Source organism: Taudactylus pleione, unplaced genomic scaffold (genome assembly GCF_031769625.1).
Source record: "Taudactylus pleione unplaced genomic scaffold, aTauple2 ptg000214l, whole genome shotgun sequence".
Classification (NCBI taxonomy): domain Eukaryota; kingdom Metazoa; phylum Chordata; class Amphibia; order Anura; family Myobatrachidae; genus Taudactylus; species Taudactylus pleione.
The window spans coordinates 17208525-17311703 of NW_028284616.1; the positions used below are offsets into that span (position 1 = coordinate 17208525).

General features: G+C 46.3%; 1 protein-coding gene across 1 annotated transcript; it reads left to right on the forward strand.

Annotated features, from left to right (window-relative positions):
- The first annotated feature begins 28781 nt into the window (after nucleotides 1-28781).
- On the forward strand, nucleotides 28782-84270 carry LOC148517650 (calcium homeostasis endoplasmic reticulum protein-like). Its single transcript, XM_088478487.1, has 19 exons — nucleotides 28782-28973; nucleotides 29931-30104; nucleotides 30697-30881; nucleotides 31244-31381; nucleotides 43957-44108; nucleotides 46800-46911; nucleotides 48344-48433; nucleotides 48682-48886; nucleotides 49028-49206; nucleotides 49531-49963; nucleotides 51441-51679; nucleotides 60804-60937; nucleotides 63381-63467; nucleotides 76611-76757; nucleotides 77209-77319; nucleotides 77745-77839; nucleotides 79349-79534; nucleotides 79887-79937; nucleotides 83560-84270. Exons 1-19 carry the CDS (start codon nucleotides 28949-28951, stop codon nucleotides 83595-83597), a joined length of 2781 nt encoding a protein of 926 aa, XP_088334613.1. The 5' UTR covers nucleotides 28782-28948; the 3' UTR covers nucleotides 83598-84270.
- The last annotated feature ends 18909 nt before the right edge of the window (nucleotides 84271-103179 follow it).

The following is a 103179-nucleotide window of genomic DNA, read 5'->3' on the forward strand; positions in this document are numbered from 1 at the left end:
CGACAGTTTGCATAAACTTTGTTTGTTTGCAGACGATGTCCTTCTTTTTGTTACTATTTATTTAATATTTATTACCAGTTATTTATATAGCGCACACATATTCCGCAGCGCTTTTACAGAGAATATTCGGCCATTTTCATCAGTCCCTGCCCCAGTGGAGCTTACAATCAATATTCCCTACCACATGCACACACTAGGGGTAATCTTGTTAGAAGCAAATTAACCTACCAGTATATTTTTGGAGTGTGGGAGGAAACCCACGCAAGCACAGGGAGAATATAGTGGGTATCGAACCAACGACCTCAGTGCTGTGAGGCAGTAATGCTACCATTACACCATCTGTGCTGCCCCCTCTCTTCACTTCCACATTTACATTCTATTCTGGATCGTTATAGTGAGGCCTCTTTTTACAAATTAAACACCTCTAAGACAGATGCCCTCCCAATAAATCTCTCCGACTCTTTATCTGCCCTACGCTCCTTTTACCCATATAATTGACAGACTGTTTTCATTCGTTATTTGGGAATTAACATCCCTCCCTCCATTTCTTCAGTTTTTGACGTAAACCTCCCCCCCTCTTATTGAATGCTTTTTGGCTTTGACTAAATCATGGCTTACGTATGATATTTCATGGCTAGGACATTTATCGGCCTTTAAAATGTCCCTTTTGCCCAAACTCATGTATCTATTCCGCACTATCCCATATTCTTTTCCTAAACATTTTTTGGATAAATGTAGTTCTATTCTATTGAGTTTTTTGTGGAAATCCTCTCCTCCCAAGATAGCGTGCACTAGGATAATCCTCTCAAAGGCTTTAGGTGGCTTAGCTCTCCCTGATCTCACACTATATCATGAAGCATGTTTACTGGCTCAAATTAAGGCTTGGAGTACGAAGTCCTCCCGTTGGGTCCCTCTGGAGAGATTGGCTTGCTCAGCATTTCCATTGGAAGATGATTTATGGCCTGCTAAATTGCTATGCCGAGTTTCCCTGACGTCTCTCACCTCCACCCGGGCTGCTATTCAGGTGTGGGATAAATTAGTGTCTAAAATCCCCTAGTTTCCATCCTCAGCTCTCGGTTCTCTCATTGCAAGCCATCGTTAAACTTATTCCTAACCTCAATCTCTCTCACTGGCACACCAGAGGTATAAAGTTGTTTGGAGACCCTTTAGCTGGCAATGCTCTGCTTACCTTCTCTCAACTTCAAGAAAAGTTCTCTCCCTCATTCTGAACTACTTCATTATTTTAAAATCCAACACTGGTTCATTAGCTTACCTAGTCCTAAGGCCCCTCTATGCCCACTAGCCACTACAGTCATGGCTCGCATGAAATCCCATGGCTCCAGAAGTGATTTATCATTCTGGTATAAAGTTTTTATAGAGTTAGTACCTTCATCCAAATCAAAGGTCCAGAAGTGTTGGGAGGCTGACCTTTTTCACCTTCTCCGACTGTTGCACTGTTAAACATGTACCCTCCTGCGGTCTAACCCCATCATCAATACGTCTTAGGTCATATTTGTATCTTGCTCAATCATGGAAACAACCTTCTCCCCCCTCCCCCATTTTAAAAGTTTTCCATAAGGTACATTTCCATTTTGCTATGGAAGCAGAGTTTATGCCTTATTCATTCTCTGCATCCTCCTCACTTGTGCGTTGGATGCCTTGGCAAGACTATGTGATGACAGGCGAAGGAGTTCAATTTCTGCCACAGAATTCTCAGTCTAACCCTCTTCAATTGAGGCTGACTCTCCCTGATGTTTCTATGGTAACGCAATATCAGTTTGATTAACAATGTCAATTCTGTTTTCATTGTTTTTTGTTTGACAGTCTGCTACTGATTGTTAATTATTGATGTGATTTTATGTATAATTATGTAACCTATATATCCCATGTATGTTGATTATGCTGTATCCACCCTTCCCCCACGGTACCCCTTTCCTTACCCCTAAAACAAAAGTTTTTTTCTTTTCAATAAAAATTATTGATGTTAAAAAATAAACATTTATTACAACATGTTAGCAGAAAAATGGAAAACACATACAACTAATGATTATATACTGCATTCTTATTCTGGGATTTTGACTGTAATGATGGCTTCTTTTAACACAATAGGCTAAATCAGTGATTCCCAAACTTTCTTGAATCACGGCACCCTAGAGTATCAGAATTTTTAAACAACGAAAAATTTCTTATTGAGAAATTCAACAAAAATTATTAAATTGAGTAAATTGTGCTAATCTGTCATTCCAATGTTCAGTTATGTGGTGGTGGACAGGGCAGAGCTTCTATTTGTCCATGTATTTTATGATTGGCAGTCAGTCACCAGCAATCGTTTTGACTATCACATTGACTATAAATAATCTGATTCGGTTCTGGACCACCAAGACATGGCACCCCTGCAAGTACACCGTTGCACCTAAGGATGCCACCAGGGCCGGTTCTAGACATTGTGGAGCTCAGGGCGAAAGTTCACAGTTGCGCCCCCAACCCCACCAAAAAAAAAACCAACAACTTTTTGTAGATGACGTTCCTCTGCACGCGCTGAAAGCACACGCGCCTCCGGAAAAGGGGCGTGTCCTTGCGGAACACCCCCAATTCAACCCCAAGCTCTCCCCTCATGGCGAATAATTGCCATGTGCAGTAATGCGCCTTACACAGTAATGCCCTTTATAAATACATTATGCCACATGCAGTAATGCCCTTTATAAACAAATTATGCCACACGCAGTAATGCCCTGTATAACACATTAGGCCACACGCAGTAATGGCCTTTATAACACATAATGCCACACGCAGTAATGCCCTGTATAACACATGCCACATTCAGTAATGCCCTTTATAAACACATTATTCCACACGCAGTAATGCCCTGTATAACACATTATGCCACACGCAGTAATGCCCTGTATAACACATTATGCCACACGCAGTAATGCCCTGTATAACACATTATGCCACACGCAGTAATGGCCTTTATAACACATTATGCCACATGCAGTAATGCCCTGTATAACACATTATGCCACATTCAGTAATGCCCTTTATAAACACATTATTCCACACACAGTAATGCCCTGTATAACACATTATGCCACACGCAGTAATGCCCTGTATAGCACATTATGCCACACACAGTAATGACCTTTATAACACATTATGCCACACGCAGTAATGACCTGTATAACACATTATGCCACATGCAGTAATGCCCTGTATAGCACATTATGCCACATGCAGTAATTCCCTTTATAATACAGTATTCCCAATTCAAATTATGCCACACATTAGTCCCTTATTCATGTTATGACACACAGTGGTGCCCCTTTTACACAATGCCCAAATTAGTGACCCTTATACACAAGGCCCACAGTACTGAGTAGTAGTGCCCCTAATACAATGCCCACAGTAGTAGTGCCCCCTATAGTAGTGCCCACATTAGTAGTGCCCCAGTGTTAATGCCCCCTATAGTAGTGCCCACAGTAGGAATGCTCCCTATAGTAGTGCCCACAGTAGGAATGCCCCCATTAGTGCCCCCTATAGTAGTGCCCCCATCAGGAATGCCCCCTTATAGACATGTCCCCAGTAGTAATGCCCCCCTATAGATATGCCCCAGTAGTAATGTCCCCTTATAGACATGCCCCCAGTAGAAATGCCCCCTTATAGACATGCTCCAGTAGTAATGCTCCCCTATAGACATGCCCCCAGTAGTAATGCCCCTTATAGATATGCCCCCAGTAGTAAAGCCCCCTTATAGACATGCCCCCAGTAGTAATGCCCCTGTATAGACATGCCCCCAGTAGTAATGCCCCTTATAGACATGCCCCCTGTAGTAATGCCCCTTATAGACCTGCCCCCAGTAGTAATGCCCCTTATAGACATGCCCCCAGTAATAATGCCCCCTTATAGACATGCCCCAGTAGTAATGCTTCTTATAGACATGCCCCCAGTAGTAATGCCCCCTTATAGACATGCCCCCAGTAGTAATGCCCCCTTATAGACATGCCCCCAGGCCTCCCATCTGAAAAATAAAAAATACAAACACAATACTTACCTTAGACCCGGCTCCTGCGTCCGCCGCCATCCGGACCAACCATGGCTCCACCACGGATCTATGGGAGAGACGTCATGACGTCCCTCCCATAGTGCTCTATGCGGGAGCCGGAGCTCTGGAGTGAGCTTCGGCTGCCTTTGCAGGGAGGGAGCCGGGTGCCTGCTGATAACAAATATCAGCAGGTGCCCGGCAACGCGGGGGGGACCGGTGCTGGGGGGGGGGGGGGGGGGGGGGGTTATTATGGGATTTATTTATTTTTTTTACCTTCCGGGGGCTTAGTGGCGCCCTCTAGGGGCCGGCGCCCCGGGCGACGGCCCTGTTAGCCCACCCCTAGAACCGCCACTGGATGCCACAGCACCAAGTTTGGGTGCCACTCGGGTAGATTTGCCATGAAGTTGCTTTTTGTAAGCAACATTTTCTGTGGTTTTGAGTCTGTAATTAAAAATGGCACTAATATTAAATTGTGATTTCTCTACAATTGTAGATGATTTATAATTGCTCCCAAAATTTAAAAAGGTGAAATAATAGAGCAATCTGTTATCAGCAGATGTGGAGGCCAAGGTTTTCCAGACAAGTAGCACCCTATATTTATACTTTACAACAGCTTGTGGATGAGTTTGAGCTGCAGCAGTATCAGCATTCATAACAATTTACAGATGGACAATACAGAGAGTTTAACTTAAGGTATGTATACTTAATTATTAACCACTTGGTACTTTTAAGTGGCAGAACCCGTAAAACTCACTGGGTAGTGGATGCATTAATACTAGAAAGACTGTGAGAACCAGAAAAAGAATGCCAACTGGTGTATCAGTACACAGCTCTGCCCCCTAAATCCCCCTTTACACAGTTTATTTTTTAGCAAATGTTCAGTCTCTGCCCAGTAAACTGGATGATATACAAGTGGATCTAGCAAGCAAGTATCATTTAAGGAACTGCTCCATCATAATCTTTACTGAGACTTGGTTAAACAGTTTGGTCCAGGATTCCGCTATATGTCTTGTAGATAGTCATTATTTATGGCAGACCGGACTGAGGCCTCGGGTAAGCTCAGAGGCGGTGGACTCTGTATATATGTGAACAATAAGTGGTGTTCTAATGCTACGTTTATTGATAGTTTCTTTCAGTGGATTTATAATACCTGTTGATTAAATGCTGGCCGTTTTATTTGCCCAGAAAATTTGCAATTGCTATAGTGATAGCTGTCTATGGCCCTCATTCAGAGCCGTTCGCTATTTGTGGTCGCTCGTTTAAAAACAAGGGGTGGCTATTCAAATGATCCGTACGCACATTGCAGTCTGTTCACACCTCTAAGTCTGAACGAGCGAGCAAAACATACGCTCGTTTATTTGTTAAAAACGCCCCCTGGCCGCTCGCATCCTACGTCATGTCCGCTATTTATTAGATTAATCGAGTACATCGACCAGCGTATGAACTGCTCGCTATTCTTGTGGTTGGTGTTTGCTACCACAAATTTGCGAGCAGTTCTGGCTATAAAATAACCCAGTGACGTGGTCACTGACGCTGCTGTTTTAAATATGCACACCCATAAAACGCCCGTTTTGACCTTTAAGCACGCCTGCGTTCGGATCTCCACTCCCCATTTTCAAGCACCTTCCCCTGTTACCACCCACATACGCCTCATTCTGTCACTCAAAATAGCAGGCACTCGCTATATTGCGTACCAACGATTTTCGGCCGCACTGACTGGTTCGCGCATGCGTACTAAAAACCGTACGCATGCGCAGATGTGCAAACATCGCTCGGAACGAGCGTACTGCCACTAACGAGCGGCTCTGAATGAGGGCCTATATTCCCTCACAGGCAAATGTTGGATGCGCACTGGACACTTTATATGATGTTTTAACCAAATTGCAATCTACTTATGTAAATGGTATATTTATTGTGGCAGGTGATTTTAACCAGGCTGATTTAAAAGTGGTACTGCCAAAGTTTTTTAAGAATGTTATGGTTCCCACTCAGGGTGCAAATACTTTGGATCAAGTCTATACAAATCTTAAAATAGCCTGTGAGACTGTTGTATGTCCCCATATTGGAAAATCGGATCATATCTCCTTGTTCATGATACCTTTGTATAAGCCCTTGGTCAGGTGTGTTAGGCCTATTAGGAGATCAGTTTTAGTTTGGCCAGAGGGAGCAACTGAGAGGTTACAGGACCACCTAGCATTTACAAATTGGGAAATGTTAATTGAGGATTCCATGGTAGAAGGGTCTATAACCTTGATTTTCTGACCATTATGGTCTTGGACTATATTAGCTGCTGTGTTGAGAGTGTGACATTAAGGAAAACATTTATGGTATTCCCAAATCAGAAACCATGGCTAAATAGTGAGGTATGTTCCTTATTTAAAGCTCGGGATAGAGTTTTAATTGAGGATTCCATGGTAGAAGGGTCTATAACCTTGATCTTCTGACCATTATGGTCTTGGACTATATTAGCTGCTGTGTTGAGAGTGTGACATTAAGGAAAACATTTAGGGTATTCCCAAATGAGAAACCATGGCTAAATAGTGAGGTATGTTCCTTATTTAAAGCTCGGGATAGAGCCTTTAAATCTAGTAATAAGGAACTGTATATACAAAGGCGAGGTCTGACTTGAGGAGAGGTATTAAAAGGGCCAAAATAGAGTATTCAACTAGGATGGGGATAGATTTAATCATTGTAAAGACTCAAGGAGTATGTGGCAGGGTCTATGTGATATCACTGATTAGAAAACTAAAGCGACTGAGTTATGTGATGTTAGCAGTGCCTTGGTGGAGAACCTGAATATATTTTATTCTAGGTTCGACAAGGAAAATGTGTCCGGAATTATGGTCCCAGAAATTCAACCTAAGGAGTTACCCTTAGTGTTGGATGAATTATCTGTAAGGGAGTGTTTGCATAGGGAAATCCGGGTTAAGCTGCGGGCCCAGATGGAATTCAGGGGAGGGTTTTAAAAGATTGTTGTAATGAGTTAGCAGGGATTTTTACATTAAGATTTAATGTGTCCCTTGCATATTGCCAAGTCCCAAAATGTTTTAAAGAACAACCATTGTTCCTGTCCCAAAAAAAGGTGTGCCTAAATGTCTAAACGACTATCGCCCGATTGCTTTAGCTTCCATTGTTATATGTTTCATGCGTTTAGTGCTGAAACATATTAAAGCCCACTTTGCTGCTGGATTTGATCCTTGCCAATTTGATTATAGGGCAAATCGTTCTACAGACGATGCTGTTTTAACAGTTTTACACACGGTGTAGACTCACAGAGCAAAAGAGGTCTTATGTTAGAATTTGCTTTTAATACTATTATTCCGGAATCTTTGGTTTCAAAGCTTTTTCAGTTAGGTCTAAATAGGTATATGTGGTTAAGTTAGAGGGATGTGTTTCTGGAGAAATTTTGTTGAAAACTGGTGCCCCACAGGGGTGCGTTTTCTATTTACTTATAACTGTGTTTCAACTTCACAGTCTGTTAAGATTGTGAAGTTTGCTGATGACATTGCCATTGTGGGTCTGATAGGAAATGAGAGGGAGGAAGCCTATCGGTATGAGGTGCAAAGATTGCTTGAATGGAGTAAGGATAATTGTTTACTCCTAAATTCCACAAAAACTAAAGAGATGGTAATTGATTTTAGGAAGTTGGGTTGTGGATCTAAATTACCAGTGGTTTTGGATGATATGGTCATTGAGGAGGTGGATTCCTTTAAATTTCTGGGAGTTCATATTTCGAAGGATCTGACCTGGTCTTTGAACTCACAACTCCTTTTTTTTTCTGCGGAGACCGAATGCAGCTTGTCTGAGTACGGAGACGCTCCTAAGCTTTTATCGTTGTATTATAGTGTCCTGACTTATGGGATTATTATATGGTTTGGGAATTGTTCTGCTGCGGATCGGGGTGCTCTTGAGCGGGTGGTCAAGACTGCAAGCAAAATAATAGGTGTAAAACTGCCCCAAATTCAAGTTCTTTATGAGAGTAGAGTATTAAAGCGTACTAGAAGCATCTTAGCTGATCCTAGTCATCCCAACTATATGGTTTTCGAATGATTACCATCAAATGTACGCTTTAGGAGTGTGCGCACACATACAAAGAGGTTATAAAATAGCTTCTTTCCGGTAGCTGTTCCGTCTATTGAACTGTCAAAATGCACTGACCTGAGTATTCTGGAAATGTTTTATTGGTTTGTATTATATGCTGAAGTGTTTGCAATCAACATTTCATTTACAAACTAACATGTTTTGTTTTGCTGTTGATGACAATAAAGTGTGTATTGTACCATATATTATTCTTTCTAAAGTGTTAATTGGAAGGTGGTTCAATAAGTAAGGTAACAAGACCTCTCACGTGTGTAATGTTCTCTATTTCATTCTAATTTCCCCCCAAGCCAGAGCAGGTAGACCATTGCTCCCTATCACAGCCATTAGACTGCGCCTCATATCAGTCATACTGTCCCAACATTAGGTGTAAGATGGTGGGGTTGGCGGAAACATGGTCAAACATTGAGGTGCGTAGTGTGATCAGATTTCTGCGTCTAAAGGGCACATCAGCAGATTAAATTTATTACGAACTTGTTGAGGTGTACGGTGATAACATCATGTCATGGGGACAGGTTTGGTGCACTACCTGTGATAACGACAGGAAAGACGTTGAAGTTGAGCAGACATCCGGCCAGCTAAGCATGTCCGCCACATATGACAATTTGTGCTGCATTGAAGGTCCAATTCAGGACAGACACATTCAAGTTAGTGATATTTCTGACAAACTGAATATCTCAGTGGGTACTGTGCACAACATCGTTCATGAGCAAATGGGGTTCAGCAAGCCGTCATTTACAGGCTTCAGGCGCTTGACACTGATTTCATCTATGCAGGGATCGATGCCTTGGTGTACCGTTGGAACACATGCTTAGAAAAGTATGGGGAAAAATAATCTGTACCAAGGCCATACTATTGATTATATCTATTTGTACAAGTTGAATAAATTTACTCAATGAGAGGTCTTGTTACCTTATTTATTGAGCCACCCTCATATATTACACAGTGCTGTACATTGAGATAATCATGATACAAACATAGAGCCTGATTCAGAGATTTATGCAAAGCCGATTCTTTGCAAAAGCGTATATGCGCGAAAGCCAACCAAGGGTGATTCTACCAAGTATTAACTCTCATTTATTCTTCAAGGTCCATAGGGATCCACAGGGATACCATGGAGGGGAATATTATGGTTGGAGACTAGTCACCAAACAGTTAAAGCTTCAGCTCCCTGGATGCCTTGGGTCCTTCTCCATATATAATGCAAAATGGTATGATAAGGAGCTGGGGCGCTTCAAAAAGGTTCTGCCTTTGCTACTACCAAGGAGTCTACTCCTACAGGTCCCCAATGTATTTAGCTCAAAATAGATAAGAATAGGTAGTGTCAAGTGGCGCTCCTTTTTTGGGATTGATGATTGGTATGTGGTTAGTGTGAAAGGAAAACATACATGCAAGAAATAAATAAAAACCATACATCCCTAATAGAGGTGGGGATTCCATTTCTTTTTCAACAATTTCTTATACTCGTCTTAGTTTCACTCAGGTACAATGTGTAGTAGGTTCCTTTTTTAAGGTTATACAGGTTTATAGCAATACTGGTCCCTCATAATAACTGATCTCTAGTATGTTCCATATACAATCAATATATGAATAAATGACTGTCAAATCTTTCATATTCCGTTTACTTGTATACTATGGTGGCGTACCATAACTGGTGGCTATAAAGCTTATAAAGGTATATTTTAAAGAAGTACCACATCTCTAGAAAATTATTGATGTTACACATATAAAGGTATCTTTAGATAGACAAGGTGGGCGTACCCATACTCACGATAGCGTTGGATATGTGACACATATCACGGTTTATTTTTATCCCCCTTGGGTGGAGTGCCTCTCCATAATACACGGTCCACAAGGTGATGTGTTAAAGTATATATATTGGGCTTTATTCCACAAGTGATTAAAATGGGGGTAAAATATAAACAAAAAAAACAAAAAGCCCACAGGCTAAAGATACCTTTATATGTGGCACAGCCATCATTTTCCAGTGAGTTGTGGTACACCGTTAAGATATACCTTTATAAACTTTATAGCCACCTTTTCTCAGTGAGTTATGGTACATCACCATATTATACAAGTAAACGGAATATAAAATATTCACTACAGAAAGATTGGAAAGTCATTTATTCATATATTGATTGTATATGGAACATACTAGAGATCGGTTATTATAACGGACCAGTATTCCTATAAACTTGTATAACCTTAAAAAATAAACCTACTACACATACCCATCAACCTGAGTGAAACCAAGACGAGGATAAGAAATTTGAATAATGTGTATCACCTTCTAGCACTCTCCCAATAAAAAATTCACATAAGTGGGAAATGATAAATATAATGAAAACATAATCACCATAAAGACTGCACTGAATAATGGATCATCCACATAGAACACCTTTGGAGAGATCTTTGATGGAATCTACAATAAATATATACCTCCCCTCTTTATGTGCTGATTAAAGCAACACAGGTGTTGGGGGATATGAAGAGAAATACAAGATAGTACAGATCAAACTTGACACATATATTTTAATGGTAGTTTGCACTTACAAAATGTCAAATTCAAGCTTTTTTAAAAATACATCCACAATGGCATAACGGCAGCACTTTCAAATACTTTGTCCTTGCCTTCCTGGATGGTAAATAGGGAAAAGCAGTCACTCAGCCGGATAACGGGATGTTCCACAAGGAAAAAGTAGTCCAATCGGTGCTCCACCACTCAAATAACGGACGCTTTGCGTAGGCTCTGTGGACTGCATCCGTTATTTGAGTGGTGGAGCACAGATTGGACTACTTATCACTTGTGGCACATCCCGTTATCCGGAGCTGGGTGACTGCCTTTCTATATTTAGTTGATTTAGAGTCGATTGTAATTTTATAACATATGCATTGTGTGTGACTGTTTGCTAGATGTTGTATTGACACTGTCTTTTATTTCTGTCTGTCAATTATAACTATCATTGTTTTTCTCTCCATCCTCTTGGGTGGAGGTTTTTCTCTGAGTACTTCACATTCATTAAGATTTTGTGAAGGCTGTCACATAACATTGCAATTATTGCCTTAATTTGAACATGTCAAAAGATAAAGGAATACAGGAGGGGGAGCCTTTTGTGCTGGTTTCATGTAAATAATGTATGGCTTATTTGTCCCCTCAGGACTTTAAGGATGGTTTGTGTGTTGTCTGTTATAAAGAGCCACCTCACCAGTCCAGTTTACCTCTCCCTGGACAAGACCCTACTTGGGTATCCTCTTTGTCCCAGGTAATGAAGCAGTTTGTGAATCGTATGGCTGCTCCCACTATGCCTCCTTGGATGGGGTGTCCACAGCATGCTGTGTTTGCACCTCCTATACATACCTCATGGAAGAATGTTGATGGCCATTCTAGTCAGAGTATGGCACCATCTAATGTTGATAGCTGACCGGTAGTTACTAAGGCACCTAAGCACACAAGTTAGCTTTTTATCAGTCTGCTCAACATATGAATTCAGATGATGTGCGAGGTTCCTCTCCAGGGTTTAGCTCGGGGAGGACCATTCATCCACAGTGGATGTTCCTTCTTTGGTGAAGGCGGTTAAATCAATCCTAGGCATTCAGGATGATGAACCAGCTCATAGTAAGAAGGCTCCAGTGTTTAATCACCACCGGAAGGTGGTCAAAACAGAGTTTCCTGTATCTGAACAGCTCATTGAGCTTATGAATGAGGCATGGGGTAACCCTGACAAACTTTTTTATGTGAATAAGAGAATAACATCATTGTATCCTTTCCGGGCTTCTGTATGTACTAAGCGGGAGGTACCTCCTACTGTGGATGCTCATGTGACGCATTTCATCAATTATGCTACATTGCCTATTCCGTCGGCATCTTCCCTGAAGGATTCCACGGATAAAAAGATTGAAGCATGTTTTAAAACAATCTTTTCATCATCTGGAGCTGTTACTCGTCCAGCTATGGCTGGAGCCTGGGTAGCCAAAGCTGTTAAAGAATGGATGGGAGCATTGGAAAATTCTCTACCAAATACTACCAGAGAACAGATGATGTATATCTCCCATATACGGGAAGTGGCTTCCTATCTGGGAGGAGCTGCTGTAGATGCTAGAATTTTAGCTTCTAAAGCATCAGCAGCTTCAACAGTGGCACGCTCGGCCCTTTGGTTAAGATCCTGGAAAGCTGATACAGGATCAAAGAAGGTGCTGGAAGTTTTACCTTTCTAAGGAAAAGTACTTTTTGGAGCAGAGTTGGATAAAATAATACTCTGACAGCTTCAAAGTCAGCAGGTCTGCCATCTACGGTGACTATAAAGTCTAGGCAGGTTTCTTTTCGGTCTTTCCTTTCTCAGGGATGAGCAAGGGAACAGCCTTCCTCTAAGAGGTATAGTTTTCGCAAGATATCAAGGCGACAAACTAAGAGGTCTGGCCCGGCAAGACCTACAACTTCTAAGCCGGACGACAAACCCTCTGCCTGATGGGGCATGCCTCCTCCTGGCGGTTCCCAGGGTGGGAGGCAGACAACTTTAGTTTGCGGATTGTTGGCATCAAACAACAACAGATACCTGGGTTCGAGAAGTGGTCTCTCAGGAGTATGCAGTCACTTTCAGGAGGCATCCTCCCTAGATGTTATTTTTGCACAGATCCACCAGCAGATGCGTTAAAGGCTTTGGCGCTGCAGGAAGTCATTCACTCCCTGCTGCAGGCAGGGGTAATAGTCCCGGTTCCTGTGTCGCAACAGGGAAGGGGTTATTATTCCAATCTATTTCTGGTTTAGAAACCCGAATGGGGCTTATCGCTCTATACTAAATCTAAAAACCCTCAACAGTTTTATCCATGTACCCAAGTTTCTTTTGAATCTCTCTTGTTTTAGCAATGGAGCCAGGGGATTACATGGTTTCCCTGGACAATCAGGATGCATATCTGCATGTTTCTATTATACCATCCCACCAGCATTATTTACGGTTTGCTGTCCTTCAGCAACATTACCAATTTCAGGCTCTACACTTTGGCCTATCTACGGCTCCCTGGGTATTTAGCAAAATAATGGCAGTCATGATGGCCATTCTCAGACGTCATGGAGTTAGAATTCTGCCATATCTGTATGACCTTCTGATAATGGCACAGACTCCAGTTGTTTTACAAAACCATCTTCAATTTACCCTCCGCACTGATGCGCAAGGCTGAGAAAACATAGGGAACATCGAGTAACATCGGATCCGCACGCTAAGGTAGACCTGACCCTCCAGCAGGAGTAGACTTCCTGCACTTAAAAGGGACGCCAGGATGCGTCTGGCATCTCAGTGGCTAATTTATGCACGCCCCTCTAAAGGGGGGCGAACACACTGGCTCGCCTGCGTTGGGCCGACTACTCCACCCACAAACGGCACTTCCTGTGAATCACTTGTCTGGGTCTGAGTATTCACTGCACTCGCAGTGAGTGGTTCATACACTGCAACCCAGACCATGTGTAGACTGCGAACATCGGCCGATTGCGTCTGCATCCATGCGTTCCTTGCTGAATCAGGCCCAGTATCATCGAATAAAGTTCCAGATGTTCATCACTCCCTCCTGTGGTGGCTGAGAAAGGATCATATGAACAAACGACGCCCATTCTGGATTCCAAATTGGGTGCTGCTCACCACAGACACCAGTCTTCACGGATGGGGAGCAGTGACAGGTCATCACACCTTTCAGGGAAGATGGACAAATCGGGAAAGTAATCTGCCAATAAACATTCTGGAACTGCGAGCAGTATACAAAGTAGGGGTGTGCACGTGTTTTGTGTTTTGGATCTGGATCTTTCTTCGTGTTTTGGATCTGGATTGGTTTTGCCAAAACCATCCTTCCGTGTTTTGGGTTCTGGATCTGTATTTTTTTGAAAAAAAAAAGCATAAAAACAGCTAAAATCTCAGAATTTGTGGGTTTTTCTGCTCCTAGGCTATTATTAACCTCAATAACCTTAATTTCCACTTATTTCCAGTCTATTCTGAACACCTCACAATAGTGTTTTTATGTCCAAAGGTTGCACCGAGGTAGCTGGATGACTATGCTAAGCGACACAAGTGGGCGGCACCGGAGCCTGATTTAAACAAACCACATAACCATCAGAATCCTCCTCGCCAACTTCCTTCTCAGCACCAGCATCCTCATCCTGTTGTACTTCAACAGTGACATCTTCAATTTGCATATCAGCAAGTGGACTGTGGGTGCTCCTTTCAGCACTTGCAGGGGGCGTGCAAATGGTGGAAAGAGCCACCTCTTCCCGTCCAGTGCTGGGAAGGTCAGGCATCGCAACCGCCACCACACTTGGACTCTCCTTGGGGATTTGTGATATCTTCTTAGAACGCACAGTTCTTCGCTGTGCTTTTGCCACCTTAACTCGTTCAAGCCAGCTGGCCCTTTACTTATGACACAGGCGCACGCTTGGCGCTGCTCCTTTGTTGATGCACGTGCAGCCACAGTGCACACAATTCACAAACACAGAAAATATTTTTTTATTTTGTTTGGAGTGCACTTTGGGGGTTACACCACCCTTTAACAGACGAGCCAGCCAGCCCTTTACTTATGACACAGGCGCACGCTTGGCGCTATTTTGTTGATGCACGTGCGGCTACTGCGCACACAGTTCACAAACACAAAAATTTTTTTTTTATTTTGTTTAGAGTGCACTTTGGGGGTTACAGCACCCTTTAACGGACAAGCCAGCCAGCCCTTATGACACAAGCGCACGCTTGGCGCTGCTCCTTTGTTGATGCACGTGGAGCCACAGTGCACACAATTCACAAATACAGAAAATACTTTTTTATTTTGTTTGGAGTGCACTTTGGGGGTTACAGCACCCTTTAACGGTCAAGCCAGCCGGTCCTTTACATATACCACAGGCGCACGCTTGGCGTTACTTTGTTGATGCACGTGCGGCTACTGCGCACACAGTTCACAAACACAGGGGAAAAAAATTATTATTTTTTTTTTTTAGAGTGCACTTTGGGGGAGCACCCCTGATGCACAGATCACCCCCTGGACAACACTACAGCACCCCTCTAGGACTACAGCCTTTATGGGACACTGCACAACACAGTCCAGCCAGCCCCTATAGACTTTGGAGTGGACACAGCCCCTACGGACAACTGACTGCACAACACAGCCCAGCCAGCCCCTATGACATCAGCACAACACAGCTCAGCCAGCCCTAGCTCCCACCCTCCCTCTTCACTGTCCACAGCCGAAGTCAGAAATGGCGCCGACGCGGGGACCTTTTATAGAATCCAAAACCCACGAGATCCAGAAGGCGTGATGATGACGTTTTGCCTCGATTTTAGATCCGAGTCAGGCGGGAAAAGTCGAGCCTGACTCGGATTTGACTCTTATCGGGGGGGCTCGGATTTCAGAAATCCAAACCCGCTCATCCCTAATACAAAGCACTTGTCATGGCACAGGACCTGTTCCAGGGCAAGCTGGTCCAGATCCAGTCCGACAATGCAACAACAGTGGCCTACCTCAATCATCAGGGAGGCACAAGAAGTTACGCAGCCATGAAAGAAGTGACAAGGGTTCTGATTTGGGCAGAACGTCATCTTCCTGCCATATCAGCAATATTCATACCGGGAGTACTCAATTGGGAAGCAGACTTCCTAAGTCGCCAGGACATACACGCCGGAGAGTGGTCTCTCCATCCGGGAGTGTTTTTTGCTCCTGGTAAACAAATGGGGTTTACCAGAGATAGATCTCATGGCGTCACATCACAACCACAAGGATCCTAGGTTCAAGTCCAGGTTCAGAGGCCCATCAGCAACCTTCGTGGACGCACTGGCAGTAAGATGGGACTTCAAGCTGGCGTATCTCTTTCCTCCGATCTCCCTCCTCCCAAGAGTTCTCAGGAAATTCAAGCAGGGGGGCAGAACAGTAATACTGGTGGCTTCGGCTTGGCCCAGACGTCATTGGTTCACCGACATATAGAATCTGGCAATAGACAGTCCGTATCCTCTTCCTTTATGGCAGGATCTGCTTACACAGGGCCCCTGCCGGTATCCACTTTCCTCGTCTGGCTTTGACAGCGTGGCTCTTGAATATTCCATCTTAAGAGCAAAAGGTTTTTCCAATTCTGTAATTCAAACAATGCTTAGGGCCTCTGTCTGCATCTATTAGAGTTTGGAATTCTTTGGGTCAATGGTGTTCCCATAGAAAGTATGATCCTAAGGTGTTTAGGATTTCCAGGACGTGGTCTCCGCCTGGTTACATTTGAGAATGCCGGTTTCTACACTATCAGTCTGGTTCCAGAGGAAGATTGCCTCATTACCAGATGTTAGAATTTTTTTCCAAGGAATTCTGCGAGTTCAGCCTCCTTTTGTTTCACCAGTAGCACCATGGGATTGTCTTTTGGTTCTTAAGGGGCTACAAGTGTAGATTTGAAGTGGTTGACAGCGAAGACACTTTTCTTCTCGCCATCTCTTCTGCTCGCAGAGTCTCTGATTTGGCAGCGCTTTCTTGTTACTCTCCATTTTTTATTTTTCACCAGGATAAAGCTGTTCTTCATATAAGGGAGAGTTACCTTCCTAAGGTAGTGTCTCGTTTTTCAGGTAAATGAAGAAATTGTAGTTCCAGCTTTTCAGTCATCAAATCTTTCTGTAGGTGAAGCCTCCCTGGATGTAGTTCGTGCTCTCCGTATCTATGTGGAGCGCACAAACTATTAGAAAATCAGATGCTTTTTTTGTATTATATGGTTTTCACAAACGAGGATGTCCAGCTAATAAGCAGCCTCTGGAGAGATGGCTATGGATGACTATCTCTTGTACACACAGGCTGATCGCCCTGTCCCAAGCACGGTGACAGCACATTCTACTCAGTCTGTTGGGCCATCGTGGGCATTTAGTCGTGGTGCCTCTGTTGAACGATTGTGCTAGGCAGCCGCATGGTCTTCTGTCCACACTTTTCTTAGGTTTTATGCCTTTGATACTTTTGCCTCTCTGGATGCTTCCTTTGGGCGACAAGTTCTCCTTTCTGCTCAGGAGGTCCCCCACCCTAGGGTAACTGCTTTATGACATGCCCATGGTATCCCTGTGGATCGCTATGGACCCTGAAGAAAATTAGAGTTATGATACTTACCTAGAGAACTCATTTTCTTTGAGGTCCACAGGTCACCCACCCTGACGCACCTGGCTGCATGGGTAATTTTTTCTTTCGGGCACAGATTCCCTCATTTTGTGTAAGAGTGTTTCTGGTGTATGATTGCTCTACCTTCTCCTCTTTCCGTCTCCTGCCTTGAGGCTTGTTAACTAAACTGAAGTCCTATGGCTAGGGGCAGGGTATATATATGGAGGACCCGATTTAGCCTACAAGCTGAAGCTTTAACTGTTTGGTGCCTGGTCTTCAACCATAATATTCCCCCCATAGTATCCCTGTGGACCGTATGGACGTAGAAGAAAAGGAGTTATCTAGGTAAGTCTACCATAACTCAAAATTTTCAATCCAAATTAATTTTGATAAATGGTTGGATTACATTTTTTTGGATGTCATCTCACCACCTCAAACAGAATGAATAATATTTTTACCACCCAATAGTAGAAACCAACCTGATATCTCTATCACTGTTGATATGTCGACAATCAACCCTACCCCACAAGCTAGTGGTCTAGGGGGTTTATTTACTAAGAAACGAGTTTGGTCGAGATTGCAATCTCACCTGTTTTTAGACATGTTTTCCATCTCGCAAATTTACTTAAGGCAAACTCTGGCGGGTTTTTGTAGTGAGTTTGGTTCTCTCACCTGTTTTCTCGCCCGAGATTTAAACCTCGCCTTCAGCAAACATCGGTACTTTTTAACATGTCAGAAATACAGTCCGCAAATGATCCAAGAATCGAGATTAGAATCTCGGGTGAGAAAGATGCAGAAATGTTCTTATTATTTTTTTTTTTTAATTACGTGAGGACCCCCCCAATAACCACTAACCAGCCCCGGACTAGGCAGCCTGTCCTGGTCCCTAAAATTACGGGGTACAAAATGAATAGGGTACCCCCATAAATGAGGTACCAGCACCAGGCAGGTGGGACAGGGCTGGTTCAAAATATAAGTGCAAAAATTTTGCGTAGGGGTACCCCTATATTTCAAACCAGCCCTGGACCCTTTCTAGCGGGGGCTGATGCCACAGCCAGGGGAGCCCTTTCACCGGGCCCCCCAGCCGCAGCATAAGTCCTGACCGCTAGTCAGCCCAGGCCAGGGATCTCTGGAGAGTTGAGTACCCCTCCAATCAAGGGGTACCCCTCTCCAGGGCACCCCTGGCCTAGGATGATAGCCCGGGGCTATCCACGCCACCCCTGGGCGGTGGGTGGCGGGTTGATAGTGTCTGTGTTGTGTAAAATTAGATAAATCAAGATTGTCTTTCCAGTCGAACTACAAGTGCCAGCAAGCCTCCCCCGCATGCTGGTACTTGGAGAACCACAAGTACAAGCATGCGGGGCATTAAGGGCCTGCTTGGACCTGTAGTTCACCTGTAAAGAAATGAGTAAAAAAACACTACACACACCGTGAAATAAAAGTTTTATTACACACATACATACACACAGACTTACCTGCTGCCAGATGTTCGCGTCTACTTGTCAACGTAAAGTATCTGAGGGAAAAATCTGAAAGAAAAAGCCATCACTCACCCTTATGTCAAGCGACATTCTCCGCAGATATCCAATTCTGTGGGCGGAGACACTGTAACAGCATGTCTCACCATACTGTAACAGTGTTGCTAATGATTTCAGTCTCCCGGCCGACAGCCAATCAGCGACGGCTTCCATTAGCGGCTGCTCATTGGCTGGGACCCACGTGGACTTAGCCAATGAGCGGTTCCACCACATGGATATTATATATATATATATATAATATATAATATGAGATATGGTAAGAACTTACCCTTGTTATCGCTATTTCTACGAAGTCCATAGGGTTCCACAGGATACCTTGGGGTATAGGTGTGACGTCAGTCGCAGGGCACCAAAGAGTTAAGCTTTCAGCCTCCCAGGATGCACTAGGTCCCCCTCCTATACCCCGCCCCCGGGCCAAGGCACCTCAGTTAGTTACCAAGCCATAGGCTGGAGGAGGAGAAGGAAGAGAGAGAACAAAGATCTGGACACATACAAGAATCACATTCTCACCAGAGGGAGACGGAAAACCGGTGACCAGAGCAAAGCCCATCTGCAGCACAGGTGCGACAGGGCGGGAGTCCTGTGGAACCCTATGGACTTCGTAGAAATAGAGATAACAAGGGTAAGTTCTTACCATATCTCATATTTTCTACTTCAGGGTCCATAGGGTATCCACAGGATACCTTGGGGATGTCCCAAAGCAGTATCCTTTAAGGGTGGGGACGCTCCTGTGCAGAAAGGAGAATCCGCCGCCCGAAGGAAGCATCCTGAGAGGCGAAGGTGTCAAACCTGTAATACCTCACGAAGGTATGGACAGAAGACCACGTAGCAGCCTTGCAGATCTGAACTGCCGAGGCACCACGTCGAGCTGCCCACGAAGGACCCACAGACCTAGTGGAATGAGCCTTCAGAGAAGGAGGGACCGGTAGGCCTTCATGAAGATAAGCTTCAGAAATAGCCATACGGATCCAGGCTGCCAAAGTTTGCTTTGAAGCAGGCCAACCCTTTTTACAGAAGCCATAGAGGACAACAAAGCGTCCGACTTCCTAAACAAAGAAGTGCGGTCAACATAAGTCCTTAAGGCCCGCACAACATCCAAAGAGGCCTCACCCACGGAAAGACCCGGTGAGTTAAAGGCCGGAACAACTATTTCCTCGTTAACATGAAACTGGGAAACAACTTTGGGAAGAAACTCGGGCCGAGTGCGGAGCACTGCCCTGTTCCCATGAAAAACCAAGAAAGGGGGTCTACAAGAAAGAGCCCCTAACTCAGAAACACGTCTGGCTGAAGCAACGGCCAGAAGGAAAACAGTCTTAGCTGTTAGCCATTTAATATCCACTGAGCCCAGTGGTTCAAACGGCGGTCCTTGGAGAGCCCTCAGGACCACAGCCAAATCCCAAGGCGCCACAGGTGGAACAAAGGGCGGCTGAATACGGAGAACACCTTGCATAAAGGTGCGCACATCCGGGATTGTAGCAATCCTACGGTGAAACCAGACAGATAGGGCCGAAACCTGTACCTTCAAAGAAGCAAGGCGAAGCCCATGATCTAGTCCCGCTTGCAGGAAGGCGAGAATCCGAGACAGACGAAACTCCCGCGGTGCATAACCTCTCGGTCGACACCACTGGAAGAACGTATGCCACACGCGATGGTATATCCTCGCGGAAGACGGTTTCCGAGCTCGTAACATGGTACGCACCACAGAGCTGGAAAACCCCCAGGACCTCAGCATGGCCGTCTCAACAGCCACGCCGCCAAAGACAGCCGAGTCAGGTCCGGGTGAAGACAAGGACCCTGAGACAGAAGGTCCGGTCGTAGCGGCAACCGCAGAGGACTGTCCACGGACAGACCCTGAAGGTCTGAGAACCAGTGCCGTCTGGGCCACGCGGGAGCTATCAACAGGAGCGTCCCTCCTTCCTGTTTGAATTTCCGGATTACCCGTGGAAGAAGGGAGACCGGAGGGAACAGGTATGCGAACCTGAACGTCCACCGGACGGACAGAGCATCCACCAGAGACGCCCCTTCGTCTCTTGTGCGAGACCCGTACACCGGCAACTTGTTGTTGTGCCGGGACGCCATGAGGTCGATTTCTGGAAGACCCCACCTGTCCACCAGTAGTTGAAAAACGTCCGGGTGCAGGGACCATTCCCCTGGATGAACGTCCTGGCGACTTAGAAAGTCCGCCTCCCAGTTTAGCACTCCCGGGATGAAGACCGCTGATATGGCCGGAAGATTGCGCTCCGCCCAAACCAGGATCCGAGAGACCTCTACGAGAGCCGCCCGACTGCGAGTTCCTCCTCGCCTGTTTATGTAGGCCACGGTGGTAGCATTGTCCGACTGGACCTGCACCGGGTGACCCTGGAGAAACCGCTGTGCCTGCAGGAGAGCATTGAAGACCGCACGGAGTTCCAAGATATTTATTGGAAGCTCCGCTTCTGTCGGTGTCCACCTGCCCTGGAACAAGTGTGGACCCGAAACTGCTCCCCAGCCCCGAAGACTGGCGTCCGTTGTCAACAGGACCCAATTTGGAACCCAGAACGGACGTCCCTTGTTGAGGTGGGTCGTCTTTAACCACCACGCAAGGGACAGGCGAACCTCCGGGATGAGCACAATCGTCTGGAACTTCAGAGACTGAGGCAGCCCGTTCCACTTGGACAGGATCAGGTGCTGCAGAGGTCTGGAGTGAAACTGGGCGTATTCCACCATGTCGAACACCGACACCATGGAGCCCAGTAACCTCATCGCCGAGTGTAAGGACACCCGGCGGCTGTGCAGACAACTGCGCACCCTTGACTGTAAAGCAGAGATCTTGTCCTCCGTCACGAAGATCCTTTGCTGTCCCGAGTCCAATAAGGCTCCAAGATGCAGAATCCTCCGAGACGGGATTAGAGTGGACTTCTGCCAGTTGATTAGCCAGCCGTGCCGTTGCAGCAGTGCAATGGTCAGGTCCAAGTGGTGTAACAGGAGCTCTGGAGATCCTGCCACCAATAACAGGTCGTCCAAGTACGGCAACATGCGGACTCCTTGCAGCCGCAGAGAAGCCGCCATGACCGCCATAGCGTCCTGTATGTCCAATGACACCATGTAGTCCCCAGGTTCCAGCGCCAGAATGATGGACCGTAGGGTCTCCATCCGAAACTTCGGGACCCGCAAAGACTTGTTGAGTGCTTTGAGGTTGAGAATCGGACGATATGACCCATTGGGTTTCTGTACCAAAAATAGATTTGAATAGAAACCCTGGCCCCTCTGGGAGAATGGAACAGGCACTATAACTCCAGCCTGGAGCATAGTGTGCAATACCTTCCGCAGCTCCGTAGCCTTGTTCCGGTCTGATGGTAGACCCGTGGTGAAGAATCGAGCCGGGGGTCTGTGCCGGAAGGAGAGGGCGTACCCGTGAGAGACCACCTCCAGAACCCAAGTGTCTGTCGTAGTGAACGACCAACACCAGGAGAACTGCAGCAGGCGGCCTCCCACCCTGGGATCCCCCAAGGGGAGACCCGGACCGTCAGGCCGCAGGCTTGTCATCTGGCTTGGGGGCCGGACGTCTGGTACTCCATGCCTGTTTCCGGGGCTTGACCGATTTCTTAGGGCCAGCCTGTCGAGTAAACGACTGTGGTTTGGGCCTGCCCTGGGCCCTAGATGACCGAAAGGACGATGGTCCAGAACCAGAAGGAGCAGCGGCCGACGGGAGACAAGCAGATTTGGCTGCCGCCAGCGTGGCCACAATCTTATCCAGATCCGGACCGAAGAGAACTTCTCCGGTAAACGGCAACGCTTCCAGACCTTTCTTGGATCTGCGTCCGCCTTCCAGGATCGCAGCCACAAGGTGCGACGAGCAGCTATCGCTGCTGAAGAAATTCTAGACACTAGAGTACTAATGTCTAGAGCCGCCTCGTTGATGTAGGTGGCCGAATCACGGAGATTGCCAATCAACTCCGCCTGTTCGGCCGGACAGTCGGATTCAAAAGAAGCCTCTAATGAATCCGCCCAGCGCTCCATCGCTCTGGCAACCCAGCAAATGGCCATAGCCGGCCGTGCTGCCCCCCCTGCAAGGGAATAAGCGGACTTCAGGCAGATTTCTACCTTGCGGTCCGTAGCATCCTTAAGGGAGGACATGGATGGCATCGGCAATGTGGCACTACGGACAAGACGGGTCACGTGAGAATCCACCTGTGGAGGGGATTCACACTTAGCAAAATAATTATCCGCGAACGGATAAGCCACCGCCAGGCGTCTCTGCGGCTGGTATCTTTTGCCAGGTTGTTTCCACGCCTCCTCTAAATGGTCCACCAACTGACCCGAAAGAGGAAAGACTGTGGCATCGCCCTTCACATCTTTGAAAAAGGCATACTTAGATTTAGCCGCTGGGGGAACTTCGTCCTCAATCACCAAGGCTGTGCGGACCGCCCGAATAAGTCCAGGAATATATACTTTGGACGTAGCATCAGCGTCCTTAGTATGGAAAGGTTCCTGATCGTAAGGATCCAGAATCTCCCCATCATCAGACGTCCCTTCGTCATCCTCATAAGGAGCGGACAGAGACGCCACCGGCCTTTTATGAGGCCGCATCACAGACTCCCCTTGCAACACATCCGACAAGTGCTGTACAGAACTCGTCAGGGAGTTAACCCACGCTGGCTCCTGAGAACCCGGGAGCGGGGAAATAGGGAGACTGTGGGGTACCACCAATTGTCGTGGGAACCCCTGCATGGGTGACGACACCACAGACTGCTGGGACAAACCCATCGGAGTAAACGCGGGCTGCGGAGCTAACTGGCCCACTAAAGCTGTTAACGCCTGAGCGAAACAAGCCCAGGGTGGCTCCTGTACCGGTGCTGTAACCGTAATAGGCCGCGCCATGGACAAACACTGCCGGCAAAGGCCCTCCGCGCTACCCTCCCCCTCCGCTAACGGTACTTTGCACGTGGTACACTGTAGCCGGAGGGGAAAATCACTTTCAGACATGATGGCACCACGTATGTGACCTCTCTCACCAATTAAGTATTAAATAGGCGAGAGACCACCCTGCAGCACCGCACCGCAAGGGCTTTAGCAGAAAGAACAGGGACAGTAATAAAGCTGACAGTTTAGAGAAGAAAAGTTACAGGCAGCGCTAGCACAGTCACATACAATGCAGAGAAACAACAATTCCTGCACTAACAGCGCTGATCACTCAACTACACAGACACAGGGCCTGGTAGGACACAGCGCTGCATACACAGACCTGAGCCACAGCGGAGGAGAGGTATGCGGGGGGACCCAGACCACGATGCTTCCTTCCAGACTTCCAGCAGCGTTCACCATGCGTTGCAGAGAAGATGGCCGCCGAGGAGCAGAGAGAAGCTGGCCTGGGGGAGGAGCGCTGACACAGGACCAGTCAGCACAGTGCAGAGAGGGCTGTGTGCAGCGGGGGAGGCGCCGGCTGTGAGACAGGGAAGGCGCGCTCCCCTGGCATGCATTTAACCCCTGGGACGCCGCAGCGCTACCGCTCTGCTGCGGTCCGCTGTCCCAGGGGGTAGTGGAAGCGCAGGTTGGTCGCCTGGCTCCACGCTGCAGCCAGTCCCCAGGGAGCCCCCTGCCTGGGGACTTAGGACCATGTGATCAGCGGGGACCCACCGCGGGACCCCGCTGCTTACCTCTGTCCCCCTTGAATCCGGCCATGGTCCGGAGCATCTGGGGTCACCGCTAGCTGTGACCCCAGACGCCCACCAGCATCCCCGGATCAGTACCGGCGTTCTGGTACCGGCGGGGTGTAGGGAAGACAGCATGGACGTCAGGACTGACTGTCCATGCTGTTCATCCAGATGTGCAGCCACAGCTGCATGAAGAAAAAGCTTCAGGGGCTCTTCTAGCCCCCACTCCAACAGGTGCACCCGACTCCGGCCGGGCACCAAACTAAACTGAGGTGCCTTGGCCCGGGGGCGGGGTATAGGAGGGGGACCTAGTGCATCCTGGGAGGCTGAAAGCTTAACTCTTTGGTGCCCTGCGACTGACGTCACACCTATACCCCAAGGTATCCTGTGGATACCCTATGGACCCTGAAGTAGAAATATCATTATCTACTGTATACAATGTCTATTCATATGGGTATAGGCAGTGCAGGAACAAGTCAGAATTCAAGGCCTGATGCAGCAAGGATCACAGTTGCTAATACGCATGCGATCGGCCAATTGTTGCATTCTGCGCATGCGTGAGCCGGCCACTGCAATCGGGACCACGCAGACCAATCGCAGAGTGATTTACAGGTAGTGCCGTCTGTGGGTGGTGACTGGGGGTGGTCGGCAAAATGCAGGCGTGCCAGTGCATTTGAATGCCATTACATGGGCGTGCATACATTAGTCACTGCGATGCCATACGCATCCTGAGGTCTCATAGCGTGCGCTGAAGTTAGCAATTTCTAAGCAAAGTGTGTGTGAGGCTCGATTGTACAGATGGTTTCGCCGTCTTGCTAAACATTACGAATGTGTAGTGCTGCGGTGGCATAGCGATCTCAATGAATTAGCATACTATCGAAGGTGAATTGCGTGCGCAATCACTATTGCATTCGCAGTTGCGATCCGTAATGAATCAGTTCCTGAACCTCTCATTAACTATTATGTAATGTACTGGGTCAAACTGTATTTTCCATAAGATAAGTTTCATTTTAAAGTCCCTATTGAGTGCCTTCTTTTCTCTCTCTCTCTCTATATGTATATATACACACACACACAGTATGTATATTATATATATATATATATATTTTTTTTTAATCTATAGCTCCACCCCCAGTTCCTGAACCTATTTTTTTCAGAAAAATAGCCCTGGGTATAGGTATGAACAGCTAGTCAGAGACAGCTCAGTTAGTGGTGACACGTTCCCTGCACCCCGGCTAATTGGTGCTGCTACTTGCAGTGCCTGCTGCGTCCTCTCCCAGCATCAATACACACAATTCAGAGTGACAGGTGGTTTAGCAAGCAGTCACTGGAAAAGTGGCAGCGTTTTCCTGTCCTGCTGTCTCCTCCAGTGAGAAAGCCCAACCCACCCACTCCGGCCAGATGCTTTGGGGTATTGCGCCTGCGTGAGCCATCACAAATTAATAGATCATCAAATGCTTTTGAGGCGATGGTTAGTTACAGGAAGCTCGTCCCACCATTCGATGATGGGCTTCCGATATCCTTTCCTAATAGAAATTATACAATATGCTGCCATTATATAAGTAACTTAATAATAATAATTCATACGAACTTCGCTGTGTTTTACCAATACACCTTGCCTCGACACTGATTCTGCTACTAATCTATGATGGAGATTTATCAAAGCTTAGAGTGAGATAAAGTGGAGATAGATAAAAGGGGTCTATGTACTAAGCCTTGGAGAGAAGTACCAACCAATCATCTTCTGTTACAGGCTGTTTGAAAATTGATAGAAGCTGATTGGTTGGTATTTTCTCTCTCTCCAAGCTTTGAAACATCTACCGCTATATCTTTAATATCATTTTGATTAAAAGGAGCAGTGAATTCAGACTTTATATATAGATTAAGTGATGGGATGATCCATTTATAGTTCTAGAGCCAGTGCTGCACTTGCTGGGTAGTGGGTTTACCTAACAAATAATGCAAATATGGTAGTGTATAGATCCCCTTCAGCATATCCCTCCCAACATTTGAGATTCACAGGTCGGGACTCCCACACGTCGAAGGCGGGCGCTCCCGAAAAGGGGCTTTAGTCTATCCATAAAGGGGCATGGCCTCGCAGCACCCCCCCGTTTGCATCACTAATGGGCGTGTCCAGCATCTCCGAGTTGCTGGGCTGCCCACAGGCTTCCTCCCTGCACCGTGAATAGATGCCATGTGCACGATATCTATTATCGCTCTGCTTAGCAACGGTGTGTGCTTCCCCCAACCTCCCCCCCACCACGGGACACTGCAGCCCGCGAGTGGGACAGTTGCAATTAAACGTGACTGTCTCGCTGAATGCGGGACAGTTGGGAGGTATGCTTCAGTATTTTTACCTGGAAGTGACGTGAAGTGAGGGTGGAAGTGTGGTTCCATGTCCATAAGGTCCATCAAAAGAAGAAACATTTCCCCCACGGGCTCACCAGGCTTCAAACACAGCCCCTCAGGCACGGTGGCTCGCTTTCCTTGCCACATGTTTATATTCCCCCTCTATGTCCCCGTGGATCGTACTGTCCAACGTCATTCCTTACTATCCACATGGACATAGAGGGGCAGAGCCGGCCCTAGGCATTATAAGCAAATGCCTAGGGGCGACTGAGATGCCTAGGGGCATCCCAGGGCTCTCTGACGCTGCCCCCCCAGCCTAACTACCCCCCTGTTGCCGCGATCGGAGAACACAGCGATTGGCCGGTCACATGACTGTGTGTGATCGTCCACCCGGCCAGGTCAGAATGAGCTTCTCAATGGGCTGGGTGGAGCTGCAGCTCCAGGCCCCATATCAAAATAAGCCCACCACAACCACTGTGCTGCACTGGAGACAGGAAAACTTTTTCTCCTGTTCAGTTTGGCAGCAGCTGCCAGAGGCCCCACCCACTCAAACCGCAACCCCTAACCCATCCCCCCACCACCGCCCGCTCTAGGTTGAATGTATCACTACCCGGCATAACAAATTTGTTGATGGTGGCGCAGTGGAAGGCTGCATAAGCCCTCCCTTCGCCGCACACTCGCAGTTTCTCTGCGCCTTCCATGCGCCGTGACCTTATGCCGTGTGACAAGCACTGCCCCACCATAGTTCTGAACAGCTGCAGCAGCCAAGCTCAGCTCCGGGAAGGCGGCCTTTAGATCGTGATTGAGGCTGAGTTAACTAGCTGCTGAAGGGCTGCTTAGGATGATCGGGGACAACCTATTGGCTGCTACTGCTTGTGACCTAGGTGTCCTGCAGTTCCCTGGTAAAAGGCACTGACTGACTCTGACTGAGGATTTCACTAATTGTAGTTATTTTTTATATGTTGTGTTAAATTATATATATATATATATATATAATGTGTATATGTATATGCACTAGTTTAACTGTCTCCTCCATGCTTGGCTCTGCCATCTCTTTCTGACCCTGCCACCTCTCAGCCTGTGTGCCCCCCCTCATCACAGCTCCATCCTGATCCCCCTACCCCCACCATTGCAGCTCTGTCTCACCCTCCCCAAAGTTTCTATCCAGCCCCCCCATTATGGCTCCTACACAACACCCCCCACCCATCACAGCTCTGTGACGTCACACTTAAGATTTCAACGTTTCGAGTATATTTATTTTCAACCCTTCATCATTCATTACTGATATACTCAAAACGTTGAAATCTTAAGTGTGGAATTTAGGTTCTTTAAAAGAAATCCGACGGGTGCCGCTGTAATAGATGTGTGTATATTTATCTATCTATCTATCTATATATATACAGTATGTATGTATATATACATTACCAAAATATATGTATGTGCATATATGTATATACAGCATGTGTATATTTAAATTTGTGTGTATATATGTACATATGTGTAAATGTATGTGTATATATTATGTGTGTGTATATATGGTTCTGTCAGACTGGCATTTCTGTTAAAATGCTCTGGAGTCCGCCATTAGTGATTGCTGAAGACTAGGGGAGTCCGTCATTGACTTCCGCCTTGTCTCTTACATATGATGTAATGGCTCATTCAACGCTCATGCAGCGCAGCATTTTGCTTGACAAAAGTGCAATAAAGCACTTGAACGTTCCATTACAGCATCAGTGTGATGTCAATTAATTTGAGACCGGTGTCACCGCCCGTTTGCATGTGTACATCTATATATATAAGGCCAAAATCTTCCCAGCCAAAATATTGCCTAGGGCACCAAATTGTCTAGGGCCGGCTCTCTAAGAGAGGGAATATAAACATAATGCGAGGGAAGCGAGCTACCGTGCCCGAAGCATGGCGAGCGAACACATTTCTTCATGAAACAGCACTTCCGCCCTTACCTAACGTCATTTCCAGGTCCTTAAGGTCAACCGAAAAGAAACACGCGAGGACTTACCAATATGGCTGCCTCAGTGCTTCCGGCGCACAATTGTATCGTCACCGGCAAAAGCCCAGGCTATGTTTTGCTGTCAGAGTAATGGGCCGTTTGGCGAGATCATGTTTTGCGACGCTTCCGGTGCGAGTATAGGTGGCGAGTGGTGGTGGTGTGAGGTCAGGCTCGGCGCAGCAGGCCGCAGTGACTCCCAGCCATGGAGGTTCCCCTGCCCCCCGACGGTGAGAGACCGCATACGTGCAAATACTTGCTGTGGGATTTGTATATTTTACCTTTGCACATAGAGGCCCGTGTGAATAATACTGGTGATAGCGAGACCTTATCTTTTTGTGTCTGGTGTGTTAGAGCTACAGCATAATTATATGCCAGTGTCATTACTAGGAATAGTAAAGGTGCACAGTGCTCAATATAAACTTACAATATCCCAATCTAAACACTTAGATAAATTCGTTATCACTAGTTAGAGTTGGTGGGGTAGATGGTTGTAAGCTACTAGGAGGAATATGTTTCTAAAATTTTCTGGAAAATAGAGTGTAATGTCAGATTATAGTTTACTTTTGTTACAATGTAATTATGTCCAGAATAATGGGGGTGGGGGATCTACAGCACCTATATCTTAATTTAAAATCTAGCATCCTAATTTAAATGGCTCAAGCCTTATGTCTTTGCCTGCTTGTATTTTTTTTCTGGTGTCCCTTTGTAAGTAGAAGGATGACAAAGTAACCTAATGTTTAATAATTCTCTGACTTTTTTTCCCCACTATTGTGAAAGCTGGTGATTGACAGTTGAATGACTGGACTTGTGTATTTCAGGAGCGTAATGCCAATATTACACGTGGCAAACATTTTTTCGGTGTTATTTATTCGGATGCCCATATGTGATAATTTTGCTATTGGTTTCTTGATGTGACTGACAAATTCCTTATACTGTATCTACATAATGGTGTCCACCCTGCCTTGTGTATTTTCTATGCTTTGTGGTGGTATTGGTGGGTCATCAGCAATGCCTGTATTCATCCACATTTGAGTCCAGTATAATTTATTTCATTTCTAGTCTAAATAGCACTTTATGTTATGTTGCTATACATGTAAATAAGCTTGTGAGAGCATAGAGCTATTGAAATTGGTGAACAAGGAATGCACATCGTACTTATATTTTTTTATTTATTATTTCTATAGACCAGGAGCTTCGTAATGTAATTGACAAGCTAGCACAGTTTGTGGCTAGAAATGGGCCTGAATTTGAGAACATGACCATGGAGAAGCAGAAAGAAAACCCAAAGTTTTCATTCCTGTTTGGCGGAGAGTACTACAGCTACTACAAGTGTAAACTTTCTATGGAACAACTGCAGTGTATGTCTAATGTTTCTGAAAAATGGATGCTTTTGTGTAGTGATTCTATTCTGTATTCTTTATTAAGTTGCTGATTATTTTTATATATGCTAGAACTTTATTTTTTTATGCATTTTGTCAGGGAAACCACCAGCTTCTTTGCATGGTTATATTACTATACAAATGTTGAGTTTTGCACCTGATGTGTCATACATGCCCTGTGTTAGAAGGCCTATGCATTTTGTATCCAGTCTTCATTTCAATAAATGATATTGCAGTCTATAAACATCTGGAAAAGTAATAGAAATCCATATGGTATCACTTGGTATAGCAGTATGTATATTATTACAGGTGTATTTTGTTTCATCTTCCTTCAGATTATACCTTTTTATAGATTGCTCCTCTTTTAATTCATGGATTTCTTCAGTGTGGTTCCACTCTTTGAGGAGCGGATAGTCAGGATTTCCTTCCCTTTTTCTAGCATAGCACATATTGTTATTCTTTGGATTGTTGTGGACATATTTTAGTTCAGGGTTTCACTTATTTTTATTTTATAAGAATGGGTTGGTAGTTTTTATTGCTTTCAATTGTCTTTGCTTTCCGTCCAATTCAGTGGTTTGCAAGCAAACTCAGGACTTAGAACCCACGCCTCCGATCGCCACAATTCCCCCACCAGATCTGCCTATGCCCCCTACGTTGGTGCCACCCCCACAGGGGGCAACTGTCCTAGAGGAACTTATTCAGCAAAGCCAGTGGAGCATGCAACAACAAGAACAGCAACTCCTTACCACGAGACAGGTATTGGTCTGATTTGTCTGCAATCTAAATTAGTTAGAAAAATTAGATATTACTGTGTGTGTGTATATAATATATCTCCACTCTATGTGCAGGGTGCTGATCAGTAAGGAGGGCATATTAAAATTTTCAAGGGCAAAATTTTATACCTAATGTATCGCTACAGCTACTGTAGTGGTACATCATGTTTTTAAATTTTGTCCTTCAAAATTTAAATATGCCCTCCTTACTGATCAACACGTAGAGTGAACACTAATATATACTTGTTGCCAGGTGTGTGTGTAATGTGTATGTATGTATATAAAAAATAAATATATATATATATATATATATATATGTCTGTCTATCTCTCCTCTGCCTTTCAGGAGCAAATCTCAACTGCACTAGTACATGCCATTGAGCAGCAAATGCAGAAACTGCGTGATGAAACTCAACTGGATATGACAGAGTTTGATAACTTGCTACAGCCGATCATTGACACGTGTACAAAGGATGCCATATCTGTAAGTAAATACATTTCTGTCTTACATTTTCCAACAATGATCCAGTCAATTATAATTTCTGGTTGATTAGACTTCTCCCTTGTGTTGGCTCCTCAGACACTGGGCTATTGCAGATTGTGGCCTGTATTGGAGCTGTCCTTGTTTCTATGAGTTTTAGATGTCTTTAAATAAGGGAAATAATAATAAATGCCTAATGCGCACATTTACATATATTCTTCAGGGTCCATAGGGCTCCACAGGGAGACCTTGGGGTGTAGGTGGTGGTTGAGGACCGGGCACCACACAGTTAAAGCTTTCAGCTCCCAGGATGCACTGGTTCAACTCTCTATACCCCGCCCCCGAGCCAGAGGCACCTCAGTTTCGTCGGTGCCCGGTCAGAGTCGGGTCACCATTATACAGCGCAAAAATGCTATTATTTTATGATTTGATTTATTAAAACTTTTTTGAATGTTTCCTGCTGAGCGTGCAGCAACAGGCTGTCCACAGGACGACTGCGCTGCCACTTTCCGTCACCCCTCCGGGAGCCGCAACGCCAGCTTTGGCTGGGAATTTCGGCGGGCATCGTGGTCTCCTCGCTAGCCGGCCCCGCTGACGCACCCAGACTGCAGCCCGGACGCAAGGGGACAGGTAAGACAGGTCATCGCTTGCGGTGACCCGCGGATGACAGTCATCTCTGGTCTCAGTGGACAGACCGGAGGTGCTGAGAGTGAACACAGCCTTTGTCCAAAGTGATCCACTAGACCACCAGGGTACAGATGGAGCGGGAGTCCAGCGTCCCAGTGGGTAAACAATCAGCATGGGGGGGTCAGCTATCCACATTAAAGCGGCCCCTCAGCTCAGGGCGCCATTCCTCTGAGGTCTTGCTTCCCTGAACTGCTCTCCTCCTCACACCACGCCCCCTCAGAGGTCTCCGGCGGCCATTTTCCCCAGGCTCAGCCACAGCTCTCTCAGGGAAACGCAGGGTCCGGTCCCCCTACATACCTCTCCCTGGAGTCAGGTTATGTAGCGCTATAGCCTACCAGATGTTGAGTCACTGACCACAGAATCTGTAGGGCCATTCTGCAGTTATATTGTATTTCTGCATTGTATGTGACTTGTCTGTTTATTTCTCTATACTGTCAGTATATATCTCTTTCTACTTCAGGGTCCATAGGGTATCCACAGGATACCTTGGGGTATAGGTGTGACGTCAGTCGCAGGGCACCAAAGAGTTAAGCTTTCAGCCTCCCAGGATGCACTAGGTCCCCCTCCTATACCCCGCCCCCGGGCCAAGGCACCTCAGTTTAGTTTGGTGCCCGGCCGGAGTCGGGTGCACCTGTTGGAGTGGGGGCTAGAAGAGCCCCTGAAGCTTTTTCTTCATGCAGCTGTGGCTGCACATCTGGATGAACAGCATGGACAGTCAGTCCTGACGTCCATGCTGTCTTCCCTACACCCCGCCGGTACCAGAACGCCGGTACTGATCCGGGGATGCTGGTGGGCGTCTGGGGTCACAGCTAGCGGTGACCCCAGATGCTCCGGACCATGGCCGGATTCAAGGGGGACAGAGGTAAGCAGCGGGGTCCCGCGGTGGGTCCCCGCTGATCACATGGTCCTAAGTCCCCAGGCAGGGGGCTCCCTGGGGACTGGCTACAGCGTGGAGCCAGGCGACCAACCTGCGCTTCCACTACCCCCTGGGACAGCGGACCGCAGCAGAGCGGTAGCGCTGCGGCGTCCCAGGGGTTAAATGCATGCCAGGGGAGCGCGCCTTCCCTGTCTCACAGCCGGCGCCTCCCCCGCTGCACACAGCCCTCTCTGCATGCTGCCGACTGGTCCTGTGGCAGCGCTCCTCCCCCAGGCCAGCCTCCTCTCTGCTCCTCGGCGGCCATCTTCTCCAGAACGCATGGTGAACGCTGCTGGAAGCGCTGGATGGAAGCATCGTGGTCTGGGTCCCCCCGCATACCTCTCCTCCGCTGTGGCTCAGGTCTGTGTATGCAGCGCTGTGTCCTACCAGGCCCTGTGTCTGTGTAGTTGAGTGATCAGCGCTGTTAGTGCAGGAATTGTTATTTCTCTGCATTGTATGTGACTGTGCTAGCGCTGCCTGTAACTTTTCTTCTCTAAACTGTCAGCTTTATTACTGTCCCTGTTCTTCTGCTAAAGCCCTTGTGGTGCGGTGCTGCAGGGTGGTCTCTCGCCTATTTAATACTTAATTGGTGAGAGAGGTCACATACGTGGTGCCATCATGTCTGAAAGTGATTTTCCCCTCCGGCTACAGTGTACCACGTGCAAAGTACCGTTAGCGGAGGGGGAGGGTAGCGCGGAGGGCCTTTGCCGGCAGTGTTTGTCCATGGCGCGGCCTATTACGGTTACAGCACCGGTACAGGAGCCGCCCTGGGCTTGTTTCGCTCAGGCGTTAACAGCTTTAGTGGGCCAGTTAGCTCCGCAGCCCGCGTTTACTCCGATGAATTTGTCCCAGCAGTCTGTGGTGTTGTCACCCATGCAGGGGTTCCCACGACAATTGGTGGTACCCCACAGTCTCCCTATTTCCCCGCTCCCGGGTTCTCAGGAGCCAGCGTGGGTTAACTCCCTGACGAGTTCTGTACAGCACTTGTCGGATGTGTTGCAAGGGGAGTCTGTGATGCGGCCTCATAAAAGGCTGGTGGCGTCTCTGTCCGCTCCTTATGAGGATGACGAAGGGACGTCTGATGATGGGGAGATTCTGGATCCTTACGATCAGGAACCTCTCCATACTAAGGACGCTGATGCGAAGTCCAAAGTATATATTCCTGGACTTATTCGGGCGGTCCGCACAGCCTTGGTGATTGAGGACGAAGTTCCCCCAGCGGCTAAATCTAAGTATGCCTTTTTCAAAGATGTGAAGGGCGATGCCACAGTCTTTCCTCTTTCGGGTCAGTTGGTGGACCATTTAGAGGAGGCGTGGAAACAACCTGGCAAAAGATACCAGCCGCAGAGACGCCTGGCGGTGGCTTATCCGTTCGCGGATAATTATTTTGCTAAGTGGGAATCCCCTCCACAGGTGGATTCTCACGTGACCCGTCTTGTCCGTAGTGCCACATTGCCGATGCCATCCATGTCCTCCCTTAAGGATGCTACGGACCGCAAGGTAGAAATCTGCCTGAAGTCCGCTTATTCCCTTGCAGGGGGGGCAGCACGGCCGGCTATGGCCATTTGCTGGGTTGCCAGAGCGATGGAGCGCTGGGCGGATTCATTAGAGGCTTCTTTTGAATCCGACTGTCCGGCCGAACAGGCGGAGTTGATTGGCAATCTCCGTGATTCGGCCACCTACATCAACGAGGCGGCTCTAGACATTAGTACTCTGGTGTCTAGAATTTCTTCAGCAGCGGTAGCTGCTCGTCGCACCTTGTGGCTGCGATCCTGGAAGGCGGACGCAGATTCCAAGAAGGGTCTGGAAGCGTTGCCGTTTACCGGAGAAGTTCTCTTCGGTCCGGATCTGGATAAGATTGTGGCCACGCTGGCGGCAGCCAAATCTGCTTGTCTCCCGTCGGCCGCTGCTCCTTCTGGTTCGGGACCATCGTCCTTTCGGTCATCTAGGGCCCAGGGCAGGCCCAAACCACAGTTGTTTCCTCGACAGGCTGGCCCTAAGAAATCGGTCAAGCCCCGGAAGCAGGCATGGAGTACCAGACGTCCGGCCCCCAAGCCAGATGACAAGCCTGCGGCCTGACGGTCCGGGCCTCCCTTTGGGGGATCCCAGGGTGGGAGGCCGCCTGCTACAGTTCGCCCAGTGTTGGTCGACCATTACGACAGACACTTGGGTTCTGGAGGTGGTTTCCCACGGATACGCCCTCTCCTTCCGGCACAGACCCCCGGCTCGCTTCTTCACCACGGGTCTCCCATCAGACCGGAACAAGGCTACGGAGCTGCGGAAGGTATTGCACACTATGCTCCAGGCTGGAGTTATAGTGGCTGTTCCATTCTCCCAGAGGGGCCAGGGTTTCTATTCAAATCTATTTTTGGTACAGAAACCCAATGGGTCATATCGTCCGATTCTCAACCTCAAAGCACTCAACAAGTCTTTGCGGGTCCCGAAGTTTCGGATGGAGACCCTACGGTCCATCATTCTGGCGCTGGAACCTGGGGACTACTTGGTGTCATTGGACATACAGGACGCTTACCTGCATGTCCCTAATCTTTTGCGCCATCAACAGTTCCTCAGGTTTGCAATCCGCAGCGACCACTTCCAGTTTCGGGCGTTACCTTTTGGCCTGGCAACAGCACCACGTGTTTTCACCAAGGTGATGGCGGTCATGGCGGCTTCTCTGCGGCTGCAGGGAGTCCGCATGTTGCCGTATTTGGACGACCTGTTATTGGTGGCAGGATCTCCAGAGCTCCTGTTACGCCACTTGGACCTGACCATTGCACTGCTGCAACGGCACGGCTGGCTAATCAACTGGCAGAAGTCCCCTCTAATCCCGTCTCGGAGGATTCTGCATCTTGGAGCCTTATTGGACTCGGGACAGCAAAGGATCTTCGTGACGGAGGACAAGATCTCTGCTTTACAGTCAAGGGTGCGCAGTTGTCTGCACAGCCGCCGGGTGTCCTTACACTCGGCGATGAGGTTACTGGGCTCCATGGTGTCGGTGTTCGACATGGTGGAATACGCCCAGTTTCACTCCAGACCTCTGCAGCACCTGATCCTGTCCAAGTGGAACGGGCTGCCTCAGTCTCTGAAGTTCCAGACGATTGTGCTCACCCAGGAGGTTCGCCTGTCCCTTGCGTGGTGGTTACAGACGACCCACCTCAACAAGGGACGTCCGTTCTGGGTTCCAACTTGGGTCCTGTTGACAACGGACGCCAGTCTTCGGGGCTGGGGAGCAGTTTCGGGTCCACACTTGTTCCAGGGCAGGTGGACGCCGACAGAAGCGGAGCTTCCAATAAATATCTTGGAACTCCGTGCGGTCTTCAATGCTCTCCAGCAGGCACAGCGGTTTCTCCAGGGTCGCCCGGTGCAGGTCCAGTCGGACAACGCTACCACCGTGGCCTACATAAACAGGCAAGGAGGAACTCGCAGTCGGGCGGCTCTCGTAGAGGTCTCTCGGATCCTGGTTTGGGCGGAGCGCAATCTTCCGGCCATATCAGCGGTCTTCATCCCGGGAGTGCTAAATTGGGAGGCGGACTTTCTAAGTCGCCAGGACGTTCATCCGGGGGAATGGTCCCTGCACCCGGACGTTTTTCAACTACTGGTGGACAGGTGGGGTCTTCCAGAAATCGACCTCATGGCGTCCCGGCACAACAACAAGTTGCCGGTGTACGGGTCTCGCACAAGAGACGAAGGGGCGTCTCTGGTGGATGCTCTGTCCGTCCGGTGGACGTTCCGGTTCGCATACCTGTTCCCTCCGGTCTCCCTTCTTCCACGGGTAATCCGGAAATTCAAACAGGAAGGAGGGACGCTCCTGTTGATAGCTCCCGCGTGGCCCAGACGGCACTGGTTCTCAGACCTTCAGGGTCTGTCCGTGGACAGTCCTCTGCGGTTGCCGCTACGACCGGACCTTCTGTCTCAGGGTCCTTGCCTTCACCCGGACCTGACTCGGCTGTCTTTGACGGCGTGGCTGTTGAGACGGCCATGCTGAGGTCCCGGGGGTTTTCCAGCTCTGTGGTGCGTACCATGTTACGAGCTCGGAAACCGTCTTCCGCGAGGATATACCATCGCGTGTGGCATACGTTCTTCCAGTGGTGTCGACCGGGAGGTTATGCACCGCGGGAGTTTCGTCTGTCTCGGATTCTCGCCTTCCTACAAGAGGGACTAGATCATGGGCTTCGCCTTGCTTCTTTGAAGGTACAGGTTTCGGCCCTATCTGTCTGGTTTCACCGTAGGATTGCTACAATCCCGGATGTGCGCACCTTTATGCAGGGTGTTCTCCGCATTCAGCCGCCCTTTGTTCCACCTGTGGCGCCTTGGGATTTGGCTGTGGTCCTGAGGGCTCTCCAAGGACCGCCGTTTGAACCACTGGGCTCAGTGGATCTTAAATGGCTAACAGCTAAGACTGTTTTCCTTCTGGCCATTGCTTCGGCCAGACGTGTTTCTGAGTTAGGGGCTCTTTCTTGTAGACCCCCTTTCTTGGTTTTTTATGGGAACAGGGCAGTGCTCCGCACTCGGCCCGAGTTTCTTCCCAAAGTTGTTTCCCAGTTTCATGTTAACGAGGAAATAGTTGTTCCGGCCTTTAACTCACCGGGTCTTTCCGTGGGTGAGGCCTCTTTGGATGTTGTGCGGGTCTTAAGGACTTATGTTGACCGCACTTCTTCGTTTAGGAAGTCGGACGCTTTGTTTGTCCTCTATGGCTTCCGTAAAAAGGGTTGGCCTGCTTCAAAGCAAACTTTGGCAGCCTGGATCCGTATGGCTATTTCTGAAGCTTATCTTCATGAAGGCCTACCGGTCCCTCCTTCTCTGAAGGCTCATTCCACTAGGTCTGTGGGTCCTTCGTGGGCAGCTCGACGTGGTGCCTCGGCAGTTCAGATCTGCAAGGCTGCTACGTGGTCTTCTGTCCATACCTTCGTGAGGTATTACAGGTTTGACACCTTCGCCTCTCAGGATGCTTCCTTCGGGCGGCGGATTCTCCTTTCTGCACAGGAGCGTCCCCACCCTTAAAGGATACTGCTTTGGGACATCCCCAAGGTATCCTGTGGATACCCTATGGACCCTGAAGTAGAAAATATGAGATATGGTAAGAACTTACCCTTGTTATCTCTATTTCTACGAAGTCCATAGGGTTCCACAGGACTCCCGCCCTGTCGCACCTGTGCTGCAGATGGGCTTTGCTCTGGTCACCGGTTTTCCGTCTCCCTCTGGTGAGAATGTGATTCTTGTATGTGTCCAGATCTTTGTTCTCTCTCTTCCTTCTCCTCCTCCGGCCTATGGCTTGGTAACTAACTGAGGTGCCTTGGCCCGGGGGCGGGGTATAGGAGGGGGACCTAGTGCATCCTGGGAGGCTGAAAGCTTAACTCTTTGGTGCCCTGCGACTGACGTCACACCTATACCCCAAGGTATCCTGTGGAACCCTATGGACTTCGTAGAAATAGAGATAACAAGGGTAAGTTCTTACCATATCTCATATTTTCCCTTTTTTTCTGACTTTGCACTAACATACTGTACATGTGTATTCAGGATTTTTCCCAGTACCTCACATCTCTACAATAAATGTATTGGTGAGGGTTGTCACATACAGTTTGTTACTGCACAGTGCCATATTTGTGCTGTGCGCTCCTGCAGGTTGCCCAAGCCTAAGACAGGATCAGTATATTGCATTGCTACTTGTATCCTACATACCCAGTGGTTGCATTATACCCAGTGCCATATTGTGTGCTATACTACTAGTGTTCCCTCTAGCTCCGGCGGCAGGCAGGGCGCCGGAGCTAGAGAGGGCAATCTTGTGCGCGCGCGTCCGAAAAGGGGTTGTGGTTATGAAAAGGGGGCGTGTCTATAAGACGCGTCCCCTTTTCGGCATACTTGGGGGCGTGCCCGGTGCTTACGGACATGCCGGGCAGCCCCCAAGCGCTGCAGAAAGAGAGAATAGATGCCGGGCGCATGCGCCCGGCGTCTATTCTCCGGCGGTGACCGGGTCACCACATGTTTGTCCACCCGCGGGACACTGCGTCCCGCGGGTGAGAACGGCTCCCGCAGGCTGTTAGGGCAGGGCGCTTTTTGCCCTCCTCCTGGAGGGCAGGGTGCTTTTTGCCCTCCAGAAGGAGGGCAGGGCGCCGCGCCCCGCTAAAACAGCCTAGCGGGAACGCTATACTACTGTACAGCTATGTCTAGCAAAGGCAAGAGTAGCAAGCAAGCATCTGCACCCATACTACTATCATGCAAATTATGTGCTGCAGGCTTAAGTGAGGAGGATTTGATACAAGATGGGTTATGTGTTAAATGTTATACTCCACCAGGCCCATCAGACCCCCCAGCTCTTGCACAAGAGCCCCTCTGGGCTTGCTTTTCTCAGGTGTTGGCTACTATTGTGGACCGCCTAGCAGTACCGACTGTAATTCCCCCTATGGGGCTACCACAACAGGCTGTGATTCCCTCTCTGGGGTTGCCACAACAGGTTCAGGCTATACAGGTACCTCCTGTGCCCCCTCCATAGGTAGACATATTCTCTAGCCTGGTACAGAGTCTGGTGGCTACCTCTATAGCCTTTTGAACTATTTTGCAGGGTGAGAAGCCCCTACCCAGTAAGCCTTCTAAGCATTTTGTGTTTTCTTCACAGTCCACGCAGCTCTCAGATTCTGAAGTGTCATCTGAGGAGACAGAATATGCTGTTCTCTCTTAACACTGACTCTCCTCCGGGGGGGGATGAGTCAGTCTAAAATTAATATTCCTGCCTTGGTGCGATCTGTTAGATCCATCTTACTAATAGAAGATGACGAGCCAGCCCCTAACTCAAAGCACCCACTGTTTAAATGACAAAGTGGCATCAGCAGAATTCCTTGTATCGGATCAATTAGCTGAACACATGGCGGCAGCCTGGCAGACGCCTGGTAAGAGGTTTCAGCCCCAAAAATGTCTGACCACCTGTTACCCATTTCCTGCAGCTTACTGTTCAAAATGGGAGACTCCCCCCTGCAGTAGATTCGCATGTTACGCATTTAATTAAAAGCGCTAGGTTACCTATCCCTACAGTATCCTCTTTGGAGGACCCTAGGGATAGAAAGGTTGAATCCTGCCTTAAATCGATATACTCTTTCAGGGGCTGTTGCCCGTCCGACCATGGCTATTGCATGGCTGGCTAAAGCTATAGAGATCTAGGCTGACGCACTTGAAGACTCTTTTTTTCCCTCAGATGCTTCTGGGAATCAGATGTCTTTCATTGCTCACATTCGAGATGCAGCTTCTTGTATTCGAGAAGCGATATTACATGCCAGTCTCCTAACCTCCAGAGTCTCGGCCACGGCAGTATCTGCCCGCCGTACCCTGTGGCTACGCTCATGGAAGGCAGACGCGGACTCCAAGAAAGGCCTAGAAGTGTTACCCTACAATGGGGAGATATTGTTTGGCCCAGACCTTGACAAGATTGCATCAAAAACTGCATTTCTGCATTCAGCAACTACTACTGCAAAGCCTTGGACTACATCTTTTAGGTCCTTTCATCCTCAAGGAAAACCTAAACCTAGTCCTTTCCTAGGCAGTCTGCTTCCTCTAGGGCCGCCAAGCCCAGGACCAAGCAGGCCTGGACCACCAGACGCCCTGCTTCAAAATCCGAGGATAAGCTCTCGGCATGACTGGACGGGCCTCCCTATGGGGGATCCCAGAGTGGGAGGCCGACTTCTTCAGTTTGCCCAGTGCTGGTGTCAAACCACCACGGATGCATGGGTAAGAAAAGACTTCTCTCATGGGTACGTCCTCTCATTTCTTTGACTGCCACCCCAACAGTTTTTCTACAAAGGCCCTCCTTCAGACCTAAGCAAGACCTTGCAAATCCAGAAAGCCATACAGTCTTTGCTGCAAGCAGGGGTAATTGTGCCAGTCCCGCTATCTCAGCTGGGGACCGGTTACTATTCCACACTTTCTGGTTCAGAAGACGAATGGGTCTCATCGGCCTATCCTCAACCTCAAATCCCTGAACAAATTCCTCAGGGTACCCAGGTTCAGGCTGGAAACCCTACACTCTATCATCCTAGCTATGGAGCCTGGGGATTTTATGGTATCTCTGGATATTCAGGACGCGTACCTATAGCGCCCTCACATCAGCGATATCTCTGGTTTGCTATACTACAGCAACACTTCCAATTTCAGGCTCTGCCCTTCGGACTATCCACAGCTCAATGGGTGTTTACCAGAATTATGGCTATCATTGCGACCCACCTGCGTGGTCACGGTGTCCAACTATTACCATATCTGGACGACCTCCTGCTCTTAGCAGGATCCCTAGAAGTGCTTCACCGCCATCTACGGCTAACCATTGCTTTCCTTCACAAGCACAGATGGCTAATCAACTGGAAAAAGTTCTCCCTGAATCCCTCACAGCGAATGATTTATCCCGGAGCCCTGCTGGATTCTCAGGTTCAGAGAATCTTTCTGGCATCAGACAAGATCTCCACACTTCAACTATGAGTGCGCAGATGTCTCCACAGTCGCCGGGTGTCGATCCACGGTGTCCACCTTTGATATGGTGGAGTATTTGAAGTTCCATTCCAGGCCTTTGCAAAGGCTGATCCTCTCCTGGTGGAACGGGTTACCTCATCGGAACAAAGCTCAGACAATGGTACTCTCTCTGTCCCTCTCTTTGTGGCTATAGACACACTCCTTTTTCAGGGTCGCTGGACTTCGGTCGAATTCAACCCTGCTAATCAACATATTGGACCTTCAAACTGTCTACAGGGTCCCCATACTGGCCAAGTACATGCTTCACGGGAAACCTGTACAGGTACAGTTGGACAATGCCACAACAGTGGCTTACATTAACCATCAAGGAGGCACTCTAAGTCGGGCAGAAGTGTCATGCATTCTGACATGGGCCGAGGGTCACCTTCCGGCCATCTCTGCGGTGTTCATTCCTGGAGTTCTCAATTGGGAAGCAGACTTCCTCAGCCATCACTATGTGCAACCCGGGGAATGGTCTCTTCACAAAGAGGTTTTTCAACTTCTTGTGAGCAGATGGACCTCATGGCCTCCCGACACAATCACAAACTGGCAGTGTACACGTCCAGAACAAGAGATGCCGAGGCAACCTTTGTAGACGCAGTATCAGTGAAGTGGACCTTCCAGTTTGCGTACCTCTTCCCTCTAGTCTCCCTTCCTCAAGTTCTTCGGAAGTTCAAACAAGACGGAGGCACAGTCCTGCTGGTGGCTCCAGCTTGGCCCAGACGTCATTGGTACTCAGATTTTCGGAGTCTCTCCATCGACACTCCGTTCCTGCTGGCTCATCAACCGGACCTGAGTAGTCTGTCTTTGATGGCGTGGCTCTTGAGACATCCCTCCTGAGGTCCAAAGGATTCTCTAGCTCTGTAGTCAAAACTTTGCTCAGAGCGCGCAAGCCAGCCTCTGCTTGGATCTACTACAGAGTGTGGCATACATATTTCCAATGGTGTCGTACCAGAAGCTACGACCCCCAAGTGTTTAGGATTTCCAGAGTCCTGGCCTTCCTTCAAGCTGGATTGGCCCTTGGACTTTGCCTGGCCTCACTGAAAGTGCATGTCTCTGCTCTATCCATTTGGTTCCAGCGTAGACTTGCTCCACTTCCATATGTCCACACCTTCCTCCATATACAACCTCCCTTTTGTCCCTCCATGGGATTTGACAGTAGTGCTTCATGCCCTCCAGGGTCCTCCGTTAGAACCCCTGGATTCTGTGGAACTGAAGTGGCTCACAGCAAAGACTTTTTTTTTTTTTTTTTGCTATGGCATCCGCCAGAAGGGTGTCAGATTTAGGGGCGCTCTCCTGTCACTCCCCATTTCTGATATTCCATCAGGACAGGGCTGTGCTTCAGACTCGCCCAGGTTTCCTTCCTGAAGTAGTTACTAGTTTCCACATTAATGAGGAAATTGTAGTCCCGGCCTTTCAATCCCCAGACCTATTGACAGACAGGTGAGGCCTCCTTGGATGTGGTTCGTGCCCTCAGGATATACGTGGACCGTACCAATTCCCTTCGGAGATCACTCCTTATTTGTGCTCTATGGATTTCACAAGAAGGGATGGCCAGCCAACAAATGGACATTGGCTAGATGGCTTCGAAAGACTATCTCGCAGGCTTACACGCAAGCAGGCCTTCCTGTACCGGCTACTGTTACTGCTCACTCTACTCGTTCTGTGGGTCCTTCGTGGGCAGCTCGCTCTGGCGCCTCAGCTGAACAGCTTTGTAAGGCGGCCACGTGGTCCTCTGTCCATACATTTCAGAGGTTTTATGCCTTTGATACCTTTTGCCTCTCAGGATGCTTCATTTGGGCGCCGGATTCTCCTCTCAGCTCAGGAGCGTCCCCACCCTTAAATGACTGCTTTGGGACATCCCCAAGGTCTCCCTGTGGAGCCCTATGGACCCTGAAGAAGAAAATGAGTAATGGTAAAACTTCTAACTCTTTCTTCGAAGTCCATAGGGTCCACAGGGCACCCGCCCTGACGCACCTGGCTTCATATGGGCTATGTTTCTGGTCACCGGTTTCCCGTCTCCTTCTACGTGAGTGTGTGATTCTTGTATGTACCAGTCTTCTATCTTTTCCTCCTCTGGCCTTTGGCTTGTTACGGACTGAGGTGCCTCTTGTTCGGGGGTGGGGGTTTAGGGGGTTGGACCAGTGCTTCCTAGGAGCTGAAAGCTTTAACCGTGTGGTGCCCGGTCCTCAACCACCACCTACACCCCATGGTCTCCCTATGGACTTCGAAGAAAGAGAGTTAACAAAGGTAAGTTATTGTTTGTTTTTTTTGTTGCATTAAAACAACTTTGTAATCTTTTTTTGAATTAAACACTGCTGTATCAACAGAAGGCAGAAAGACTGTTGAAGATATAATAGAATGAATGGAACGCTTAAAAAAAAAAAAAAATGGCTAGCACAGTGTGATTTTAATGTACTGCTGAAAAAAAGGCTGATTTACTTACAGTGACAATGTCATTTTTAAAGATTTTCTGTTGTGTCCCTAGGCTGGCAAGAATTGGATGTTCAGCAACGCAAAGTCCCCTCAGCACTGTGAGCTTATGGCTGGTCATCTCTGCAATCGTATCACAGCTGAAGGGGCACACTTTGAATTGCGCCTGCATCTTATTTATTTGACGAATGACGTATTACATCACTGGTAAGCAATGCACATTGAAATACATTCATGGGATCTGTACATGCAATTTACACCAGTGCCCTGCATCCATAAAAAATAAAACTGCATGTTTCATCATACATACTAGCACATAATTAGGACATACACTTTAATATGCTTATATGGGTGGAGAAAATAATGATTGTGAAGACTCCAGTAGGATTTGGTATTCATTTGTATTGTTAAAATTTTAGTTCAAATTAATTATAGAAACTATTTCATTGACCTTTTGGGGTAATGCTTTAATATCCAGGATAAGGCAGTACTGTATTTAACCAGAACTTTCATTGCACCACAAAATAAAACTTGCCTTCATTCCTTTATATATACGCACATACTGTGCTCCAGAATAACTGCCCCTGGTTCAAAGTGGGCATACAATTGTAAGAAATGTGAAAGGTAAACTTTAGCAGCTTTTCTTAATTATGATGACATTTACACAATAGTGTGAATACAGATGTGTCCTTGCTCAATACGCCATGCAGCGCGACATGGTTGGCGTGAGTAAGCCGCCAGGTCCTGTGCATCTCTGCTAGTGTCTCTTTTTTTGGCACAGATGCGTCTAAGTCACACCAGGAGACTGTGTTGATTAATTTGATATGTGACACTTGTATATCTGTGTGTAGATGGAAAAAGCTGCGGGGGCTGCATCGTAGCACTTCACATGCTGATTGAGAGACTCAGTCGCACACCAATATACAAGTGTTACATATCAAATTATTCAGTGATTGCAAGCAATATAGCGCATATTTAAGCTCAACAGGCACTAAGGGACCTAGTTTTTAAAAGTCCATGGGTCCTGTAGGACGCGCTGTGTGTGTGCCGCAGCTGCCGACCCAGTGACTTACATCAGTGTATCCCAACCAATGACCGCGGGCAGGAGCGTCTCATCATCCAATTGGTGTCTGAGACCTGCGTCACATGACGCCGCTGGGCTCTCTCCCCTCTCCTCACGGATCTTTGAGGTGGAGCTGAGCCGCTATTTTACCTTCAGCAGCTCCCAGTTCCCTGCGCCTCGCAGGCGGGCTGACGGTGTGTCCTCCATGCTCAGGTCTGCTGACACCCCCGGGCCATCCTCCACCAGCCAGGTCACTGAATTTTGGGATGATCGGCAGTTGCGAGCAAGCTGTAACTTCAAAGACACTGCATAAACCGATACATGGAAGCCAACGGCCCGCCCGTAAGTGGTACGTATCCATGGGTAATAGCAATCCCTCTACAGCCTCTGCTTACTGGAGCTTACAGCACACTAGAGTAGGATCAGCCTTATGGCATAATGTAAAGATCAGCCCTGAATAATCAATACTAAACCTTGCTACATAGCAATCATTATAAATATCACTCCAGAGGATTACTGTGACATACACTTGGCAGTGTTGACATTAGGGCTAGGAATACTGCAAAATGGATTATAACATGTAACAAGCTGCCAATCATATAATTTGCTTTAAGCAGATATAGGGGGGAGTCAGGGTGCTGCATAATACAGCACTCCCGCTGCAGCCTCTGCAGTTGTACTCTTAAATACAGCACAAATAGCGCTGATATCTGGGGACTGATTTAACTCCGAACCCACTCATCCGTAAGCCGGCGACCACTATATTACTTGCCTCGCCAGGAGCGTAAACCACACTGTTTATCCAGGATTATTCAGACATTGAGACTGCACCATCAGCCATTTACTTTTTCCAACAAGGGTGCTGCTCCCGCACCTTGCCTCAGCCTATACCCTCCTCGTTAGAAAGCCCCATAACCCCCTCTTTGCCCCCCAGTACTGCGCCAGCTGCTATCTACCCTTGCTCCCTCTTTGCCTTGCAGCACTGTCACTTACACTGTCTGCACTGCCCGCTTTACTCACCCCCAGCACTGCCCGCCCTATGCACCTTTACCTACAGTTCTACCCCAACTTTTCTCTGCCTTTACCCCCAGCTCTACCCCAACTACCGCCTGCCCCCAGAACTGTTCCAACTCCTGCCTGCCCTCACCCCCCATAATGTGATTGGACCCAGAATCCGCGAAGTAGGACCCCGATTTTTTTTGTCCCCGGGACCCACAATTTTTTTTTTTTTTTTTCTCTCAGCACGATTACTGAATCAGTAGTGTGTCAAGGTGCATCCTAGTCACATCACATTGCTACCTAGATGGCAAAAAAGACGCTCGGCACTAACAGTCTCATGGGACCAGGCGTGCTGAGAAAGGCTGTTGGGCACGACTGCAGCAAAGACGAGTGAGGACACATCAGTATAACTTTGGAGTATTTGTGGGATAACTTACTCCTCCACAGTTATATCTGTGTAATAAGGTGTGGGGAAGTGCAGCATCTCAGAGCAGTGAAGGCCCATGGAAAACTGTTGGTCAGGTACCCTGGCAGTGTGTTGGAACCAAAGGCTGTAACTATAGTCTGGTTACAGTGTATAGTGTCTGCTGCATACAGACTATGGAACACCTATAGCCTCCACAACTCTTACATCAGTATTAAACATGTCTAAGAAAAGGAGCTCCAACTATAACAATTCCTATGCCAGTAGTTCTCCTGAAGTGAGTTTATCCGGATTCTAATAATACATTTTCTGTCTATCAGTAGCATGTAAAAATATACTTTATAACCAAAAGAGTAATGGTAAGCACACATGGTCATGCGGGTACATAAAATAATTCTTGCTTTCCTTGCAGTCAGAGGAAACAAGCGCGGGAACTGTTGGCTGCTCTTCAGAAAGTAGTAGTTCCTATTTACTGTACTAGCTTTCTAGCGGTGGAGGAGGACAAGCAGCAGAAGATTGCACGTGTGAGTATCACTTTAGCCCCAAATCTCAGGTTCGCTCCATCTAATACAAGAGACTACTGACACACCCATTATATCAGCTGGTTTCCTTTTTAAATGACACTTGACCATGCAAAACAGCGGCAGGGTTTGGGAGTTGCTGCAAAGTGGTAGAAAAACGATCCAGGACTGATCAGTAGTTGGTAGATTAGTCTGCAACCAAACACCATGCAGGGGCCTTATTTCTTATTAACTATCCAAGCTTACATGATTATATATAATTAATGCATAGCAGCATTGCATCAGTACTCTATATGATGATCATATTTGCACTATTGCTCCAATTAGTAAATGGTCACTGTATTATAAAATATCATGGATTACACTACATTTTGTCTGTTGTAACAGCCTGTTACAAAGAGAATTATTGTAAAAGGACACATTACCCACTAATGTTGAATACTAAAATATTAAAGAAATATATCAGCAGTAGTGACCAATGTGAACATTAATAGTTAACAAAAAGATTGTAAACAATAAAACTACTCTCAGCGCTAAGCAGTGCCTGACCCAAAACATAATAAACAGTGACCCTTCTGACCCAAAACATATACAGTGTCCTTATAAAACACTGCACATAAGTAAGAATATCTGAAATGAATTACTCTTTGATGGGCACTGTGCTTTCACTTTCCTCTTGTAAGATATCAAATAATCCTTCATGTAAACATGTATAGAAAAAAAAACACAATAGTGCAATAATGACACAATTAAACACCTCAGTGCCAACTGAATAAAACAAGTATCCTTTTACATATTCTTCCACCAATCCTTAGTGTGGCAAATTGCTCTTACTAGCTTAATTTGTTAAATGAGCATATCTCAAGGTATTTTCCTTCACCTTTGAAATTACCAGATAAGGCTCCGTTGAAGTATCATAAAAGAAATTAAATCCAAATATAGCATAGTACCACCAATATGGAGGAAGTTTAAAATGTAATGAATTTATTTATAAAATAAATAAAATGTAACGGCATATCACAAACAGTACCAGATGTAGGTGAGATTAAGTCCTGCGATCTTACTGCACTTGGATTCCCGGGTTGGTCCTTCTGGCATGCTGCTTAAACCCCCTCTGACGCGTTTCGATAAGTAATTTGTCTTTTTATATATATATATATATATATATATATATATATGTATGTATATGTGTGTGAGATTACATGGATGTCTTGAATTAACAGGAATAGAGCACCAACTCATTAGATCCTCTTTGTCTGAGTGACATTGGTGACTGCTTTCCCAGTACATCAGTCCCTTCATAAGCTTATTTCCGCTACGGTTGTGATGCCAATGGTTAGCATAGAGAAAAAACAGTGTATGCACACTCTTCTTTACAAGATATATTGGTGTATACTTTATTCTATAAACATATGCCAAATGATCTCTTCTGTAGTTGCTCCAGCTTTGGGAGAAGAATGGCTACTTTGATGAGGCTACAATTCAGCAACTGCAGAGCCCTGCTCTTGGCTTGGGTCAACACCAGGTAATTCTGTTTATATTTCAACGTTATAAATAATTGTCACAATCCTTTGCTCTTTAGATATATCTTAAGTGATTAGGAGTTTAGTGATGTGTTTGGCCTGACATGGGTAGTATAGAGATCACCTATGCATTCTGTGGCACTTCTGTACCAAATCATATAAAAACTGGGGAGAACTGTTAGTTGCAGGACGACAGTGAATAGTCTTTAAGTGGTCTGACTTCTCATTACCTGTTTTATTGGGTCTCAAGGCTGCTTTACTGGGTGAATCCTTCACAGTGGTGCAGCCAATCCTTATGGCATTCCAGCAGCAGATGCAGACCTTGAAAACACAGCAAGAAGAGTTTGTGACTAGTTTAAAGCAACAGCAGCAAATCCAGATCCCAGTGGTGGAGCCAATTCCAGAACCTCCTGCACCAGCTCCTACCCCTGCGCCAGCTCCTGTACCCCCACCAGGTAGCTACTTTTCTATTACTCTTATATAAATTTTTTTTTTTTCTGTTTTTTTTTTTTTATATTAATATTACCTTTCTAATAAAAAAAAGGATGCTATCCACACTTTTTCATATGGTTTCTCCCTTGCTCTTTTCTTTATAGAGGATGTGAAGCCGATAATTGTTATCCCTGCTCCATCAGAATTTGAGCCCCCTCCTGGTAGTGTACCAGATCTAGGAGCTGCAGGAACCAGAGGCCCAGCTCCTCATGAACAGATTCCTCCAAATAAACCACCATGGTTTGACCAGCCACAGCCTATAGCTTCCTGGGGCCAGCAGCAGGTATATAAATTGCCACATAGCAAACTAATCTAATTTGAAAACAAATTAAAGCAGAAAATGCAATTTTATTTAGGTTTTTGTGACAATCTAATTTGACAAAATTCAGTCATGCAGGAAGTAGTAGCTATGGTGTCTGATATTTATAAATGAAAGATGCCTATTACCACCTTTCTAGCATGCCTTTTCTGTTTGGGATTAACCTTTGTTTTGCTATATTGGTGTCATTGTCTTAAATTAAACATTTTTTTTTATTGTGTATGTGCCATAGAGAGCAGCACCTTTTTTCTCTGAGGAGAATCCTAAATTGCTTATGTTTTTCCATAGCCATGCGAGCAGCCCCCTTTTCCTCACCACCAGGCTCCTCCTCACTGCCCTCCATGGAACAATAGCCATGAAGGTATGTGGAGTGAGCGTGACCCAAACTGGAATAATGAGCCTGAACCAGCATGGAACAGTCAGAGAGAACCTCCATGGAATAACCAGTTTGATGCCCCCTGGAGCAACCAGCATGATCAGCCACCATGGGGTGTTGGAGCTCAAAGGGATCCACATTTTCGCATGCAGCGCCCACCACACTTTATGGGTCCATTCCCTCCTCACCAACAGCATCCACCCCAATTCAATCAACCACCTCACCCTCACAACTTTAACAGATTTCCGCCACGATTTATGCAGGAGGATTTCCCCCCCTGCCATCCTTTTGAGAGACCACCCTTCCCTCATCGTTTTGATTATCCACAAGGAGACTTTCCTTCAGGTAACCAGTAATTGAAACTACTGTTCAAAGTTTATCAATGGATCGCCTCTCGCACCAATGATAACATGCTCTGTTAACTTTTTCTTTAGTTTTTTTTTTTTTTTTTTGCTTTCTTTTGACACATTTAAAGGCTATCCGCATTTGTGGACTACTTAATGGAAAAAATATGTCCGTAATAAAAATATTAAAGTGCCAACGTATTTTGTAAATAAAACACTTATCCTAACTTTAATCATTGGCTAGGTACATTCTTTCAGGGTGTGTCGAACTCATACTACTTATTACAGCGTTCAGCTAGAGTGTTTAAACCAACAATAAAGATGGGATACTGGTTATATTTACAAAATGGACACTTTGCCTCTTTATCATGTGTAAAGGAAAAAAAAATAGAGCCCATAAATAGTTCAAAGGTGGTCTATTGCTGAAGAATTAATGTTCTTCACCCAATGTGACACTATTAGTGTAGCAACTACATTCACTGTGGTGCACAAATCAGACCAGATCCACCTCTTCATGGCATTAAATATGAACACACAAGGACCAATAGTAAAAAATCAGATCAATAAGAGCCAATTCCATACAAATAATAAAAATAATTATCAACTATATGTACAGAGGTAGGTTTGCAGCACTCCTAACTAGGCGGTGTCTGTGTTACCGCCAAATGAACCAATAAACTGAAAAGACAAAAAATTGGGTAGATTTGATGGAGCCAGATGTACGTAATTAAAATTAAATAAAATTGTTGTTCCTCCTTTTAGTTAATAGAATATATTAGTATAGTCATGTTGGTCAGATACCAGTATTTCTGTGGACTCTGGTTTAAAATGTTATCCAGATTTAAATATCACCTTTCATGAAAGGATTAAGTTACTGCTTCTTTTACAATCCCCATTTCTGGTATATCTGTACCGGGTCTAGCAGGCTGAAAAAAAATCACCAGATTGGCAGTTTGTAAATCAGTCAGTGGATTTTTCTCATTAATAGCCAAGTCCGCTTTCATTATACAGATCCCACTTACTGAGTGCAGACATATATTAGTCTCCTGGCAAACCTATGCAACTCTCGCCTGCCAGAGGCCAATTATCTCGGACGACACATCCAATATGAGGTACATCCAGCAGGAGCACACGCTGAATGCTGAGTTTATGATTGCCGAATTTCTGTCCCTATCTGGCCGTAGCTCACTTTTGCTGTCAGCCAAATTCGGTGGCAGCCCGTGTAAGTATAGTATTTATGGCTCACCTGCTATAAACCAGCCTTAGTGTCAGCAGGTGTCTGAGTGGTATATAAGCTAAATAGTCCAATAACTAGCCAGTCGAGGTGGTTTGATTTTCTGGAGGTCAGTAATCCAAATAGCTCGCAAGTTCTAATGCGTTTTCCGATGCTGCACATCTGTTCATCAGATCGTGATGCTCAGGAAACAGAAAAGTTAATAACTATTGGTGTATTACTATAATATTACTCAAATCCTTAGATATGGGACCACCGCACCATCACCAAGGCCACAGAATGCCCCATCCGAACATGAATGAACATCCTCCATGGGGAGGTCCCCAACACCAAGACTTTGGCCCACCACCACATGGATTTAATGGACAGCCACCTCATATGCGTAGACAAGGACCTCCACATGTTAACCACGATGACCCCAGCCTTGTACCCAATGTCCCTTACTTTGACCTTCCTGCTGGACTTATGGCCCCACTGGTTAAGGTAATTTTGCTTAATCGATCTGCCAAACTCAACCATAAAACACAAGTGGGAATTGAGTGGCTTCAAAACCTTTGACCACTTCAGTGTCAGGGCAACATGTGTATTGCACAACTGGTTTGATCTTTTTTTTTTTTAATCACAGATCTTTGAAAGATACTGGGGGTGGGAAGATATATAAAGCCTTGGAGAGACATCAAGTATCAACCTATCAGCTTCTGTCAGTTTTACAGGCTGTTTGAAAAAATGGCAGGAGCTGATTGGTTGATGCTTTCGCTCTCCAAGGCTTGATACATCTCGACCTATATTTGGCATGTGGTTGCCTCTGATGGTTACATTTTGTAAGAATTGTTTCTGTGGCACAGTTGTCTTGGTGTAATGGGTATTTGCAGGAGGAAAGGTATGGGCTCTCTTCCGGTCAGGTGTTGTCGCAGCTGTAGAGCGGGATGTTGTGCCATTGCCTAGAAACACTTTTGTTCCTATCCAGTCCCTTGTTCAATTACTGAATGAAAAGCTGCAATTAATATTTCTTCTTCCTCAGCTAGGGGCACAGGGATGACAATGGGCATAGCCTGGAGAGAAGAGTCTGGGCATCAAATAGTTTCAAAATGTATTTCCCAGTGGCCCAGACTACCTCACCTCTATACCCTGCCACCGGCAATTTTTTGTATTTATTTTCTTTATAAATATTTTTATTAAAGCAATGAGTGTTACATAGGAAAATAAAGGGATTTTTGTCTTACCTGTAAAATCCTTTTTTTCTGCGTCCATGGGGGACACGGACTGTGGGTGTGTAGGGTAAGATACAGGAGCCTGGGCATCATGGAGTTAACTTATTTTGCAGCAGCAGCTTAGGCTCCTTCTCCTGTACACCCCATCTGAAGCCAATTATTCTTAACAAGCTCAAAGAACAGGAACGGAGAAGAGAAATCTGCATGCACACAGGATCGGGCACACCACCTGTCTAGGAACCATATGCTGGAAGCATAAAACCTCCTGCCAGTCAGGTGCGAGCGGGTGGGTGCCCAGTGTCCCCCATGGACTCAGAAAAAGGATTTTACAGGGAAGACAAAAATCCAATTTTTTTCATTCATCCAATGGGAGACACGGACTGTGGGACGTCCCAAAGCTGTCCATTTAAGGGAGGGAACGCTCCTGTGCTGCGCTAAGAACCAGACGCCCAAAAGCCACATCAGCAAAGGCGAAGGTGTCAAAACTGTAACATTTTATGAAAGTGCTGGCAGAGGCCCTACAAAGTTGCTCGGCAAAGGCACCACGACGAGCCGCCCAAGAGACCCCCCACAGATGTAGTGGAAGTAGCCTTCACCGAAGGCAGAACCGGCTTCTTTTCCAAAAGATAGGCATGACAAATGGTAAGGAGCAACCAACGAGTCAGTTTGTTCTGAAGCTGGCCAGCCTTGAAGTCATAAAGAACAAACAGAGAGTCTAGCTTCAGAAGATCTTTGGTCCGATCAACATAAGTGCGAAGAACCCGGACAACGTCCAGCGTCGAGTCAGTAGAACCTGAAGTTGATAGGGAAGGGGCCACGATCTCCTGGTTGGTATGGAAGCGTAATACTACCTTAGGGAGATAGTCCTGACGTGTGCGGAGAACTGCCTGGTCAGGATGGAACACCAGGAAATGTGCACGGTGAGACAATACACCCAAGTCTGAAACTCAGCGGGCTGACGCAATAGCCAGACGGAAACTAGTTTTCCACGTCAGCCAACGCAGATCAATGGAATCAAACTGTTCAAAGGGGGGTTTTTGTAGAACACTTAAAACCAAAGAAAGATCCCACGGCGTTACCGGGGGAACGGAAGGTGACTGAATGTGAAGGAAGGTAGAAACGTCTGAACAGCTGGCGGACAAGCCATTCTGCGCTGAAATACAGAGAGAGCCGACACCTGAATCTTCAAGAAAGCAAGGCGAAGGCCCAGATCAAAACCTGTCTGCAAGAAAGACAAGTCTAGAAAGACAAAACACCAGAGGATCTCGACCGCAAGCAAAAAAGGAAGTCCGCCATACACGATAGTAAATCCTCGCCGAAGAAAGTTTCCGGTCGCGGAGCATGGTCCGGATAACTGAATCTAAAAAAACCCTTGGCTTTTAAGATCGAGGTTTCAATAGCCACCCCGTCAAAGCCAGCCGGCTGAGGTCAGGATGAAGACACTGTCCCCGAGAGAGAAGATTCGGCCAAAGAGGAGGCGCCACGGGGACGCGATGGACAGACTGAGAAGGTCTAGGTACCAAGCAGTCTATGGCCAATCCGGACTATGAGAATGGCGGAGACGCCCTCTTGCTTTAATTTGCGAAGGACATGTGGAGAAGTGCCATCGAAGGAAAGAGGTATACAAGTGGAAATGTCCACTGTACCACAAGTGTGTCCACCACGAAAGCTCCTGGGTCCCTGGATCGGGATTCGTAGAGTGGAAGCTTGTTGTGCTGGGAAGCCATCAAGTCTATGTCTGGATGACCCCATCGATGGATCAGCATCTGGAAAACGGCTGGATGAGAGACCATTCGCCGGAGTGAACATCCTGTCTGCTGAGGAAGTCCGCTTCCCAATTTTGGACTCCCGCAATGTAGACCGCAGAGAGTTGGATGGTAGCGTTCCGCCCAACGAAGGATGAGACAGACTTCTTTCATTGCTTCTTGACTCTTGGTACCGCCTTGATGGTTTATGTAGGCGACCGCCGTCGTGTTGTCTGACTGCACCTTCACAGCTCTGTGTTGAAGGAAGGGTTTTGCTTGACTAAGTGCGCGGTATACCGCTCCAAGATATTGATTGGTAGGTTGGTCTCCTGAACTTTCCACCTGCCCTGAAAAGAATGAATGACTGTGACCGCTCCCCAGCCGCAAAGGCTGGCGTCTGTGGTTAGAAGGACCCAATCCTGAATTAGGAATGGATGACACTTGTCGAGATGTGACAACTGGAGCCACCACAGGAGAGAATGATGGACCTCTCTGGACAGAACTAGGGTCTGGGATTTGAGATGCCAGTGGGATCTGTTCCACCGCTGCATAATTTCCCATTGAAGTGGATGGGAATGAAATTGTGCATACTCCCACCATATCGAAGGTGGAGCCCAGTTTGCCCAGAACTCACATGCAGAAATGTATTGAGATTCTTTGCTGTTGAAGGAAAAGTCTGATTTGGGGCTGAAGGGGTGTTATTTTGTCCCTGGGTAGGAAAACTCTCTGAACTCTGGAGTCCAGGAGAGCACCCAGATAGATAATTTCCTGATACTGAGTCAGGCTGGACTTCCGCCATTGTTCAGCCAGCCGTGTGACTGCAATAAGTCCAGGGTGAGGTTGGAGGTGTTCATGAAGAATGTACAGAGACCTGGCTAGCAGGAGAAGGTCGTCTAGGTATGGTAGGATGCGGACTCCTTGGCGGCGAAGGGCAACCGCCATGACTTTCGTGAACACTCGAGGTGCAGTTGATGGGCCAAAAAGCAAAGCCCGAAATTGGAAGCGGTCCCTCAGAATGGCGAACCGGAGGAAACTGATGACCCTCCCTGGGTACTTGTAAGTATGCGTCCTGAATGTCCAAGGAGGCCATGTAATCGCCTGGCTCCATGGCCTGCATGATAGAGCGAAGTGACTCCATTTTGAACCTGGGAACCCTGAGAAACAGGTTGAGTGTTTTCAGGTTGAGGATAGGCCTGAAAGAGCCGTCTGGTTTGGGGACAAGGAACAGATTTGAATAGAAACCCGTCCTCCTCTGGTGAAGAGGGACTGGAACGATCACATTGGAGGCTAAGAGAGTCTTGATGGAAGCCCGAAGGGCGGCCGCCCTTGCCGATGTCGACAGGAGACCCGGTGGAAAAGAATTGAAGTAGAGGGCGTTCCTGAAAAGTCAAAGAATAACCCTGAGACACGATGTTCCTTACCTAGGTGTCCGAGGTTGTTTCCAGCCAGGCATCGGCGAACTGTAGGAGACGACCGCCCGCACTGGAAATTTCCAGGTGGGGACCAACCCCGTGTGCCGCAGGCTTATCGGCTGGTTTAGGGGCCTGACGGCCTCTTTTTTTGGGATTTTTGTTGGAGGATCCCTGAGCTCTGGAAGAAGGTTGACCTCTTGCCTTTCCCTGTGGGCGAAAGGAGAATGGCGTTGCGGAAGGAAGACTAGCAGTCTTTGACAATGCTACTGTGGCCACAATTTTATCCAGTTCGGGGCCAAAGAAAACCTCACCAGAGAACGGGAGAGCCTTGAGCCTTTTTGGGCTCTCCGTCTGCTCTCAAGAATGAAGCCATAGTGCGCGTCTAGCTGCCACGGAGGAAGCAAACACCTTTGAAGATAAGATTCCTGAATCAATGGCGGCCTCGCCCAAATAAGATCCAGCCTTGCTGATGTTGGCTACTAAGGAGAGGAGGTCTGATCAATGAGATCCAGATCTGAGACCTTCCTCCAGGGAATCTGCCCAGCAACCGAGGGCTTTTGCAACCCAAGCTGAGGCAAGAGCTGGAATGTAAAGCTTCCCCAGAATTCATAAAAATGGATTTAAGGAAGTGTTCTAATTTCCTGTCTGTGGGGTCCTTGAGAGAGGTCAAAGTGGGGATGGGAAGTGTGGTTGAGTTCACCTACCTAGTAATATGGGCATCCACGGGGGGGGGGGGGGGAAGTGATTCCCACTTCTTCCGCTCTTCAGACGGGAAGGGATAAAAAGGTGGTATTTGTTTTGAAACTGAGAACTTTGTATTACGATGCGACCAAACCTCTGCCAAAATACCCTCCAGTAGAGCAGAGGACGGGGGGGAAGGGGAAACCATTGGCTTCTTTGTCTTACTTTGGAAGATGGGTACTTCCGAAGTCTGAGAAGCATCCAAATCCTTAATGAGTAAGGCAGACTTAACTGCTCTGACCAAAGCATCAACGTCAACCTGAGTGATGTGCTCGTCATGAGCTGAAACAGAATCCACGGCCGATTCCTGCGATAACTCTCCCGAGAAGTTGTCAGATTGGGAATCATAACCTGAAGGGAGAGGCATTAGAACTCTGTGGGGTGCCCTGTGTTTTAGCTGGAGGCTCCAGCATGTGTTGCAGGGAGCTGCAGACCTGCACCAAACCCTGGACCGATTGGGACAGACCCTGAACCCACGATGGTTCCGAGAGGGTTGGTTGCTGGTCCCCAAGGACTGGGTGAGACGATAGTAGCCGGGGACCACCAGAAGATACAGTTGAAGGCAGAGCCATTCGGGAAGCTGCAAGCTGAGTCTCCAACTCCATCATGGTAAGTGACAAAGAGGCTAATCACGCAGACTCTTGTGGGGTCACCATCTTTGAGACAGACCCCTCCAGTGCCTCTGCAGTGCAGCGGTCACAAACACCAGTGGTGGTCCTGAGCCAAGCATGAATTATTTTCTTTGCAGGTGTAGTCACGCAGCACAGGAGAAGTCCTCTCTCGGGAAGCCTCTGCGGAGGTTTCCTTTTGAAGACAGTCTGCAAATGAAAACACACAGTATACTACTAAATGGTGTGTGCGTGCGAGCACTGAACTGACAGACCACAAATCAAGGAATAAGTGGTCTAGTGGAAAAAATTACTGTAGGCCCCAAATGCAATATAGTGACTACAAATGGACAAATAAGTAGGCACAGTGAGAAACTACAAATGGCTATACTGACTATCCAGACAGACAGAAATGTGTACTCTAAATTAACAATAAAAGTTTGACCTAAACTATTAATGGTAAATGTAACCTAACTAACATTAACAGTGCTGCTATTAGGTATGTAACCGACACACAAACATACGGTTAGAATCGGGGGATTTTATGGCATCATTGGACATCCGGATGCCAATTTACATATTCCCATCCAAGTAAGTCACTATTGCTACCTCAGGTTTGCGGTGAAGCACGATCACTTTCAGGCATTGCCATTTGGGCTGTCCATTTTCACAAAGGTCATGGCAGTGTACCTTCAATTCAGGGGTGTCTGAATCCTGTTTTATTTGGACAAACTTTTTCATCTGGCCCAGTCTCGGCTGTTCTGAGAGGCCACGTCCGTCTGATGGTGGATATTCTGCAGTAACACAGATGGTGGAAATTTACCTTGATGCCTTCTCAGGAGATGTTACATTTAGGTGCTTTACTGGATTCCACGGCTCAGCGGGTCTTACTTCCTGCAGACAACAGCATTCCTGTGCTCCCGTCGGCTGTTAATCCACTCCTGTATTCAGATCCTGGGTTCTCTGGTCTCAATCTTCGACATGGTCGAGTTTGCCCTTTCCACTCTTGTCCTCTTCAGCTGGTCATTCTAGCATGGTTGAACAAGTCTCATCTGCAACTCCAAGGCGCAGACTCTTATTCTCCTTAGGGACGTTCGTCTGTGGTGGCTCCTCCAGTCCCACCTGATCAGGGGCCGTCCTTTTTGAATGCAGGACTGGGTCCTACTCTCCACCGACGCAAGTCTTTGGGGGGTGAAGGGCGTTGACATGTCGTCAGATGTTCCAGGGTAGATGGACAGTTGAGTCTCTTGAGGCGTCAATCAACGTCCTGGTGCTCCGAGCAGTATACAGACCACTTTGCCAGGAACAGTTTCTACTCCAGTGTCTTCCTGTCAAAGTACAGTCGGACAATGCGATCGCTGACTCCTACATCAACCACCACGGCGGCTCTCGCAGGCACTGCACAATGATGGATGTCAGTCACATTCTCCACTGGGCAGAGCGTCATCTTCTGCCTCTTCATCCCTGGAGTCCATTATTAGGATGTTCACTCGAGTGAGTGGGCTCTACATCCAGACGTCTTCCAGCTACTGCTGTTGGGGCCTACGGACATAGATATAATGGTGTCTCATCACAACCACCAGTTGCCGAGATATTGTTCCTGCACCAGGGATCCCAATGGTCTAGCTGTACTGGGAACGTTTCCACTTGTATACATCTTTCCCCCAGTCTCGATGATCCTACGGGTCCTCCACAAGTTGGAGGGAGGCACGGTGATCCTCGTGGTGCCAGATTGGACGCGACAAGCTTTGTGCGCGCAGCTCTCTGGCGTCTCAATCAATGCTCCTCCTCTGCGGCCGAAACTTCTGTCTCAGGGCCTGTGCTTCCATCCAGATCTGGTTCGTGTCGCATTGATGGGATGGCACTTCAGACGTCCGTCCTGAGAGCGAAGGGATTTTCCAGAAGGGTCATTCATACCGTGTTTTTTTGCTCAGAAGTCCTCTTTGATGAGAATTTATCATTGCGTTTGGCGGACATACTTTGACCCCAGGTCTTTCCGCCTCTCCCGGGTCCTTTCTTTTCTGCAAGCAGGCCTGGATTTGGGCCTCTGGCTCTCTTCCTTAAAGGTACAGATTTTGGCCCTGACTGTTCTTACAGAGGCAGCTGCACTCTTATCCGATGTTTGGACATTTTTCAGAGTTCTCCAAGTCCAGCCGCCCTTTGTTCTTCCAATGTCTCCCTGGAACTTATCTTTGGTTCTTAGGGCTCTCCAGTCGGTTCCCTTTGAGCCAGTAGTTACAGTGGACATGCGTTGGCTTACGCGGAAGGCTGTCTTCCTGCTTGTCATCGCATTGGCCCGGAGAGTGTACGACTTGAGCGCCTTGTCGGGGTAGCAGTCACCATTCCGTTGTTTGGGATGCCAGCACTCAGAATACCAGTGTCTGAATTCCGGCTCAAATCCCGAACGCCAGCATCCCAACGGTAAGTATTCGGGTTAGGCTGCAGTGCGGGGAGAGTTAGGGCTAGGCTGTGGGAAAGGTGGGTTAGGGTTAGGCTACTTGCGTTCAGGCATCAGGATTTTGGCTGTCGGGATGCCATGGTCTGTTTACTGACCATAGGCAACCCGTACCCAACCACCTTGTTGTGTCACTCCCCGTTTCACATTAACCAGGAGATCATGGTCCCGTCTTTTCAGCGTTCCAGATTTTTCCCCGGAGCAAGCCTCTTTAGATTTTTGCGGGCTCTCTGGATTTATGTGGACAGGACCAGAGATTTCAGCAGGACGGATTCTCTGTTTGTCCTGTATGATTTTCACGAGCGGGGCTGGCAGGCCACTAAGCAGACCTTGGCCAGGTGACTACATTTGACTCTCTGCCAGGCCTACTCTTCGGCGGTTCCTCATGCCCCTGCCGTGGTGACTGCCTATTGCACCCGGACAGTGGTAGCCTTTTGGGTGGCTCAGCGTGGCGCTGTTGCGGAACAGCTTTGTAAGGCTGCTACAGGGTCCTCCGCCTACACTTTTTTTTGCTTCTATGCATTTGACACCTTCAAGTCTTCAGACACAGCCTTCGGGCGAATGGTTCTCAGTGCAGCCTGGGAGCGTCCTCCCATAGGTGGACAGCTTTGGGACATCCTATTGTCACCCCTGTGACCCCTAGTGGAGGAAGAAGAAAAGGATATTTTATGTCCTTACCTGTTAAATCCTTTTCTTCAACTACATAGGCACAGGGTGCCTATTCTGATGCACCTTGCTGAGTTTAGTTGCTCTAGTACCGGTTCTGTTCACCTTCCCAATGTGTTTGAGTGTCTGACTGTCTTCCTTCTCCTTCTCTCTGTGGCTTGCTAACCTAACTGGCTGGCATTGGCTGTGGGCGAAGTATAGAGGAGGGGCAGTCTGGGCTGCTGGGAAATAAATTATAACTTTTTGGTGCCCAGACTCTCCTCTCTCACTGTTTTTCCCTGTGCCACCTATGTAGTCAAAGAATAGGATTTAGCAGGTAATAACATAAATCTCCTTTTCTCCAACTCTACCCAAAGCAATAGGGTAGTGATGCCTCGTCCTAAAGAAAAAGGAGGTCTGAGTTACTGTTTTTTGTTCTTTTTTGTTTTCTTTTAATATCGATCTTCAATATAATATATTGTGGCTGTAAGTATGAGGGAGATGTACCAACAAATCAGCTTCTAACTAAAATTTTACGGGCTGGGTTCGAAAATGAGTTAGGAGCTGATTAGGTTGGTACTTTATCTTTCTCCAAGCTTTGACAAATCTCCCCCTAAGTGTGACTAAATAATTGCATATGTCACTTGTATGTGTGTTAAGAATAGCTTACCACCTCTTAAATTAAGGATGTGTGAAGCCACATCAAACTTCCTTGGCCTCTGTATATGTTTATGGAACTGATCTTTGACTTTCAACATAGGGGAAACAATAACATTTCTCTTCTCTGCAGTTGGAAGACCATGAGTACAAACCTCTTGACCCCAAGGACATACGGCTGCCTCCTCCTATGCCGCCCAGTGAAAGGCTCTTGGCTGCGGTTGAAGCTTTTTACAGCCCCCCATCACACGATAGACCTCGGAACAGGTCAGTTCTCAACACATTATGAAGACTGTACACATGCTTGAAAGTGTTTTTTCAAAAGTTATTTTTTAAAATAGACCCTCTTTGACTCCTATAGGAGATCCTTTTATCTTGGTATTCCATAGTCTTGACAGATGGTGAAAATTGCTTTCACTATATGTACACTTTTGCTACTTGAGAGAAGTTAGAATTTATTTTCCACCATATTAGGTGAAACAATAGCATTTTACCTCTAGTGCAGTTGACTGCATTAATCCCACAGGAGTCCTGGTAAATGCATCCACTGTACTCGCTGAAGCACAAGATGCTAGGTGCATCTTGATAGAAGAGCAATATAGAAGATTTGTCAGTTGTCTTTGATAGACGTTATCGTTTCCACCACACAGTGTACATTGCATTATGACTGAATCACCCGCAAGGAGATCACTGTATTTACTATCCAGAGGTGTACATCTACGCTGGGGGAACTATCTTTGGGATGTAGTCATAATCCTGACTGTTGGGATCCGGGCCATCAGAATGCCTGCGCCGGAATACCAACTGAAAGTAGTGGAGTTAGGGGAAGGGTTAGGCACTAAGAGGATAGTTGGCACCAGAGCATACAACACCCAGACAGGAAAGAGGAATTGCACGGGTTGCGACAGTGCAGGGTGCTAGAACACCAATATCTGTTGCCTATAATACTGTATTTCTACTACGGGTTTATATTTACTTTGTTGCACCTTTCATTTATTGTGCAGTTTCTGTGGAAAATACACATAGTTATTATGTTGATTTAAGTAGTGCGATTTGTGGGTATATCTAGCTTCCCCTGGTGTTGAGCCATTAGTCTTTGATAGTGTACATTGGTACACCGATATGGCTGTCTCTAATTCTGGGTACACACTATAAGATGTGTACCTAGCGACGGCATGACGCAATGGAATGAAACATCGCATCAGCCATACACACTGCACGATCCAGTATACGACCCCGCAATATATATTCCATGCTACATTTAGCAGCATAGCGTCGTTCATTGCTTTGTCCCATATGCTGTGCCGAAGATCGGGCACTATACAATCCGCACAATATATATATTGTTCCCATCCGCATTGGAACAATAAATTGTAAGACAGATCGTACCTATCAGGCTGCTACTGCAGGATGATATTTTAGCTCCATGCCTAATAGCTGCAAACATGCGTTTTCAATGTCCTCTTTCCTACTGCTTACAGTGAATGCACTTTTTTGAATACAATACTCTTTTGCATTGCTAACTGGGATGTGCTGGTTGTTTTGTTGTGAGGTAGAGATGGATATATAGACAGACAAACAACAAATAAATGGTACAAGCAGCTTGCCTAAATAGAGGCCCCCCTTCCCCCCCCCACTGGAAAGTCATCCCTGCAACCGCCGCCACAGGAGGGTCCCGGAGCTCAACGCACCTCCGCATCCATGTCACATCCGGAGTTGCGGTAATTGCGTCATCACGGTGGCCTGCGGACCGGAAGTGTGGGCAAGGACACCGGTCTCCGTCACTATGGTCGTTGCTAGGGACAGATATCCCTAGCAACATCTATATGAAAGATACCCATCAGCACCACTATACACTATAGGGTAGGCGAAAGAGGAAACAAGACAAAAATATTGGAATATCTGAATTACTCTTCATCAGCATAGTTTTTTTGCTAGCACATACTTTTATTTATGGGGGTTGCGACATGATCATTTAATTTACGCTAGATGTAGTTTATTATTCCAATATTTTTGTCTTGTTTCCTCTGTCGCCCACCCTATAGTGTATAGTGGTGCTGATTGGTATCTTTCATAGAGATGTTGCCAGGGATATCTGTCCCTCTAGATTTGTGTATACATATTTGCACTATATATTGTTAATTTTGTGTACTTGGGTCTCTCTAACAATGACTATAGTGACGGAGACCGGTGTCCTTGCCCACACTTCGGTCAGCAGATCACTATGATGACTCGATTACCGCGACTCTGGATGTCATATGGTCGGTGCGGTGAGCTCCTGGACATTCTTGTGGCTGTGGTTGCAGGGATGACCAGGGACAAACGTTGACTAGCGGGGATTCCTGTGTCATTTACTATTTGTCTGAATGCCGCCTACAATATATGTATACTACTCTAATATTAATATATAATATATTTTAGTGAGAGAGATTATAAATGTGGGCACTCATTGTTATTGTTTAATGCATAATAAACGTCACTCCAATCCAAATTGATGCTTTAACCCCAGTGGTTTATAAAAAAAAAAAATACAACATTTTGGGTCCACAACCCTTTTTCAAGCAATACAGAACAGTCAAGCTAATAGGAGCTTTGTTTTGATTTTTAAAACCTTGCTATATCACTTGATAACTCTTGAGGCCTAGATCCCTCTATGGATTCCACTCAATCTCCATAGTAACATTTCTTGTTTTTTTCTTTTTACCTCCAGTGAAGGTTGGGAGCAGAATGGCCTCTATGAATTCTTCAGAGCAAAAATGAGGGCTCGTCGGAGAAAAGGCCAGGATAAGCGGACCAGGTGAGGATAAAATAGCGTTCCTTTCTAATCCACCTAGGCATTATTGGACTCAGTGCTGATGTGATGCAGCCTCACAGGTTAATGTGATAAATGAGAAAAAGAAAGGTCAACAAGAATGTGCAAAGTTGAGGCCTGCACGGTGCAGCTAGTAACAGTGGGAACTGATATTGATGACCACTATGAAACCAAGCGGGATGAATTGGGGAAGTGCTACAACTTGTCATGCTAGCAAACATTCGTATGTTTGTCCGTGCCTGCAATGTGGATGTGTTTACCGCCGCCAATTCTGCATTTTCCCTACAGTGGTTATAGTGGGAATCTTAGAAGTGCTGGCATGGTCATTTGAAGTGCATGGCCTCGTTCTATAAGGAGATTAATATTGTAACTGCTGTCAAACTAGTCTGAGCTAACTTACAGTGCCCTACATAACAGACAGTCCATGGTCTTCAATGTGAAAATAAAAGAAAACTATATAAAAAACATTATACTGTACTATCAGTAGTAAAATCTAACAATTGGATACATTTTTGTGTTTAGCTAGCAGGATAAATGTCTGTGCGATAAGGAAATGGGCGCTGTTCTTTAGCGCTCTGATCATTATTTAGAAGTGTGTTATAAGAAAATGGCCACTACTCTCATGCAATGTGGTGTAAGCTAAGGGAGACGATCCATTGGCCAAATCTGCAAACAAAGGTAGTACAACATTGGTAGGAAACGGGCAGCTCCCAGAGCTGCTGCTTAATTTGTTGACACATTTGCTTGTTATAACACTTGTTTAAAAGCAATCTGAATATCCTGGCACATGGGATGCCGGCGGTTAGAATCCCAGCGCCAGCATCCCTAAGGTAAGTAGCAGGGTTAGGGGGAGGGATAGGTTTAGGGGGAGGTTAGACTTATGCACTGGGGGGGAGGTTAGGTTTAGGCACCAGGGAGGGTTAGGGGTAGGGAGAGGGTGAGGGTTGAGTTACTTACTGACCGGAGTCTGTATCCTAACCCTGCCAAGATTTTGAACGCCAGATCCCTAGCGCCGGCATCCCGTACCCAACCCGTTTAAAATTCCTGTTGACATTTGAGAACGGTTCCTTTTCCTTTTTTCTCCATATTGTTAATTGCAGACTGATTCTTTTCAGTCATTCTGGGACACCTTGCACGATCTAACCCTGCTACACTAACTGGGAAAACTAGTTCTCAACATACTATAACAATCTTTTTTTCAAAAATCCTTTTTCAAGTTAGACTATATTAATGAGTTTCAATTTACAAAAAGAACTCTCAGCGAGACGTAAAAATAATGAAAACTTAGATGATATATTTCCTAGTGATATTTCATACACTGAACCACATAAAAATTGGGAAGGAGACTATTTAAAATTAAAATACGCACTTCAAAAACAAGTGAGAGTCTCCTGGGACCTCACTACACTTGATAATTATCTCAAAAATAAAATTTCCCCAAGGGGATTGAGACCCAAAGTCTTTCCGGCTTTTCAATTGGCAAGTGAAAATCTAAAACAAGAATGGGAAACCTGCCTTAATAGATGTTCCTTGGAATTGATGCAGATTTTGGTCAAACATAACCATTTAATTCTTGAAGAGTGTGAAAAGGAGATTGAACATCTTGGTAAGAATTTAGAACAATGGGAAAATGATACTCATTTTCAGAACACATTTGAGAAAACAAAACAGGATTTAATGGTGTATGAACAGAACATTATTGACCGCAAAAAGAACAAATTTGCAAGAGACAAAAGGGATTTCTCATCCGGTAAAGTTTTCAGGTGGCACAAAACTCACCCAAGGAGAGAATCCCCACTGAATCCAGGATCTTACACGTCATCTGAAGCAGAATCGTCGTACAGAGGATACTCAAGATCATTCCGATCTTGATCTTCACCCCTCCAATTATAGGGGTGGATCTAATGTGAATGTTGCCCCTCTTTTTTTTAGAGGATCCTCGAGGAGTAAGGAGCAGGCAGAGACAACCAAGAGGAAGACGAGGAGGAGCCGCAAAAAGCGGAAGGGACCAACAACAATGGGAATTACCCTTACCCACGAGATATTCCACAAGAAAGACACGACGCTATTGAATTTAACATCTGACACTCCCAACAATTCATCCTCAGACTCACAACTAAAGATTATCAATCTCTCCACTCACAATCTCACTAATGCCCAACAATCAGTATTGAGCAAAGGTTTGTCTTTTTCTCCAACACAGAATCTGAACCGTTTCTGCTGGGAGAAAGATCTACGCCTCTTCAGTAGAAAACTATTACTATGTAAAATGTTCTCTAATAAAGAAACTTTGGAATGCATTGAAAAACCATCTGCATCCACTCAGGATAATATTGCATTAGGACTTAACGTCCAGGATGGGGATTTGGACAACATGCTTGATCTAACGGATACTGAAGTCGAAGCCCTGATGGCACTACAAGATCTTGAGAATGAATCAGGAAATAATGGCCTCACCCTCCGGGATCCAATACAAAGACCTTGTGTCAAGAAAAAATCTACTTTTTTTCCCCAGGACAATATAAGTCCAGAAGTTAAGGTCTTCACAAAAATGGTGTCCAAAGAATTTGATAATATTTATCTCAAAACTAAATCAAGACATAGATACCCTACCAACTTGACTCAGGGGGAGAAGAAGGCACTAAGAGAAATTGGAGGGTGGCAAGACATCCTTATTAAGCCTTCTGACAAAGGAGGTAATGTGGTAATTTGGCCAAGAGAAATGTATGTTATTGAGGCAAATAGACAGCTGGAAACTTCAGATTGTTATCAAAGAATGATATTTAATCCCATGGAGGATTATAAAACTCTATACTGTGGTATCATTGACCGAGCATTTAAAGATCATATTATTTCCTCACAAGAACATGCATTTCTACAGATAAAACATCCCAAAATTCCAACATATTATATGTTGCCAAAAGTGCATAAAAATAGAAATATCCCTCCCGGGAGACCCATTGTATCAGGCAAAGGAAGCCTAACTGAACCGGCCAGTACTTTTTTAGACCTACATTTAAGGCATCATGTGTTGAGCCTGTCCTCTTACGTCCAGGACACGACAGATGTACTACGCAAAATCAATGATATCAAATTAGAGAGAAATCAATATCTGGTAACGTTAGATGTTGAAGCTCTCTACATGAGCATATCCCATGATATAGGGATTAAAGCCGTGCGATATTTCATGACAATGGAAGGTTTCAATGACTTCCACAGTTTTCTTTTGGAGCTATTAAGGTTTGTGTTACATCATAATCTATTTCCATTTGATGACAAACTGTACTTGCAGACTAGGGGAACTGCAATGGGGGCTGCGTGTGCCCCCACCTATGCCAACATTTTTCTAGAGTGGTGGGAGAAGGAATTCGTCTTCCATGAGGATAATGACAATCTGTCATCTCACATTATCTCATGGATTAGATACATAGACGACATTTTTATGATTTGGGAAGGGGATGTTGATCTTCTGCTATTGTTCATTGCGACATTAAATAATAACAATCTCAACATCTCCCTTACATATGACGTGAGCCAAGAGAAAATATATTTTTGGACTTATTAATATATGTGAAGAACGATGGGATGATTGCAACTGATTTATACAGGAAAACAACGGCTACGAACAGCCTTCTCCTCCAGACAAGTTCTCATTTTCCACCCACGGTAGCTAACATACCTAAGGGTGAATTCCTGCGATTACGCAGGAATTGTTCTGATGATGATCACTTTAAACAACAAAGTCTAGATCTATCTCAAAGATTGCGTGAGAGAGGGTATAGCAATACTGCCATCAAAAAAGCCCAGAGAGGAGTTCAATACACACAAAGAAATGATTTGATTTTTGGTGACAAAAAGGAGAAAAGTGGCAAATTAAGATTCATTGCCAATTTTTGTACAGAATGGAGAGAACTTCAGCATGCGATTCAAAAACATTGGCCTATCTTATTAGCTGATGCGGATCTAGCAGCAGTACTGGATAAGCAAGTTGCTATGGGTTGGAGACGATCAAGAAATCTTAAAGATCACCTTGTACACAGTCACTTTATAAAATCGACACCTAAAAAATCTCTTGCATCAGGTACTTTTTCGTGTGGCAGTTGCAAAATATGCAATCACATCATCAAAACAGATACTGTTAAGGACAGATTTGGAAATGATATTAGAATCAAGGACTACATCAATTGCAGGACGGAGGGAGTCATCTACTGCATTATGTGTACCTGCAATATGAAATACGTAGGAATGACCACTAGATCCTTGAAGCAACGTATTCTTGAGCACATAGGTACAATACGTAATGCAGCTACAGACTTATTAAAAATGAAGAAGTTAACCACAGTGGCCCGACATTTTTATTACCATCATCATAAATCATATAACGAACTTAAAGTTTGTGGACTAGAGAAAGTCAGCTTAGGTATACGAGGTGGCGACATCACCAATACCTTACTTAGAAAAGAAAGTGAGTGGACCTTCAAATTGGGAGCAGTAACACCTACAGGCATGAATGAATATATCAATTATGGTGTTTTTCTACCGACCTAATTCTACCTAACTAGACATGCAGCATCTACCCGGTTTTTGATTCCTGGAGTCTCATCACTGGCTCTCTCTGCACGTCTACACACCGTGCCTGGCAAGCTTTAAGCCATTCTATCAGCTTGCAGTGGAATATCCTCCATACCCATCCGGGACGCAGAGCCCTCTGTTCCTTTCCCCCTGACACGGAGCCTCAGAGCGGCGTCATTCAATTCTTCCCAAGTCTCCCCGCTGGTCGGGTAGAGCACGTGCATCTTGGTCAGACGACCCATTCACTCATAGAGCACGGAGTACATTGTTTTGCCCCTCCTGTGCCGGACCTGGAGCACTAGAGCGACCACCCACTCCCCTCTGCATCTCCATCGTCAGCTGGGTCGAGATCGGGAGGTCTGCCATCTTCAGCCACGGTAACCATCATCCACATTGTATTCATATACCCAGATCTGGGTCTGATCCAACTATACGGAAGGTAATATCGACACCCATTTATTACTTTGTAACTTTTATACCGGATGATGAACTAATCAACATCAGTTCAAAAAATATATTTGTGTATGGAGGAATTCTTCAGAGGGTTTCACCAAATGTTGTTCAAAAGTCCGGGACTCTATATTCATACATTTTAGGAACCATTATTTACATGCAATTTCATTATTTACATGTGTGTTTTATTGCTCTTATTGAATTTATAAGCATTGGCTGCTTTGTCTTAATAAAGATATAATTCATTTATTATATACATTGTTGCTACTGGTTTGAGTGATTTTTAATTATACTAACAGAATCTGTGGTTTCTTTATCTTTCATTTATTCACATTGATGCTGTATGATTTCTTCATGATTTTTTGGCAACACCTGAGGGTGTTCTTTTGTCATCTTCACTTTGATGTTTTTTACACATATATATTTTATATTGTATATTATATTTTATTATCATTCTGATTTTCCTAATATGTAGCATGAACGACTGAGCTTGAGGAAATTTTTTACTCTGCAATGCCGCAGTAACAGAGTTCAGTGTCTCGCACGGCCAACATGTTTGCAATATTTTCTGTTTTCTTTCACATCAGCATACAGGTCCTCATGACTCAATAACCATCAATTCCATTGGTATATGGTTGGAGATAGCTTGGGTCCCTGATAATATACTGAATGACTTTTATCTTCTTCATGCCTTATATATTCTACATTTTCTACTCTTTTAAGGGCACTCATTGTAGATTTTCAGGAGAGGCACCTGCAATGCATGTCATCAGGTGCCCCTCAGCTGATACAATGCAACAGTAGATGCCTTACCTACTTTTTCTCATCCCTGGATGCCTTTCTGAGTATGCTCACATATCATTCACTACATGATATAATGATATGCAGTAGCTACTCACTTAGTACATTATCTGGGAGTAGACTATCCTGTTTTTCTAATATCCATCAGGATACTTTAATGAAATCCAAATCAGCATTAAGCATTAATATTTATTAATTTTATGAGGTATATATTTTCATATATCAAACCATTTGATATATATAATCACCTTGTGAATATCATTTACTCCAATCCCTGATTATTTGTGTACTTAGTATGAGAAGGAGATCCATTAACCCTTGCACTAATTGATTTTACGTCTCTCATCTCTAACTGTTTTTATTTTATAACACAAAAAATAACAAATAACCTTTCCTTTTTACTTATTTTACATCCCCTTTCCCCCCCCCCTCCTTTCCCTTTAATGGCTTTATACAACATCATCACCTAAATTTATCCATCACAAAAAAACGACTATCTCACCATAATTTAAATGAGATAATTTATCCTTTTTCTGTTTTGCTGTTTTTTTGGCCTCTTGATAGGCCAACTATGATGCCAATCATAGAATGGATCAATCTGATTGGGCTATAGGAATTTGTGCAATCATAGGCCATTCTGCCTGTCAATCCATTGTGAAGTCGCGCGATTGGCCAGTGATGAGGATAAAGAAGAGGCACCTTTTACAATCACTATAGGGTTGGGACTGTGAACAAGCTCCTTTAAGGCGAAACGCGCGTCAGACACTTCCGGGTCACGTGGTGCGCACACGTGACGCCGGCTTTCCGACCACACACAAGCGGCATGTACCAGCTTGATAGATATTACTGCAGACTGACTTTCTGGACCTCACGCTGATCAGGTAAGTGGCGTATAACCCCTGCACTGCCCTGTGCATCAGGGCAGACGGCCACTGATCCTGTCAGTTTGTTTTCTATACACTTTACATATACCACTGGACGTCTGCCACACTATACTGCATTGACTATTGTTATTTACTGTGAGGAACTATCACACCAGATTTCCTCTGATTTGGCAGCACAAGACCTGTGTTATCTATTCTAAATTGTCTCAATAATATATTTTTTGCTCGCTGGTCCTCTTTATTATCAGTCTCAGTATGGCATTGTCAATTTAGTGATATCTACACCCTTTGTGCATTGGAATCTGTGATCATTATTGTTTCAGACATATTATTCATAGAATACTGATGGTTATATGCAGTTTTATAGAACATTTATGATTAGGATGTATTCCTAGATATATGTAGATACTACAGCACATGGTTTTCCAATTTTGGTATAGCTAAATGGTGATATATATCCCTGAGGGGAGTTAAATGAACAAACATTATTTAATAGACAATTTGCCCTATTAACATGCCCATTTGTGATGCTTACGGCGATAGGATACATCTGTGACATTAATAATACACTCATTAATTCGCCTAGCTTTTATTTTTATGTCAAGAGAGGATACATCTCTTTCTGGAGAGTATCTCTCCTTTGATCCAATTTATATATGTGTTTAATTGTTTGTTCGTCTGTATGTTGACACTAATGCTGGTACCCTTTTTTTAGACTAATAATAAAAGTTCAATTTTATTTGCAATTATTGACTCAATTATCTCTATACCTATTGTGTGCCCCCACCCAGAGTTCTTTTTCTTTCTTTGTTTGACATTTGAGAACTGCATACTTAGGCCCTATTGCTCATTTATATAAAATAATACATAATGATAACTTTTCAATGGTTAATTACAGTCTTTGAAATGTCTCTTCCTTCTCATTTACCCAATATCACTGGTAGTTCAAATATCAAGTACTGAAAGTTACTATTGCTGGGTATTTGAATCCCTGGTGACGACCATAGAATGATGTGGCTGCATGAAGGCTCCCTATGTCTGTTCTCGCACAGTTTTTGAAACACCTCAGGAACCGGGAACTTATGACTCTGTGCGAAGGAACCTCAGGGTAGAAGGCGGCCGCCGTTGCTCCTGGGCTGGCTACACCATTCAGTTTAGGGCAAAAGGTTGCGCTGAGCTAGCTGGCTGACCAAGCTAAACAGCAGTAAACGGCACAAACGTGGCAGTTCAACTTCAAATAAAACCTCTCCTAAACCAGACTGATTCACTCCTACACCTCCGGAGGTAACGGAAGGTCTTTACCTAAGCGGAGTCGGCTGAGTAAAACGCAGGTCAGGCGTATCGCGCGCCCTACCAGATTGCTCAGAACTTTCACTATTTCTTCTTCAGGGTATAGACTCCACAGAGAGACCTTGGGGTTTAGGTGATGGCATGGACATCCGGGCACCACGCAGTTAATTTTTCTCTCCCAGAATGCACAGGGCCTCTCCCTATACCCCGCTTCCGGGCCAGAGGCACCTTAGTTTCGTTTGGTGCCCGGCCAGAGTTGGGTCACTGTAGCGCAGTGGGGCTGTTTAACAGCCCCTGAAGATTTTCAGAATATATTTCTACTAAGCGGACAGTCCAGTGGGATGTCAGCACTGCCGCTCCATCAGCCCGCCGGCGCCAAGATGCCGGTACTGATCCGGGGATCGCGGTGGGAGCCCGGGGTCTGTGCTAGCCAGACCCCGTGGGACTCCCAGGACTGCAACCGGATTCACGGGGAAGCTAAGGTAAGTCACAGATCTCTTGTGGTGATCCGTGTATTGCAGTCCTTTCCCCCCGGATCTCGGGAAGGATCGGGGGATGACTACAGTGGACCCAGGCCTGAGTAACCTGCGCTTCCACTTAAAACCTGCCTGGGGACAAGTGCTGGGGCACAATGCTCAATGCAAATTGCGCTTCCAGCGTCCCAGAGGTTAAACGTTGGCCAGGGGAGGCAGCCTTCCGTCTTTACAGCCGGCTCCTCCCCTTTGCACAGCGCACCTGCGGTCTGGCTGAGCTGCAGCAGCACTCCTCACACAGGACTCTCTGGTGGCCATTTTCTCCTGGCAAAGTCGCAGATCTCTCAGGGATGCGGAGCCTGGTCTCCCTACATACCTCTCCTGGTCAGCGTATGTAGCGCTATATCCTTCTAAACACCTAGTCTGGGTAGTTGAGGTATAGTGCCATTGTGCTGGTGTAATTTCTGCATTGTATGTGACTTTATGCTAGCGCTGTCTCTGTATTTCTACTCATTCTGTCAGACAATATATCTATACCTTTTTTTTTTCTGAGTCCTTACAATACAAGTTTTGTCAGGGTGCTTATTTTACCTCACATATAAATATATTTATTGTGTGGTTTGTCGCAAACCGTGTACACGTCTCTCATTGCTATGTCTGAAAGTGGGGATGATGTGCACGATCCCACTCCAGTCCTGCTGTCATGCAAATCATGTGCTGCAGGACTGGGTGAGGGGGTCAGGGTCTCAGTGGGATTGTGTGAGGTGCTATAATCCCCCAGGTCCTTCTGTAGTCCCAGTCACTTCACAGGACCCTCCATGGGCATGCTTTGCTCAGGCTTTGACAACCATGGCGGTGGGCGTTGTGGGGTTCACACAGCAGGCGATTATGCCCTCACAGGGCCTGCCTTTACAGATTTCACCCATGCAGGTTCAGTCTGTGCCTCCTTAATGGGTAGATACGCTGTCTATTATGGTACAGACCCTGGCAGATACCTCTGTTACCCTCCAGGCTATGCTGCAGGGGGATAAACCCCTTAGACCGGCCAAAAGGCCTATGCCGTCATCCCAATCTACACAATATGATGACGATGACACTGATACCGGGAAGATGATGGAGGAAGATGACTCTGAGCCCTCTCAGCGTGAGGAGGAGTCTAAGTAAAAAAATCAATATTCCAGCTCTGATACGTGCTGTCCGTTCAGCCCTAGTTATAGAGGACGACAAACCGCCAGCTCCCCGGTCCAAACATGCCCTGTTAAAGGAAATACTGCAGAAGTAGTCCTTATTTCCTTGATCTGATCATCTAGTGGAGCACATGGAAGTGGCGTGGAAATCGCCTGGGAAGTGATTTCAGCAAAGACGCCTGGCTTATGCCTATCCTTTTCCTGAGGAACATTGCACTAAATGGAAATCACCTCCTGCGGTGGACTCTCATGTGACAAAAGTGCTACTCTACCTATGCCATCCATTTCATCCTTAAAGGATACCACGGATAGGAAGGTGGAGGTGCGTTTAAAGTCAATGTATTCTCTTTCAGGGGCAGTCGCCAGGCCAGCTATGACTGTCTCCTGGGTAGCTAAGGCTATGGAGTTCTGGGCAGACTCCTTAGAGGAGTCTTTTCCGTCAGATGTACTGCAGATCAAGTGACTCTGGTGGGTAACCTACGTGATTCGGCTACATATATCAATGAGGCTGCTGCGCTGTCAGCTCGCCGTTCCTTATGGCTGCGCTCTTGGAGAGTGGACTCTAAAAAGGATTAGCGTGTCTACCTTATAATGGTAAGATCTTGTTTGGTTCTGACCTGGACAAGATTGTGGATACGTTGGCAGCGGCTAAATCTGCGTGTCTGCCTTCAGCATCTACTTCTTCAAGATGCAGGCCCTCGTCCTTTCGGCCCCAAGGTAAGCCCTAAGGGTCAGCCCTTTCCTAGACAGTCAGCCTTCAAAAGACTACCAAGTCCAAGAAACAGGCCTGGAGTACCAGACGTTTGGCGACCAAGTCCGATGACAAGTCTTCAGCCTGATGGGACGGCCCTCCCCTTGGGGGATTTCAAGGTGGGAGGCCGACTTCAGTTCGCCCACTTCTGGTGTCAGACCACGACAGACACTTGGGTAAGAGAAGTGGTCTCTCACTGGTACGCCCTTGCCTTTCGCAGAAGGCCTCCCCAGCAATTCTTGTGCAAAAGCCCTCTGTCAGACAAAGACAAGGCATTACAAATCCAGAAAGCCATACAATCCTTGCTTCAAGCAGGAGTTGTCATCCTGGTACTGCTTCCTCAGAGAAGAACGGGTTATTACTCCAATCTCTCTCTGGTCCAGAAACCGAACGGATCATATCGGCCTATCCTCAATCTTAAGTCCCTGAACAGATTCCTCAGGGTACCTTGGTTTAGGATGGAAACCTTCCGCTCAATTATACTGGCTATGGAACCGGGGGATTTTATGGTATCGCTGGATATTCAGGATGCATACCTGCATATTCCAATTGCTTCATCTCACCAGCGTTTCCTCCGTTTTGCTATACAGAAACAACATTTCCAGTTTCGGGCTCTGCCGTTTGGTCTCTCAACAGCTCCTCGGGTGTTCACCAAAGTTATGGCTGCCATGGCAGCACATCTACGGCATCAGGGGGTTCGACTGTTGCCTTACCTGGATGACCCCTTATTGTTGGTAGGGTTCCCAGAAGTACTTCACCACCATCTACCGCTGACTATTTCTGTGCTTCAGACTCACGGGTGGTTGATCTATTGGACAAAGTCCTCCTTGACTCCATGCATCTGGGAGCTCTGTTGGATCCCAACAGCAGAGAGTCTTTCTGACCGCAGAAAAGATCTCCACTTTGCAGACGCGAGTACGCAAATGTCTCCACAGTCGCCAAGTGTCAATCCACTCAGCAATGCCAAGTACTGGGCTCCATGGTATCATCATTCGACATGGTGGAATATGCCCAGTTTCATTCCAGGCCTCTGCAGAAATTGATCATCTCCAGGTGGAACGGATTACCCCATCGGATAAAAGCACAAACGATGGTGCTCTCTCCGGAGGTGCGTCTGTCTCTTGCCTGGTGGCTGCAGATTTGTCACCTCACCAAGGGGCGCCCCTTTTGGATTCCGGAATGGGTCCTCTTGATGGACGCCAGTCTCCGGGGTTAGGTTGCAGTGACAGGTCCACACTCATTTTCAGGGGTGGTGGACAGCAGAGTAGTCTGCTCTACCAATCAACATATTGGAACTTCGGGCGGTCTTCAGGGCCCTACAGCAAACCAGACTCATACTTCACGGAAAACCTATGCAAGTTCAGTCAGACAACACCACAACTGTGGCTTACATCAATCATTAAGGGGGAACTCGAAGTCAGGTGGCAATGACAGAAATGTCACGGATTCTGAAATGGGTGGATGGTCATCTCCCAGCCATTTTGGCGGTGTTCATTCCAGGAGTTCGCAATTGGGTAGCGGACTTCCTCAGCCGTCACAACATGCATCCAGGGGAATGGTCTCTTCACCAAGAGGTGTTTCGGCTCCTAGTGGACAGGTGGGGCCTTCCAGACATGAACCTCATGGCCTCCCGACACAATCACAAACTGCCAGTGTACGGGTCCAGAACAAGAGATGCCGAGGCGATTCTGGTGGATGCTCTGTCTGTGCAGTGGGCCTTCCAGTTTGCGTACCTGTGCCTCCATTCTCCCTGCTTCCTCGATTAATTCAGAAGTTCAAACAGGAAGGAGGCACAATCCTGCTGGTGGCTCCAGCATGGCCCAGACGGCACTGGTACTCACATCTTTGGAGTCTCTCCATCGACACTCTGTTGCCTCGACGTCCGGACCTGTTGCCTCAGGGTCCTTGCCTTTACCCGGACCTGGGTCGTCTGTCATATATTTTATTACCATCCTTTGTCACATTCTGGGGAGCGCTGGTTCTTCTTTAGTTCAAATACATTTCTTATGTAGGTGGGGGTATCCTACATGTTTCCAGCAGCCCTCCCTTTCTTTAGTGCATGGTGATCCACGGAGAGTGCAGCCTCTACCTGCACATTTTCTGCTTTAAAATCTTTGCCTGGGAGAGACCTTGCTGATGCAGTATAACTACCTTGTGTCTTGTTGCTGTGCTCAGTCTCGCCATGGTGTATGATCTCTGACATGAAACTGCCTGCCACAACCTCACCTTTTTAGCAGAGTTTGGCTGTTCCTCACCCAGTTTTAAGCCTCCTACACAGCTGTTTGTTTCAGTTAATGACAGTTTCAACCTACATATGAAAATGTTGATCATTATCACCTGTTTGGTATGATTGATTATTTGTACACCTGACTATAATCCTACAAAATCCCTGACTTTGCAAGTGTACCTAGAAGAATTTATGCTGTTTTGAAGTCAAAGGGTGGTCACGCCAAATATTGATTTGATTTAGATTTATCTTCTCTTCATTCACTCTGTATTTTGTTAATTGATAAAAATAAATTATTAACACTTCTATTTTTGAAAGCATTCTCACTTTGCAGCATTTTTCCACACCTGAAATTTTGTTTAACAGTCAGCTTTGGGGACATTAGTTAAGCTACTTTTCCAACATGTGGAATTCTTCTTGTTCAGTCAGGGCCTTTACATGTGTACACATCTTACATGTTCTTATATTTTATTTATTTTTTTGCTGGCAGGCCATCAAGATCCCAAAGTCGTTCAAAAAGTCACGGACAATCCTCCTCCCGTTCCAACTCCAGATCTTCAAAGTCCTCCCGCTCCTACTCTAGGTCTCGGTCAGGTTCTCGGTCACGTTCCAGGTCTTATTCTCGTTCCAGATCTAGGTGAGGCATATGTTGCATTTTATCTTTTTTAGACACACAATGGATCATTAGGTCAAAGCATGACCACATGATTTGTGTTTGGTCATGTCGGTGCATTGCAAACGGCAGCAGTTCAGGAAATAAAATTTAAAAGTAGCCCCAGAATCAATTTGAAGTATTTGATGCGCTGAAAAATGTTCTGCCTTGGGTCCAAAGAGGTGGTTGGAACAATATTCTGTATGGCTATACAGGAGGTAGTGCACAGCTAACTTTATCATTATTGATCCATAAAGAAAAGGGCTGTTTTGCAAAAGAAGATACATGAAGGTTGGCAAATTTATGACTGGTGTAAAAGCCACCACCTTCTTTCTGTCGGTTTTGGGATGCCGTTCAGTTGTTTCTGACTTAAGATCCTAACAAGTGCATTTGACAAATGTATGTTTAGTTTGCATTATATATCCTTTCGTTTCAGGAGTAGAAGCAGGTCTCGGTCATCTCGCAGTCCTTCCAGATCTCGGTCTCGATCAAAATCCTTCTCTCCTGGAAAACGGCGCAGATCTAGGTCTCGCAGTGCCACACCACCGTAAGTAGACAGCAGACCATATTTTCTGTATAAACACATTGATTTATTTACGTTTTCCGAACAAAGACATTTGTTTATCTAAAGATAAGCTTGTAGCATTGTAACAATTTGAGAAATTAGAAAAATAGATACTTCTAATAGTTTGTTACAGAAATTTGTAATTTTGGATTGCCTAGGTATCATGGCTAGGATGGCAGATGATCATTTAGGCATCTCATCTGTTCAACTGGCATCTGGAGGGGGAAATGAACAGTATTAGGCCTTTGATGGTAGTTATAGGGCTCCGTGGGTGGCAGGGGGCTCTTAGCTTATCTTGGGGCAATCACTGTACAAATGTAAATGCCTTACATTTGTACGGTGATTGCCCCAAGTGGGTTTGTTCCATTTGGAGCCTTCTGCTCTCAGTGTGTATGTGTATTTTACAGGTCATCCTCTGGCTTGGGTTCTGGTACTGGAGCAGTTGTACCCACTGTGCGCCTTGGGGAGGAGAACAAGGGGCACCAGATGCTTGTGAAAATGGGTAAGATGTGTAACAATTTGCTTGCCTTTTCTTTCTTTTATAGGTACAAAGTAAGGTGAAAGTTATATTTAGACAGCTAGTGCTATTTATCATGTTTGTTCACAAAGATCATTAGTCTAATTTCTGCACACCTATAAATAGTCAGTTAACAATGACAACTTTAAGGCTGCTCCTACTATCATACATACAGTGCCACATTGGTTAGGTAGCTGCAAACCCTGCAGAGAACTGCAGAGTCTGTGTTAAACAATCATTTTCTACAGAAAAGAAAAGCTTTATAATAGTGTTAATGCAAGTAATTTACAGCAGTGTTTACATAAACCAAGTGGTGCATAGCCGTTCTTATTTTATATTTGGATAACAGTGGGTGGAATTCTATTCAGTGCTATGTACCAGTGCTATATTCAGTGCGGGTGGGAGCTTCCGCGGGTGGGAGCTCCCGCAGCTATTCAATACAACACGCTGTTAGGGCGGGGGATGCGAGGAGAAATCCGACAAAAGTGCCGGGCGTGCAGCTGTTTGCGGGCTTTCATCGGCGCTAACAGCTGCCCGCCCGGGACTTTAGATGGAGAATGCCGGTTACTGCGTCTTAACACCCAGGTTAAGTTGTGAGAACCGCCATTCTCTGACTTGCTTGCTTCCCAACAAGGTTCACAGCGCATTGAATTGAATAGCTGCGTTAGCTCCCTCCCGCGGCTATTCATCATCGTGCTGAATTGAATTTCCCCCAGTGATTGCTGGTCATACAATGTGTGATTATTCCTTAATGAGCAGCTGGTACCCCAAGGGAGTTGCAAAATCGCTATACACAACAAAAACAAGAGCGATAAAGTTGCAGGGGTTCTCCAAATATTAGTTAATAAGAAATTTCATTGAGAACAATAGTATATAAACTGATTATACTTAAAAACATGTAAAAACAATAATGTATAAATCTTAAAACTCATATCTCAGTGGATCGGACGGGTAATTGCACAGTGTCTGCCGGCGACCAATCAGAAAATATAGATTGACCGGGGATGTCGGATCATCCAGCATGTCCATTCGATTCGAAAGTCGTCCACATCGTGCAGTGTATGTGGACAATTCCTGAAGGAACGAGGAAATGTCTCCTCCCCTATTGTGGCCTATACACTGTGAATTATCAGTGTATGGCCACAATATCAGGCTTTCAGTTAAAATGCCTGTCGGACAGGCATTTTATCTGCACGTGTATGCCCAGCATTAAGGGAGCTTGTTCCGGCTCTAGCGACACAATGTAATTGATGTTTGTCCTCCAAAGTGTGCAGTGCAGCAAAAGCAACCAGATAGACGAACTCCTCAAACACATGCCCTAAACCCGATATATGACCATAGGCTTCTTATTCAACTCTCTTTATACTGCCACTTCCTGTTAACAAAGATGTTTTGTTTCATCCTACTTTAAAATGATACCCACACTATAACCGTATAAAGATTTATTACTGTATTACAGCAACTGACATTGAATGTATGTGCTTCTCTACTTAGGATGGAGTGGAGCTGGGGGCCTTGGTGCAAATGAGCAGGGCATTCAAGATCCCATTAAAGGTGGGGACATCCGTGACAAGTGGGACCAGTACAAAGGAGTTGGTGTGTCTCTTGATGACCCTTATGAAAATTACCGTAGGAACAAAAGCTATTCCTTCATCGCCCGTATGAAGGCAAGGGATGAGAGTAAGTGCTGTGATAGGTGGTGGGACTTATGCAAGCTGACACACATGTGCATTGTATGATATATTTTGAAATGTAAAGAAAGCTATCACTAGTGACTACTACAAGTAATGTTTTGGATGTGTAAATAATTTTGTTTATTCTATGGTGTGTCGCACATTATACTTCACCTTTTTATATTGCATATTTTGATGGGTTTTATAATTGATGCAATTCAATGCACCTCGTTTTTCAAACCAATTAAAGTTATAGCTCCAGTAATTTTAGATTTACAGTATTTTCCTCCTTGTGATTGTATTAAATAAAAAATTTAAAGCAGTATTTTTGATGTTTGCATAAAATTTGTCTATCGCAGATTTCAAAGCAGGTGGACCGTTCCCCCCAGGTTCAACGCCACCGGCCAACAGTGAGTAATATTTGCATTACTTTATAGAATTTTTACTTTCCTATGTACTAATTTTACTTTATTATTGTGTGTAGGAGCTGTCAAATTGTTCTATTTTGCTTAAAGTGGATGTGAACCCTCAGTCACATTTGCACTGGTAGGGCATCTGTCCCATCAGCAGGATGCCTACCTGGTTTATACGCTCCCGCTGGTCGTTTCCGACATCAATCATCGCCTGAACATGCTGGTCAATCTGCCGATAACGACAGATTGTTCAGGGATGAGGGAGGGTGCCTGCACTGAACGACAAATTGTTTCGGTGCAGGCACTACAGGGGATGGGGAACGACTGTACGATTACAATGTTGTAATCGTATTGTCGTTACCCCATCGCCTAGTGGATGTGCACCTTTTTAAAGGCTTTTGTTTTGATTTTATTTTTTTACTGAGCCAGTGAAGCTCAGGCATGTGGAGGTCTGGAGACACCATACCATGGGAACTCTGCAGCTGACCACTTGATCCTGAAGTCAGTGACTGGTGTTCTGTGCAGCCTGCTCCACCTCTGTGCACTGGAATTCTGGAAAAAAGTATTTTTCTAATCCCAGTTGTGGTGGGCTCTGGTTTCCAGTGGTTTCAATTCATTAGGGGTACAGAGGTCATGGCAGCCTTGGCAGACACTCTGACAGTCATGTGGTCCTTTCGCATTGGTTACCTGTACCTGTCCAACTCCATGCTGCCACATGTGATTCCGCTGCATCAAGAGGGAGGCCCACATTCTCCTCATTGCTCCGGACTGGTCCCAGAGAGCACAGTATGTGGAGCTTTCTGTCTGTGTTGGTTGAACTGCCGTAGCGGGGCGATCTGCTAAATTAAAGGCTGTTCCTGCATCCTGATTTGTCTTGGTTGCCTTTGTCGTTGTGGAACTTGAGACCAGGATTTTGAGGTCTAAGGGGGGTTTTACGGCTGTGAATTGAACTATGCTTCTGTATTGGGTGGTGTGAGTACCAGGGAATCTGTTTCGCGGTTCTGCGTCTCCTTTCCTTTTTACAGGCTGAATTGTCACAGGGTCTAAAGACTTTCTTCATTAAAGGGTCAGGTTTCAGCATTGTTGGTACTTTTTCAGAAGTGCCTGACTTCGCTTCCGGATTTTCAGACCTTTACGCAGGGGGTTCTGCATATAAAGCCACCTTTCATTGTGCTTCAATTTTGTCTTGGGGGTGCTTCAGCAACCTCATCTTGAACCCCTGGAGTCGATTGAGCTGTGTTTGCTTACTTGGAAGGTGGCGTTTTGGTTGGCCATTGCCTCCCCTTGGAGGACCACAGAGCTAGCAGCGCAGTCTGGTAGTTCTCTCCTGATTTTCTACTCCAACCAAGCGGTGCTCCATATTCAGCCATCTTTCTACACAAAAGTGGTTTCACCTAAATCAGGAGATCGTGTTACCGGCTTTTAGCCCTCCTGATTCTGATAGCCCTCTCCACTTCTTGGGATGTTGTCTGGGCGGTGCCGGTTTATGAGGACCGACCCATGACGTTTCAGAAGTCGGAAAGTCTTTTGGTCCTCTGACGCTCACCAACTAGGCTGGCCTGTCTCCAAGCAGTCAGTGGCTCGCTGGATCACCTCTGCTATTAAGCAGGCTCATGTCTATTTGGGTGAGCCTGTGCCTGACCCTATCTAGGCACATTCTACTCGGGTTGTGACTGCTTCTTGTGTGGCACAGAAGGGTGCCTTGGTTGAACAACTGCGCAGGGAGGCCACTTGGTTTGTCCATCCAAATATGCGGGTTTCCGGCATAAGATTTTTGTGCAGGTATTGGCCGGTGCGTGACCACCACCGCCACACCTCCCAACATAACCCATTCCAGGAGGGACAAAATACTCTGTTCCTGGATTTCCCACCTAATTTATGATTGCCGTCCTTACTGTAAAGTCAATTCCTCAAAGTCCATCTGGGGAACATTGCATTTCCTCCCTGGTTTGTTGTGGTGTTTGTGCCTGTTGCACACCTAATACCTGTTGCATGCTCCTTTAGGCTTTGTTAGATAAATAACTGGCTAGCTCTTAATACACCCCTGTACCAATACCAACATTATGTGTATTATCACTCACAGTGATCACTCCCTGAACAATGGGGCAGCTTTACTTCACCAAGCAGTTTTTTTTCTCTTGTTTTTAACAGAAAAACCACTGCTGTGCTGTTTTTAGTGTCTTGGTTTAGTTTCATGTTCAACAAACTTGATTGTTTTTCTCCTCTTGCTGTTTTCTGCAAGATAATGATCAGGCTCATGTGCTCAGACACATAATAATATACGATTTTATTTATAGCTGAAGTCTGTACATTTCTTCCAACTCCACAGCTGTGCTCTGTATACTCATGTAACAATTATACTGCTTTATCCTTTTAAAGGAGCCATAAAGAGTGTTTGTTTTTGCTTAATTATGCCTAGTTATAGTTATATGCTAGAAAGTTTAATTTATTCTTAAACACGATTCTGCACAAGACTATATATACATGTATAGATAAAGAATGATGACAATATTGTAATATTATTAAACACATGATGTCTGAAATTGTGTTTGGTGGTGTTCCCTTGGAATTTGACTATACTCCTTCTCCTCAGAAAAAGCAAGAGAAGCAGGATGCTAATCTAAGGAAGAAACTCCTTTTTAGGGGCACTCTCTGGATAACTACTTTTGTTTAAAATTTAACTTTTAATAATTCTTAAATATAGACAAATATCACACTAAGTTCAGTAACAAAAGAGGAGTAACTGTAAATTACTGTTGAGACCAGTGATTTGGTTATAAAGGAAGTATTAAATCTAGTTGTAAATGGGCCTGAAACTGGCCAATGACTGAACGTTCAGACGTTTGTGTGATTTTTGTCAGTCTATATTGATGAATTATCGAAAGTTAAATTTTTAACGTAAATAACGATCTAAAGAGTGCCACCATAAATCAGTTTTCTGTAGATTAGCAATCCTGCTTTGTATCTCGGTGTAAGCAGCAGGTTGTGTGTGCCGTGTCCTGTTTCATGTCATACTTTCAGTCCTTTTTGGTCTTGTCCGCACCCCCAATGGCACCACATGTATCCTATGCCCCTCAGCTATTCTATTTACAAGCTTATTACTTCTGTAATAATCATAAAAAATCTCTTTGGAATAGATAAAGGGATTAAAGTTATGAGAAATCTAAAAATGGTAACTGTACTGACTGGTAAACTCTGGATGCCAAGTGATTAGTATCCTAATATAACGTGTGTAATGCCAGCGTAACACGAATATATTTATACACTTTAAAGCTTTATTATTTACATCTTAAAAAACATCTAAAGACGCTTTAATACTTACTTTTTTTTTTTTTTTTTATAAAGCAAGCTTGTATGAACTGTACTTTTTGCCTAGTTGTTAAGGTAACAAGGATTTAGATGTATTTTTCTATGGTCTTTTATTCATTACCTGAGTCTGTACACTGCCTGATGTCCACAGGCCACACAACAGAAGGTTTCTTTTTTAAATACCAATATGCTCCGACAAGGAGTACATGTGATTTGAATATAATTATTAAGCATGTTAAAAATTTGGAACGTTTTACATAAAGACAATACTATATATTAACTTGCTGTTGTGTTTTTTTTTGCCCATTAGTTAAGCGAGAGGGACAAGATCCTCCAGCGCAAGAATAATCCAGTCCAAGCCTCCTGCATAACCTGAATTGTTGCTGTAAACTCTGGAAGCATTAGATGTACTGGTTTCTGTCATACTTTGGATGGATCATTCAGGTGGTCTTTGTGCAGCTCCATAAAATTGACACTAGGATTCCATTTAATTCAACAGGGGTATTACTGCTACAGATTTTCACCTCTGTTGTCAGATATTCCTACCTGTGTTCACCTAGTGAGAAAAATTAGTTTTCAGCCTCCAAGTATCAGTCTGTTAGCTTTTTTGTTTTGTTTGTTTTTTACACTCGCCGCGTAAAAAGCCTTGCACCACCTTAGAGGCATATCTAAGTGCATTAAGGACTAGGTTGTTAGTAAAGGCTGTTCTGTTCACCAGCAGTTTACTCATATACAATGGATTTTCTAAGACTTCATTAAAAATTATTTTTTAAAAATAATGGCATAACAAGGTTGAAAATCGCTGTCTTAAGTATTCTGTAGGGTGTTTTCAGACAAAGAAGTATTGGGTACATGTTCCTACATTTTAAGGTGTTGTGGATCGGGAGGATGCCACAATTTTCTTACTCCTTGACTGTTTTCTGTTTAATATTGTACCCTGTGCTCTATAACTTTTATTTGTATGTGATTAGCCATCTTCCCCTTACAATTTTATTTTGTAAAATAAACTGTTGAATTGGAACATACATAATTTCTTTCTAGCAATCGGATATAAAGCTGCATATATCATTGTGAACTGGTACAACTAACCCCACAAGGTGAAACGTCAAAACTGCATGGAAGTGTATTTTTGTCTTTTGATCTGAAGTGATATTTGATACAGATATAAAGTTTCAACAATGTCTGCCACAAGTATAACCCATGAAATGCAATAATAGCTGTGTGTATACATCCATCAGCTATAACATTAAAACCACATACCTAATATTTTGTAGGCCCCCCCCCCCCCCCCCCCCCTCGCGCCGCCAAAGAAGCTCTGACCCATGGTGGCATGGACTCCACAAGACCTGTGATGGTGTCCTGTGGCAAAATGTTAGCAGCGGATCCTTATTAAGTCCTGTAAGTTTCAAGGTGGGGTCTCCATGGCTCAGACTTTTTTTCCCAGCACATCCAATAAAAACAGCAAAGAGTATCCCCACAAATGCTCGGATCAGATTGAGATCTGGGGAATTTGGAGGCCAGGTCAACATGTTGATCTCAGCCATGTTCCTCAGACCATTCCTGAACAATTTTCTGCAGTGTGGCAGGCTGTATTATTCTGCTGAAAGAGGCCACTGCCATTAGGGAATAGTGTTGTCATGAAGGGGAGTACTTGGTCTGCAACCATGTTTAGGTAGGTGTTACGTGTCAAATTAACATCCACATGAATTCCAGGACCCAAGGTTTCCCAGCAGAACATTGCCCAGAGTAGCACACTGCTTCAGCCAGCTTGCCGTCTTCCCATAATGCATCCTGGTGCAATCTCTTCCTCAGGTAAACAATGCACACGGACCCAGCCATGCACATGATGTAAAAGAGAAGGTGAACCCTCAAACCAGGCCACCGTCTTCTGTTGCTCCATGATCCAGTTCTGATGCTTACTTGCCCATTGCAGGTGCTTTCGGCTGTGGACAGAAATCAGCATGGGCACTCTGACCAGTCTGTAACTATGCAGCCCCATATGCAGCAAACTGAGCTGCAGTGTGTGTTCTACCTCTCGATCATAGCCAATATTAACTTATTCAGCAATTTGTGCTACAGTAACTCTTATGTGGGATATGACCAGACAGTCTAGCCTTCACTCCCCATGTGCATCGATGAGCCTTGGGCACCAATGACCCTGTCACCTGTTCTCTGGTTGTCCTTCCTTGGACCACTTTTGGTAGGTACTAACCACTGCATACCACAAATACCCCACATGATCTGCAATTTTGGAGATGCTCTGACCCAGTCGTCTAGCCATCGTAATTTGGCCCTTGTCAAAGTCACTCGAATCTTTACAGTTGCCCATTTTTCCTGCTTCCAACACATCAATTTCAAGAATTGACTGTTCACTTGCTGTCTGATATATCCCACCCTTGATAGATGCCATTATAACAAGATAATCAATCTTATTCGCTTCACATGTCAGTGGTTTTAATGTTATGGCTGATGAGTGTATAGTTCTGTTTTTTGTCATTTGGCAATGGCATTTTGATTAAAGTAAAGTTGGCCATGGGCTAACATTCCATATGAAATTCTTCTTGTTCTCAGTCAGGGCCTTTACATTTGTGCATGTTCTGCTACAGAGAGAGACTGTTCCATACTAGTACGTAACTTGATCTTATAACGTAGATATAGATAGACCTATCTATCTAATATTTTAGCCAATGATCGGCGCTTCCAGTCAAGAGTCTAAAAATAATGGTAATTTACATGCACATACATACTTGAAGGTAAGATGACAGCTTTTGTAACGTTTTGCTCCTTGAAAACGGGCTATTAAAGACCTGAAACGTCAGATCTATTTATGGCTCTTTTAATGTGTTTATTATGAGGGTGTATGTCCCAGCTTCCTGGTGTAGCTTATATTGCTGACAGTGGTTCAATATGTAACGCCCAAATGTGAGATATATTAAAAATTTCATAGACAAAAAACCTTTCACATGTCCCATTAAGGCTGCTTAGACATGATCTGAAAATTCATAAAATATATTGATTTTCCAATGAGCACACAATTCTGGGAATTAGCAGCTCCACCGTTTTGTGAGTGACAGCAATCTCATTCTGTGAGAGTGCTGAATCTGCAGTTAACCACAGGGTATGATGGCATACCATATCTGTATTACGCAAGGAACACGTCCATTAAGGCATCAGCCTTAATGATCGTAATTTCATTGCTTTTTGAAGTTTGAGTGGCAGAAAATCAATAGGTTTTGTGAATTTTCAGATCATGTCTAAGCAGCCTTAATGGGACATGTGAAATCGTAAGGTTTTTTGTCTATGGAATTTCATAGCTTTTTTTTTTTTTTATTTTTTTATTTTTTTTTATTAACCATCAGGGTTTGGATGAGCAAACCGGGCCACCTGCTGGGGAGAAGACCAACAAAATGGTACCCTAACACAGGTGGAAGAGGGGACAGCACACAGGAGATTGGTTTGGGAGGTGTAGAGTGCGAGACGGCTGTAGTTGTGGGGGTAGCAGCAACAGCGATGGTGCAGAGCAGTGGTAGCGTTTCAGTGCAAAGGGGGCATAAGTGGTCGATAGAGGGCTCACTTGCAGTGCGTAATCAAATCAATAAGTCACAGATGCATGAATGCAGCAGTGAGATCCATCTACGCATCTGTTAAAAATTGAATGTGTAAAAAACAAAAGGGCATAGCCCCGCCCCCAGAAGACAACCAGCACCGGGCTTTGGTGCTGTACTGGTTGTGCTAACTACAGGGGACAAACGACGTAGGTGCCCCCCGTATTAAGCACAACCAGCACCAGGCTTTTCAGAACCAGTCCTGGTTGCCAAAATACAAGGGGACAGCTGACGTAGGGGGTCCCCCGTATTTAGCGCAACCAGCATACGGCTCTGAGCCGGTTCTGGAAAGACGGGGTAAAAATGCGTAGGGTCCCCCTGTATTTACCAGAACCAGCTCCGGACTCCTATCGGGGGCTGGTGATGCACAACCAGGGGAGCCCTTTCACCAGTCCCCCCAGCCGCAGCATCACCCCTGACCTAGTCAGCCCAGGCCGGGGATTCCTGGGGAGTTTGGGACCCCCCAATAAAGGGGTCCCCCTCCTCAGGGCACCCCTGCGTGGTGGGTGCTGGCTTGATTGTGTAAAATGTGGTGAATATGAAAATATTAATATTTTGCAGTAGTACTACAGGTCCCAGGCATCCCTGCATACTGGTACTTGGAGAAACACAAGTACCAGCAGGCGGGGCATTAAGGTCCTGCTGGCACCTATAGTAGCACTGCAAAATAAATATTAAAAGAAAACAAACAGACACAGTTTTTAAAGTATATTATTATGCTGCACCTTCACCTGTGGAGCGGCAGCCTTTAAGCTCTTTTACATGGCTGCCGCTCCCCCAGGACTTCTACGGCGTATTCACCTGGAGCGAGGCGGCCATTAAGCTCTTTTGTGCGGCCGCCATCCATCCAGGGCTTCCGCGGCGTCTTCATGCTTCAGCTGGTCTCTTCAGCTACCCTGTCGATGACTGAATGGGCGGGGCCTCACGCTGGCTGTATTTAAGCCAGCCGAGGGGGTGGGGCAATGACTTCGCGAGATGTCTCTGAATTTCAAAAATGGAGCTGAGACGCCATTTTTGAAAAGGGCACTCTCTGCTCTCACCATTAGAGTCAATGGTGAGAACAGCTTATTGGCTGAGAGGCGGAAGGCTTGTCTCTCTCAGCCAATGAGCGCTCCGCATCGGGATTTCTGTACTGATCTCTGGGCTGACTAGTGGTCAGGGGTGATGCTGCGGCTGTGGGGCCAAATACAGGAGGACCCTATGCATTTTTTTCCCCCTGTATTTCCAGAACCAGGACCGGCTCAGAGCCCTGTGCTGGTTCCGCTAAATATGGGGGACCCCTACTTCATTTGTCCCCTGTATTTTGGCAACCAGAACAGGTTCTGAAAAGCCTAGTGCTGGTTGTGCTTAATACAGGGGACCCCTACATCGTTTGTCCCCTGTATTTAGCACAACCAGTACTGGGGCTCCATAGTCCGGGACTGGTTGCTTTCTGGGGGGTGGGGCCACGCCATTTTTTTTTTTCTTGAATTAAACACAGAAGCAGGTATCATGGCTTTACCAGATCTCAGCCTGTATACTGTGTGCTGGTCCTAGCGCCAGCCTCACTTCCGCTATTAAAGCCCGCTACTGTCCCCGGGTTCTGGTCGCAGCTAACGCCCACTACCCCCTGCGCCTTTCCGTCGGCTGCAGCTGACGCCAGCTTCTTTCCCCTGAGCCCACCACCGCTAAAGCCCGCAAACGACAGCCATCTTTGTGCACCCAAGTGAAGCCACAGTTATTACACTGGCTGGAGGCTCCTACTGTGGCTGCGCAACAAGTTGAAGAGTCCTATCTCTACAATGGCGCTTTCTTGAGGTAATAGTTTAAAAACTGTAACTTTCTAATTTACCTGAACCCTAAAAGCACGTACCCTGGCACAATAGCTACATAATAAAACAAACCCCAAGTCTAAATTCCACCCCTACCCTGAGTTTAACCTTCCCAAAAAACCCCTATAGACTACAGCAGAAAAGTGGTCCTAATTGAGTGTCAGAAAAAATTGACAGTTGCAGCTTTAGATTACTCCCAAATCCTCAATTTTAAATTGTTTTGGCCTTGATATTTGGCATGCAGCACCCAGTGACAGTTCTACCCGGCCATACCAAATTTCAGATCCGTACCTCTAATAGTTTTTGAGGTGTAGCCCCTTGAACACCCTGCCCCCCCTCCAGCATTCTCTATGGAGAAATAATGCAGCCTTAATATAAGGGCACAACTGTGCCCTTCTAATAAAAAGGTAATTGAATTTGTACCAAATACATAAGAAAATAAGCTCATCTGTATCAGTCTTGCAGGCCCAGGTTTCTCTTTGAGGGTGCGGAAGATAAGGCATATTATGGTCTTTGAGATCTGAAAGAAAACCGTTGCATATATAGTGTAAAAGTTTTAGAAGATCTTTGATCTAAAATTTAAAAACAAGTAAAAGCTTGTCACTAAGGAATGGATGAAAGCCCTGACCATCTGCCAGGGCAGTTTCCTGGTGTGGTATCCACATAAAAGTGCACTTTGTATTAAGTATTGCATGAAAGACTTTCTCAGGGAGTTTGGTAATTTGAGCGTTTGGCATGGGAAATGATATATAGTATCTGCAATTTATATTTTCCCATATTTGAGACTGATTATTACGTAATCACTATATTTAATTTTGGTTTATGTAATCTGTATGTATAAAAGATCAATGTTTTTAATTAATAACAGTAAATGCTTAATTGATTTTAACATAAAAGCTACTGAATAAAAACAAAGTAATGATCTATAAATTTGGAGGTGCATTAATTGTCCAGGCCCTTCCTAATCTAATGGACATGCTCATGGGTATCTTCTTGAAATATGAAAAAGGACTATAAATTTCCTGTAACAGAATTCCTATGCCTTCTGTGCCAAGTACATCAAAGTCCTGCCCACAGTAGTAATTGTAAGGTGCCCCTTTTGAAGCCATGAGCTTTTCAATAACCATATAAACTTTATCAGTCATAATCTAAACCTGAAGTGTATTTTAGCAAAATCCAACATTACAAAAAACAATCAATTCTTTTTTGTTGATGTTAATAAATATTAGGACAGAGGTCCCCAAACAGGGTCCTCAAGGCATCCTAGCAGTCCAGGTTTTAGAGATATCCATGATTGAGCACAGGTGGTTAAATTAAACGGACTGAGGTACTAATAAATTCTCCTGTGGTCAAGAATGGCTATCCTTTAAAACCTGAACAGTTAGGGTGCCTTGAGGCCTGAGTTTGGGAACCTCTATATTAGGAGACAATTTGAAATACTTCTCAAAAGCAGTTGATAAAGATGAATAATCCTATATTTTACAATCTCCTGAATTATACTTTTTCTAATTAATTTGTTTTTAATAAAGACCTAGCAAAAGGGATTGACTCATAACTGCATACACTTCTGAATACTGTATGTATAAGTACTGAGTACTGTATACTAAAGGATGGTTTGCTCACAGATTTTTGCAAACCATCCATTTACCAAGGTAATGATAACATCTATGACCCCCTCTAAATCTTCCTTCCACCAGGTTCATGCATGTCATCACACCTCCCCCCTCTCTCTGGATTTCCCTCAATTAAATAACAGCGCTGATACAGTAATGGAAGAGAAGAAGGCTCTTTTTCTGGGGCACTCTTGTATGTAACTTCTCTTGCAGCAAGGCTGGGGAACACTGGACCATGGAGATTGTAGGTTGGGGCTAGAGCTGGCATTTAATAAAATGTAGCTTTAAATCCTAAGCACCTCCCCCCTGCAATCCCACAATTCCATTCTTTAAGTGCCTAGGAGTAGGGCACAGTCTGGATGGGCTGCCATGCACGAGGCTGAAGTTAGCTTCTTCTTCGAGCTCCAGCTTCTTATTCAGAATATGTTATAGTAAAACATTTTTATAAAATAGAATCAATAAGCTTACATTGAATAAACAAAATATGGTATCTATTACACAAATTTCAATTGTACTTTGCTTGGCCCACAAAGCTTTTGGGCATGAAATAGGGTGGTAAAATGGGCACAAGGACCAGATTTTCTATATTTGAATAAGTAGCTGTAGTTGTGCAAGGGTTGACTAGCCTTGGGCAACAAATTTGACACTTGGAATCCACAGAGGGGGGTCGCTTACATATGACCCACATGCAATTGGCCTTGCCCAACAAGCATTTGGGCATGAAATACGGTGGTAAGGTGGGCACAGGGACCAGATTTTCTATATTAGAATAAGTAGCTGTAGTTGTGAGTATGATTCTATAGCATAAAATTTGCATCACAGAACTGTCACATTTAAGATATGAATTGTGGAGACTGCAGAAAGGTTATTATTCACTAAGAATAGATGAAGGGATGTAGTTGGTATCCTGGTGTGCGGTATACCCAGCGCCGGCCCTAGGCATAGGCAGTATAAGCAAATGCCCAGAGGAATCCAACGGCTCTACTGCTGCCCTCTCCCCGCCTGCCGTGATCGGAGCTCAGCTTTGATTGGCAACTCAGCGTTTGGCCAGGTCAGAATGAGCTTCTGTACGGGGGGGGGGGCGGCATGTGCACCGTGTGCCGCTGTACCCGGCGCCAGTGTCCTCCAGCCCGGCACCGCAGGGGGGCTCCAAGCCAGACGCCCGTTGAGATATTATTACCAGCGGGCACCCGGCTCCTTCCCTGCAGCGTCGCGATAGCGGGAGGCTGGAGCTCTCTCCTGGACTCTGGCTTCGGGGTCTCCCCACGGGCACTATAGGAGAGACGTCATGATGTCTCTCCCATAGATCCGAGGAGTCAGAGCTCACTCCTGAGCTCCGGCTCCCGCAGAGAGCACTATTGGAGGAACGTCATGACGTCTCTCCCATAGTTCTGAGGAGCAGCCGGGCAGACAGGAAGGCGGCGGATGCAGGAGAGGGGATTAAGGTGAGTGTTTATTTTTTTTTTTTATAAGCGGCACTATAGGCAGGGGCGGAGCGTGGAGGTCATGCTCCAGGCGCCATCTATGACAGAAGGCATTGAATGGGGGTATCAATCATACAATCACTTTTTTAATATACCGCCGGGGATCAGTCCCCGGCAGAGTGGAGACTAAACAATAGCTTAGCCGTATGCATCCCTCTATCGTGGTTGCCTGCGGTCCTGCTTCTGTAGTGCCTAACCAGACCTCCCAGGGCCTGCCTTTCCCCCTGCACAAAATCATGATGCCCCTTTGAATGATAACCATGGGCCACGCTGGGCATGCCCCTCCTTCCAGCATCAGAGTGAAGTAGGACCGCTCCGGGCAGCCCCATCCTCCCAACATCAGAGCGAAGCAGGACCGCTCCGGGCAGCCCCATCCTCCCAACATCAGAGTGTAGCAGGACTGCTCCGGGCAGCCCCATCCTCCCAGCATCAGAGTGTAGCAGGACTGCTCCGGGCAGCCCCATCCTCCCAGCATCAGAGTGAAGCAGGACCGCACCGGGCAGCCCCATCCTCCCAGCATCAGAGAGATGAACTGGGCCGGGACTAGAGGAGCCAACACTACTCTGACTGCAGCAGCTCATGCAGCCAAACAGAAACCGACACCCAAGGGAGAGGTGAGCACTCAGCACCTGCACATAGTTGTGATAGTCTGCAGCAGTGCAGACTTCAGAAGAGCTTACATTGGGAGGGGTCCTGACCAGGGGGTATACTTAAGTCTGAGGGAATGCTGTGGAAAGAGGTGACTCTTTAGCAGCTGGGGGATGGGGGGCTTTCAAAATTGCGCTATGGGGCCCTAATGGGGGGTATCCACTTAGCAATTTACAAACAACAACACGATTGCGACAGTGCAGTCGTGCTCTCGTTTGTATAGCTAGTGATGTGCCTAGACTGAACGTTCACTCATTCAGTCCCGGCACATCCCTCATCCCCGCAAATGCAGAACCTGACAAGATCGTCAGGTTGACCTGCATGTACGGGCGATGTCGGGAGCGACCCGCGGGCACGCGCATCGCGGGTCGCTTCCATCCAAAACATCCCCGATGCATGCGCGATTTGCAAGCGATTGCAGGATAACGACATCGTTATCGTGCAATCGCTTGCTTAAATCGCTTAGTGGATAGCCCCCATAGCCATTATAGTTACACCCCTGCTAGCATCCATTCTTTCACTGGGGGTGCAGCTCTTCCTGTGCCTATGCTACCCCCTGACTGTTCAGATCTTGAGCACCTCTTCTCATCCTCCCTGATTCATTCATTCTGCAGCTAATTCATTTGTATGTAGAATTCTTTACCCTCCCCCAGTGTGCATTCTTCTATCACCTCCCCCCTCATGTCTCTCTGACTCCTCATGATTTGTACCTACAATCATGATACTTTCTTTCTTCCCACTCTGACTGGGAAGCAGTCTGGAAGCCGGTGGACGCAATGCTGACCTCCCGCTTCCCGACTGCTTAATTCCGGCAAGGGTTAAATGACAGGCGTCGAAATCCCGACGCCTGTCATTTTACCTATGCTGGGAGACCAGCGCCTGGAATCCCGATCGAAAGGAGGGCGGGCGCTGCAGTGGACAGCCGTGTCTTAGGTTTAGGGTTCCGGGGGGGGGGAGGGGGGGGGTTAGGGTTAAATTATACTGATTCCCACTGACTGTCTCCCTTTACTTTTTATTATATCTATACCACACCTTTTTCTACAATTAGCCCTAATTATATACCTTTTCCCTGTGTAATGTTTAAATCCCCTTCCCGGAGAGGACCCTGGCGTCATCAGCCAGTGTCCAGCGTCATTCCCTACCATCCAAGTGGGCATAGAGGGGGAATATAAACTTGTGGCGAGCGTAGCAAGCCCGCAACGGGACAACTTACTTGCTTAGCTGGCCTTAATGGGCATGAACGGCACTTCTGCCCTCATTACTATGGGGGTATTACTACTGTATATGGGCACTACTACAGGGACATTACTATGGGGGTATTACTACTGTATATGGGCACTACTACGGGATCATTACTATGGGGGCACTACTACAGGGGCATTACTATGGGGGTATTACTACTGTATATGGGCACTACTATAGGGGTATTACCATATGGGCACTACTATGGGGATATTACTACTGTATATGGGCACTACTACAAGGGCATTACTATGGGGGTATTACTTCTGTATATGGGCACTATTACAGGGGCATTGATATGGGGCACTACTACAGGAGTATTACTATGGGGGCATTGCTATGGGGGTATTACTACTGTATATGGGCACTACTACAGGGGCATTACTATGGGGTATTACTACTGTATATGGGCACTACTACAGGGGCATTACTATGTACAGTACGTATATATGTATATATATATTTGTAGGGGTAGGGGGCACCAGTCAAAATTTTGCCTAGGGCACCAAATTGGCTAGGGCCGGCTCTGGATATACCGGCGATCAATATACCGGTGCAAGAAACCCAAAGGTAAGTATCCGGGAATAGTGGGAGTTTGGGATTAGGGTTAGGCACCAGGGGCATTGTTAGGTTTATGGGGTTGGGTTTAGGCACTAGGGGGAGGCTTAGGCAAAAAAGGGGGATGGTTAGGTTAGGTTCAGGGCCGGATCAAGGTCTGTGGGGGCCCCTATCAATAAAAGTTGAATAAATTATATAATTAAATTATATATATATATATACACACACACACACACAAAGGGGTCCACCACACTCACGCCGTTCATTCAGATATTGATGGAACCTTTGTGGCGGGTGCCATATAAATAAAGGCAGCTGTGTGAAGCAAAGGGGTGGAGCCAAATTCCAATCTGTGTGTTACAGGAATGTCTGACAATATAAGCCCAATAATACTAGCCCTAGTGTTTCCAGTGGCAGCCCACCCTCCAACCGGGAGGTAACAGAGGGGGTTTCTTAGACTGTACAGTGCACTCTGTCAGTGCTGCTGCAGCTGCACTAGTTGTGCCAAATGTGAAGGAGCCGGGGGAGGCAGATTCAGCCAAGGGACACTTCAGCTACAGCTAAGAGACAGAGCCGCGCGGCTGCATGCTGTGTTTGACTCATACCTGGCAGTTAACACAGCCGCAGCTCAACTCCAATCATCAATTCTGCTGACTGAAACGGAAGATCGCAGACAGGCTCCGGTCTGGAATCTGCTTGCTCCTCACCTCTCGCCATCATCAGCCCGCGGATAGGGTCAGGTCAGGACAGAGTGCAGCCAAGGGGCACTTACACCCTGCACCCCTGGCCCAGCCCGCCCACCCATTGTCATTAGGGTGGCCTCGGCCGGGCCAGGGTACTTCTGAGCCGGCTCGTGTTCTTGGTGGGGCAATCCACCCTTTGAAACACTTCCCTACTTGCGGACAAGTGGCAGGGGTTGCCGGGCCCCCTATGACCACCGGGCTCTGACAGGCACATACTAACAGGGGGGCGGCAGAATACTGCAGGGCTCCACAGTGTTAAGGCAGGCTGTCAGCAGGAGTCCAGAGCGTGGCTGAGGCTGAGTGAGATTGTGATTGTCAATCAGCACGTAGCTTCCACACTCTGCACTGAAGCAACGCCTCCACCAACAGCAGCCCTGTTCTCATTGAAATTTGCAAAAAAAAAAATGTTTAGTGCACAGTGTGTGGGGGCCCCCGGACGACCGCCCCTGTCGTCCTGCCTTTAATCCGGTCCTGGTTAGGTTTACGGTGTGGGGAGAGGTAGGTTATAGTACTTACATTATCTTGTCGGGATTCTGTTAGGATGCCGCTGTCGGTACTCTGACCATCGCCATCCCGACCGATGGGATCCCATACCCAACCCTAGACAAATGGGGTTAAACCCCTGCACAATTACAGCTTCTTATTCAAAATGACAATATCTGGTGCCTGTGCCAGCTTTACTGCCCTATTCATTCCCAAAACCTTGTTGCGCAAGGCCAATTGCAAGTGGGTCATATGTAAGTGACCCCCCTCTGTGGATTCCAAGTGTCAAATTTGTTGCCCAAGGCTAGTTAACCCTTGCACAACTACAGCTACTTATTCAAATGTATTAATTGGTGCCTGTGCCCAGTTTACCACCTTATTTCATGCTAAAAAGCTTGTTGCGCAAGGCCAATTGCATGTGGGTCATATGTAAGTGACCCCCCTCTGTGGATTCCAAATGTCAAATTTGTTGCCCAAGGCTAGTTAACCCTTGCACAACTACAGCTACTTATTCAAATATAGAAAATCTGGTCCTTGTGCCCACTTTACCACCCTATTTCATGCCCAAAAGCTTTGTGGGCCAAGCAAAGTACAATTGAAATTTGTGTAATAGATACCATATTTTGTTTATTTAATGTAAGCTTATTGATTCTATTTTATAAAAATGTTTTAATATAACATGATGTGAATAAGAAGCTGGAAACTGAATAAGAAGCTGGAGCTCGAATAAGAAGCTAACTTCAGCCTCGTCTGCCATGCAGCCCTTGTAGGTAGCTATTTTTTTGTTTTGTTTGTAAAACTTTTTTTTTCATTTCTAGTTGAGCTGCGCGCTACTTGCAGCAGCGCAAAGCGTGAGTGTGGGCGGCTGCTGGAGCTGTGAAACAGCTTGCCAATATGCAGCTGCGGCAGGAGGGTGTGCGTCCGCGGGACGCTTCGGTCTCCAGAGAGGCTGCCTGGACCCGGGGACAGGGTGCACCCTATCCCTTTTAGATGGTGGTGGGAGGCAGCGCGGTCTCGGACGGCGACGCCATCCTGCAGTGTTTTGAGGAGGGAGGCTCCAGTGCGAGAGCGCGCACCTCACAGGCTGCTCAGACCGAGCATACCAAGTGCTTTCCCAAAGCAAGGGAGTAGCACTTGTTGCAGAGAGGGGGTGCATCCATGAATCAGGTGCGGAGCCTGTAGCTGGCGCAGGCTTCTTTCCCTATGTAGGGTTAATTCCCAGCCAAGGTATGTCCTGCTCTGGCTCTGTCCTTTGCAGTGTGCGGTGTCATGAATTGCGTCAAGTTCGTGGCACGCTTTTTCAGGAATCCTCTGCTGTGCGGGGCACAGGTAGAGGATGGTCTTGGAGGCGTCTTCCTTCTTCCAGGGCCCCATTAGATGTATTGCATGCACCGGACCTTGCACAGTTTGCACTGTTCCAAAGGATGAGGACCTCCTGTCCTGTTCGATTCTCTGCTGCTATGCACTACTCTCTAGGAAGAATAAAAAGGGGTTATGAGCGCTATCTATAATATAATGAAAATAGTGGCACCTGTAAAAAATAATGTTCATTAATTAATAAAACATATGTTTATAGCTCCTTTTAGGAAAATGTGAGATGAAGTCCGGTTTGGATCACTATTGCTGTATTGCTACTTGCCCTGGGTGTCCCTACCTTGTCCCTCCAAGGGGTACTCCTTGCGGGTCAGGTCAGGTCCGGGCTGAGATGTTAGTTGGTGGAGTTTTATTAATTAATGATTTTTTTTTTTTTTTACAGGTGCCACTAATTTCATTATATTATAAATGGCGCTCATAACCCCTTTTTATTCTATACTATTTATTTTAATGAGCAGATAAAAAACAAAGCGCAGTGATATACAATATTTTATAGCAACTACTGTCTAGGAAGTTTACATTTGGATTCCCCAGCAGTGGCTGTGGGTCTGTACAAGCATGGGTGACGGAAAGTCACTGCTTTCTCTTTGGCGAATCTCTCCAGTCTCCTCAGGGAGACTTAGGAGGCGCCAGATTCAGAGGGCTCCCTTCCTCGTACATTAGCTTCCAGCGGATTGGGTGTCCAAGTGGAAGCACCTCCCACGGTAGTTGCGGCGGTAGCGGTTTAGAGCGCCACAAATGCCCTTCCTGTGCAGGGCTCAGCGACTGGTAGGAATTCGTTAGCTGGACCTTTGAGTGGTGCCTCCGGTCTGTTTAGTTAGGTTCTAGGGTCGTTATCCGGCCCTGGCGAACCGTGACTTGGGTGGCATGAGCTATGGTCACTTTTATTGATGAATCAGTCTAGGGGCTTCACAGTGATTCATCTTGGGATTACCTGCTGAATTGGCGGGACATTAGTGGCTGGTTCTGTGTGGGAGGCCAGACAAGACGGGGCACAGGTAGCTTCCAGGTTCAGCTACGACTGGTTCGGCTTGAAGGCCATTTGGGTCCGTGCTTTGCATACGCATTCATTACCAGTGTGTTCCTTACACTATCTTCTGTTTGAACAAACAAAAATGGCAGCTGCTCAATCAATCTAGCAGTACTAATCAGGTGCATGAAAGGGAGGGGTCATACTAAGTAGAAAAAGGAGGGGGATTTAACCCCCTATTGTACCTCAGCACACTGAATAATACCTGCAACAATATATGAAGACTATATGGTCATAGAAATTCAGAGATATTAGTTGCATGCATTTGCAAATACATGGGCTGGACGTTTTTTGGGGTGCACTGTGCTCCGGACGTGAACCCCTTAGTGTTAGGGACTGCTGGTAACAGAGAAGCCGTGACGTGGCCCAGCAGCCTCCCATGTATTTGCAAATGCATGCAACTAATATCTCTGAATTTCTATGACCATATAGTCTTCATATATTGTTGCAGGTATTATTCAGTGTGCTGCGGTACAATAGGGGCTTAAATCCCCCTCCTTTTTCTACTTAGTATGACCCCTCCCTTTCATGCACCTGATTAGTACTGCTAGATTGATTGAGCAGCTGCCATTTTTGTTTGTTTGTTATGAGTTGCATGAAGGAGCCAGCATTAGTAGGGCATGCTGGTTCTAGTAGTGCTAGTTGGAGTTCCCAGGGGTGACTCCCAGGTAAGCTGGCTCTCAATTTGGATGCATTTATGTATGTGCCTTTATCATGAGGCCTTACATTTGACAAAATTATATATGTGCCTTTATCATGAGGCCTTATAACTGGTATATTTTACATTTGGGGTGAGCGTTTAGGCGTAGGGCCCCCGGGACTGGTCTGGCTGGGCCTCCTCAGGGCATCACCACTTAATACACATAGTTGCTTTTCACATCACCTTTTATGTTTGTTTATTATTCATGTATTTTTTCACATATATTTTAACCTCTCATACCACACTTAATGATTACTCACACACAGCTATACTTTACACTGCACTGTCACTCTTTTTCCATTTTCGTGTGATGCCCTGGGGGGGTCCTGGGCTGGACATTTTTTGGGGTGCACTGTGCCCCGGACGTGAACCCCTTAGTGTTAGGGACTGCTGGTAACAGAAGCCGTGACGTGGCCCAGCAGCCTCCCATGTATTTGCAAATGCATGCAACTAATATCTCTGAATTTCTATGACCATATAGTCTTCATATATTGTTGCAGGTATTATTCAGTGTGCTGAGGTACAATAGGGGGTTAAATCTCCCTCCTTTTTCTACTATCTTCTGTTTGGTAAGGACGTTCTCTTTTTGCCACAACTGAATAATCCCCACCGGTCGGACAAGCACTTGTCTGCCGGTGGCCCACCCCAACGGCAGGGTCCGAGTTTCCACATTTTCGTTGCTCCTTCAAGGCGGTAGGTCCTTGGAAGGTCAGTCTGACACAAGCAAAGTCTTCACCTGCAGGTGGCTGTTTTTCATAACACACTCTGTTCTGAGGACATAGGGCGCGAGTCAGACTTGGGAATAGAGAGGGATATCTCTCTCAACTGATGATCTTGGTGAAACCATGCTGCACTGCAGGCGGGGCATATTTAAAATGTGCAGAGAGATTTAGAGTTGGGAGGAGTGTTTCCAAACTGACATCTAAATTGTAGAGTAATAATAAAGCTGTGCAGTATTTGTGGGCTACATGCAAAAGCAGCCAGTATTTACCCCACATGTAAAAAAAAATGTAGTATTTACACCCCTTGCATTTCAATATGGTTTGTTCAGGTTCACAGTTGATAGAGAGATCTCTCTCTGGCCCTGATTCAGAGCCGCTCGCTCTGAATCAGGGCCGTCCTATTTAAATGTGGAGCGGCCTTTTGGACGCTCGCATAGCTGTGGGTTACCACCCACAGCTTATGCGAGCGTCCATGATGATGGTCGTGATGGTCAAGACCATCGGGCTTGCGACGAGACCCTGCGCTAGGGTCTCGTGGCCGCAAGCCCTGGAGTGATTTTGGCTCTATCAGAGCCAAAATCACTCCCACTGACATCACTAGTGATGTCAGTGGGGCCGGACCCAGACGGTAGGTGTTCCCATGGGAACGCCTCCGTCTGGCAGCCACGCCCCCAGCACGCCCACCAAAGGGGGCGTGATGTCAGTCACCATCGACAGCACACCCCCTTTGGTGCGAGACCCGGAGCGACAGCTTGGCTGTCGCTGTCCGGGTCGTGCGCATTGGGGTAACATCGACCCTCGCGAGCGGGTCTGAATGAGACCCTCTATTCCCAACTCTGAATCAGGCCCATAGCTCCAAAGAAGCCTGGTGCCTAACGAAGTGTCTCTCTCTACTCAGTTTGCTTGCAACTGGTAGGGTGGTTGCTCTGGTTCAGTGACCGTTGAATGATGTCTTCAGACAGCTGGGTGCTTGGCATCTTTCGCTAGGGTTCCATCTGGGACCTCGGAGGTCCGCCACCAAGGTGTTGTTTATTGTTTTTTCACATCACTCTTCCCTATGAAGCGGTGAATGCGGTGACATTCCACTCCTCTTTCTGCTCCAGTTCCGCAACAGGTACGGAAACTGGGCTTCTCCTTCCTGGTTCAAATGCTGAATGGCTCATTCCGACCGCTCTGGTTTCCTAGTGCACTGAGCACTTGAATGGTTGAATGGGTTGCTCTGCATCGCTCTGGTCTCAGTTGCCCTTCTGCTCGACAGCACCTGTCACTCTCCATAGATGTAGGGTTTCCATTCTTCTCCTCCGGGTCCCATCCTTGGTCCTTCCGTATTGGCTCGCGGTCGAGGTCACAGTGAGTCTCCTGGGCTGAGGTGCCGTTTGGGTCCGGGGCCTTGGGTCACCGTCTACGACTCTCGGCTGTTCGATGGACTCAAGCTATAAGCCATCATGCTGGCTCTATTGGGGGCAATCACAGGCCGGTCGGGCGCAGTCGGTCAGACAAATGACCCGGCGATGGCCTATGTACGTCTTCCAGCATGCACTAAAATGCGGCGACGATGTCGGGGGCTTTCTGGGGGTGGAGTCCTTTGTTCCATCTCTCTCATCAGTGGTCATACCGGATAAGGGGAGATTGGACAGTTGACTCAGTTTTCTCCCAGGGCAGTGGGTTCTCTCTCCAGTGGTCTTCCTACCATTCGGGCGTGAGGCCTTCTGAACAGTAGGAAGACGTCTCGGCACATTTGCAAGGCTCCACAGTTTGGTATGTGATCCAGGTATCCGCTGGCTTCCACAGGTGGCTGCCTGTCTGTTCCGGGGAATATTTAATTCAGAGCATCTATTTCCGCTGTCCACACTGTTCCCTCAGGTCTCCAGGGGCATTGAGGCTTCCTGAGGGAGGGTAATCCTGGCGGCTTCAGGCTGGCTATGCTAGTCATGGTACACAGATGTTCTCCCAAGGTCGGTATGTACAGGGTGGTGTCTCCCACTTCGTCCAGACCTGCTGCAACTTGACCCATTTCTACAAGGACGCTTACCTTGTTTTTTGTGACAGGACTTCTGAGAATGGGGGGGGTCGGGCATGATGGGCCTGGCGGAGTATAACATTTAACACATAACCTATCTTGTATCAAATCCTCCTCATTTAAACCTACAGCACATAATTTACATGATTGCAGTATGGGTGCAGATGCTTGCTACTCTTGCCTTTGCTAGACATAGAGTAGTATAGCACACAATATGGCACTGGGTATGTATGATACAAGTAGGAATGCAATATACTGATCCTGTCTTGGGCAAGCTGCAGGAGGGCACAGCACAAATATGGCACTGTGCGGTAACCAACTGTATGTGACAACCCTCACCATGTGAGGTACTGGGAAAAACCCTGAATACAGCTGTATGTTAGGGCAAAGTCAGAAAAAAAGGGAAAGCTATATGCTGACAGTATAGAGAAATAGACAGGCAGCGCTAGCATAAGTCACATACAATGCAGAAATACAATATAACTGCAGAATGGTACTACAATCAACTACACAGATTCTGTGGCCAGTGACTCAACATCTGGTAGGCTATAGGGCTACATAACCTAACTCCAGGGAGAGGTATGTAGGGGGACCAGACACCCTCTTGGCTGAAGCAATAGCCAGAAGAAGTACATATGCCTAACCCGATGATAAATCCAACTAGAGGAGGGTTTTCGTGCCTCCAACATGGTATGAATGCCTGACCACGAAAACCTCCTAGCTCTCAAGACTGATGTCTCAAGTTCCAAGTGTCAAAGCCAGGCGAATCAGGTCCGGATGGAAGCACAGGCCCTGAGACAGAAGAGGAAGACTGAGTGGATCGACGGTGGAGAGGCTCTGAAGATCTGCATACTAAGCCCTCTGCGGCCAGTTGGGAGCTACCAGAATCAAAGTGCAGCCTTCCAAATTCAACTTGCAGAGAACCCTCAGAAGAAGCGAGATCAGGGGGGGGGGGGGGGGGGAATACGTACATGAGATGGAAGGTCCACCGAACCGTTAAGGCGTCCATCAGAAGAGCTCCCAGATCTCTGGTGCAAGAGCAGTACCTGGGCAACTTGTGGTAGTGCCGAGACGCCATCAAGTTGATGTCCAGCAGGCCCCAGTGATGAACCAAAAGTTGAAAGATGTCTGGATGAAGGAACCACTCGTCTGAATGAACGTCCTGGCGGTTTAGAAAGTCCACTTCCTAATTCTGGACTCCCGCCGACAGATATGGTGACGCTCTGCCCAGCAGAGAATGTGACTCACCTCCTTCATGGCGGCACCGCAACAATCCCGAAGGAGCTGCTGTGCTTGACAGAGAGCCCTGAAGACAGCTTGGAGTACCAGGATGTTGAGCGGAAGGCGACCCTCCTGAGCCATCCATCGACCTTGGAAGGATTGCTGGCAGGTCACTGCCCCCCACCTGTGAAGACTTGCATCTGTGGAGAGGAGGACTCATTCCTGAATCCACAAGAGGTGACCCTTGTTTAAATGGGTGCTCTGGAGCCACCACGCGAGGGAGAGATGGACCTCCTGAGATAGGGTGATTGCCTGCAGTCTTATCTGGTGATGGAATATGTTCCAGAATCTCCCCCTGAAGTGGTTGGTAGTGAAACCGAGAGTACTCCACCATGTCGAATGTAGACACCAGTGAACCCAGGATCTGCATGCAGGCATGTATTGATACCCGGTGAATTATGTAAGAACCTGTGACTCCTGTCCTGCTGTTCATGAATCTTGTCCACGGGGAGGAGGACCCTCTGAACCCTGGAATCCAAAAGTCCCCCGGATGGAGCATCTCCTGCGATGGAGTCAAGGAGGACTTCTTCCAATGGATGATCCATCCGTGAGATCGGAGATCTATTGTGAGCCAGAGAAGCTCTCTGAGCCCAGAGATTGGGCCAGGATAAGAAGG

Excerpts from the sequence above, each read along its gene's own strand:
- LOC148517650 (XM_088478487.1), top strand. The coding sequence starts at position 28,949 with ATGGAGGTTCCCCTGCCCCCCGACG. Across the intron at positions 30,105-30,696 it reads TTCTATGGAACAACTGCAGT|TGGTTTGCAAGCAAACTCAG; the intron begins GTATGTCTAATG and ends CGTCCAATTCAG. Across the intron at positions 30,882-31,243 it reads AACTCCTTACCACGAGACAG|GAGCAAATCTCAACTGCACT; the intron begins GTATTGGTCTGA and ends TCTGCCTTTCAG.